The sequence below is a fragment of the Lepus europaeus genome, chromosome 13 (genome assembly GCF_033115175.1).
Source record: "Lepus europaeus isolate LE1 chromosome 13, mLepTim1.pri, whole genome shotgun sequence".
NCBI classification, from domain to species: domain Eukaryota; kingdom Metazoa; phylum Chordata; class Mammalia; order Lagomorpha; family Leporidae; genus Lepus; species Lepus europaeus.
The window spans coordinates 71,059,752-71,203,930 of NC_084839.1; the positions used below are offsets into that span (position 1 = coordinate 71,059,752).

Here is a 144,179-nt window from a genome sequence, read left to right on the forward strand (position 1 = left end):
TGTCCTTTTAAAGAGGGGAATTTGGGCACAGAGCTACGCACAGCAGGAGAACGCTCTGTGAAGGGGGAGGCTGAGGTTGGGGTGCTTCTAAACGCCAGAATGCCAGAGATGGCAGCATCCCAACAGAAGGCAGCGGAGAGCCTTTGCTTCTGCCTGGTGTGGAGGTTTAGGAGAGCAACTCGGGCTCCTCTTCACCACCAAGAGCCTGGACTCCCATGCAGAGGAATCTGTCCTTGTGGTAGTGATAAAGGCAGGAATATAGGATAAAATTCAATTAGGTTTGTGAGCTGGAAGACCATGCCTTCACCACGCCCCCTCTGAGATCTCATGCCCCTACGTGACCACACCTGTGCACCCACCTGCCAATCAGACTAATTAACCACTCCCCTTTGGAAGTGGATTAAAGGCCTGGAGCACGGTGGGCCCGCTCTCTCTTTTTTTTTTTTTCCTCCCTGCCCTTGATCCCCTTGCTGCCCTGTGCCTTTCGGGGCCCGTGGTCTTCGGGCCACCCACTCCATGCTTTCTGGCCTGCACACTCCTCCACGTGGCTGGCTTTTGGCCTACTCTCTGCTCAGTCTGAATCCAGATTTCCCATTCTCTTTTAGATAGAGCCCTCACTCCCCTATGCATTTCTCTCTCTGAATAAAAAGCTTAAAAACTTACCATGTTGCCTGGTTTATTGGAGCCAGTATTCAGGATTCTTCTCTGAATTCATGACAAGAGCCTACACCGCTTATTAATTTCAGGAAATATTAATAAGCAAATCGGTATCAGTGGAGGAGGTGTGCCCAGGTGTCAGTGGCCGGGCAGGAGACAGGCAGGTAGCAACTGCTCTGCAAATGAGCTCTGCGCAACACAGTGGAGTTTCTGGTCCTCCAGGGAGTCCCTGCCACACAGGGTCGTCCCTCTTCTGCAGTGTGTGCCGATGTCCAGGGGCACTCCCTAGGACACGTTCTTCCCCTGGTGCCTGCCTTGCTGTGAATGCGCCATTTTCGCTTATGCAGTGGCTGACGGACACTCGCACAGGAGACTCCCCTGGCTGAGCGGGCCCTAGTGCGTGATTCAACACCGTGAAGTCGTTCTAGGAAGCAAGCAGGGAGGAGTCGCTGCAGATCCTCTTGGTGCCATAGGGCCCCTGACTTCTTTCTCATTCTCCCTGGGCTGAGAGCGTCCCAAGCACCAAGCACTGCCCCAAGGCTCCCAAGCTCCCTTCCATTAGTGCTCCCTCCTGGCAGCTCTTTGCAGTCTGCCTGGCACAAAGAGGTTTAAACAGCCTCTGGCAGGTCTCCCTGGAATTCACAGCAGCCCCCCTCCCCCAGCCCCCTGCTGAAATCCACCCAAAGCTTCCAACAAAACCCTGCACGTCAAAGTAGATCTCCTTCCCTGATGTTCCCATGTTGCTTTCTTAAAAAGCACAAGCTCTTATTGAAACACCCATCCAGGGGAGGCATGTGAAGTGGGGACAAACCCCCAAACACCCAGACTTTTGAGTCATTTTGTTCCAGAAACTTCCACATCCGGGAACCGCAGGGGGAAGGCACACGCCACTGTTGGGGAGAGACCCTGGAGACTAGACAGCTGGAAATGGCAAGAAAAGTGTCCTGAGCCCTGGCCCAACTTGGCTCTTAAGAGAACCCCAACACTCATTAGCTGGCCCTAAAACCTGCTGCAGGAGAAAGAAAAACAAATGAGCTCATTAAATCCGGAAAGAGGGAATACCCTGGGGCTTAACCGTGGCAATTCCCAGCACCCACTTGGAAAAACAAGGGGGTGTTGGGCACGATTCAGTCATGGCCTGGAGGAGGGGCTGGCGCCCAAAGCAGGGGGTTGAATCTTCCCAAACCGGTGCTTGGTTGCAGAACCACGTTCACTCCTAGTGCAGCCCCACAGGCCGTGTGGTTTGCCAGTTCAAGCAGACCATGTCTCCAGTCACACTCCTGGGGAAATCGCTCCGGAAACACAGTGAGAACAGGACGGTTTTTGAGAGAAACAGGACTTCAATCCACACCATGGTAACTGCTTGTGGCAAAGACAGCCTCAGGCCTGGCTCTACTCCTGCCCCATCCTCACACCTCACTGAGGACCATCAGTGCTGGCTTCCACTAGCTGCCTGACTTGTTAGTGACGTGGCCATCACCCTGTCCCCGTCTCTGGCTCTCAGCCACAGCTTCAGGCTCTGACCACGACTCCTGCGTGAGTTTGGGGCTCCGCAGGCCACTTTCTGACCATCCCTAGCATCTCCTTTTGTTGAGGGCAAGAGTTCCTGTTTCTCTGTGGCAGCACCACCTAGAACAATGCCTGCTGCACTGACGTCTGGGCGAGAACAATGGGGGGGCAGAGGAGAGAGAGACCTCCTGGCTGTGCCTGTGTGTCTGCAGGGGCGCCCTTGGGAGGGGGGACTTCTCAGACCTTCCCCAGGTGGCGATGCCTGGTGTAGAGCCTGAGGTGACTCTGGGCACAGTGGGGGCCAAGGCACAGGACGTTAAAGAGGAAGACAGGATCAATAAGAAGCCCACCTGCTCCAAGGAAGAGAAGTTTATTCTGGGCCCTTTGCTGCCACCCTCCGATTACGGTTTATGGCAATGGCATTCATGACTGACTCACAGGCAAAGCTACCAGTTGTCTATCCTTGAAACCTCACAAGGAACTCTGCAAGATGGTAAGACTCATTCCCAACCACCTTCTCTTCACCACTCTCTTCCAAACTGGACACCGATCTGGAAGGGCAGCATGTAATTATAGGAAGAGAAGAAATTTTAGAGTCCTAAGATCTTCATCTCAACTCCACCGGTAACTGGCTGTGTGATGCTGGACGAGATACTTAACCTCTCTGAGCCACATTTTCCCCATCTATAAAATGAGTATAATAAAATCTGCCAGAAAGAGTGCTCATGTAGATTAGAAAGAACAGATATTAAAAAAAGCCTTCACGGATGTCCTAAACAGCACTCTGGCCTCAGAATCAGCCCTTAAGGCATTCGGATCTGGCTGAAGAGCCCATGAGAGTATTTAAGGCATGGAAAACCAAGACACTCTGTCAAAAAAAAAAAAAATGACCTAAATGAAAGATCTCTGCGAGTGAGATCCCAGTGGAAAGAACAGGTCATCAAAGAAGGAGGTACCTTTCTCTGAAGGGAGGAGAGAACATCCATTTTGACTATGACCTTGTCTAAATATGATCAGAGTCGGTGAACTCAAAAGGCTTCCATAGCTTTGGCAACTCATGACAAGAGCCTACGGTGATTACTGATGCCATAAACAAGAGTGTCAACTTGTTAAGTCAACAACAGGAGTCACTGTGCACTTACTCCTCATGTAGGATCTCTGTCTTTAATGTGCTGTATACTGTTATTTAATGCTATAACTAGTACTCAAACAGTATTTTTCACTTTGTGTTTCTATGTGGGTGCAAACTATTGAAATCTTTACTTAATATATACTAAACTGATCTTCTGTATATAAAGAGAATTGAAAATGAATCTTGATGTGAGTGGAAGGGGAGAGGGAGCGGGAAAGGGGAGGGTTGCGGGTTGGAGGGAAGTTATGGGGGGGGGGAAAGCCATTGTAATCCATAAGCTGTACTTTGGAAATTTATATTCATTAAATAATAGTTTATAAAAAAAAAAAAGCCTTCAAAATGCTTTCGTGCAACCCATGTTCAAGATCCCTATGCTGTGTCACCCCGGGTGCCTCTGGTCCCCCGCAGGAGAGGGGCTGTGTCCTGTGACAGCCAAGACTCTCACTTTCAGAGAGAGGTCTGCAAGGAAAAACCGAGTTCCCTACTCAGTACCTCCTTGGAGTCCACCTTCTGCTCTGGAAGCTTTAATTGTCACGCATGAACAAGCCCTTGGCATCCAGTCACTTCCTTACCAGTCAGAGGGGTCAGACGGCTACACCAGCTTCAGATGCGCCCTCGGGGGTCTGCGGGGAGGGTCAGGGCCCCAGACTGCTCCAGGTCTGAAAGCACGTTGGCCACATTCTTCACTCCTCTGAGGCAGCGTGACTGACAAGCGGGGTGCTTATAAAAGATCACACATTAGGTGTCTGGTCCCCTTCTCTGGCGAGGAAAGCGCCAACTACTTGGCCTGGTAGCCTGGGATAGAAACCCCAATTGACTTCCCCGTCGGACAGGGCTAAGAGGGTTGCCGTGGGGAAGGGGAGGCGGCAGGGCAGCCCGGAGTCCCCTGGGAGAGGCCCACAGGTACTTTTCTCAGAAGTCTGGGTGGAGGACCGGGAGGCGGTAATAAGACCCTTTGTGTGCTGAGGTGCAGACAAAGCGTGGCTGGCATTGCGATGGCGAGGGAGCCTGCGCCGGCCCGGGGCTCCTGGGACCAGCTGGCACCTGGAAGGCGGCTGTGAGAGGAAGCCGGCCGCGGAGCTCAGCGGAGCTGCAACCTCGTGAGCGCTGGTCGGGGTCACACTCCGGGCTGGGGATTCGGCGCCGGGAATGGGGTCACCCTCCCTCAGACGACCTCGCACGGACAAAAGCCGCTTTGTGGAAGGCGCAGGGAGCGTCCGAGGGCGCCACCGTGTGGCCGCGGGGAGGACCGCGCGCGTCCCAGTTCTCCCTCGCACTCCGGGAACCGTGTGCACAGGTGAGAGCAGGTGCGCGAGAGACACTGGTTTTCTGAGAATCGGGAATTTAGGAGGCGACCTGCCATGCAGCTGGGGAGGCGGGGGGACAAAACAAGAGAAAGAGAAGGTGCGCCCCAAGGGTGGAAAGACGCCACCTTTACACTTCCAAGCCTGCTGCTGTCAGTTGCAGTCAGGGGCGCCGCCTTGGAGTGATGCCTTCAGCACTGTCTGGCATGTGTCCCGGCTCCTGACCCCAAGAACACGTGCCGTGGTGCGAGCCACACGTGTCGGGGAACTGAGGCCATCTCAGTATTCGCCCAGGCTGTGGCACACCTGCTAGACGGGGCTTCCGGGCCTCCCCCGCCCTGGTCTGGCGGCGCGTGACGCAGTGGAACGTGTGCAGAATCCACAGGACTGGTCCTGCGATCCTCAGGCATTCACCGTCTCCTACCTGAGAGCCTGGAAGAGTTCGTGCCGGCATGTGGAGGCGAGCCCGGAAGAGCTGGGAGGTGGGAGGGCTGCCCCTGTCACGCGAGACCTGAGGCTGGGGGCAGGGGAAAGGCGCCTAACGCGCCCCGAGACAGAGTCTCAGACAGCCTCAGAGCCAGGTGAGTGGGCGAGGTGGGAAGGCCAGGCTGGGCACGTTTCTGTCCCGCCTGGAAACAGCTCCAGGCACTGACGGGCTCTCCACGCTGAGACCCAGGGCAGAGCGGGCCTGGGGGTTGGGCCACCCGAAGGGACAGCTCTCAAGGGCTGTGGCCACAGGGACTGCACAGGGCCTCTGAGGAGCCCAGGGATGTGCCACAAGTGCAAGGGGTGGGGGTGAGGGCGGCTTCAGGTCTCGGCCTTGCAAGGAGCTACAGCAGCCACACAGAGGAGGCTGCTGTTAGCCCCCGGCAATCCCTTCCCCAGCCGGATCGCCAACGTTAGCAACTTGTGGTCACATGAACTGAAACAGTGAGAAACTAGCCATTGGGCCTCATCAGAAAATAGGTTTGGGGGCTGTTTATGGCAGCAGTTAAGATGCCCACATCCCCTGTTGTAGTGCCTGGGTTCAAGTCCTGGGTGTGCCCCAGATTCCAGCCTCCTGCCAGTGTGCATCCTGGGAGGCAGCGGGGATGTTTCAAGCACTTGAGTCCCTGCCCCCCAGGTGGGAAGCCTGGCATGAGTTCCAGGCTCCTGGCTGCTGCCTGGCCCAGCCCGAGCTACGGGAAGTAGATTCGCAGACGGAAGCTCCCTCCTTGCCTCTTGTCTCTCAATCTGTCATCTCTACCTTGCAAACAAATAAAAATAAAAGAAAAAAATTTCAAAGAAAGCAGGTTTCTACCTGTCTTCTGCCCCAGCTAGGAGGGGGAGACAGACTGAATTCTAGTTTAGATTCTGAATTATCATTACACAAACCGGCCCTTCTAAGCCCTTGAGAATGACTGCATACAACTAACTGAATGCAAGACTGCTACTACCTGAGTGTGAGCAGAAAGGTCAAAAGTCCAGGGCAAATGAATTCTGAAAAGACCAAACTAAAGATGTGTTTTAATTATAATTCACTTGAGTTTGCTCAATGGACAGCTCACAGTCTGGGCAACAACATTTTCTGTGCCGTGGGTGGGTCTTGAGGCTGTGGAGGGGCAGGGCTGTATTCTGGTGTTTAATTGTCCTGGAGCATTTGCTGTATTGCTCCATAATAAACCATCACTGAGCATCTACTAGGTGAGTGGTGGTAAATAATTTTAAAACACAATCAAACAAAAGCTTTACTGGGGCTGCACCCACTGTCACCCTTGCCTGTCCTAGTCTGCCCCCACTTGGGTAGGTGCCCCTCCTTTTAGGAACACAAACATGCAGGCACCTTGAAATGGCTGTCTTTCCCCTCCTCTCTGCCAGGGGGACTCCTTTCCTCAAGCATGGCAAACTTACTCCTTCTTGAAATTCTTCCCTCCCTTGGCTCTTATGTTCCTGCTCTCTTGGTTTGTATTCACTTCCTCTAGCTACACTCCCTTTGCGTTCCTCCAAATCTCCCTGCCCTACTATAACCTCTTCCCAGAACTAGGCAGGAAGCAGGGGTGCCTGGTTGAGTGTAAGGAGCTACTTACATGAACCCTTGCCAAAATTTTGTTATGCAATTGGTTCTGGAGGCAAAATGGGAAAGAGGGTTCCGAGGCCTCACAAGGGAAGACTTTCAAAAATGGAGATTTGAGTTGAGCAAGAGAAGACCAAGAGAAAAGGGAAGGCTGGGCTGGTTATTGGTGATATGAATGAAGGCCACTCTCTTGACAAGTGCTGTAGATTTAGCCTCCACAAGATACATATGTAGGACTTCAGGAAAGAGACAAAATGACCAAGCCAAGTATTCTGTGGCAGAACTAAATTAATCCACAGAACAGAGGACAGTGAGTCTTTGAGATTCTAGATGTGGTAATGGGTTTTCAGGTTGGAAAGGCAAAGGATGATGAGTAAGTGGTCAACCACAATAGCCTGTGGGCTCCTCTCATATGTTTAGCTTGAGGTGGGTGCTTTGTGCATCTCCAAATAAGAGCTGCTCACCAATAGTGCCCACCAATTTCACTATGGCCAGGAAGGGTGAAGTGAAAAGTCTGACATGTTCAATCACAGTTTTATCCACGAGTTTCCCAGTGTCTATCAGGTTTTTAGCCAGAGATGAGTATCTGAAAAGCATCTAATCTCTAGCACTGTGGATAGGGCAGAGTTTGGGGGCCCAACTCCAATACGTAGGGAAGTAGCCAGTGGTGTTACTAGTATCTAGGAGGGAATGAAAGCAGGGATGAACTTTCTCTTCTACCATATCCACACTGAGAGTATTAACAGGGAAAGAAGTTGCTACCTTCGAGATCCAGAGGTGGAATTCTCCACTGTTTCCTCGTCCTCCATTGGTTTTACATAGGGACAGAAGCATCAGCCAGCCTGACCCAACATAACAATGGACACCTGAGACTTCCCCAGAAGTGGACTCTCAGCACTACTTTTTCCATTCCAGTTCCTCTATAGTGTACTGAATTCCATGGAGTCTGGCCACCTCCACACCTCCATGCCTTGTATCTCTGCCTTTCCCTTCATATCCTAAATCTCCAGAGTATGGGCATGGTAGCATGGACTCCCATTTGGCAGATGACATCACCAGAGGTACTGCTCCAGTAAGGTGGAAGGCTTGCATCAACTGCAGGGACCTTGAGAACGGGGAGGTGCTGCAGGGCTGCAGGAGGGAAATAATCCATTTGTTTGGGTGCCCAACCAAAATAAGAGTAGAAGAGAACAACAAGAAAAGATGAAAATCACATATGACAAGGGTGCTGTAGAACTTTGGAGATGAGTTCTTATTAAGAATACACAAAATTCAGAAGTCAAAAAGGAAAAGATGGATATATTGGACTGTGGTGGAATGAGGTGAAAAGGTCATATCAAGATGGCTGCTGAGGTGAAAAGGTCATGCCAAGATGGCCACTGACAACAGAAACTGCCTGGCAACAGGCCATGATTGGATGGTTTCAGAAACCACATGACAACAGAGGAAACCACATGACAACAGAGCCTGACTGACCGCAGGCCGTGATTGGATGGTTTCAGAAACTGCCTGGCAACAAGAGCCTGATTGGCAACAGGCTGTGATTGGATGGCTTTGGAAACTGCCTGGCAACAGGCTGTGATTGGATGGGGCATAGACTGCCCCTTGACCAGATTGGCTGGTCTTGACTATAGAAGCTGTTGTACTAACTGAAATAAACAAGTCTGCGGGCTGCTTGCCTCAAGCCTGCTTTCACCTGACTCCCAACATCTGTGTGGTGACTCCACGCCTCTTGCCCCCACCACACTCCTCCTCTCAGAAACAAATCCACTGCAACATTGTTGAGAAATCAGCTGCAACATTGGACTATTTTAAAATATGCATAACAAAAGTCACCACAAAGAAAATAAAAAAGAGGCCGGCGCCGCGGCTCACTAGGCTAATCCTCCGCCTTGTGGCGCCGGCACACCGGGTTCTAGTCCCGGTCGGGGCACCGATCCTGTCCCGGTTGCCCCTCTTCCAGGCCAGCTCTCTGCTGTGGCCCGGGAGTGCAGTGGAGGATGGCCCAAGTGCTTGGGCCCTGCACCCCATGGGAGACCAGGAGAAGCACCTGGCTCCTGCCATCGGATCAGCGCGGTGCGCCGGCCGCAGCGCGCTACCGCGGCGGCCATTGGAGGGTGAACCAACGGCAAAAGGAAGACCTTTCTCTCTGTCTCTCTCTCACTGTCCACTCTGCCTGTCAAAAATAAATAAAAATTAAAAAATAAATAAATAAATAAATAAATAAAAAAAGAAAATAAAAAAGAAGCAAAAGCAATAAAATGAACAAAAAACTTATAACACATGCAATAGTCAAGATATTGTATCTAGTATAGAGTGCCTACAAATTGACTTTAAAACAAACTAATGGGGTGTAGTGGTAAAGCCGCCTCCTGCAGTCCCGACGACCTTATGGGCGTTGGTTTGAGTCCCGGCTGCTCTACTCCCAATCCAATTCTCTGCTATGGCCTGGGAAAGCAGTAGAAGGTAGCCCAAGTCCTTGGGCCCCTGCACCTGCATAGGAGACCCAAAAGAAGCTCCTGGCACCTTGCTTTGGATTGGTACAACTCTGGCCATTGCAGCCATCTTGGGAGTGAACCAGCGGATGGAAGACCTTTCTCTCTCTCTCTCTCTCTCTCTCTCTCTCTCTCTGCCTCTGCTTCTCTGTAACTCTGCTTTTCATATAAACTAATAAAATCTTTTTAAAATTTTTAAAAATTTTTTTAAAATAAAAGAAATTAATGGAAAAATTGGCAAAGAATGTGAACAGGTGATTGATAAAATGGAAAATGCAAATAAATAATAAACCTATGAAGAGAAACTCAATTTTACTAGTAGGGAAATATAAGTTAATACAATGTTTTGCACCTGATATTGGCAAAACATTTTATAATTTTAATAAGAAACTTAAAGTTTAACATGTAGAACTGGCAAAGAGGAAGGAAACATAAATAATAACAGATTGCTCATGGTGATTGGCTAACACTTTGAAAGATATTCTTATAGGGGATGACATTGTGGCACAGTTGGTTAAGCCTCCGCTGATGATTCTGGCATGCCATATGAGTGCTGGTTTGAACTCCAGCTGCTCCACTTCCAATCCAGTTCCTTGTTAATGTGCCTGGGGAGGCAGCAGCAGATGGCCCAAGTGCTTGGGCTTCTGCTACCCACATGGCAGAACCAGATAGAATTCATGGCTGCTGGCTTTGGCCTGGCCCAGCCCTCGCCATTGGAATCATTTGGGTTGTGAACCAGCAGACAGAAGATATATCTTTCTTGGTTGAAAGAGTGCAGTCTCAGGGAGAGTTAGGGAGAAAACAGCAGAGGAAACTCTATGCAAATTGGAGGGACACAGTAGACCTATGTGGAGAGTGAGGACATGCACAACTCAGGACCTCAACAGGAAGATGTAACTATTATAAACATATATACACCAAATTACAGGGCATCTGGCTGTTTAAAAGAAATCTTATGTGGTCTAAAAGGAGACATAGACTCAAATAGTAATAGGGGGATTTCAATACACCATTTTCAACAATGGACAGATCAACCATACAGGAAATCAGCAAGGAAACAGCAGATATTTACAGAACTTGTCATCCTACAGTTGCAGAATACACATTCTTCTCAGCAGTATACAGAACTTTCTCTAGGACTGACCACATGCTAAGCCATAAAGCAAGTCTCAGCACATTCAAAAAAATCAAAAGCATCTTCTCAGAACACATGGAATAAAGCTGGAAATCAGCAACTCAGGAATCTCTAGAACATACACAAACACATGGAGACTGAACAACATGCTCCTGAACAGTGGGCCGTGGGAGAAATCAAAAAAATTCTGGAAACAAATGAAGACAACAACATATCAAAACTTATGGGATACAGCAAAAGCAGTGTTAAGAAGAAAGTTTATGACAATCAAGAAACTGAAAAGGCAACAAATAAATGAGCTATCAATGCATCTCAAGGATTGAGAAAAACAAGAGCAAATCAAACCCAAAACTAATAGGAGAAAATAAATAATTAAAATTAGAGAGGAAATCAACAAAATTGAATTAAAAAATTTTCAAAGGATCAGCAAAACAAAGAGCTGGTTTTTTGAAAAAATAAGCATAATTGACACACCATTGGCCCAACTAACCAAAAAAAGGAGAGAGAAGACTCAAATCAATAAAATAGAGCTGAAAAAGGATATGTAGCAACAGACACCACAGAAATAAAAAGAATCATCAGAAATTACTACAAAGAGCTGTATGCCAACCAACTGGGAAACCTGGAAGAAATGGATAGATTCTTGGACACATACAACCTACCAAAATCGAGCTATGAAGACACAGAAAACCTAAACAGACCCACTACCAAGACAGAAGTTGAATCAGTATTAAAGACACTCCCAACAAAGAAAAGCCTAGGACTGGATGGCATCACTGCTGAATTCTACCAGAAATTTTAAGAACCAACTCCAGGGCTGGTGCTGTGGCACAGTGGGTTAATGCCCTGGCCGGAAGTGCTGGCATCTCATATGGGCGCTGGTTTGAGACCAGGTTGCTCCACTTCTGATCCAGCTCCCTACTATGGCCTGGGAAAGCAGTAGAAGATGGCCCAAGTCCTTGGGCCCCTGCACCCACATGGGAGACCCAGAAGAAGCTCCTGGCTCCTGGCTGTGGATCAGTGCAGGTCTGGCTGTTGCAGCCAATTAGAGAGTAAGCCAGCAGATGGAAGACCTTTCTTTCTCTCTCTCTCTCTCTCTCTCTCTCTCTCTCTCTCTCTCTGCCTCTCCTCTCTCTCTGTAACTCTGACTTTCAAACAAATAAATAAATCTTTAAAAAAAAAAAAGAAGAAGAAGAACCAACTCCAATTCTTCTCAAGTTATTCAGAAGAATGGAAAAGGAGGGAATCCTCCCCAATTCTTTCTGTGGAGCCAGCATCACCTTAATTCCTAAACCCAGAAAAGACACAACAGAGTAAAAGAACTACAGACCAATTTCCCTGATGAACATAGATGCAAAATCTTCAAAAAATTCTAGCCAATTGAATCCAACAACACATCAGGAAGATCATTCACCCAGATGAAGTGGGATTTATCCCTGTTATGCAGGGATGGTTCAACATTTGCAAATCAATTAATGTGATCATCACATTAACAAGCTGCAGAACAAAAACCATAGGATTATCTCAATAAATGCAGAGAAAGCATTTGATAAACTACAACACCCTTTCATAACGAAAACTCTAGGCATATTGGATATAGAAAGAACATTCCTCAACACAATCAAGTCAATTTATGACAAACCCAAAGTGAACATCCTATTGAATGGGGAAAAGTTGGAAACATTCCCAATGAGATCCAGTACCAGACAAGGATGCTCACTCTCACCATCGCTATTCAGTATAGTTGAAGTTTTAGCCAAAAAGAGAAATTTTAGGCAAGAAAAAGAAATAAAAGAAATACAGATTGGAAAGACAAAGTCAAACTATCCCTATTTGTAGATAACATGATTCTATACATAGGGGATCCAAAAGACTTCACCAAAAGACTATTGGAAATCATAGAAGAGTTTGGCAAAGTAGCAGGATATAAAAATCAATGCACAAAAATCAACAGACTTTGTATACATAGACAATGCCAGGAATACCTTGGAATAAATTTAACTAAGGATATCAAAAATTTGTATGATGATAATTACAAAACATTAAAGAAAGAAATAGAAGAAGATACAAAAAATGGAAAAATCTTCCATGTTCATGGTTTGGAAGAAACAATATCATCAAAATGTCCATTCTTCCAAAAGCAATTAATAGATTCAATGTGCTACCAATCAAACTACCAAAGACATTCTTCTCAGATCTAGAAAAAATGATGATGAAATTCATATGGAAACACAAGAGAACTTGATTACCTAAAGCAAGTTTGTACAACAAAAACAAAGCTGGAGGCATCACAATACCAGATTCCAAGACATACTACAAGGCACTTATAATCAAAACAGCCTGGTACTAGTACAAAAAAATTAGATGGATAGAACAATGGAACAAAATAGAAATGCCAGAAATTAATCCAAGTATCTACAACCACCTTATATTTGAAAAAGAAGCTAAAACCAATCCCTGGAGTTAGGACAGTCTCTTCAACAAATGGTGTTGGGGAAACTGGATTTCCACATGCAAAAGTATGAAGCAAGACCTGTCCCTTACACCTTACACAAAAATCCATTCAAAATGGATTAAAGTCCTAAATCTACAACCTGATATTACCATCAAATTATTAGAGAACATGAGGAAATCCTGCAAGACATTGACACAGGAAAAGAGTTCTTGGAAAAGATTACAGAGGCACAGGCAATCAAAGCCAAATTAACAAATGGGATTACATCAAATTGAGAAGCTTCTGTACTGCAAAAGAAACACTCAGGAAAGTGAAGAGGCAACTGACAGAATGGGAGAAAATATTTACAAACTATGCAACTGATAAATGATTAATAACCAGAATATACAAAAAGATAAAGAAACTGCACAACAACAAAGCAAACAACTCAGTTAAGAAATGGGCAAAAGACTTAAACAGACATTTTTCAAAAGAGGAAATCTAAATGCCCAACAGACACATGAAAAAATGCTCAGGATCACTAGCTGTCAGGGAAATGCAAATCAAAACCACAATGAGGTCTCACCTCACCCCGGTTAGAATGGCTTTCCTACAGAAATCAACAAACAACAAATGCTGGTGAGGATGTGGGGGAAAATGTACCCTAATCCACTGTTAGTGGGAATGTAAACTGGTAAAATCACTATGGAAGACAGTTTGGAGATACCTCAGAAATCTGAATATAGACCTATCATATGACCCAGCCATCTCACCCTTGGGAATTTACCCAAGGGAAATGAAATCAGCAAATAAAAGAGTTATCTGTATCCCCATGTTTATTGCAGCTCAATTCACAATAGCTAAGACATGGAACCAACCTAAATGCCCATCAACTGATAACTGGATAAAGAAATAATGGGATATATACTGTATGGAATACTTCAGCAGTAAAAAAAAAAAAAGATTATCTGGTCATTTGCAACAAAATGTATGAAGCTGGAAAGCATCATACTTGGTGTCCCAAAGGGACAAATGCCATATGTTCTCCCTGATCTGTGATAACTAATAGAGCACCTAAAAAGAAATCTGTAGAAGTGAAATTGCTGCTTTAAAAAGCAGTGACTTGAACAGCACTTTTCTTGACTGTTAAGGAGCAATTTTTTTCCTCTTCTTCATATTATTTGTGGAACTTTTTATTTAACATAGCACTAATCAAATGTGTATAAAGTTAATTGAATATAGATCTCAAGAAAAAGTAAGAGTGGGAATAAGAGAGGGAGAATGAAGTTTGTAAATGTAAAGCTGTATAGTTCTGCATACATTCCTATAGACATCCTTCTTCTTCTTCTTCTTCTTCTTCTTCTTCTTCTTCTTCTTCTTCTTCTTCTTCTTCTTCTTCTTCTTCACAGGCAGAGTGGACAGTGAGAGAGAGAGAGACAGGGAGAAAAGTCTTCCTTTTACCGTTGGTTCACCCTCCAATGGCCGCTGCGGCCGGTGCACTGTGCTGATCCGAAGGCAGGAGCCAGGTGCTTCTCCTGGTCTCCCATGCCGGTGCAGGGCCCAAGGACTTGGGCCATCCTCCACTGCACTCCTGGGCCACAGCAGAGAGCTGGACTAGAAGAGGGGCAACCAGGACAGAATCCGGCACCCGGTAGACTTACTTCTAAAGGTACAGTTTAAAAGCTTGCCATAGGACCTGAAATCCCATTAAGCTGGGTTGTAAAAATGCCATCTTAAATCTTAAAGTGACCATATTAAGTGTTAAAGTGAACATATAGACAGGATTAAGTGTTAAATGGATCATATAAATAAGATCAAGTGTCTGATAATAATAATAGATAGAATTAAAAAGAAGAGAATGTTCCAACATGGGAAGCAGTCCACACAGCTGATTCATAGAATGACAGTCACTTTAAATAGCACTCTGACCTCAGAATCAGCCCTTAAGGCATTCTGGTCTGGCTGAAAAGCCCATGAGAACATTTCAGGCATGGAAAGCTGAGACACTGGGCAAAAAAATCTCCTACATGAAAAATCTGTGTGCGAGAAACCCCAGTGGAAAGAAGTGGCCATCAAAGACAGATGTACTTTTCTCTGAAGGGATGAGAGAACTTCTACTTTGCTTATGACCTTGTTAAATACAGGCATTGTGGATTCTAAAGGCTTCCATAGCCTTAGCAGCTCATGTCAAGAGCCTCAGGTGATCACTGATGCCATACATAAGAGTATTAATTGTTAAATTAACAACAGGAGTCACAGTGCACTTACTTCCCATATAGGACTTCTCAATGAGTTGCATTATGAGAATTAACTGTAAAATTTGTTCTCAAATAGTTGTGTGTGTGTGTGTACAAGTTATTGAAACCTTTACTTAGTACAGAGTTGGTCTTCTGCATATAAAGTTAATTTAAAAAGAATCTTAATGGAGAATGGGACTGGGAATGGGAGTGGGAGGAGGCAGTGGGGTGAGGAGGGTGAGAGGATGAGCATGGTGGGAAGAATTACTATGATCCTAAAGATGTACTTATGAAATGTATACTCATTAAATAAAAGGTTTCTTTGGGAAAAAAGATATATCTTTCTCTATATATAACTCTTCCTTTCAAATAAATAATAAGTAAATAACTCTTTATGAAAACAAAGATATTCTTGTGATTTCAAATAAAATCACAGATTCACAGATAAGTTGGCCAAGAAATCTTAGTTGATGATCTGTTCTGCAAGGCACAGAAGCAAAAAACATTTAGATGCAAAACAACCATTGATTTTAGTGGATAGGAAAAAGTAAAATTACCAAAACACAATTTTCTACTTACACTTGCCCATGAGTTACAACACTGAATAAGGTATACCATCTCAACTGCTTAACAAATGACCATGAACTTGAGTGTTCCTAGGAAGAAAGACCTAGCAGACATGTTGAAAGATCTTTGTTGACCAGTAAACCATGGAAGAGAGCTACAGACTTACTCTCTCCATAATTAGCAAACCCTTTCCTAGCATTCCCCTAACATAATCCCCTCAACAAAATTCTATGTGAATTTCTTCACTGACATGTACTCCTTGCCCCATGATGTAATAAATTTTGTGTTTTTTTCATGCTCAGGTGTTTTTTATTTTCTTCTTCAACAGAAAAAAAGTGAATTACAGAGTTATGGTCTGGACATACTGAATTCTAGTGCCCATAGGACTTGCCCTGTGGTGAGGCTGGCATGCAGTTGCAGGACTCTATCCGAAGCTTCACGGATGTGTTTTGGGGAGGAGAAGCCATCAGCAAGAAGGTGTTTGTTGAAGCCATGGGTGAGAAGAGGATCCCAGCTAAGGGTCTGAGAAGAGAAGAGGGCTTTGTGGGCTCCCTTGGGAGATTGTATCAAAGATTCAGAAGCAGAAAATATGAATGGCTGTGTGATCGTTTACTTGAGGGGTTTTGTGTTCATTCTTCATGCACAGCCAACATTCAATGTCCTGTGCCTCCTGTTGCTTATAGTTTTAAAGTGACTGCTTTTTCTCTGTCCTTATCTGTAACTTCTTCCCAGATGTCCTTTGGGAAACAAGGGAGCCACACGGTTATATTGTGATGGAGTAAGCTTAGATATTCTGGGTAATTCCAAATTACCATTACTGTGCAGTATTGTTAAGGAGACAAGTCCTGCTTTTGTTTCAAGGAGGGAGGAATCTGAGTCCTCAGATTCATGAAAAAGGAATATAACTTCATTTCTGTTTAGCTCAATTTCTACTTGGAACCCCACAATAACCACAATTGCTGCCTCTCCATGGGAAGAGTGGGAATTTAATCCTAATACATTCAGGTTCATTCCCACCCCAGCCCATAGAGGCCATGTTGGTCCTTTCAGGTAAGGCTGCATTTCTTGGTCTTCTGTGTGCCTCTGTTGAGAACTGATAGATTCTCCAACAGAGATATTGCTGTCAGCTCACTGGGCACCTTAAGATCTCTCTGGGGGCTGGGGCCAGCACTGTGGTGCAGCGGGTTAATGCTCTGGCCTGAAGCGCCAGCATCCCATATGGGCTCCGGTCACCGGTTCTAGTCCCGGCTGCTCCTCTTCTGATCCAGTTCTCTGCTATAGCCTGGGAAAGCAGTGGAAGATGGCCCAAGTCCTTGGGCCCCTCACACACGTGGGAGACCTGGAAGAAGATCCTGGATCCTGGCTTTGGATCAGCACAGCTCTGGCCATTGTAGCCATCTGGGGAGTGAACCATAGGATGGAAGATCTCTCTCTCTCTCTCTCTCTCTCTCTCTGTGTGTGTCTCCTTCTCTCTGTGTGTAACTCTGACGTTCAAGTAAATAAATATAAAAAAAAAATCTCTCTGGGGGCTGGTGCTATGGCATAGTGGGTAAAGCCGCCACCTGCAGTGCCAGCATCCCATATGGGCGCATAATCACTTCTGACTGGTAATTGGGGATACTATGCTAATTTGGACATCTGTGACTCAGACTTTAAAAAAAAATGCCTAATAGAGTTCACAATGTTTTTTTAAGTTCCTGGGATGTAAATATAACAAATACAAATTTTAATGGCAGTTGGGATGGCAGTGAAAGAACACTAGCCACAAAGTTCTTAGTCCTAACAGAGGCAAATGGCAGCTGCTGAAGACTGTACTTCCTAGTATCTCTTCCATAGTGTGGGGCACTTTTACAGATTTGCAGAAAATGGAATAAAAAAAATACACACTTTCCGTGAACTTTTGAAGAGCTCTCTCACATGTTGCTAGAGAAGTGTCTGAGCCTCTCAGGGCATTGGGAATCCAGAGGATTGGCCTTCTCTCCTGAGCATGAGGCTGGCAGGTGGTGCCATCTGCTGGCAATGACTGCTTACTGCGTGTGATTGTTCTTTGCTGCCTTTGGGATGAATTAAGATGGACAGGGAGAAAAACTGGGGCATTCCTTTCTGAAGCGATGGCTTGTATATTCTTCTTCATTCTTGTAATCAGCTCCCTTTTCAGTAAAGGGAAGGAGTTACATCTGGTATTTTCCCTTATTTCAACATTGTGTGTGAGCATTCAATGCTCAAAAAGATGAAGTGAAAGTTTAGTTCCTTCATGGCTGCCCACTCTTTACCAAAAGCTTCCTTTCTCAGGGAAGGCAGTTCTTTCTCTGCAGTTCTTTTCTCTTTTCTATGGAACAATACATGGTATGGTTTCTTGTACCTGTGTCTCCTCACTGAATATCCACATCAGTACATAGATGCCTAATTATTTTTAATTGTTGTGTAGTATCTTCAGATATTGACACACCATAACATTTAAATGTTGATTTGCTATAGTATATGAAAGTACTTCAAAAAGATCATGGAAAAGAATATTTTTTAAACTTTTATTTAACAAATATAAATTTTGAAAGTACAACTTTTGGATTATAGCAGCTTTTCCTTCCATAACTTCCCTCCCACCTGCAACCATCCCATCTCCCACTCCCTCTCCCATCCCATTCTTCATCAAGATTCATTTTCAGACCGGCACCATGGCTCACTTGGTTAATCCTCTGCCTGCAGCGCCGGCATCCCATATGGGTGCCGGGTTCTAGTCCCTGTTGCTCCTCTTCCAGTCCAGCTCTCTGCTGTGGCCCGGGAGGGCAGTGGAGGATGGCCCAAATGCTTGGGCCACTGCACCCACATGGGAGACCAGGAAGAAGCACCTGACTCCTGGCTTCAGATCGGTGTAGCGCCGGCCGTTGCAGCCATATGAGAGTGAACCAACGGAGGGAAGACTTTTCTCTCTGTCTCTCGCTATCACTGTCTATAATTCTATCTGTCAAATAAATAAATAAATAATAAAGATTCATTTTCAATTATCTTTATATACAGAAGATCAACTTGGTATATACTAAAATTTCAACAGTTTGTACCCACACAGATACACAAAGTATAAATACTGTTTGAGTAATAGTTTTACCATTAATTTGCATAGCACGACACATTAAGGACAGAGATCCTACATGGGGAATAAGTGCACAGTGACTCCTGTTGTTGATTTAACAATTGACACTCCTATTTATGATGTCAGTAATCACCCAAGGCTCTTGTCATGAGTTGCCAAGGCTATGGAAGCCTCTTGAGTTCACAAACTCTGACCTTATTTAGACAAGACCATAGTTAAAGTGGAAGTTCTCTCCTCCATTCAGAGAAAGGTACCTCCTTCTTTGATGGCCCATTCTTCATGGAAAAGAATATTAAAAGACAAGTTTATTTTGGCCAAGTAGATTTTGAAATTCATCCTTTTTTTTAATAATACACATTTCTTTCATGAGCCTTTTTAAGACCATGTAAGGATTTTTATATTAAAAAAGATATCTTGACTTGGAAATGCAAGTGTGGGGAAAACACTCATTTACATAACACTGGAGATTTGTGAAGGAACTCAGCCTCCCAGTGATAGTTTATAATGTGAGAGCAGAAAAACAAAAGCAACTGAGGACAACATTGAAGAAGGATAGGGCACAAAATAGAGAGATGGTGTCTGCTACATCCAAGCTCCCTGGAGAAGCCGCATACCCTAGAAGAGGATCCGAGCCCCATCAAAAGCACAGGCTCCTGTCTCCAGACTTGATTCAGTTCAGCACTAATGGTCCTTGTGATTCTGCATTGCCTCTATACATCCCCGTGTCTCTGACCAGATTTAATTCTTTCTAGCACCACTCGTAGTACCATTAGAGGATGCCACTGATATTTCATGCATGTAGGCTACACATGCCAACAAAGATCAATCATACTAAAACCAGTCTGTACAAATGCATGTGTATCTGTGGGGAACCGCAGGCTGGCCACCTGTGAGAACCTCCTCATCTGCATAGCTTACAGCAATTGGTCGACCACAAGGCCCACGAAAACAGCCAGGTGAAACAGATGAAACAGAATGGACTCTGCATAAACAACTAGGAGGAACCCGGTGAAACAGATGAAGTTGAGGCAGGATGGACTCTGCATAAACAACTAGGAAGAACCAGGTGAAACAGGTGAACTTTCGACCTGAGACTATACGCGTCCTTTCATCTGATTGGACGATACCAGTGTGAACTGCACGTGAAGAGAGCCGCTATTGGCTGTGGAGCGGATGCTCCACGGGACTTGGAGTATAAAGGGACGTTGGGAATAGGGCTTGGAGCTCCTCCTTCTCTTTTCTTCTCCTCCACCCCCACTCTTTCCTTCTGCCCCCACAAGTAAAAGTTCCTTGAGAACCGAGAAACAGTGACCGTGTCGTGATTGCGTTGGACCCTTGCTGGCGAGGGTCCAGCAGTATCCTTCTCCAGATGGTCATAAAGCCTCCTATCAGAAACCCAGAAGAAAGGTTGGAAAGCTTTTGCAAATCTATGGGAGACAGGATGAAGGATGAGCTACAGCAGTGGCAAAGGGTGGGTGTGGGGTGGGGGAATGGGCCCAAGGAAGGTCTGTGAAGTGGAATCAGCAGGGCTGGGTCTTGCTTGGATGATCCAGGGTAAGCAAGACACAGAAGTCAATGCATATGCCCAAGCCTATAACTTGGGCAGCTGAGTTGTTGAGTATCTCATCCATCAAGATGGAAAATAGAAACAGGTCTGTATAGATAAGAAATGATCATAGCACTTCATTTTTTGGACCCAGGGAATTTGAGCTCCCCATGGGGAGATACTGTACAAATACCCAACAAGCCAGGATTCCCTTGATATACAAGAAATCTGTATGGAAAAAACTTTCACACAAGAGGCTGAGCAAAATCAGCCAGGGTTAGATATCACCCGAAGCCTACCGTCCACACCATTTAGTAACATCTGGGGAAAGTGCTCCAGGAAAACACACAGATCACTGTGTTCCTACCCAGCCGTGGTTCTCCTCCATTTATGCTTGTCTGGAACCTTGAGGACCCACCATGCAGAGAGCCTGGGGGTGACCTTGACTCTCTCAGGCTCTCAACAGCAGCGCACACTGGAGGCCCTCCCTGATGTGGAGCTCAGCCAATCCTGCGCAAGCACGGTGCAAATTCAATTACCCTGGAGCCTTTGTAGCCTCTGGAAGTGAAAAGGGGGAATAATTAATTGGTAGGCAAATAAAACCAATTAATCATCCAGTTCAAGTTCTATTGCTTGTGCATGGGTGTCAGGCAGGGGTTATTTAAACCACCTCTCACATATCACCACCAAGGCAGTAAATTTCATGTGGGTTATTTTTGTGGCTGTTACAGAATGATCTCAGGAAACAGCTTCAAGCTCCTGCTTCCTACAGCTTGCTGCATCTAATTCCCCCTGCAACAAAAGCTGGGCTGCTGTGACTCCCATCGCTGTTCTTGTCTTTAGACCTCTCGGGGTGAGGGAGCAATGCTGAGTCCAAGAAGGAAGAGCTCTCAGAGGAAGGCCACTCTCAGACCATGGGTGGCTGTCGGGCCATGCCTTATGGCTCAGAAATGTGTTGCCGGCGCCGTGACTCACTCGGTTAACCCTCCGCCTGCAGCACCAGCATCCCATATGGGCGCCAGGTTCTAGTCCTGGCTGCTTCTCTTCCAGTCCAGCTCTCTGCTGTGGCCAGGAAGGCTGTGGAAGATGGCCCAAGTGCTTGGGCGCCTGCACCCGCGTGGGAGACCAGGAGGAAGCACCTGGCTCCTGGCTTCAGATCAGCCATTTGTGGGGTGAACCAATGGAAGGAAGACCTTTCTCTCTGTCTCTCTCTCTCTCTCACTGTCTAACTCTGTCCAAAAAAAAAAAAAAAAAAAAAAAAGAAAGAAAGACAGAAAGGAAGGAAGGAAGGAAGGAAGACATGTTGTCTGTGAGTTCCTAAGAAATGCTACCCCATACAGTTCAGAAGGACGAGACGTCTTTGTTCCATTTGTTGCTGCTCACCTGTTCTGCTGTTTCCGGGTTTCTGGGTTTCCCTCCTGCTGGCTTCCGGACACGCCTCAGCCACGAATCCTCCTTCAATAGCCCTCTGCGCTTAGTGAAGGCGGGACTGGGTCCTAAGGCTCACTTTCTCCTTCCTACAGCAGCCACTAAAGCCACTGTATAAAACAAACCTTTGAGGGGCAGTCACAAGGGCTTTGCAAAAGGAATAGCATTTAGGCTGAATGGGAAAAACTAGAGTACTTCTGGCACTTCGTATTTACGTTTCTCAGTGCTCAGTTGTTCAAAATGCAGTTCTTTCACCACCTGCGTGCAGGTCTGTGACATCTGTTAAAGCGGTAAATTCCTGTGCTTCGCCCCTCACCTCGTCACTCTGACCCCTGAGGGTGGGGCTTAGGAGTCTCCCAGGTCAAACATATAGCCAAGTTGGTTGCCAGATATACCAGATTTGAAAACCACTGCTACAGGCTCAGAATTTTGATAATCAATAAATTAACATCTGGTCTTATCAAACGTGGCTCAAAATATCTGAGCAGTGCAAGGTGTGGCTAACCCTCCTTGCCCCTCCCCGCCAGTCTCTCATTAATCAGCAATAACAGTTTTTAAAGTGTAGTCTCGGGCAGGTGCTCAAGAGGTAAAATAGACAAGAGTGGAGCTGCTCTGGTTGGAGTGGAAACACCTGCTGAGTGCTGCCTGAACAAATGTTTCTCTTTCCTGCCCTGCATAGCACAGATCTGGGGACCTGGTAGACCTAGTTTGAATCAAACATTTGTTTAGCTGAGTGAAATGACTTTGAATTACTAAATTTGTCTGCCTTCTTCAAGCTGGGAACGAGAATCCATAATTCATGAAGTCTTCTGTAGTGTGGTCTTGATCTGAAGGCACCCCCTTGGCTGTTGGCTGGGTGCTAGAGTGAGGCCAATCAGATGGGACCTTCAGCTTCTGGCCGCCCAGTGGAGGAAAGCTCAGGGAGTAGCACTAATCGATGACTGTTCAGTTTAGATCCCTGCCACTTCACAGATTTACTCACCATAAAATTCTGTCCCCATAGTCACCAGCATTTCACATCTTCTCCCACTAGCTGATCTATGGTAATTGATTGGCTAAAACTGACTAAAATCTAGTGGCTTGTGATTGACTATGAAGTGGTATTTTGCTAATTGGGAGTTAGGAAACGAAAATTTTCTTAAAGAAAAACTAATCAAGAGTTCAAGAAGCTTTCTCTTAAAAATAAACAGCAAACACTAGTCTCAAAATGTTTGCTTGATGTTTCCCAAAATGTCAGTAAAATAATGAAGAGTTCATCATCAGCCAAGGGCGAGTGTGTGCCCACATCTAACAGACACATGACTACCCTGTGAGGGCTGATTTCTAACATATGTTTCTGCACCTGCAGTCCGTGGGGTACCAGGACCTGGAGTCTTTATGCTGGGACCATGCAGTGGGGCTGTCGCCTTGGTGACTCTTCTTTTTCTCTCTGGGCAAGTGAGGAGCAGAGAACCTAGCCTGTCATTGATTTCTCACATTTAAGCTAAGCTTCTTTAGCCAGGTGTGCAATCTGGACATTGTCTTCCCTTTTAAAATATTTTCAAGGATCTGTTGATGTGTTCTTGTACATTTTCTGTTATTTCATTTTCTGCTATGATTTTAAAATCACAAGTACATTTTTACTAACAATTATAAAGTATATAAATATGTAACTTTCTTCCAAGCATTTTCCACAAATCAAGCTATTAATTACTTTTTTCCTGTAGGGTTAACTTTGACTACTAATATGGAGTTTTATTTAGTTATTTTATTTTTTATTATTTATTTAGTTATTCAGTTATTTATTTTATTTGGAAGACAGAGTTATAGAGAGAAGAAGAGAAAGAGAGAGAGGTCTTCCATCCACTGGTTCTTTTCGAAGATGGCCGCCACAGCCAGAGCTGCGCCGATCCGAAGCCAGGAGCCAGGAGCTTCTTCCTGGTCGCCCACGTGGGTGCAGGGGCCCAAGGACTTGTGCCATCTTCTACTGCTTTCCCAGGCCATAGAAGAGAGCTGGATTGGAAGAGGAGTAGCCGGGACTCTAACTGACACCCACATGGGATGCCGGTGCTTCAGGCCAGGGCTTTAAGCCACCGTGCCATATTGCTGGCCCCTATTTAGGTATTTTAAAAGATGCACACACAGTAGTAGGCATAGGCTGAATGGTTAGAATGCCTGTGTTCCTGCAAAGGTGAACTCTGGTAGGAAGTGGTAATGGCTCCAGTAACTGGGTTCCTGCCACTTTTATGGGGAACCTGGCTTGAGTTCCTGGCTCCTGGCTTCAGCCTGGCCCAGCCATAGCTGTTGCAGGCATTTGGGGAGTGAACCAGCAGATGAGAGTTCTATCTCTAAGTATTTGCCTCTCAAATGAACAAACAAAAACACACAAATCACACAGTAGAGTTGACTCCCATGAAGGTGAACATCTGGTTTGTTTCCATACAACGTGCTAGAGTTCATACAAAAAGCACTTGCATTGGACTTCCTCAGGTTTGGTTCTCTGAAGTCAGGAAGTCTGTACCCTCACTGCCTGGCAGAGTTCTCATCTTACTGAGTCCCCAGCAGCAACTCAACGTGTTTAATAGATTTAAGGAAGGAAGGTTAATAAAGAGTACATGATGGAGCGATGTAATGAGACCTGAAGGATGACAAGGAGTTCTCAGTTGATCCACCAGATTCTGAATCCATCCTGATACTAACCCATTTTTTGTGACTTGCTCAATTCAACAGGCATGCAGTCCACAACAGGCCATTTTTCAGGCTTGAGCTTGCAGCAAACAAACTATGAAGGACGAGGTTGTACCTAAGATAACGGGCAGTTTTGTGTAATGCTTGCTAAGAAAGCAGTGTATTCTGAAAGCTCAGTGGTCCTTAGCTGTGAAGGAAATTTAGGTGTGAGCACCTGAACATGTAATATCATCATCCATGTGGGCCTTGTCGGGAAAGGGAACTTCTGCAAACTGGACAAACTCCTACATCTCTGATCCAGGAGTCTTGTACCTTCTACCAGTGTCCATGAAATAATACACTAACTTATTTGCTTTTTAAATACAGTAGAATCACATTTCCTTTCCTTCAAGTGTTTTTATGATATCACACTAATCCATATTACTATGCAGTTAGAAATGATCCTTTCTGTTGATGTCATAGAAGTACAGAGTAGTAGAATAGTGATTGCTAGAGTTAGGAAGGATAGGGGTGAGAAGATAGAATGGCAGGTTGAACAGGCACCAAAATACAGTTAGAAGGAAGGAATGAGCACTAGGGTTCTATAGCACAGTAGGGTGACTGTAATTCTCAACAATATAGTTTACCAAAAAAACTAGGCGAGAGGCCTTCAAAGTTTCCAAACACAAAGAAATGAAAAATGTTAAGAATATGGAAATGCTTATTACCCTGACTTATTTATTAGACATTGTATACACATATGGAATTATCACCCTGTGCCTCGAAAATAGGCACAATTATTCTGTCAATTAAAAAGCCAAACGATCTCTTTTTAGGAAATTATTTTCCTTCCATGAGTCTCTTGGTGGCATTGATTAAAATGCATTGATATGCTTCTCAAAGCAAAAGACAAAAACTGGGAGCCTAAGTCATTACATTTAAGAATATTTCCCTTGAAATAGTTTGAATATTTCATTAATATTGAAAACGTTTCTGAAGCAAGAGCTCCTCGGCGCTCAGCAGCATTCAGTTCTCTGTAAAACATAATTATACTGCACAGTCTGGGGCGGTTGCTCCCACTCTTCCTTCCCGTAGCTGGCTCCACAGTGAGTGCCCATCCTCCTGCGTGTGCCTGGTAATGGGCTCCAGTCTCTGCCACTCTGTGCCTTGCTCAGCCCCCATCCTGTCCTTCGATGGCAGTTCAATCTGCTCATCTTTCCAGGTCCAGAGGCTTCAGCCTCACCTCCTTTAAGCTTTGGCCTCCACACTTTACTCCCCAGGGAGAAAAAAAACCCTCCTCTCTTCAGGGCTCTGAAGCCAAGAGCTGTGGACTTTGCTGCAGGGAGATGGAGGGGAGAGGAACTGCAGACCCACATCCTTAGAAACACACAAGAAGCTTGCCCAGGATGGGCGTGAGGAAAGCAAGTGCTAAGACCTAAGCTTCTATGTTAGTAAATTCCTGCAGCATCCGTACACAGTGTCTCCATTTCCTTAGCTCCCGTGTGCTTCCCAAAAAGTCAAGATAAATAAATATGTAAGCACCAGCAGTACCAAAACATACCAAACAATCCCCACTAATGTCACGTTCAAGTCTGCGGAGCTCTGTCCACAGGCCAGTGTTCAGTTGCATCTGGCTGGACATCTCAGGGCCTCTGGCACTGTCTACAAGCTGCCTAGCACCTTCTCGGTTTCGGTAGCTCACCGATACTTCCAGAACCCTTCCCCTCTTTCTCGCTCTGCCTGCTTCTTCTCTGTGTCCTTGACGGCTTGTCTCATGCGCACGTTCAGTGTTCCGTCCTGGGCCCCTTCCTGTCTCCCACTGTGGCCCTCTTGAGCAGTCTCATCCCCATGGCTCCAGTTGCTGCTGCTCTTGCCCAGGCCTGGCTCCTGAGTCCTGGACTTCTCCCTTCCAGCTCTCGCAACCTTCTTTGCTCGCATGTGGAGAAATGTATTCTAAGCTCAATGCTTCCAAAGCGCACTCAACCTGTTCCCCCTCCTCGTCCCATCCCCTCCCGCAGCTGAAATGACACCATCCCCTAGAGTCCCAGGAAGCAATCCAGAGGCTACCCTCACAGCCTGTCAATCACGTGGAGCTGTTGGTTCTTGGCCCTCAGTATCCACTTCACTGGCTTTTCTGATTCCCCTTGCAGGTGCCTGAGAGCACGGCACTGCTCTCTCGAATCCTCTCCCTAAACTCACTCTCTGCTCTCCAGAACAAGGAATGTCCAGAGGCACAAGCCTGATCTCGCCTCTCCTTTCAAAAAATGCTTCTGCCCATTCCCTAGTGCCCTCCTGGAGAAGCTCACATGCGTTAGGACTGCCGCTCCTCTCCGAGTGCTGGAGCCAGCTCACCTCCCCCCTTCACTGGCTCAGGTAAAATGCAAACAAACAAGACAAGCCTGGTTCCTGACTTCACAGTCAAAGTCTAGTGGAGGAGGCAAACAAACCACCGAAAAAGCTCTCTTATTTTCTCCAAATGCGTTGAAAATGAGAGAAGGGAAAAACTGAGCACTTCAGTGGGGAAGGTGGTCAGGGCGTTCGGTTTGCTGGCTCCTGAGGTGGGGAGCCAGGAGGAGGAACAACCTAAGGGAGGACCACGAAGACTTGTTCTTTGTGATACAGATCTCTGCGATGCATTTAAAATATTTGCCCATGGCCTTTAAGTAGACGTACATTGCTCAAAGTAGATATCTTCAGCGCTGCCGAAAACTTCTTGTCCAATATAAGGAAGACTCCAGAACTGGCAGAGGTGGCACCTGGTGTTCTGCATCTATAGTATCCCACAACTGGAGACTCTTGTATGTGCATCTGTGTGAGGGAGACGGAGAATGGGATGTACGTTATACCTGCAAGGCTCAGTTCAGTTCTTCTTTCTTCTAGGAAACTTTCCCAGTTGGCTCAGTCTGGGCATAGCTGCCCTCCCACGTCCAGCTCAGCCGTCATTGCTCTATATTGTAATGGCTTCCCTAGAGTAGATTATTTCCTAGTAAGTGCATTGTTTATCTTCTGGCTTTGTGGAATACCCAACATAGATAAGGTGTGACTTTTGACAAGTCGTTGCTTTCCTGTAAACCTTGGTTTATCTCATCCTTTCAGGTTAATACAACTCAGTACTTTGTGATAAGGCTTCACTGAGAATGTTGTGCAGTTTGGTAAGAATATAGTTACAGAGCAAAAAACTACACGGAATATCAGAATCTTATTATTAGGCTCCAAGGTTTCTTCTCTAGTTTTTCTTCTGGGGTGTTTGCATAGAGCAGCAAACGCTCAGTTAAAGAAAAGACACTCTGAGAGAACTGGAAAAGTCAGCCTTGCAATGTATGCTGTATCCACCAGAGGGCAGCCTAACCATGGACGCTGTGGAACTCTGTGTCTCAGAGCCCTGAGGTAACATTTTCCAGAGAGCTGAAAATTGTCTTTTTTCCCCCCTTGCAGCCATTTGGGCGAAAACCTCTATAAAATAGATTACATTATCTCCTAGCCATTATGAGTAGATTATTGTAACTGTTTCCTGTGAATTAGTCTCACCATTTTCTGTCATTGTTGCTATTAAGCTCAATACGAGACCACTGCAGCTTTTTATTTTGAAGAAAAAATGCATAAAGGAACTAAGAACTGGCACAGTTTATGCATTCATAGATTTACTATTATTTTCAGGAGAGAGATAGAGACAGAAATTGATCTCCCATCACCTGGTTCACTTCCCAGATGCACACGAAAACGAGGGCTGAGTCAGGCTGATGTCAAGAGCCTGGAAATCAATTCAGGTCTCCAACATGGGTTGCAGCGATCCGAGTACTAGATCCATCATTGCTACCCAACAGGGTGCACATTGGCAGGAAGGTGGAGGTGGAAGTGGAGCTGGGACTCAAACCCAGGTACTCCAGTGTGGCATCCAGGTATCCTAAGCAGCATCTTAAGCATTTAAGCACTTACTACTCCAAACACCCATGCTGGCATGTTTTAAAAACAAAATCTATTACTCTTCCTTTGTACAACTGAACTATGCTTATGTATTAGTTAGTTTTTCTTTACTACACCAAGACACCTGAGGCAACTAACCTTATAAAGATAAAAGAGTTGCTTAGCTCACAGTTTTGGAGTTCAGGTCCAAGATCAGGTGGGCAGACATGCTTGGCCTCTGCGTGGGTGGTGGACCACATGGGACAAGGGATCACATGGCGAGCCAGGAAGCAGAGGGAAATATCTGGTCCAATGGAGCATTTTTTTAAAAAATGTATTTAAGTTATACAAGTTTCATGCATTTCACAGATACAGATTTAGGAACATAGTGCCTTTTAGAATACCTTTCTCTTTCAAGAACTCACAAGGTCACATGAGAACTGGCATAAAGGGTGCCAAGGTGAGCAAGCAAGACCGGAATCTTGAGGTTGCCGTAATCTGACAGGGGAGTTTGCCTGGAACACTTTCTTCCCCTGGCTGAACACCACGCGGTGATGCTCAAGCTTTCCTTTCGGCGGATAGAAAACACAGAAGGAGGTCATTAAAGTTCCACTCCTGGTAATCAGCTCACCCACACCAGCACTGAGGTTTCTGGTTTAGGGGACAAAATGGGTGTTGAAGCCCTTCCTTGAGATAGCCAATATGGAGGAGGAAGTTTGAAAGGGGACAGGGTACATTCAGCACAGCACTGTTGAATTTGAGGTAGCTTTGGGACAACCACTCAATTGGATTAACTAACAAGTAGTCAGATAATCACATTACACTATGTGTTAACTCCTTCCAGGAGTTCACCATTGCTGACAGTGTAACTTCCAAGTTTCTCAACAAGACTTACAATTTCCCCTATCCAACTTCCCCTCTTCTCCCTACGCCACCAAAGATGCGAGGTCCAAACTCAGCTTATTTCTTCAAGGCGCAATGCTGCCTGTGGTCCCTGGGACTTTGAGGCGGCTCCTTTCTGTGCACCCAATGGAACTAGGTAGGTCCAGATAAGTACTAACTAGGTACTAGCATAACACAGTGAGCAAAAGCCTGTATCCATTTCCTCATGGAGCTGATGCTACAGTGGCAGAGTTAAATACTAATCCAGTAACTACACAAGTATGGAGACACTGCAAATGAGATCAGAGCTGCAAATGGAATACACCTAGTAGGAATGAGAGCCCAAGTACAGAAGATTTGCTTACAAAATGTTAATTTCAAAGGAGGGGAGCATACAGCTTTCTAGGCTGGGCAAACATCCTTGTGGAGGCGTGTAAATTAGTACCTTAAGGGGGAACTAGAGAAATATGCATTCCTTCTGAGGCGTCCTAACCAAGAAGTGGTAGAAAGACATAAGAGCAAACAATTAAACAAACAAAAAAAAACTAGTCCATTTTGTCCCATAGCAGCCGCCATCCGCCCTCAGGTAGCCAAGGCCTCGTCGCACTGGAGTCTGGGAGTTGTAGTCCTGACCAGAGGCAGCAGGCATGGCGGCCTGCCTTGCAGGGGGCTGTGGGTCCTCCATGGGCCTGACCCGAGGCTTCCGCGCTGCCAGGGCGTTGCTCGCTGCGCCGGCCTCCGTCGCCTGTCGTAAGTGGAACGGGACTTGCGAGGCGGGGAGCGGGGGCTGCTCAGGGCCAGGCTGGGGGGAGACGCGTCCCGAGGTCACGATCGACCCTGGCATGGATCCCCATGGAGCCGCGGATTGGGGTGAACTGCGGCGCTCCGCGGGCTCTCAGGGCTTCCCCGGAGTCCTGACTTCAGTCGCCTGTGTCCGCAGGGGTCCACACGGAGCCTGGCCGTCCGCAGAGCAGTGGGCCTTCCGAGCCCCGCGCGTTCCAGCCGCCGCCGAAACCGGTCATCGTGGACAAGCGCCGCTCCCTGGACCGGGAGAGGAGGTGAGGCCGGGCCGGGCGGCTCGCTGCCTGCACAGTGCACGCGGGCGGCAGAGTTAAATCCGAACCTCAGGCAGGGATTCCCGGGTTCTGAAACCCTTGTCCCGTCCCAGAGTTGTTGTTTTCCCTTTGAGGCTTATCCAGTAGCTGTTTACAGTCAGATCTGTTCTCTCGGAAGACGCTTAACCGTCGGTGGCAATCACTTGGCAAAACTCGCCGTTTTAGGCGGCAATGCCTGGCAGAAGGTGGTGCAGTGGTAAAAATCTCCGCTAGTCGGTGTCTGAAATTTCCCCTTCCAGTGTGATCCCTGAAATGAATGCTGGGAACCCGGGAGGGAACCTGGAAATTTGGACGACCTGATGAAAGTGCCTGTAGAGCTGTGTGACCTTTTCAAAGGCCAATTTTAGGAGGAAAAACTCGACGTCCTTGCAGCTTTCTCAACGGGCAGGAGGTTATTGGATTATCTCTGAGGGTTTTGTTTTTTTTTTTTTTTTTAAGAACATGTAAATATGCTCTGATTCTCAACTGAAACAAACTTGTATGTTAGGGAACCTAGGAATCAGAAAAGATTTTCTTATTATTTTTTAAGGTTTATTTATTTATTTGAAAGTCAGAGTTACACAGAGAGAGGGGAGGCAGAGAGAGAGAGAGAAAGAGGCCTTCCATCCGATGGTTCACTCCCCAATTGGCTGCAATGGCCGGAGCTGCACCTATCGGAAGCCAGGAGCCAGGAGCTTCTTCCGGGTCTCCCACGTGGGTGCAGGGACCCAAGGACTTGGGCCATCTTCTACAGCTTTCCCAGGCCATAGCAGAAACTGGGTCAGAAGTGGAGCAGCCGGGACTCGAAAGGGCGCCCATATGGGATGCCGCACTGCAGGCGGTGGCTTTACCTGCCACGCTACAGCGCCAGCCCCAAGATTTCCTTATTGTACGTTGTTTTTTAAATGGAAAACAAATATATCTTCAAAGGCAATACTTAAGTTCAGTTAAATAAAAATATAAGACTTGTGCTCTGGAAAGCACTTTGGCCAAATGTGGTACATAATGTAGTACATTTGAAGTTGTGCATTGCTTTTCACCCAGAAGGTACACAACTTGAAGGGTTAATACACATGTACAAGGAGACACGGGCAACACTGACCAGAAAAATATTGTTTGTGACAATAGTTTGGAGGTGGCCTAGATGCCCATCAGTAGGTGAACTGCCAAATATAATAATAGAATATTATATGGCAGTGAAAATGAATGAACTAGAGCTAACCTTTAAACATGGATGAATTTCAAATTTCTGTAAAAAGCAATCTTCAAAAGAATTGATATGGTAGGTTACCATTTTCATGAATCTAAAACCTTACTAAACAGTATGATATATTGTCAAAATATGTATGCGTTTGTGAAGTATCAAGATGTAAGGAGACATTCTCTGCTTTCACCAATCAAGCTTAACTACTAAGCTGTTCTTGATGTGACATCATCAGATATTCTCACTAAAAATGTTTAACCTCAGTCAAGGTGTGTGAAACAATAAATCCCGAATCCAGTGACAGTCTATAAGATAATAGGGCCTTGACTGTTTAAAAAAGTTGGAGCCAGCACTGTGGCATAGCGGGTAAAGCTGCTGCCTTCAGTATGGGCATCCCATATGGGTGCTGGTTTGAGTCCCAGATGCTCCACTTCTGATCTAGCTCTTTGCTATGGCCTGGGAAAGCAGCAGTACTTTATAATTTGTGTGTCTTTGTGGGTGCAAACTTAAAATCTTTACTTAATATAGAGTTGATCTTCTGTATGTAAAGATAATTAAAAATAAATCTTAATGAAGTATGGGATGGGAGAGGGAGTAGAAGGTGGGACAGGAGTGGGGGTGGGAGGACTGGTATGGGGAGAACTGCTGTATTCCTTTTTTTAAATTATTTATTTAAAGATTTATTTATTTCTTTGAAAGTCAGCATTACACAGAGGAGAGGCAGAGAGAGAGAGGTCTTCCATCTGATGGTTCACTCCCCAGATGGCTGCAACAGCTGGAGCTTTGCTGATCCAAAGAAAGGATCCAGGAGCGTCTTCCGGGTCTCCCACGTGTGTGCAGAGGCCCAAGGACTTGGGCCATCCTCTGCTACCTTCTGAAGTGCATTAACAAGGAGCTGGATCAGAAGTGGAGCAGCCAGGACCCGAATGAGCACCCACATGGGATGCCAGCATTGCCTGCAGTGGCTTTACTCGCCACACTACAATTGCAGCCCCAGTCACCAAATTTAGAGTAGTGATTAACTGTAGGAAGTAGGGAGTAATGTACAGGGACTTCACCTATGCTGATAATTTATTTCTTGATTTTAGGGGTGGTAGTGACAGGACTATGCATTATAATACATATATGTTTTTTCTGTAAGTTAAATACTTAATCAGTTTTAAATCAGTTAAAGAAGAACATAGATTGTTTTTATTTTATCTTTTTGAAATTTTTTAAAGATTCATTTATTTATTCAAAAGGCAGAGTTAACAGAGAGGCAGAGGCAGAGAGAGAGAGAGGTCTTCCATCTGCTGGTTCACTTCCCAGATGGCCACAATGGCCAAGGTTGCACCGATCTGAAGCCAGGAGCCAGGAGCTTCTTCCAGGTCTCCCACGTGGGTCCAGGGGCCCAAGGACTTAGGCCATCTTCCACTGCTTTCCCAGGCCATAGTAGATTTTAAAAAGGGACAATTCTATTTATTTATTTATTTATTTGGCAGAGTTAGAGAACAAGAGAAGGAGGGGGAGAGAGAGAGAGATCCTCCATCCACTGATTTACTCCCCAAATGGCTGCGGTAGCTGGGGCTGGGCCAGGCTAAAGCCAGGAGCTTCATCTGTGTCTCCCACTTAGGTGCAGGGGCCCAAGCACTTGGGCCATCTTCTGCTATTTTCCCAGGTGCATTAGCATGGAGCAGGATCAGAAGTGGAGCAGCCAGGTCTTGAACCGGCACCCTTGTAGATGCCAGTGTCCCAGCTTACTGTGGCCACACTGCTGGCCCTGTGAAAACTGTTTTTAAAGCAATTGGTTATTTATATGTTTATATATTCTCTAACATAATCTTTTTAAAAAATATTTATTTATTTGTTTAACTGTTTTTAAAGCAATTGGTTATTTATATGTTTATATATTCTCTAACATAATCTTTTTAAAAATATTTATTTATTTATTTATTTATTTATTTATTTATTTATTTGAAAGGCAGTTACAGAGAGGCAGAGGCAGAGAGAGACAGAACCATCTGCTGGTTCATTCCCCAAGTGGCCGCAATGGCCAGAAGTGGGCAGATCCGAAGCCAGGAGCTTCTTCCGGGTCTCCCATGTGGGTGCAGGAGCCAAGGACTTGGGCCATCTTCTACTGCTTTCCTAGGCCATAGCAGAGAGCTGGATGGGAAGTGGAGCAGCCAGGACTACAGCTGGCGGCTTTACTTTCTATGCCACAGCACCGACCCCACCAACATAATCTATTGTAACATGTATAGCTCAATGTGAGGCCTGTGGATATGATCATAGCCTTTGGAGGCTGACAAGATATGCTTACATTTGAATCTTGATTTGACACATTTATAGCTAATGTAATAGTGGGTCAATTACTGCTTACCTTTTCCAAGCTCCAGTTTCTTCAACTATACAAGGAAATGGTGACACCAACCCCAGTCGGTTACAAGGATTAATTTAAGCTCTTGTTTAATGAAGTGGTTAATAACATGCCAGTTAGTACTTAGGAACTGGTAACTATTTTCATGAGCCCTAACAACACTTTTAGAAATAAAGTTGAGTTTCCTTATTTTTAGTAAGAATAAAGCATCAATATCGTATTTTAATTTCTTTGGAAAGTTAACTTTTTGTTGGAGTTCCCTTTTAAGTTAGCTTTCAATTTTCTTTTTCTCCACAGGTTCTTGAGTCCTGAATTCATTCCTCCACGGGGAAGAACAAATCCTCTGAAGTTCCAAATGGAAAGAAAAGATATGTTAGAAAGGAGAAAAGTACTCCACATTCCGGAGTTCTATGTTGGTCAGTAAGAACTGGGTGCTTTATTATTAGTGCGGAGAGGGCTAGTTTTCTTTGCATAGAGAAGATTGTTTTTCACATATCTGGGTTTTGCCTGGGAGAGGCACTTAACTCCTAGTGTTATATTAAAATATTGAGGAAGTTTAGTTACCTAGAAATATTGCTTATGTCTTCATCTCACGTACAAGTTCACTTCTGAATTTGTAGGAAGCATACTTCGTGTTACCACTGCTGACCCGTACGCTAAAGGCAAAAGCAGCCAGTTCCTGGGGATCTGTATCCAGAGATCGGGACAGGGCCTGGGGGCTACTTTTATCCTGAGGAATACTATTGAAGGACAAGGTGAGCTTCACAGCATAATTTTGGTTGTCTGGGAAGTGTTATGTCGGCATTGCTTTTTGATTCTGCAACCTGGGATAAGACACCTGGAACCTGAACGTGGAAGAGGGCTCTGGGGAAGATAGGCAGCATGTACCTTAGAACTGCAGGTACTGCTCAGACACCGTGGGAAGTCTGCTTTCTCTGAAAGGCACCTTTTGTTATGGGACCAGGATGGGGTCAGCATTGTGGTGCAGTGGGGTAAGCCACTGCTTGTGGAGCTGCATCCCGCATCAGAGTGGTGGGTGGAGTCCTGACTGCTCTGCTTCTCACCCAGGTGCCTGGAAAGGCAGAGGATGACAAGTCAAGCATGGGGTGCTGCCACCCACATAGGAGCTCCAGATAGAGTTCCACGCTTTGACCTGGCTGTGGCAGCCATCTGGGGAGTGAACCAGTGCATTTAAGACTTCTCTCTTTGTGTCTCCTTGTCTGTGTCACTCAGAGAGAGAGGGAGACACTAGAGAGAAATCTTCCATCTGCTGGTTCACTCTCCAAATGGCCACAGCAGCTGGGGCTGGGTCAGGCTGAAGCAAGGAGCCTGGAACTCCATCCAGGTCTCCTGTGTGGGTTCAGGGGACCAGGAATTTGCGCCATCTTCATTTGCTTTCCTAGGCACCTTAGTAGGGAACTGTGAACGAAGCAGAGCATCCAGAAATCAAATCAGGATGTTGGCGTTGCCTTCTGTGCCACAGCGCCAGCCCCTAAATAAATAATCCTTAGAAAAGGAAAAGGAACAATAGCCATTAAAGTAGACTTCCCAAACCATGGCGTCATCAGCAGAAGGAACAAGCGACTCTAAAGCTGCGTTAGGATTAGGTAACCCATGAGGGCATTAAGACAAACAACTGATATCTGTCTGATTTACTTGTAAAAATGAATGCCTCCATGTTGGTTTATATGAAGCTACTTCAAAAAGTTCGTGGAAAACTAGAATTAAAAGGTAAGCTCATTTTTGCAGGAAAATATCTTGAAGTCTACACATAGTTTTCTCACAATATGTGTTTCCCTTGAACTTTTGAAGCTGCTTTGTATTATGACATAAGAGAGTTGCTACAATTATCACTGTTTTAATAAGACTCAGGGGCATATTAAAAAGGCAAAATCATATTTGCATACTGTGCCTAATAAGGCAGAGGAACAAGTGATAAAATTCTAGGAAGATTATGAATTAAAACAAGAGGAGTAGGGTAACATTTTCATGCTTAAGATTTTATGCTTCATAATTCCCAACAGTGAAGTGTTATGTTCAAAGAAATTGAAAATATGAGAGCGGTTGCTGTCTTGCTTGTTTTGTAGCAATCTTGTGCTGTGCATGTAGGAACTCAGCAGGACTTGATTGATCCCAGAAATTGATGCTTTCAATCAGTTCGTGTACTTGGAGAGTCTGTAAATAGAGAGAAATGAGCAGAGGTGTGAGTCGATCTATCTGGGTAGGATTTTCATCTTCAGAGTAGAGATATGAATATTTTCTGCCTCCCAGGGTTTAATCACCTTTGAGATACTGTGTATGAAGTACCACATCCAGACTACTCCAAAAGTATTAGCTGCCCCTTGCTGTTCTTACTGTTGGACCATTGTGATCTGCCTTGACCTCCCTCCATACTTCCTGTTTTAGTGGCTTCAGTTACTGCTGCTGTGAAGCTGATTTCCAAATTGGTATCTCCAGGTCTGGTCCTTTCCAAGTTCCAGATTTGTGTATACAACTCCCATTCAAAATCTCCATTTGGATGACTTCTAAAAGCATAGAACAAGTTGAAAGCAGAGTTCTTTATTTCTTTTCTCTCCTCGCACAGTCTTTTCTATGTCCATGAATGCTATCACTGTACACCCATTTAGTTACCAAGAACCTAGGTGCTGTTCTTTCTCACACATTGAATCACTGAATTTTCTTGGCTCAGTCTCCAAAAAATATGTCCCAATTTTGTCTCCTTTTCCTATCCATTGCTAGTACCACTCTCATCATCATCTTCTCCTGATAGTTGTGCAGTCTCTGGTTTACTTCCTGGTGTCTTAGCCCACCTGTGCTGCTGTAACAAAATACCCAGACTGAGAAATTATTTATAAAGAACACAGATTTATTTCTCACAGTTCTGGAGACTGGGAAGTCGAAGATCAAGTTTTCCCCAGGTTTGGTGTCTGGTGAGGGCCCTGCCCTGTTCCCTACTTCCAAGAAGGAAGGGCACAAAGAACCTAAGCTAGTCTATCTAGCCATTTTATAAGGTTCAGTGTCCCACCTCCTAACATCACCACATTGTGGAATAAGTTTCATTGTGAGTTTTGGATGGGACACATTGAAACCATAGCACCTGGCCCACTGAGTTAATGGGCTCTGGCCATTTGGCTCTTTTCTCTTGTTTTTCCAACACTGCGAATCTGTAAACAACCCAAGGCCCTTCCATTTGCTGTTCTTCTGCTTGGAACAATCTTGGTCCTTTATAGTATAAGTTTAAATGTCATCTTCTATTCAAAGTTGCCTCTCCCTAGTCACAGTGCTGTCACCTTGTATTTTCTTCACTATATGAAATCACCTTGTTGATTTGTTTACTTAGTGTTTGTCACCCACTAGAATGAAAGCTTTATGAGAGGAGAAAGAGCTTTCCTGTTCTGGTTTTACTGTAGGGACAACTCCTAGATCAATACCTAGCATAGAACAGGTGTATGGTAAAATAATGGATTGAGTCTTTTTTTTTTTTTTTTTTTTTTTTTAAGATTTATTTGATTATTTGAAAGACACAGTTACAGAGAGAGAGGTAGAGATAGAGAGGGTGGTCTTCCATCCGCTGGTTCACTACCCAAATAGCTGCAACGGCTGGAGCTGAGCTGAAGTCAGGAGGTAGGAGCTCCTTCTGGGTCTCCCACGTGGGTGCAAGGGCCCAAGGATTTGGGCCATCTTCCGCTGCTTTCCCAGGCACACCAGGAGGGAGCTGAATCAGAAGTGGAGCAGCCAAGACTCGAACCAGCGCTGCAGGCCAGGGCTTTAACTCGCTGCATCACAGCACCAGCCCCTGGATTGAGTCTTGGTATTAAACACTAGATGCTAATGTTGGTCATACATCTTTTGAGTTTACTCCAGAAAACTTCAGAGTGTGCTCTGAAGTGTTTGATAATACAGGTGATATATAGTAGACTGGCTCCTGTCACAGCACCTTGATGTGCTCAAAGCTGTTCCTGCCTTCCCATGGAGGGTCCTAGTATATTAAAACAAAACAAAACAAAAACCTAGGCTGTCTTTAAGCAGGGCTTCTTACCCAAACATAAAATTTTACTTACTCTATGTCATCATTACTCCTATTACTCAACATGGAAGATTATTTTTTTCAGGTAACTTGGAAATAAACAGGAATGTGACATAGTGAAGAGTTTACTCAGATATTCTCTAAGCTAATGTGTATTATCAGAATTGAAGAATATAAAATGGACTTTTTTTTTCCTTTGGCTTTAGCATTCTGATTCATATTTACTCACTTTTATTTCAGTGGATTTTGATTTATTTCCTTAATTTTTTAAAAATTGCAAATTTATGTAATACTTCCTATGTGCCAAACCTTGTGCTGGTTCCTATCTTTAAGTGGGAAGAGTGACACATGCAGGCATCTGGGCTTGGTTTGTTAATATGTTTTCTGTTCTTTTTAAAGGTGTTGAGATTTGCTTTGAACTTTATAATCCTCGAATCCAGGAGATCCAAGTGATCAAATTAGAGAAGCGACTGGATGATAGCTTGCTGTACTTACGAGATGCTCTTCCTGAATATAGCACTTTTGACATGAATATGAAGCCAATAACACCAGAGTCTAGCCGAGAAGTTCCTGTTAATAAGGTATAGGTTGCACATTTGGAACTTGAACTTCAAGTATGAAATAAGATTTATCCTATTTATCTTTCATTAATGAAAACTTTAAGGGGATTTTTGCTTATGTCTGTTATTCCAATTATTCTTTCTTTCTTTTTTTGTATCATCCTTAGCTGCAAGTAAAAATGAAGCCTAAACCCTGGTCGAAACGCTGGGAGCGTCCAAATTTTAATATTAAAGGAATCCAATTTGATCTTTCTTTAACCGAAGAACAAATGAAAGCAGCTCAGAAGTGGAGTCAACCATGGCTTGAGTTTGATATGATGAGGGAATATGATACTTCGAAAATCAAAGCTGCAATATGGGATGAAATTGAAGCATCAAAAAAGTCCTGATTCTGCGGATGGATTCGGTTACTTGCACAAAACATATTGACTCTCAGAGGATTTATTTTGAGACCAATTTAGCTTCATTTATAAGAGCATAGTTATTAAATAGACTGAACACTCATTATTTTATTAGTACTTTTTTGAAAAATAAAATTGTCATACCAGTTTATTACTCTAAAAGAGAAGTATTTATAGCACATGATCTACTCTCCATTCCCTTACTGAAGGCAAAGCTACCATAGAAGTCAAAGTATCTCCAGAAGGCCCTTCAGTGAGTGTGGAATCTGAGCAAGGGGAATGGGTGGGATGATGTCTTAAAATTATGAAATAACTCATAGAAGAGCAGAGTGTGGTTTAAAGAACAACAAGATGCACTCAGTGTGAAAACATTTGCTAAGATCTAAGAAGGCAACTCTTGGTCTGCAGTTGTATCCGTCCCTTCTTACAGATGGGGACACTGTCCTTTATCTCCCTTGCATGTATTTAATTTCTTCTTGTCTATATATATTCTTAAACAATGTATTTGGCTTTGAAAAACCTAATAGCAAATATAATAGGACAGTATTGCTGTTAAGCTTCAAAGCTAATGTTGACAGCCCTCAAGTCAGTCTGGCGTCAGCTTCCCTGAGAGTTTGCAAAAGCTATTTTTGAGGGAATTGATGGCTAAGTTTGTTAAGTGAGTTCTTTTTTCAGATTTATTTATTCATTTATTTGTTTATTTATTTGAAAGTCAGAGTTACACAGAGAGAGAAAGAAGCAGAGAGAGGGAGAGAGGTCTTCCATCCACTGGTTCACTTCCTAACTGGCCGCAGTGGGTGGAGCTGCTCTGATCCAAAGCCAGGAGCCAGGAGCTTCCTTGGGGTCTCCCACGCGGGTGCAGGGGCCCAAGGACTTGGGCCATCCTCTACTGCTTTCCCAGGCCACAGCAGAGAGCTGGATTGGAAGTGGAATAGGCACAACATGTACTGGCACCCATATGGTATGCTGGCAGTGCAGGTGGCAGCTTCACCTGCTACACCACAGCACTGGCCTCAATTGAGTTCTGTTAAACAGAGTGCTCACCACAGGGTTATAATGTAGACTGCGTGATGTCTTGATGTCCATCACGAATCTGGTCACAGGGAGTGAACTGTGTGTTCTGATTATCAGAGTGCAATGAATCAAACTCAAGGTCTTAGGATTAGATTGAAACAGAATACTTCCATGAAGTGATAGGAGTGCCCATGCCACTCTGCAGTTGGGCATGGATTGGAAAGCTGGGATGTAACCACTCATGGGTAAGGCTGACATGTAATTTGGGCCAGACTCACCTGGCATGCTGTTCCTCAGGTTAAAACATACAGTACTAGCCCAGATTGTGACAAAGGCAACCCCCTGCATGCCTGCCAACTGAATCATGCTTAGGGCTGTCCTCTGGTGTCAGCTATGCTTAATCTTCCCTTTGCTGAACTGTTTTCTGGATTCTGTGTTTTCCAGGGCATCTGGTAATCCTTGGATGTCTACATGGAGTTGAATGGAAGACTATAAAGCTTATAAAGTCTAGGGGATTTTAGGGAGGAGTTGTTTTTGGGTTGGTTAGATGGGCTATTTTGGAGAGTCCCTTAGTGAATACCCAAAGAAAAGGCTGTCTCCTTGGAAGGGGAGGGTCTGTGCCAGGGCAACATTCAGCTCGATCCTCCCTCATTGTCACTGGTGGTTGTTACCCAGCCAGTAACTACTCAACCAGTAACTGATGGGCAGCATTCACGAACTGGTTCACGTACCTCAAAATAAAATTTTAACTAGGACCTGTCGTCTGTATTTTTCTTTATATTGTTAGAAGATAGTCAATTGAAAAACCTGTTCTTTTTTTAACTTTGATAAATAGACAATAACTAAAACTAGACATATAATCAGCTGGTAAGTGCAAGTGCTCAGAAACAGCTGACTAGTCCTGCTTTTTACTATGTAAAATTTTGAATTTTCTCACCAGAAATAAAGCAACTGTTAGCACATTGAGTAGTATATAGTATAGAATTTTGCTATAATAAAATATATATCATTTTCCATTTCAACCATTTTGGCTCTGGTGTGTAATGCAGTGCATGCCAACACTAGATTGCTAGATCATGTCATATTCTACATTTCCTTGTGCTTTCTTTGTCATACTGATTGGTTGTGTTACTATCCATGTATTTGTGAAGTTTTCCTGTTTAACTTTGGTTATCTTTTTCTATTGTGGTCAAAGAAGATAGTATGGTTTCAGTCTTTTAAATTTGTTTTTAAGATTTACTTACTGTAATGCAAAGCGCACGCGCGCACGTGAGAGAGAGAGAGAGAGAGAGAGAGAGAGAGAACGCGTGCGCAAGCGAGAGCAGGAAATCTTCCATTGAGAGAGAGAGAGAGAGTGCGCGCGCGAGCGAGAGTGAGAGAGGGAAATCTTCCATTGCTGGTTGACTCCCCAAATGGCCCGACAGCCAGGTCTAGGTCAGGCCAAAGCCAGGAGCCAAAGCTTCATTCTGGTCTCCCACACGGGTGGCAGGGGTCCTGGCGTTTAGGCCATCTTCTATTGCTTTCCTGGGTTATTAGTAGGGAGCTGAATTGCAAACGGAGTAGCTGGAACACAAACAGCAATCCAGCGCAGGTTGCCAGCATTGCAAGCAGCAGGTTAGCCTGTTGCACACTACTGGTCCGGCTGCTCCTCTTCCAATCCTCTGCTATGTCCTGGGAAAGCAGTAGAAGATGGTCCAAGTGTTTGGGCTCCTTCACCCGTGTGGGAGACCAGGAAGAGGCTTCTGGCTCCTGGATTTGGATCAGTGCAGTTCTGGCCGTTGCGGCCATCTGGGGTGTGAACCAACGGAAGGAAGACTTCTCTGTCTCGCCCTCTCACTGTAACTCTACCTCTTAAATAAATACATAAAAATCTAAAAAAAAAAAAAAAAAAAAAAAAAAATTATAGCTATCTGGCAGATAAAAATCCTTTTAACTCCAAGCATAATGAAATTGAAGTGAAACCATCAGAGTAGTTTTAAAATTTGTCAATTTGCAGTTTTGAAAACAGTTCTAATATTTTCCTCTCTACAGAAAGAAAGTCTCTCTCCTTACTTTAAAAACATAAGGGAAAACATCAAATATATCTAACTAAATCCAAAAGTCAGAGGATAATTTCTAAATGCACACTTTAATAGTAAAAAAAAGTTACAAATTTCATGTTCATATAATTTCAAAAACAAAGCTTCATGTATATGTACACATACAGACACACGGTTTTGCAAACATGCAGAGAGAAGGAGGCAGGTACCTCAGGACCGTAGCTGAGTGGACTGCTAAATGCTTTTCAGCAATGGTTTGAATTCCTAGGCAATGTTCTGTTGCATAATTAGTGTAAGTAATATAAACTTTATTAAAAAATCCTTCAGACTAGCAAATCACTCAGATTCACTACAATAGATATAATACACCTAGTGGTTAAAATTACATGTACCTTCAATAGCAGGGGTGATATACATTCTTCAATTATAAACAAACATCTTTTTTCTCCAATTATCTTTTGGGAAACAATTGTCAAAATATATAGTTAGGGTTGCCCTTGAGTTACTGAACAAACAGAAAATTACTACCAAACTCCACCTTTGAAAAATTTTATTATTCTTTTTAATTACTTTGCCTCTTTCTTAGATAAATGTTTTTCATCAGAAAGTGAATCACATGTTCTGTGTATCTAAGATACAGGTTTCCTTTTTTTTTTTTTTTTTTTTTTAAATATTTATTTATTTACTTGAGAGGCAGAATTAGAGAGAGGGAGAGACAGACAGAGATGACTTCCATCCCTCTGGTTCACTCCCCAGATGGCCCCAATGGCCAGAGCTGGTCTGATTAGAAGCCAGGAGCTTTCTAAAAGACAACTTGACAATCATTAGTTACCAACTGCCTCCCAATGCCTTAATCATTTAATATTTAATAATTTATTCTAATTAAAAGTTTCATAATGGTCACATGGCTCACTAGGCTAATCCTCTGCCTGCGGCGCTGGCACCCCAGATTCTAGTCCCAGTTGGGGCGCCGTATTCTGTCCTGGTTGCTCCTCTTCCAGTCCAGCTCTCTGCTGTGGCCCGGGAGCACAGTGGAGGTTGGCCCAGGTCCTTGGGCCCTGCACCTGCATGGGAGACCAGGAGAAGCACCTGGCTCCTGGCTTTGGATCGGCGCAACGTGCCAGCCGCAGCGTGCTGGCCGTAGTGGCCACTTTGGGAGTGAACCAATGGAAAAAGGAAGACCTTTCTCTCTGTCTCTCTCTCACTGTCTAACTCTACCTGTCAAAAAAAAAATAATAATAAAAAGTTTCATATTAACTTAATTATTAAAAAGTAGTTAAAATAGGTGGTTTAAGTATTTAAAGATATTTGTGTTCAGGACAGACAACATGGTCATTTGGCCAAAACAGCTTCAAGCAAGGTTTCTACATTTCTTAAATTGGCAAAGAAGTCAAAAGAATTTTTAAAAAATGTTGAACTTTTATGCTCCTGTTCATTTAATTCATTCAAACACCACCGAATGAGTGCGGAAGGGCAGCCTTTCCTAGCATCAGCAGGCAGAGCCCAGGGAGCAGAGGCGTGGGGTACTTACTGCCCTCTTGCGGAGCACACCCTCCACTGCAGGGAATAAAGAGGCACTAGGTTTTGTTTTTTCCCCAAGCAAAGGAACTGAGTGTGACTGTATTAAAATATCATTTTAGAACTTTCTTATAAGATTTATTCAAATGTCTTCAATTAGTGATTTAATATTGTCTAGATGATACTCTTCTATGAGAGATTCTGCTTGACTCAAAGCTTTTATTTTCACCAGAATATGAATGATTTCTTTGACTTCATCTCTGAAAAACAAAAGAACATTTTCCTCCTTAAAGTGTAATGTCTTGGACACAGTGGTAAATTCTATACCTGTACTGCATATCAGTCATTAATCTAAAAAATTAAAGTTTTACTTGAAAATAACATGAAATACAGATGCTGTACTTTCCACATAAAGTTGAAATATAAATATTAGTGGATATATTTTGGCAAATGTCAATGTGAATGACTGTAAAAGGTAGAACAGCTCAGAGCAAATCTATCAGCAGAAATTTTGGTAGTGCTGTGTTGCTCTCAGCTTGTATAGGCCATTATCATGAGAGTTATTTACACCACAGATATCAAAAATGCTATAAAAATCCGAGTTAAAAAAATCTTTTGGACAGTAGTTTACCAGAATACTACTGTAGTTAAGCCCCAAACATCCTGTGCAGTCAATGAGATATTCAGAACAGAACTCAGCTACTGTTGGGTAACACCTGGCTGCAGACCTGTACTGAACAAGTGCTCAATCTTTAAAATGACCAAGAAAATTGAAAACACATTTTAAATTGCTTAAAGGAATTTTTGATTACAGCCTTAATTCTAAATTTCCCTGTGCTTCAATTTTTTGGAAGTGCTTATTTTAGGAGATTTACATTTAAAAATATGAATATATACGAAGGGTGACTATAAAATAGTGAGCCATTTCAAAACTAACCATGAAAATATCTATCAAGATATTTCATATTACAAAATCTTCAAAAGATTTTTAAAAGTACAGCATAAATACAAATATATCTAAAAATCGCTGAGAGCATGCAAAATCCATGAACTCCCAAGTATGGAAGTAACAATAAAATATGTATTACCTGAATTCGGTTGTAGACAACTTATGTGCAGATTGCAATAAAACTTGAGTGAAATTTTCTAGCTGAGGAATAGATGTCCTCATGGTAGAATTTTCAAACCACTTTTCTGGTAGAGAAGCTACTATCTGTTAAGAAAGACACATGGTTTGTAATAAATACTTATCTATGGATTTGTATTAATATAATCTTACAGTGATCCTGCAAGTTGAATATTATTCTATTAGTTCAAGGTTTAACAAAAATTTTGTAATTTTTTCCCTTTGTCAAAGGTCACATATATTTAAAAAATATTTATTTATTTAAAAGGCAGAGTCATGGGGGTAGGAGAGAGGAGATCAAGAACTGCTATCCACTGGTTCACTCACCAAATAGTATCATCAGGGAGTTGGGGTGAAGTGGAGCAAATGGAGCTTGAACGGGTACTCATAAGGGATGCTGGCCTCACAGGCAACAGCTTAATTTGCTGTGCTACAATGCTGGCCCCTCTTTGGTCATTTTAATCAGAATAGTCAAACTGTTGACTATTTTGTAAAGAGCTTTTTTACTTAATGTGAACATTAATCCTTGTTAGATGTTACAAGTTTTTTATTTCCTAGTTTCTCAATTCACTGTTTAATTTTTACTACTGACTATTCCAAGCACAAAATCAGAGAAACAACAGTATAGTAAGCCAGATGAGCAAAACCCCGATTTTATCAGTGATCAATTCATCTGGAAACCTTTCCTGTGTATGTTGTGGAGGCACTAGAGTTCTATAGTTTTGTTAAATCTATTACTTCTTAAAATTTCTTTTGCCTTTTTTTTTTTTTTTTAATTTGGAGAGAGAGAGAAAAGAGAGAGAGATAAGAGATATTATTTGTTGTTGCATGCAATGGTTGGGACTGGGCAGGACCAAAGTTGGGAGCTGGGAATTCAATCTAAGACTCCTATATGTAAGAACCCAATCACTTGAGCTGTCACTGCTGCTTTGCAGGACTGCATCAGCAGGAAACTGCAGTCAGGAGCCACAGCTGGGTATCAAACCCACAAACTCTGATATGGGACATGGTCATCTTTTTTTTTTCTTTGTTCTTGAAGATTATTTTATTTATTTGAAAGATAGAGTTACAGAGAGAAGTAGACACAGAGAGGTCTTCCATCCACTGGTTCACTCCCCAAATGGCCGCAACGGCTGGAGCTGAGCTGATCCAAAGCCAGGAGCCAGGAGTTTCTTCCTGGTCTCCCACAAAGGTGCAGGGGCCCAAGGACTTGGGACATCCTCCACTGCTTTCTCTGGCTCATTAGCAGGGAGCTGGATCGGAAGTGGAGTGGTGGGACTTGAAGTGATGCACATGTGGGATGCTGGCACTGCAGGCTGGGGCTTTAACTTGCTGTGCCACAGTGCCGGCTCCTACATGGGTATCTTAAATAGCAGACTAAATGCCTGCCCCCATCTTTAAGCTTTCCAAAGGGCTCTCATTCTCAGATACAGTCATTTATCATAGTATATTTTATAGTTTCACTTTTTACCATTAATGTTTTATTTCACCTAAAATTGTTACTGGTATATTCAAGCAGTGAGAAGTAAGGATCTACCATTCTTTTTGTAAACAGCCAGTTGTCCCATGATCATATATTAAGTAATTTTCTTTTTTATTAGTGGTACTGCAAACCAGTGTCCTAACTCCTAAATTGTTAAGCTAATGTTTTGCTCTTGTGTGAGCAAAATTTATTTTATTTTATTTTTTAAGATTTATTTTATTTATTTGTAAGAGTTACAGAGAGGCCGGCGCCGTGGCTTAACAGGCTAATCCTCCACCTTGCGGCGCCGGCACACGGGGTTCTAGTCCCGGATGGGACGCCGGATTCTATCCCGGTTGCCCCTCTTCCAGGCCAGCTCTCTGCCATGGCCCGGGAAGGCAGTGGAGGATGGCCCAAGTGCTTGGGCCCTGCACCTGGATGGGAGACAAGGAGAAGCACCTGGCTCCTGGCTTCGGATCAGCACAAAGCGCTGGCCGCTGCGGCCACTGGAGGGTGAACCAACGGCAAAAAGAAAGACCTTTCTCTCTGTCTCTCACTATCCACTCTGCCTGTCAAAAAAACAAAAAACAAAACAAACAAAACAAAACAAACAAAAAAGGAGTTACAGAGAGAGGTAGAGACAGAGAGAGGTCCTCCATCAGCTGATTCTCTCCCCAGATGGCCAAAATGGGAAGAGCTGCACCGATCCGAAGCCAGGAGCCAGGAGCTACCTCTGGGTCTCCCATACGGGTGGAGGGACCCAAGGACTTGGGCCATCTTCTACTGCTTTCCCAGGCCATAGCAGAGAGCTGGATTGGAAGAAGAGCAGCTGGGACTAGAACTAGCACCTACATGGGATGCCGGCGTTTCAGGCCAGGGTTTAACCCACTGCGCCACAGCACCAGGCCCCTTGCTCTTGTGTGAGCACAATTTAAATTACTTTGTGACAAAACAGACTTTACTAGGTGAATTTCAAAATGGTGAAATTACACTCAGTTCCTACACAACTTACCTGGTTGCATTTTGTAACAACTTCTGGCCCAGGAACAGCATTAAGAAGAGCTATAATGAGGTAGCGATTCAGCAGCTTCCCTAGTCCTAGCTCTTGCAGGATGTCATCCTGGAGGAGTCCATTCCAAAGAAGAATATTGCGGAAGAGCTAAAATATAGTATCATGTGAATATGCACCTTTTCTTGGAAGCAAAATTTTAAGTTTCTAACAAACATAAAAAGATGGTCAAACTCTTAAACTCTCAACAAAACAGCTCTGTAGGAGTTGTCAATTTTATAATAGAAAACATCTCTGAATACATGTTCCAACCTCCATGAATTCGCTTATCTTATTTTCATTTCCTAGGATAACATCCAAAATCTGTCTCAAATAACATATATTGCAGCCTTCCCAGATGAAAATCTTCTTTAATCGATTCTCTCTCAGAGCCTAGGCTATTGATTATAAATCCTGGGATTCTTCATTCTAGTAAAGAATGGCTGTCAAAGTCATTGCTATTATCACTACTGTGTGTCCTTGAGAAATCTACCAATATTGAGAGCTTCCTATCTAAAGTAAGATTAACAATTATCTTTGATTGTGGAAATAATTACTTACAATATATTATATTAAATAAAAGACCGGTTGTCTTTCTCTACTCCAAATCTAGTTTTCTGTGAATTTGATGGCATTTTCCACTTTATTCCCAGTACTACATGAGGATATTTCAAAAAGTGCATTTTTTTTTTTTGCATTTTGGTACAAAAAATGTGAACTCCATACATAGTTTTTTCAGACTATGCATTTCCCATGAACTTTCTGACATATTATATTTGCTATTGTTGAGTATTGGACTAGTTTTTCTAGTTTGTCAATTTTTTACTTTTCACATGATTATTGATGTTGATCTTTTTCCTCGAGTCTTCTCCCTTACTCACGTGACAAACATTAATTCGCCTCATTAAAGATATTCTTTTTGAAGTCATCTATGTCCTTCTGATGTCAAATCCATAAACATTTCTAGTCCTTGCCTTAATTGTATTTGGCGGCATTCAGTGGTTGTCTTCATTGCTGGAAACCTTTTGTTTAGCTTCCCTGAGGCCACTCACAAGACATTCTATGGTTTCTTTGAGGACCGCTTTCCCTGCTCCACTCTTGTCAGGTATTTTCCAAGTTTCTGTCCTTAGTCTTTTCCTTGTGTTTCACCCAGTCTCCTCAGACCTTGTCATTCATAACCGTGGCCCCAAACCCTGTCTATTGTAGCTGACTCCAGTTCAAGTTGTTCTCCTGAATTTCAGGAGACTCCCACACTGAACTGCCTCCCATACTCCTAAATTTCTGTCCCAGGGATATCTTCACCATGCCTAAAACAGATCTCACTTTCCTTTCCAAACTTTTCCTTCTTCCTCTATCTGCTATAAGGTTCCTCCCAAAATTTCCCAAGCTAACAGGCTGCCAAAGTCAGAAACTTGGCCATGACTTACTCCTCACATGTAATTAATTACCGAGTCCTTTCAATGCTCCATCTTAAATATCTTTTGAACCCATTTTCTCCTTACCATCCCTATTGCCAATAACTTGGCAATGACTTCAACTTGATCTTTTAGACCAGGGGTTAGCCAATTAGGAATTGAGAGTGAAATCCAGCCTGCTTCCTGTTTTTGTAGGGTTCATGAGCGAAAAATAGCTTTTACATTTTAAAGTGACATATTTTATAACATGACATACATTGTCCACAAGTTCTGTAACACAGCAACACAAATATTTTTATTTGTTTACATACTATCTATGAATATTTTTGAACTACTGTAGCAGGTTTTTGTAGTTTTGATAGAATATATAGCCCACAAAACCTAAAATACTGTTTGGTCTTTACAGGAGTCTGCTGTTCTCCTTTCTATCATAAACTAGACTTTTAACAAGATTACATAAAAACCTGTGTTTTTAACATTTTTTGCTTACCTTTAGACCTGACCAGAACTGTCTTTCTTGAAACTTTGAATGTGGTGAAGTCTTGTTTTCAATAGCGCTAATTAGACACAAAATACAACGGGAGAAAATACAAAGGATTGTTATTTTTTCAGAACCACTGATTAAAAAACAGGTCTTTTTTAAACAATCCAAACTAAATTTGAATGGAATAGAAATGCAGATGTTTTGATGATATCTATACAAATGAATGAACATTCTGACCCAAGAGTCCCATTTCAGAAAATGCTGCTCACAGACATATTTGCACATGTGCAGAATGATGTGTCTGTAACAATGTCTACATTGTTGCTGGTTACCATTTACCATTCACATACTCATCAGTAACAGCAGTTATATGATGACACACTACCCAGCTTATGAAGGAAAGAGGAAACTACTTTATAAGATGACATGAAAAGATTTCAAAGAGGTACTAAGAGAAAGAAGGTCTGAAACTAGTTGTAACTGTCCACAAATTTTATTCATTTTTAAAATTACAGAGGCAGCTTGAGAGAGTGAGTACATGTGAGTGTGCAAGAGCTCCCATCCACTGGTTTACTCTGACTCCCCAAACGTCTGCAATGGCCTAGATTGGGCCTAGCTGTAGCAGCTACTGGAAATTCAATCTAGGTCTTCCTAGACTGGATGACAGGGACCCAATTACTTGAGCCATCACCTGCTGTACCCAGGATCTGCAATGGAAGGAAGCTGGAGTCAAAAGCCAGAGCTGGGACAGAACTCAAGACACTGCCATCTGGGAAGAAGATATCTTAACTGATAGGACAAACACCTGCCCTACAACATACACTCTTTGCTATAGAAAGGAGAGGGAAATAAGATGATAGCACATATATTTATTTAGATTTGCATGAAGAAATTCTAGAAAGATAAACAAGAATTCCTACCAGTGATCATTAGTGGATTTTTATTTATTTAAAAAGGGGGAAATATCAGACTGCATGGACAGAGGTCAGGGTGGGAACAAAGACAACTTTTCTTTTAAATATAAATAAACAAATCAATAAACCACACCCATACTCTTGAACCCTGTGAATGTACCACTCAGCTGAAACGTTACAAACCAAGCTTTCCCAGGGAAGAATTTTTACACACAGACATCTCTTTATGAGTCAAAATATAACAGAAACCTCTGAAGTTCTTTTTCTCCCCTCAATAAAGCTCTTCCACACTTTGATTGCTGACTGGGTAGCTGCATCTCATGAATTACTGCCAGAACTGAAGCCTTCTTGGCAAATGTATGACCATGCAATGCATCAAATACTACAAGGGTATTTCAAAAAGTTTGTGGAGGGGGAGGGTGTTTGGGATAGTGGTTGAGATACTGGTTAAAATCCTATGTCCCATACAGGAATGTCTGGGTTCAATACCCAGCTCTGCTCTTGATTCCAGCTTCCTGCTAATGTGCACCCTGAGAAGCAGCAGGTAATGGCTCAAGTAGCTGGGTCCCTGCCACTCATTGTAGGAGACATGGACTGAGTTCCTGGCTACCAGCCTCGACCTGACCCAGCTCAGATTATATAATAGATAAAAAAAAAACAAAATGAAAAGACAATAAATTTAAATAGAAAAAACAAATTGAAGTATGTGGAAACATGGAAATAAAACATAAATTTGTTTTGGTACAAAATTGTTCATTTTTAAATCCATGTATAGTTTTTTTCTAAATAGGCATTTTCTGTGAACTCACTGAAGACCCTTCCTATTTGGTTCATAATCTAAAGTAAACACAGAATTCAAAGTTGCAGTTTTTGGTTCCTTAGTGGTGTTCCAGGCCTTATGCTGTGATTTCTCAGTGCTAGGCATTATAATGCTCTAAGCACACTCTTCATGTTCCTGAAGTCCAGTGAGGTAGGCACTAATTTTAGAACAACTGAAGCAGAGAAAAGCAGAAATAAGGTCAACTACAAGAACACTTTAAAAAGTTCATGAAAAATGGAACTAAAAGGCAGGCATTTGGCATGGTAATTAAGACACTGGTTAAGACTTCCACATCCCTATGGGGGCCGGCGCTGTGGCATAATGGGTAAAACTACTGCCTGTGGCGCCGGCATCCCATATGGGTGCCGGTTCAAGTTCTAGCTGCTCCACTTCTGATCCAGCTCTCTGCTATGGCCTGGGAAAGCAATAGAAGATGGCCCAGGTCCTCGGGCCTCTGCACTGGCATGGGAGACTGGGAAGAAGCTCCTGGCTTTGGATTGGCACATCTCTGGCTGTTGTGGCCATCTGGGGAGTGAACAAGCAGATGGAAGACCTCTCTCTCTCTCTCTCTCTGCCTCTCTCTAAATTTGCCTTCCAAATAAACAAATCTTAAAAAAAAAAAAAAAAAAAAAGGCTGCCATATCCCACATAGGAGTAACTGGGTTTAAGTCTTGGCTCTAGCTCCCAATTCTAGCTTCCTGCTAATCCACACCCTGGGAGGCAGCAGACGATGGCTCATGCAGGAAAACCCGGAAAGAGCTCCTGGTTTCAGCCTCAGCTCTAATAGGCATTTGGCAAGTGAACCAGAAGATGGGAATTCTGTCTCTCAAGTAAATAAATGTTTTAATGAAAAAAAAAAAATCGCTTACTTTGGTGAAAAAAATCCATGCATATGAGTGATATCCAAAATGTTCATGGAAAATATGTATTATAAAAAACTAGACATGAATTTCAAAATACTTTGCACAAAGATGGACTTATCCTATTTTTCTACTTGAACTACCCATTTTTAAATATAATTTTTTAAAGATTATTTATTTGAAAGGCAGAGTTATAGAGAGGCAGAGGCAGAGAAAGAGAGAGGTCTTCCATCTGCTGGTTCATTCCCCAGATGGCTGCCAACGGCCGCAAGCTGTGCCAATACAAAGCCAGGATCCAGGAGCTTCTTTAGGGTCTTCCATGCCGGAGCAGGGGCTCAAGGACTTGTGCCATCTTCCACTGCTTTTCCAGGCCATAGCAGAGAGCTGGATCAGAAGTGAAGTATCTGGGACTTGAACCAGCACGCATATGGGATGCTGGCACCGCAGGCAGCTGCTTTACCTGCTACACCACAGTGCTGGCCCCTTTTTACCTTTTTTTTTTTTTTTAAGATTTATTTATTTGTTTGCAAGTCATAGTTAGAGAGGGAGAGACAGAGACAGAGAGAGGTACCTTTCACTCATTGGTTCACTGCCTAAGATGGACACATAAAGTGTGACTGGGCCAGGCCTAAGTCAGAAGCCAAGAGCTTCTTCTAGCTCTCCCACGTGGGTAGCAGGGCCCAGACACTTGGATCATCTCCCACTGCTTTTCCCAGGCCATTAACAGGAAGCTGGATTGGAAGTAGAACAGCTAGTACACAAACTAGTGCCCATATGGGATGCCAACATTGTAGGCAGTGGCTTTACCTGCTTTGCCCTAATGCTGGCCCAGAAACTGTGTTGTTTATCACTCTATGCCCATCTCTTTTTCCCAGGACGCATTAAAATCAACAATAACAAAAGTTATGTACAAGTGCTAAGCATCATGTAAGGCAGATGAGGAGTCTTCAAAAATTTATGGAAAAAAGAATTAAAAGGTAATGTGAATTTTCCACTACCTTTTTGAATTCCTCTTGTATAGTACGTGACTGAGCAGTACTTGTTGTAATCTCTTTGCATCATAATAAATGTGTATATGCATATTTTGAAAAACACTTACACTAACATCTTTTGCATTACATTCTTAAACAAGCCCATATTACTTGATTACTTGTTTTAAACAATCTACACTTAATACCTCCTTACCTCTTTGGATACAGAGGGATAAAAACATCATCTTCTATTGCCTTCTTTATTCTTAAAACAATGGATTCAAGTAAATCCTATTTAAAAATTTTAAGAACATCAGTATTAGTTATAAATGAAGTGTATTTATCAAAAACAGGTAATTTTAGCCACAAAACATCTCAAGAAATAAAAGTCCTATATTTTTTTCTGACTACAATGGAAAAAAAACATAGTAATCAGCCAGAGGAACTGTGGAAATTATACAAATACATGGAAATTAAACCACAGGCTCCTGAATGGTCAATTAATCTCTTTTACCATTCTTACTCAACACATTACTGGGAATCCTATCTAGAGCAATTAAGCAAGAAGAAAGAAATGAAGGCCACCATCTAAAAAAAAAAAAAAAACTATTTATTCATTTGAATGGTAGAGTTATATATGAGAGGGACAGATACTCACAACCCAAATAGTTGTAATGGCTGGGGCATGGCCAGACTGAGGCCAGGAGTTCAGAACTCCATCTGGGTCTCCCACGTGGGTGTCAGCCACCCAACCACTTGGGCCATCTTATGCTGTCTTCCTAGGCACATTAGTAGGGAGCTAGATTAGAAGTGGAGCAGCCAGGATTCGAATTGATGCTCAAATGTGATGCAAGTACTGCAGGAAGCAGTTAAACCCACTGAGTCACAACATGAGCCTCGACGGCATCCACTTTTGAAAGAAGGAAGGCGAACTGTCCCTGTTTGCACATGATATGATAATACATAAAGAAAAACTAAAATCTCCACCAAACAGCACACAAAAAAACAAAACAACACAAAAAAATAAATTCAGTTTAAAAATGCAGAATATAAGATTGGCTTCCAAGAATCAGTGGCTTTTTTTTAAAGATTTATTTATTTATTTGAAAGTCAGAGTTACACAGAAAGAGAAGGGGAGGCAAAATGTTGAAATCTTTACCTAATATATACTAAACTGATCTTCTGTATACAAAGAGAATTGAAAATGAATCTTTACATGAATGGAAGGGGAAAGGGAGAAAAAAAAAAGAGAGAAACAGAGGAAGAAAGGAAGAGAGGAAGAGAGGAAGAGAGGAAGAGAGAAAGAGGAATAGAGAAAGAGAAAGAGAGGTCTTCCATCCACTGGCTCATTCCCCAGATTGCCACAACAGCTGGAGCTGCGCCAATCCAAAGCCAGAAGCCAGGAGCTTCCTCTGGGTCTCCCACACAGGTGCAGGGGCCCAAGGGCTTAGCCATCTTCTACTGCTTTCCCAGGTCATAGCAGAGAGCTGGATCGGAAGAGGAGCAGCTGGGACTCGAACCGGTGCCCATATGGGATGCCGGCACTGCAGGTGGCAGCTTTACCCACTATGCTACAGCACCGGCCCCCATCAGTAGCATTTCATTACACTCAGTAACAAATCAGATGGAAACGAAATCAAGAAAGCAATTCCATTTTACAACAGCTACACACACTGCAAAAATCCCTAGGAATAAATTAAAACAAGGAGGTGAAAGAATTATGCAACAAAAACTGTAATACACTGATGAAAGAAATTGAAGAGGACACTAAAAAGTGTAAAGTCATTCCATGGTCATGGATTTGAAGAATTAATATTTTTAAATGTCCATGCTACACAAAATAATCTATTGATTCAATGCAATCCCTGTCAAAATACCAGTGACACTCTTAACAGAAAGAGAAAAGACAATCCTAAAATTTCTATGAAATCACAAAAGACCTCAAATAGCCAAAGCAGTACCTGATTTCAAAACATACTACAAAGCAATAGCTAAAAGAGCATGGCACTGGCATAAAAACAGACACAGTGAGCAACAGAACATAATAAATAAATAAATCCACATGATCCTCAACCAACACGTTTTAAACAAAGGCAACAAGAACATACTATGAAGAACGGACAGTCTCTAATTAGTAATCCTGGGTAAACTGGATAGCCATATTCAGAAAACTAGACCCCTATCTCTCACCATACACAAAAAACAACTCAAAATGTTTAGAACAAAGTCTTAAGTGTAAAATCTAAAACTATGAAACTAGTTGAAGAATACATATGGAAAATTCTTGAGACCATTTATCTAGACAAATATTTCTTTGGGATGTGATCCCAAAAGCAAGGCAAACAACACAAGAATTGCTAAATGGGATTATATCAAACTAAAAAGCTTCTGCAATGCAAGGGAAACAGTTACCAATGTAAAATGACAACCTATAGAACAGGAGAAAATATCTGCAAGCTATTCATTTGACAGAATTTATATCCAGAATATATAAAGAACTCAACCCGACAGCCAAAAAAAAAAAAAATCCAACTAAAACATGGGCAAATAGGTGCTGGCACTGTGGCGAAGTGGATTAAGCTGTTGTCTGCGAAGCTGGCATCCCATATGAACACTGGTTCAAGTCCTGACTAATACAGTTTTGATCCAGCTCCTGGCTAATGTACCTGGGAGGGTAGGGGAAGATGGCCCAAGTGCTTGGGCCCCTGGCATCAATATGTGAGACCCAGATGGAGTTTCAGGCTCCTGACTTTGGCCTGGACTAGCCCCTGTCACTGTGGCCAGCTGTGGAATGAACCAACAGATGGAAGATCTTTAACTCTACCATTCAAATAAATGCATTTTTAAAAATAAGCAATACCTGAATAAATATATTTCAAAAGAAGATATATAAATGGTTAGCAAGTATATGAAAGAATGTTCAATTATGCTAAACATCAGAAAAAGAGAAATCCAAATCATTATGAAATATTCCCTCACCCCAGTTAGAATGGCTATTAACAAAAAGATAAAAAAAAATAAGTCCTGGCAAGAATGCAGAGAATAGGGGAACTCTCATACATTGCTGATGGGAATGTAAAATTAGTACAGTCCTTGTGGAAAACAGTATCAAGTTTCCTCAAACTAGAAATAGAACCATGATCTGTTCCAGCAATTCCACCATGGGTATATATCCAAAGGAAAGGAAATCAATAGGTTGTGAAGATACCTGTACTCATATGTTTACTGCAGTACTATTCACAATGGTCATGATACAGAATCAACCTAGGTGTTCCACTGATAGATGAATGGACAAAAACATGTGCTTCCATATACACAATGGAATATTGCTTAGCCAAAGCAAGAATACAGTCCTGTCAGTTGCAGCAACATGGATGAGCCTGGAGGACATTGTATAAGCGAAACAAGTCAGACACAAAAAGACAATCATTGTATATTACTACTTATGTATGAAAGCTTAAAAAGCTGACTTCATAGAAGTAGAGTAGTGTAGAATACTGTAGAGTAGAAAGGAGTAAAATAGTGATTACTGGAATCACTGGAAAGGGGAGAAGGGTGTAGGGAATGGATGAAGGATGGTTAATGGGCACAGCTGGATGGGAGGAATAACTTCTAATGTTCTATAGCACAGTAGGGTGACTAATTGCAAACTGTTGTGTACCTCAAAATAGCTAATAGGGAGAATTCAGAATGGTCCCCACACAAGCGTTTGAATGCTGGCTATGCTAATTACCCTAACCTAATCATTACACATTGTATAAATGCACTGAAATAACACACTGTACCCCATAAATATGTATGAATAAAAACAATTATGAATAAAAATATATATTAGATTCTTTTAAGCATTGCTTTAGTTGCATCTTAAAAAATATAATTTTAATAGTGCATATTTATACATACTCACAAAATCGGCCGTTTAGGTAACCATCCAATGAGTAGAAGCGAACCTTTCATCTGTGTTGTTGCATATGACTGTAACAGGATCATTTTCCCTGCCCTACGGTATTCTGTTGTGTGAACACTATTGATGGGACGCTTAGTTTCCAGTTTAGTGTCCATTATGAATAATGCTGCAACAGTTTTAGTATGCATGGGCATATATTTCTAATGGGTATATACACAGGAGTGGAATTGCTTTAACAAACCTTCTCAGGAAACCCATTCTTATTCAAAATAGCACTTACCTAGTAGAATGAACGGCCATTAGTTTTTTTTTTTTTTTTTTTGCCATTAGTTTACGCGTTCCTCAAGTGACACTGTCAACTCATACTAGGTTTACTGTTAAAATGTTTAACCTATATTGCTTCAAAGGTATCTCTTCCACTTTTATTTATGCAGCTGATTTTTTTAACGTAAGGGTATAACCTGCTTTTATTCCTTGTATATTTTGTCTTCTGAGACTCAATCCATTTTCTCTAATCTGTTGAAATCCTTTTGGATGCTAAAGAATTCCTAGCTTTTTCAGACAAATTTTGTCAGCATGCATTTTACATCCTTATCTCATTTGGTTAAAAACACCAAACAGGGCAAAGCTGAGACTGTAACACTAACAGACTCATAGTATTCAAGGCCCTGCTGGTTGGAATTTTTTAGGTAAATGCTGTTAGTTTCTATGCATCTAACTGTGCCACACCAAGGTTATCTTTCCCATTTGATCCATAACAATCATAACACATTAAATATAATTTCAACTGTACTGTATATGTGCAGTTGATAACATTTATCAGTAAATGAGAGATAATATAAAATAAATTGCTTTGATGAATAACTATTATTTGGAACATTATTTAGTCCAGTAATTCTGAATCTGGAATGATTTTCCTACCCCCAGAAGATAGTTTACAATAAGTGGAGACATTTTTGGTTGTCAAGACTGGCATCTGCTGAATAGAGGATAAGGATACTGCTAAGCATACAATGCACAGACAGTCCCCACAACAAAGAATTACCTGGTCCAAACACTGAGACGGAAAAACCCAAATGTAATCTAGACTCCTACTAACACAAAGAAGACGTTTATCTGTGATGCTCATGAGGCAATGTGGTCAGAGAGAAAAGCCTGGGCTTCAGAGGCAACTAACTAAGGTTCAAATCCTAGCTTTATTGTGTTACTGTGAGCAAGTGTTTGAGATTCATTTTCTTCAACTGTCCTACTGAATTTTTAATCTTTAAAGCAATTATTTAATTTGACAGATTACAAGTAACTAGTTAATACTATGAGTGTCACTTAATTTAGAAATCATTGTTAAATCAAGCCCAGAACATAACTAGATTTTTTTTTAAAAAGAACAAAGCAGTGAGTTTTACTTTCTTTAATAAGTAATAAAACTACTAATGAATTAATTCCTGTTTACCTCTGCAGGGCCAAGGCATATTCACAAACCTGAGAAACGGTTGCTGGGTCACAAGAACACAAATCAAACCACTGACACAGAGAAATAAACTAATAGGAAAGGAAGCAATAATATGGCTCTTATCTATACTTCAACTAATCATGATTACCACTGTTGTTAGAGTGCTTAGCAGTAGTAGGGTATATTCAATCCTCACGTCTACAAATCGGAGCAAACATGTTTTCTCCCAGTTTCCTGATTCTCCATCTTCTATAAACAACAACATCATAAAATTACACAGATTTACAAATAAATCAAAGAATTTATAACTCCAGAAAATATTACCTGTTTGCTTGTATTAACTTCATTTTCACAAGTGGAAAGTTCTTCAAAAATCACTCTGCAATGTGTTATTAAACTCGTTGTCTGTGAGGTTGACAAGGGATCCCAAATAAATTGGACAAAGTCTGAAACAAATATTTCAGTGACTCACAACTTATTTTTAAGATTGTTTTGTTTCTTACATAAGAATAACTGAAGCCTTTTGCATTTCCTTTCTTAGTTTAAACCCCATGCCAGTCATTGCCATTATGTATTTGCATACATTCTCTACTTCTTGTCTTTACTGAACTAACTCATAATCCTTTTTAAATCCTTTACTGAACTTATCTGGCTAACTCATAATCCTTGTCACCAAATCTGCCTGTAGGCACACAGCAAATATGTGGCTGGAAAAAAAAGTGCATTAATAAAACTCAAGGGAGACCTTATCCATCAGAAATCATATTCTCTTTCCCTGGTCCACTCTCCTTGTCTAGATGGTCATTCAGTACATTCTCCTTCCTCCTGACTCTTCCTCTTGGCTGATGGACTTTACTTTCTTACTTTTTATTCTCCCTTGCTCCCTCCCAAATTACTTCCCAACTTGATGGAAACAACTAACTTGTATACTATTCCTGTGGATGAAACCCATGCTCCCAGTCAAGGCCAACACTTGATCTGTACATGAGATCCCAACCCTTTTGACTTACTGGAAGATCCTACTCGCAGAATTCTGTCCTTTCCTTTCATATTGTCATTACTTCTACTGAATCTCTTATCACTCTACAATTATTTCTCTTGTATTAAAATTAAATTTCCAGGGGTTGGTGCTGTGGCATAGCAGATAAAGCCACCACCTGCAGTGCCAGCATCCCATATGGGTACCAGTTTGAGTCTTGGCTGCTCCACTTCCAATCCAGCTCTCTGCAATGGCCTGGGAACGCAGTGGAAGATGGCTCAGATCCTTGGGTACCTGCATCTGCATTGGGAGACCAGGAAGAAGCTCCTGGGTCCTTGCTTCAGATAGGCGCAGCTCCGATCATTGTGGCCAACTGGCGAGTGAACCAGTGGATGGAAGACCTCTCTCTCTCTCTCTCTGCCTCTCTTTCTCTGTGTAATTCTGACTTTTAAATAAATAAATAAATCTTAAAAAAAAAAAAAAAAAAAAAACCACTGGCCTGCAGCACCAGGCATCCCAATGGTTACTGGTTCAAGTCCCAGCTGTTCCACTTAAAAAAAAAATTAAACTCCTTTTAACCATACTTCTCCTTCCAGCACTGCTCCATTTTTCTCCTTACTTTTATAATAAAATTCCTCAAACTGCTGTCTAAACTTTCATTTCAAACTTCCCTCTTTCCATTCTTCTTATTTCCCCTTTAATTAGGCTTACCTCTTAACACTCCCAACTACTTTATTCACAGATAACAATCATTTAGCAAACTCCAGTGGATGACTCCAATCATCAACTGCCTTACTTCGAACAACTTCAAGAGTTGATCATTCTCTTTTCCTAGAAACACTTTTTTCACTTGGCTCTGGCATGCCAGACTCATGGTTTCCTGCCCACCTCTCTGGTATTCTTTTGCTGGGCACCTGTTACCTCTTTGACTGCCAAATGCTGGAGCACTTCAGGATCTCTGGTCACTTACCTTTTCTTTCCTATTTACATCCACTGTTTTAGTGTTTAAAGCCAGTTTTATGGCTTTAAGTATCAAAAATATGCTAATAAATTCCAAATTTATATATCCTGCCTTGACCCTTGACCTCCCTCCTTTTTTAAAATTAAAGATTTTATTTATTTATTTGAAAGGGCAGAGTTACAGAGAGAGGGAGAGTCAGAGAAAGAGAATCTTTCATCTGCTGGTTCACTCCCCAAATGGCCACAATGGCTGGAGCTAGACCAGACTGAAGCCAGGAGTCAGGAGCTTATTCTGGGTCTCCCATGCAGGTGCAGGAGCCCAAGAACTTGGACCATCTTCTACTGCTTTCCCAGGCCATAAGAAGAGAGCTGAATCAGAAGAAGAGCCGCCATGTCATGAACTGGCACCCATGAACTTAGCGTGCTACACCACAGAGCTTGCTCTGACCTCCCTTTTAAGATTCATTTATCCAATAATCTATATGACACTGTGATTCAGATGACAAAGTCTCAAACTCAGCCATGTCCCAAACAGAGCTACTGATAGACCTGTCCACTGTAAACTTAATTCTCTCAGTCTTTTCCATTACAGGAAATGACAACTCTGGCCTTTCAGCTGCTCAGGCCCCAAACAAATCACTTGTGATTCCTTCTCCTACCTCACAATCAATCTATTAGAAAATACTGTTATGGCTACTTTTGAAGTATATATAGAATTCAATCACTATAAATGTTTATTTTTACTTATTTGAAATGCAGCGAGACTGAGAAGGGGATAGTGACAGATCTTCATCTGCTGGTTCATTTCCCAAATGTCTGTAACAGCAAGGGCTGGGTCAGGGTGAAGCCAAGAGCCGGGAACTCCATCTGGGTCTCCAGCATGGGTGGTAGAGACCCAGGTATTTAAGCCATCATCTACTGCCTCCCAGGGTATGCATTATTATTATTTTATTTTTGACAGAGTGGACAGTGAGAGAGAGAGAGACAGAGAGAAAGGTCTTCCTTTTGCTGTTGGTTCACTCTCCAACGGCTGCCGCGGCCGGCGCACCGCGCTGATCAGAAGGCAGGAGGCAGGTGCTTCTCCTGGTCTCCCATGTGGGTGCAGGGCCCAAGCACTTGGGCCATCCTCCACTGCAATCCCTGGCCATGGCAGAGAGCTGGCCTGGAAGAGGGGCAACCGGGACAGAATCCGGCACACCGACTGGGACTAGAATCCTGTGTGCCGGCGCCGCAAGGCGGAAGATTAGCCTGTTGAGCCACGGTGCCAGCCGCATTATTATTTTTTAAAAAAGATTTTATTTATTTGAGAGGTAGAGTTACAGTGAGAAGGAAAGACAGAAAGGTAAGTCCTTCCACCCACTGATTCACTCCCTAAATGTCCCTAATGGCTGGAGCTACACCAATATGAAGCCAGGAGCCAGGAGCTTCTTCCGGGTCTCCCACGAGGGTGCAGGGGCCATCTTCTGTTGCTTTCCCAGGCCACACCAGAGAGCTGGATCAGAAGAGGAGCAGCCAGGACTAGAACTGTGCCCATGTGGGATGCCAGCGCCACAGGCAGAGGATTAACCACAGCACCAGCCTCAGTGTATGCATTATTCAGAACTTGGATTGGAAGCTGAGGCAGACTGAAACCCAGTTACTTCGATATGGGATGTGTGCCACACTTACGGCACAACACCCATCCCAGAATTCAAACACTAAAGAACCTAGTCAGTATTAATTCCTCATAAAAATACTAATTTGTGGGACTGTTTAATCATAAGTATTTGGATTTTTCAGAAAGGTACTTCAATGAGGCACTTATATTAATAGAGTTCATTAAAAACAACAACTGATACACTCCACAACACGCTGTTTCATTACAAAAATCTAAAGTTTAATCAAGCTGGCTGTGAAGCAATGTAGAAAGCTGACTGCTTAATCTTTTTAAACAGAAATTTGCATTTACTGTTACCAACATTCATTATTAGTAATAAAGTCTAACAGCTTCTTATCAAAGCATAGTTTCAAGTAAAGTGAGTTGTCAGACATTGAAGGCACCAGCACTAATGCTAAGTGGCCATAGTTACTAGTTGCACATACAAAGGGAATGCAGTTTTTTTTTTTTTTTTTTTAATTTAAAGAAAACAAGAAACATTAATGGGAGAAGTTACGGGAAAGAAAGAGGTTCATAAAGTACAGATGTAAGTATACCACTAACAGATGAGTAATGTGTCCCAGAAGCAGCAGGAATGTCACAAATGCTAAATGCTCAGAGTATTAGTGGTTTGGTTACCAACCAACAGCACACATACGAAATTTTTTAACCAGCTTAAAATTAACATTTGTTGGTCTTCATTTGAAAGGCAAAAAGAGAAAGAGAGACAGCTAGAGGTCTTTCATCCATTGGTTTGTTCCTTAAATGGTTCAGTGGGGACTGAGCCAGGGGAAAGCCAAGAGCCCAGAACTCAATCTGCATCTTCCACATGTATGGCAAGGCCTTGAGTACCTGAGCTATCACCTGCTGCAGCAGCAGGAAGCCAGAATTCTAGGTAGAGCTGAGACTCAAACCTAGGAACCTTGATTTGGGACACAGATGTCCCAAGCAGCATCTTAACCACTAGACAAAGGTCCACCCTAACATCTGTTGATCTTTACTGCATAACATTTCCTTGTGTTCAAAGATTCCTAAAAAAATATTTGTAGCTGTAACAGAAATTAATAATCTTACATTCTGTCAAAGAACAATTTAATCTGAGCAAGATTACAGAACAGTACCTTTCAGTCGTAGAATAACTGTTTTGTTGATGATAGCAGACAAAATTTTTTTATCAGAACTGTCATCCTTACTTGAATTTTCCACATGGCTATCCACAAATTTTTGTATAGATGTGAACCATGGCATCTGTTTTAAACTTATGGAATCCAACTTAAATACAAAATTATAAAAGTTAGAAATAAATTCTTAAACATTAGTGTATTTTAAAAGTTACATTTTTCTTTTTTTTAATTTTTTAAATTTTTTTTGACAGGCAGAGTGGACAGTGAGAGAGAGAGAGAGACAGAGAGAAAGGTCTTCCTTTGCCGTTGGTTCACCCTCCAATGGCCGCTGCAGCCGGCGCGCTGCGGCCGGCGCACCATGCTGATCAGAAGGCAGGAGCCAGGTGCTTCTCCTAGTCTCCTATGGGGTGCAGGGCCCAAGCACTTGGGCCATCCTCCACTGCACTCCCTGGCCACAGCAGAGAGCTGGCCTGGAAGAGGGGCAACCAGGACAGAATCCGGCGCCCCGACCAGGACTAGAACCCAGTGTGCCGGCACCGCAAGGCGGAGGATTAGCCTAGTGAGCTGCGGCACTGGCCAAAGTTACATTTTTCAATAAATACCAGAACTTTTCTTAGGATCAAAGGAGAATAATTCTCTATTTTAAAATTATGTATGTATCATTACAGCACCAGGCAAAGCAGGATGACCTAAGACATGGTATCTAGCAATATAAGAAGCTGCAGCATTTCATGCATTTACTTATACATAAATACTCAAATGCCTACTACGTGCCAGGAATGGCAAATACTCTGGTAGGAACAAAATATACCTCGGCTGGGTACATGAAGTAAACACAGAATTTGTTTATAAAAATTCATTTACCTCAAGCAAAATTTACTTTTGGCTCCTTCAGTTCTTAAAAGCATACATATAATTCACATGTGATTTAGCTTACTAGATAAACAGCAGATGGCCAATTATTATTTGTTGAATGGAAGAGTGGAATTATCTCTGCTAGGCCTAACACAGTATCCAACTCAGCTTGAACGGTTGACAAACTACCTATTCTTCTTAGGGTTAAGCTTAGTTCCTGTACTATGACTCTGAACCTAACCTACAGCAACAGGCATGCATGACTGACGGAAAAAGATAAGGGCAGGTTCCATCCTTCACTTTGTTAAATCTTTATCTTTATTTCTCTTTTTCTCAGAACTTCATTTTCTTGTTTGTTGAGTAGGCATATCTACCATCATTTTTCACATGTTAAGCATACCTTAAGAGGATTCCAGTCGATTAACTGAGCCCTTATTAGGGGATTTAAAAGCTTTGGTATGTATAAACTAATAAATGCTTCATAATAGGAATCAGGAAACTTCTCTCGCCATTGCTGAAATTTCAATAAAATACTCTGGATGTTACCAAAATCTTCATGTACATCTTCAAAAACTCTCTTATGATCCTTTAAAATGTCACCTGTAAACAAAATAAGACTCCATATGAATTTTAAGTTTGTGAATTTTAAATATGCTTCCTCATTTGACTATGCAGCCAACTGAACTGAAAACTTTTCTTTGACATTAACATACATACCTATTTTTATTAAAAGTTGATTTGGTAACAAAAGTAAAAACATACTAATAAAACCTACCATTAACTGGGTCCCTGCTATTACACTAAAATACTATACATGCAGTACCTTATTTTAACACCCTAACTGGTGCTGGCGCTTTGGCGTAGCAGGTAGAGCTGTTGCCTGCAGTGCCGGCATCCCATATGGGTGCTGGTTCAAGTCCCAGCTGCTCCATTTCCAACCCAGCTCTCTGCTATGGCCTGGCAAAGCAGTAGAGGATGGCCCAACTCCTTGGGCCACTGCACCTCCATGGAAGACTGGGAAGAAGCTCCTGGCTCCTGGCTTCAGATCGGCACAGCTCTGGCCGTTGTGGCCTACTGGAGAGTGAACCAGCCAAATGCAGGATCTCTCTCTCTGCTTCTCCTTCTCTGTGTAACTCTGACTTTCAAATAAGTAAATAAATCTTTTAAAAAAAACCACCCTAACCATCTTCCAACAAGTTAGGCATAACTAATTTACTTAGACAAAAACAAACATCAGATTCACGGAGATAAAAGAATATGCTTATGAGAAAACAGAATAGAGCCTTCTCTGAACCTAAAGCCCAGAAGCTTTCAACTACACACATCACTTCTGTTCATAAAACTAAAAATGATTTACTAAATGCAGTTGTTTTGAATGAATAGATAGAATGAAAAAAAGTATGAGGTAAAAAAACGAAACCGAAACGTTCATTTCTAACAGGAAAAAAGGCTGAAGGGAAAAACTATGAGTGTACTTCAAGTTTTCAGAAAAAGGGAATTCAGGGGCCGGCAATATGGCATAACGGGTAAGGCCACCCACCGCCTGCAGTGCCTGCATTCCACGTGGGTACCAGTTCTATTCCCGGCTGCTCCTCTTCCAATCCAGCTCTCTCTTGTATTGGCCTGGGAAAGCAATACAAGATGGCCAAAGTCCTTGGGCTCCTGCACCCGTGTGGGAGACCTGGAAGAAGTTCCTGGCTCCTGGCTTCAGAATAGTGCAGCTCTAGCCATTGTGGCCATCTGGGGAGTGAACCAGTGGATGGAAGACCTCTCTCTCTCTCTGCCTCTCCTTCTCTGTGTAACTCTTTGAAATAAATAAATAAATAAATCTTTAAAAAAAGGGGGGGATTAAAAACAAGTTTATTTTGGTACAAAAAATTTTGGAAATCCATGTGTAGTATTTTCATAACATACATCTCATGAAAAAACTTTTTGCAACAAAAATCATTTTTGCAACTGTTAATAAACTCTCATACTTTAAACTCCACTTTTCTATGACTTTTTTGAAACATCATCATATAAAGATGCAAGGTAAAGTCTCTAGGAAGAAAAAAAAACTTTATTTTACCTGATCTTTCCTTTTTTTTATGTAGAATACATAACTTAGGGCAAATACAGTGAAGCATTTCCTACCATTTCAATACTTTAAACCAACTCATATTACAAACTTGGCAATTGACCTTGGCTGTTTTGGAAGTCAGTCATCTCTGCAGAGGTCAGTTCATCATCACTGGATGTCCCTTCCTGATGGTCACACTTTCCAGAAAGTACCCTGGTTTGTCTTCGTTTTTCCCTACGGTTTTCAATAAACCAAAAATAAACGAAAAGCAAATAGTTCTTACTGAAAACAAATAGTTTAAAACAAAAGGCTAGAATGTTATCATTCATTTAAAATGGCCAGAAACACTATCACACTGGCACACAATTTCATGTTAACATTTGAGATTGTTTATCCTTAAAAGTTTGAGTTGGTAGTCCTTCCTCTTTTTCCTTATGCATTTTCTCAATTAGGACATTCCCACAGGCTACCCAGATTCTGAACTGGGGTGACAATATAAATAGGACCACCTTCCGGTTATAAGCTTTCATAAGTTTTTCATAAGCTTTTATAAGTTTCTAAGTTTTCACTTTGATGAATGTTTAAAAACTTTTTTTCTTTTCTTTTTTTTTTTGGTAAACAAAGCAGTTTTATTGAAAGCAGGGAGCCTTCTGATGCAGCACTCAGGAAGAAGGGCCCAAGGGAGGAGTTGCCCTTACCCAACCCTTTCAACTGGTCCAAATATACCAGTGGTTCTTTACAACAGCTGATGACTGCTAACTAAATTCTAGTTTCACAGTATTCTCACAAATCACTAGGTCAGGCTACAGTTAATGATTTCACAAAATTAGTTATAAAATTATTTAAGCAGTAAAAGGTACTTGCTCAATGATGTGTCTTCATTTTATATAGCTACCTTCGAGATTCAATCTCTTCCAAAATCCTCTGAAGTTTTTCATCAATAGCCAAGTTTTCATCTGCTGATGTTTCAGCTTTGCCTGTTAATGAATAAAATTGATTTTGCACTGCAAATTCTCAAAAGATAAAAGTGAAATTCTTTGAAAATAAAGATACCATCAATGTATGTATGTGTGTATGAGTATGAACACATGTACTATGTCTAAATCACATATTTCTTTATGAAGTAAAATTTCTATGTTAACTCCTTATCACAATATTGAGTTATCAAGTTTGGTAGCCTAAAAACTGTACCTTGGCTGGTAAATGTAATTAGTACTTGAGAATAGTAACAAAACTCTCCAAGTTCCTTTCATTCACATTCTTCACCAGTTATCTCTATAGCTTAATTCCAGAAATATGTGCACCAACATCTTATTATTACCTATTTTATTATGTATCATTGTTATTTATGACAAACTAAATGTCATGTGTTTGAAAGTCACTTTTTGTCTGCTTTTCTCAGCTACTTGGCTATGGTCTCCACACTCTCACTATCCTTTGACAGCACTTTAATCAAAGAAAGACGTCTCTGAAAATACACTGTGAGAACTAAGAGGAAGCACCCAGACCTTATAGGGTAAGATCCAGGTTAATCCAGGTAAGATTACAGGTTAATCCATACTGAAACTCACCAGTACCAGTCTGTGAAGCACCCTGAAAACTATAAACTTAGATATCTAACAGAGTAAATAGGTCTGTGCAAATTTATCTCAAAATATTCATTAAATGGCAATATAAATATTTTGCTTTAAATACTAAATGATTCAAAGTTAAAATATTCAATGTTAAGTATTTTGGATTTTTGGAAGGGGCTGCAGGAAGGGTTAGTGGAAAATTCACTTAAAGCATTTATTCAGGAATAAAATTATTTTTATTCCTCAGATAATAATTTACCTTAATGAATATTAAGTCATATTGAACATGAAAAACACTAACATGATAACTGCTGTAAATGCGCTGATTCATGTTTTAATTCATCTTGCCTGCGTTTCATAATGGTCAAGGCTTGTTTTAACAGAAGTGAATGCATGGATGATTCTATTTCTTGTATGTTGATAATCTGAAATACATATATAAGTAACATTTTGCAAGTTGTCACTAATGAGTCATAAGAAGTATAAAGAAGTAATACTGAGAAAATATGTAAGTAAATGAAAATACTCAACTCTCACAAAAATGTATTTTTTTAATTTATTTGACAGATAGAGTTATAGACAGAGGTCTTCCTTCTGTTGGTTCACCCCCCAAAATGGCTGCCACGGCATGGCGCTGCGCCGATCCGAAGCAAGGAGCCAGCCAGGTTCTTCTTCCTGGTCTCCCATGTGGGTGCAGGGGCCCAAGCACTTGGGCTATCCTCCACTGCACTCCCAGGCCACAGCATAGAGCTGGACTGGAAGAGGAGCAACTGGGACTAGAACCTGGCGCCCATAAAAATATTTTTAATACTATACATATTACATCTGAATTACAAAACACTTTGTGCTGTATACTGACAAACACTTTGAATATTAAAAAACAAAACCAACTACCAAATTGCAACAGCTATCATATTATAGTCATGGATAAGTATGATAGGTAAGAGAAAATATTCTTTGAGACAAAAGAGTAGGAGGAAATGGAGGGGGCAACTCTTTTTCCCCAGGATGAGCACATGCACAGCAAGGGCACTTAAACAAGCTGCTGAAATCTGAAAAATGGAGAATGACAGACCTAACCAGAGACAGGTTAAGGAAGCTGTGAAGCGGATTAGTTGATTAAAACTTACGTTTCTTGGGAAATAATTCCTTCTACTCCAGTGATGTCCCAAAGCTGCTGCTACAAATACAGCAATGTGTAGGCTGATTTTTTTTTTACACAGGCAGAGTTAGTGAGAGAGAGAGAGAGAGAGAGAGAGAGAGAGAGAGAGAGACTGCCTTTCCAGTCCACAGTAGAGGGCTGGACTGGAAGAGGAGCAACCGGGACAGAATCTGGCGTCGCAACCGGGACAGAATCCGGCGTCTCAACCAGGACTAGAACCTGGTGTGCAGGCGCCACAGGTGGAGGATTAGCCTAGTGAGCCTCGGTGCCCGCCAGGCTGATAAGATTTTAACAGTCTAATTCTTCAAGGATGAATGAAGAAAATTACACCATAACAAACAAAGAACATAAATATTAAGTGATACTAGAAAGTAGCCAGCTTAAAACAATTATGGTGGGGTCAGTGCTGTGGTGTAGCAGGTAATGCTATTTCCTGCAGTGCTGGCATTATATGAGCAGCGGTTCGAGTCCTGGCTGCTCCACTTCTGATCCAGCTCTCTGCTATGGCCTGGGAAAGCAGTAGAAGATGGCCCAAGTCCTTGGGCCCCTACATCCGCATGGGAGACCTGGAAGAAGTTCCTGGTTCTTCGCTTCAGATAGGCACAGCTCCAGCCATTGTGCCAACTGGGGAGTGAACCAACAGATGAAGACCTCTCTCTCTGCCTCTCCTTCTCTGTGCAACTCTGACTTTCAAATAAATAAATAAATCTAAAAAAAGCCAAAAAAACAAATAAACAATAATAGGGGACAAAGCATACAATTGTTTGGTAACATTTTAATTACAAATGGAAAAACATTGATTTTAATTATAAATTTAAAATAATATGGAAATAATTCTTAATAGGGAATTATTTTAAAAAGGCTAATCTATTTTTTAAAAAAGACAATTGAAGATCTCAAGGTGAGGACTATACATAAAACAGAAACAGAAACTATGAAGTGAAAGATTCATAAATCTGGTAACAAAACTTTCAAAACATCTCAATATCAAAAAACCATCACAAAATCAAAAGACAAAACAAGTCAGAAACTTTACATCAAGTAGGATAAAACATTAAAATTTTAAGTTACAAAGAATTATTTATCCTTAATTAAGAAAACAACAACAACAACAAAAAACAAAGGATGGATCAATTGCCACTATAAACTAAAGAGATAACTGGGCAAAGGAGACAAAACACAAGAATTAAAACTATAGATGGCTAATGAGCTAAGGGGTTCTCTATGATCAAAACACGATGTTTAGATAAAAACAAAATCTTCAAAATTAACAAACTGGCACAATCTTTTGGGAAGACAATTTGTCACTATTCTTAATAAGTTTTAAAAATATTTACACTGAGGGCTGGTGCTGTGGTGTAGTGGGTAATCCCATGTGGGCACCGGTTTGAATCCCAGCTGCTCCACTTCCAATCTAGTTCTCTGAGATGGCCTGGGAAAGCAGCAGAAGATGGTCCAACTGCTTGGGCCCCTGCACCCACGTGGGAGACCTGGAAGACGCTCCTGGCTCCTGGTTTCCGATCATTTGGGAAGAGAACCAACAAGGGGAAGACCTGTCTCTCCTCTGCCTCTGCCTCTCTGTAATTTTGCCTTTGAAATATTTAAATAAATTGTTAAAAAAAAATATTTACACTCAGGGCTGGCATTGTAGCATAGCAAGTTAAGCCATCACCATGACGCTGGCGGCCCATATGGGCACTGGTTCAAGACCGCAATTCTACTTCTAATCCAGATCCCTGCTATTGGTCTGGGAAAAACTGTGGAAAATGGCCTAAGTGATTGGGCTCCTACACTCATATAGGAGACCCAGAAGAAGCTCCTGGCTCCTGGCTCCTACCTGGCCCAGCCCTGGCCATTGCAACCATCTGGAGAGTGAACCAGCAGATAAAAGATCTTGCTCTCTCTCTCTCTCTCTCTCTCTCTCTGCGTAACTCTTTCAAATAAATAAACAAAAATCTTTTAAAAAATTATTTACATTGAATATTTTCTTTGACCTCCATTTTTTAGGAATTTGTCTTAAACAGATGAAATTTTGAAAAAAATTTACAAACAAGATTGTATTCAGTGTTAGTTATCAGAGCAAAATAATCCAAAAAAAATCCTAAATAGCCAACATTGAGGGAATGCTTAATAAAATGTTAAAAAATATACAAAAAATACTAGAGAAAAGTAATTAATTGCAAAATTTAGACTTTTCTTTCTGTAACTGAGTGCTAAGGGTGTTTCTTCCAAATAAATGATAAAAATATTTATATTTACCTTTTCATTAAGACAGTCAATTAAATTTTCCACAAAAATTTTCATGCCTTTATAGAATTTATACTTTTGATTTTGATTTGATGAATTCTCTAGGTTCTGGATTGTATTCTTAGAGCTCTTGACATCTTGCAGGTATTTTTCATATTCCCTTAGGTGTGAGCGATGAGTATCTTGTAGTAATGTCAACCTAAATAAGTTATTTTAAATATAAAGTTATATTTATATGTTATATAAATTATTTTATTTTATAAACTTTTCTTTAAAAAGTAGCAGCCTAACACAAATGTTTTCAAAGACTACCAAGGAAAGTGACTGGCAAGTAAGTCAATTTATTAGACTTGCTGGAGATCACAACTAAGAAGGTCTCAAAGGGGAATGGTGAGAAAAGAAACAGGTTTTCAGAGGCCAGAGCTATTCTTTTAGAGTTAAAGCTAACAGGTTAGGTTTTTAGCCCAGGAGTGACCAGAATTTATAAACCAAGTGAATTGCAAGAACACTTAACAGCATTATATTTGAAATACGAGAGGCCATGTAGCACCGCTGTCAGATCAATTTGTGGTTCTCTTTGGAATATAGGTATCTGAATGAGCTGGTATTAAAACCATCTGAGCATGTAACAGTTTGGTACAATATATCTGTTTTGTTTTTCATAATGGTTTTGGTTTTACTTGTCATTAGAATTTGATATCCCTTGGAGTACATTCCATTTCCTCTGTTGCTGCTCTGCTGCATTTCCCCATTTCCCCATATGCTGTTATATTAAAGACAGCCCATTTTCTTTCAGATCTCATGACTATCACATTTATCAATCAATGTTATATGAAAAAAACTGTCAAATATGATGTAATAAAATTCAATTATCCATCATATGAAGGGTCTTCAAAAAGTTCATGGGAAACATGTATTACAAAAAAGTTATGCATGAATTTCAAAATGGTTTTGCAGCAAAATAAGTTTTCTTCTCTTTTTAAAAAGATGTATTTACTTGAGAGGCAGTTAGACAGAAAGAAGTAAATAAATCTTCCATTCATTGGTTCACTTCCCAAATGGTTGCAACAGGTGGGTCTCAGCCAAGTTGAAGCCAGGAGCTAGGACTCCCTCCAAGTCTTGATGCAGGGTCCCAGATACCTGTGCCATCTTCTGCTGCTTCCCCAGGCTCATTAGCAGGGAGCTGGAAAGGAAGTGGATTATCCAGGAATCAAACTGGCACCTATATGGGAGGCCAGCACTGCAGGTAGTGGTTTAACCTACTGCCACAATGCTGGCCCCATAAATTTATCCTTTAATTCCATTTTCCATTAACTTTCTGAAGTATCCTTGTACATCTACACTTTTAGAGATACACATATAGACCACTTCTGAAGGAAACAAGAAACTGGTTGTAATGGTTTCCTAGAGTAAGGTGACTTCATTTCCTCTGTTATCCTTTTGTGCTTTTTTTTTTTTAAAACCATGACAATGTATTCACTTTTTAAATTAAAGAATCTAGGGGGCTGGCACCATGGTGCAGTAGGTTAATCCTCCACCTGCGGTGCCAGCATCCCATATGGGCACCAGTTCTAGTCCCTGCTGCTTCTCTTCCAATCCAGCTCTCTGCTGTGGCCTGGGAAAGCAGTAGAAGATGGCTCAAGTCCTTGAGCCCCTGCACCCACATAGGAGACTGGAAGAAGCTCGTGACTCCTGGCTTTGGATTCACACAGCTCCGGCTGTTGCGGCCATTTGGGGAGTGAACCAGCAGATGGAAGATCTTTCTCTCTGTCTCTCCCTCTCACTGTAACTCTACCTCTCAAATAAATAAATTCTTTAAAAAAAATTAAAGAATCTAGTTTATACAAAATAAGTTACAGTGCAGTTCAAAGTAACAAGTATCTATAATATATATTTATTTCACTAAAATTGCTATAAAATGTCTTTTTTACATAAAGTATTCATGCACATGTACAAATAAGAATAAATATACTTTAGGTTGCAATGTGATTAAGGAATAAAGTTACTTTGAAGATGATTTACAGAAACAGTATCTGGGAATCTATTCTCAGGTACTAGGAAAAATACATCTTGAAAAGCAATAAAGGGGCTGGCACTTTGGTGTAGTGGTAAAGCCACTGGCAGCAGCGCCGGCATCCCATATGGGCACCAGTTTGAGACCCAGCTACTTTACTTCTGATCCAACTCTCTGCTTTGGCCTGGGAAAGCAGTAGAAGATGGTCCAAGTCTTTGTGCCCCTGCACTGCACTGGAGACTTGGAGAAGCTCCTGGCTTCAGATCAGTGCAGTTCCAGACCTTGCGGCCAATTGGGGAGTGAACCATCGGATAGAAGACCTCTCTCCCTCTATGCCTCTCCTTTCTCTCTGTGTAACTCTTTCAAATAAATAAATAAATATTAAAAAAATAAAAAAGCAATGAAAATATTGCTTAAAAAGATTTTAAATGGATCACGCTAAGTTAATGACAGGCCCTGGGGTAGAGGGGGCAAAAGTAGAGGCGTGCAGTCTAGTCAGAAGGGGTCATGGCTGTCCTGGTAAAAGGTCACTGGCAGACTAAGGTAGTAGTGGTGAAGAGGGTGTGATACGGTGGTATCGGGGTGAGAGCTGACAGTGACTTTCTAATGGTTTGGGTATGGGTGTGATAGAAAGACAGAAGGGAGAAGAGTCAGGGACAGCTGCAAGGATTTTGGCCTGGGTGTTGATGTGGGAGGTAGTGGGTGAAGCAGGCTTGGAGTCGGGGAGAACTAGGGTATGGGCAGTAGTTTGGATGTTGAAGGTCCCCAAAGTCATGTTAACAGTACCAAGAGGGGGAAAACTTAACTCAGTTATGGTATTTGGAAGTGAGACTTTGAGAGATTATTGGATTGTATTGGGTTGTTAGCATGGGAGCCCTATGATCAAATAAACCCCAGTAGCTTTATAAGATCATAAGGCTTAGGCATGAACACACACATGCTCCTTCTTGCCATGTTGGGACTCTGACACCAAGAACATTATCACCATAGGCTGAACTAAGGGGGCTGCCTGATCTTATAATGTGAAACTCCAGAACCGAGAGCTGAAATAAACCTTTCTCCTTTATAAAAAAAAAAAAAAAAAAAAAAAAAAAAAAAAAAGATTTGTTTTGGTAATATTTTTGTAACAAACTGTTAAAAGGACTAATTAAAATGTAACCTTCATACTTGTTTTTTCACATCAATTTATGGTATACTCTTTGTCCTGAATAGGACAATACAAAATACAAAGAGTTAAAATAACCTGTAATAGGGTTTGCCTTAGTTTTAGAAATAATACCACCTAAAGTAAGACTTATCTCCTTTAGAGATAAGAACTGATAGAATAAAAGATAAGTGTGCTTTAGAAAGGCAATCAGCATCAAAAGTCATAAAAACTGGAATTTTGCTAGGGACAACTTTCCCTGGAAATGTATTTTAAGCAAAAAACTAACATATTAAAAGACCTCCAGGAACAAAATGTTTCTTAACTGTAGCATTTTCTATTAATAGAGAAAATTTAAAAATCAAAATGTCTAACAGAGAAATAAGTAAATTAGCATCAATTTTATGAATAACTGTTTTAAAGAAACCTAAAGGCTATCTAACAAGGTAGCAGAATGCTTATAAATCATATAAGTAAAAAGAAAACTGGGATTTGTGTTTACTGATTTTCACCATATAATACAAAGACAAAAAATGCCATCAGTTGTGTTAGTATGGCAACACTGGGGACACTTTTTTCTTGCAAACACATTTATTAATTTAAAATAATATAGTGCTCTCACTGTTAAAACTCTAAGATAAATGGAAATTTCAAAATGAATATTACTCACCTCGTATTTAGCTGCTTCCGTATAATTTCTAAATTTACTGGTGGAAATGAAATAGAAGTGTCAAACTTCATAGTTCGAGATGCCCCGCTGTGGGAAAGGTCTATTTCTCTTCTCTAAAAATAATTTGAAAATTTATTTCTTAGAAACCATTTAATTTACCTTACAAGTATCGGTAGCACAAAGGAGACAGGGTAATCCAAGATCTCTTCCAGTTCAAAAATCCCATGCCTCTGTAATTTTTCAGTCACAATAAATCTTTTTAAAATGAAAACATTTTTAAAATTTGGAATTTTAGATTCATATGTAAGAGGTAAATTTAAACCTGGTTTTTCAAAAGAGTTTAGTCCTCAAGGTTTTTTTTTTTTTTTTTTTTTTTTTTTTTAACAGGCAGAGTGGACAGTGAGAGAGAGAGACGGAGAGAAAGGTTTTCCTTTGCCGTTGCTTCACTCCCCAATGGCCGCTGTGGCCAGCGCGCTGCGGCAGGCACACTATGCTGATCTGAAGCCAGGAGCCAGGTGCTTCTCCTGGTCTCCCATGCGGGTGCAGGACCTGGGCCATCCTACACTGCACTCCTGGGCCACAGCAGAGAGCTGGACTGGAAGAGGAGCAACCGGGACAGACTCCGGTGCCCCAACTGGGATTAGAACCCGGGGTGCAGGCTCTGCAGGCGAAGGATTAGCCTATTGAGCCTAGTCCTCAAGGTTTTTAAAGTTATCTATTTACAATCTAATGTACTCTCAGAAAGTTGTGCAGTTTTTGAAGCAGCAACATTCCTTGGTGAGTGTTATTTTTTGTGGTACAAACAGCTGTCTGGTTAAATTCACACTTACTTCTATGACAGAAGTAGCAATCAGCGCTGGAGCTGTGGCCCAGAAGGTTAAGCCTCTGCCTGCAGTGCTAGCATCCTACTTGGGTACCAGCTCAAGTCTTGGCTGCTCCACTTCTGATCAAGCTCCCTGCTGATGCACCTGGGAAAGCAGCGGAAGATGGCCCAAGTACCTGGGCCCTCACTCCTACAAGGGAGACCTGGAAGAAATTCCTGGCTCTTGGCTTCAGGCTGGCCTAGCCCCAGCTGCTGTGGCCATTTGGGGAATGAGTCAGTGGATGGAAGATCTCTCTTGATCTCTCTCTCTCACCCCACTCCAGGCTTCTCTATTTTTGCCTTTCAAACAAATAAATCTTAAAAAAAAAACGAAGGGACTCTAAGAGACTATGGGAACTCATTGAAGAGTTTGGCAAAGTAGCAGGGTATAAAATCAATGCACAAAAATCAACAGCCTTTCTATACACAGGCAATGCCATAGCTGAGGAAGAACTTCTAAGATCAATCCCATTCACAATAGCTACAAAAACAATCAAATACCTTGGAATAAACTTAACCAAGGACGTTAAAGTGCCAGGGGATTCCAATGCAATCCCATCAAGGTGGCATGTACCAATGCCATCGCACTACTCCAAGTGATCAATTTCAGCTCACAATTGATAGCTCTGATAGGTCTAAGAGTCAAAGAGATCACACAAACAAGACAAGTATCTGCTAATACTAACTGATAGAATCAAAAAGGGAGAGAAAGATCCAACATGGGAAGTGGGATACACAGCAGACTCATAGAATGGCAGATGTCCTAAACAACACTCTGGCCTCAGAATCAGCCCTCAAGGCATTCGGATCTGGCGGAAGAGCCCATGAGAGTATAGCAGGCATGGAAAGCCAAGATATCATGGAAAAAAAAAAAGACCTAAATGAATGATCTCTGTGAGTGAGATCCCAGTGGAAAGAATGGGGCCATCAAAGAAGGAGGTACCCTTCTCTGAAGGGAGGAGAGAACTTCCACTTTGACTATAACCCTATCGGAATAAGATCAAAGTCAGCGAACTCTAAAGGCTTCCATAGCCCTGGCAACTCATGACTAGAGCCTAGGGAGATTACTGACGCCATGAACAGGAGTGTCAAATTGTTAAATCAGCAACAGGAGTCACTGTGTACTTACATCCCATGTGGGATCTGTCCCTAATGTGTCGTCTAAAGCCAAGTGATGCTATAACTAGTACTGAAACAGTATTTTTATACTTTGCGTTTCTGTGTGGGCACAAACTGATGAGGTCTTTACTAATTACATACTGAAGTGATCTTCTGTATATAAAGAGAATTGGAAATGAAAAAAAACAACCTGGTGTTAAAATGGAAATGGCATACAAATTAATTAATTTGAAAAAAAATTATGTAGGATCTCTGTCTTTAATGTGCTGTACATTGCTATTTAATGCTATAATTAGTAATCCAATGGTAGTTTTTTTCACTTTATGTTGCTATATGGGCAAAATGTTGAAATCTTTACCTAATATATACTAAACTGATCTTCTGTATACAAAGAGAATTGAAAATGAATCTTTACATGAATGGAAGGGGAAAGGGAGCGGGAAAGGGGAGGGTTGCGGGCGGGAGGGAAGTTATGGGAGGGGGGAAGCAATAAAAAAAAAAAAATCTCTACGATGAAAATTACAAAACCTTAAAGAAAGAAATAGAAGAGGATACCAAAAAATGGAAAAATCTTCCATGCTCATGGATTGGAAGAATCAATATCATCAAAATGTCCATTCTCCCAAAAGCAATTTATACATTCAATGCAATACCAATCAAGATACTGAAGACCTTCTTCTCAGATCTGGAAAAAATGATGCTGAAATTCATATGGAGACACAGAAGACCTCGAATAGCTAAAGGAATCTTGTACAACAAAAACAAAGCCAGAGGTATCACAATACCAGATCTCAGGACATACTACAGGACAGTTGCTATCAAAACAGCATGGTACTGGTACAGAAACAGATGGATAGACCAATGAGACAGAATAGAAACACCAGAAATCATCCAAACATCTACAGCCAACTTATATTTGATCAAAGATCCAAAACCAATCCCTGGAGCAAGGACAGTCTATTCAATAAATGGTGCTGGGAAAACTGGATTTCCACATGCAGAAGCATGAAGCAAGACCCCTACCTTTCACCTTACACAAAAATTCACTCAACATGGATTAAAGACTTAAATCTATGACTCGACACCATCAAATTATTAGAGAACATTGGAGAAACCCTGCAAGATATAGGCACAGGTAAAGACTTCTTGGAAAAGACCCCAGGAGCACAGGCAGTCAAAGCCAAAATTAACATTTGGGATTGCATCAAATTGAGAAGTTTCTGTACTTCAAAAGAAACAGTCAGGAAAGTGAACAGCCAACCGACAGAATGGGAAAAAATATTTGCAAACTATGCAACAGATAAAGGGTTGATAACCAGAATCTACAGAGAGATCAAGAAACTCCAAAACAACAAATTCAACAACCCACTTAAGAGATGGGCCAAGGACCTCAATAGACATTTTTCCAAAGAGGAAATCCAAATGGCCAACAGACACATGAAAAAATGTTCAAGATCACTAGCAATCAGGGAAATGCAAATCAAGACCACAATGAGGTTTCACCTCACCCCGGTGAGAATGACTCACATTCAGAAATCTACCAACAATAGATGCTGGAGAGGATGTGGGGAAAAAGGGACACTAACCCACTGTTGGTGTGAATGCAAACTGGTAAAGCCACTATGGAAGTCAGTCTGGGGATTCCTCAGAAACCTGAATATAACCCTACCATACAACCCAGACATCCCACTCCTTGGAATTTACCCAAAGGAAATTAAACTGGCAAACAAAAAAGCTGTCTGCACATTAATGTTTATTGCAGCTCAATTCACAATAGCTAAGACCTGGAACCAACCCAAATGCCCATCAACAGTAGACTGGATAAAGAAATTATGGGACTCTATAGAATACTATACAGCAGTTAAAAACAATGAAACCCGGTCATTTGCAACAAGATGGAGCAATCTGGAAAACATCATGCTGAGTGAATTAAGCCAGTCCCAAAGGGACAAATATCATATGTTTTCCCTGATCGGTGACAACCAACTGAGCACCAAAGGGGAAACCTGTTGAAGTGAAATGGACACTATGAGAAACAGTGACTTGATCGGCTCTTGTCCTGACTGTTAATGTACAATGTAATACTTTATCCATTTTAGTATTATTATTTTTTTTTGTAGTACTGGTGGTTGAACTCTGTAATTAACACACAATTATTCTTAGGTGTTTAAATTTTAACTGAAAAGTGATCCCTGTTAAATTTAAGAGTGGGAAAAAGAGAGGGAGGAGATGTACATTTGGGGACATGCTCAATCGGACTTGCCCCAAATGGTGGAGTTAGAAACGTGCCAGGGGATTCCAATGCAATCCCATCAAGGTGGCATGTACCAATGCCATCTCACTAGTCCAAGTGATCATCTTCAGTTCACAATTGATCACACTGATGGGTCTAAGAGTCAAGGGGATCACAAAAACAAAACTAGTGTCTGCTAATACTAACTGATGGGCTCAAAAGGGGAGAGAACGGTCCAACATGGGAAGCGGGAGACACAGCAGACCCATGGAATGGCGGATGTCCTAAATATCACTCTGGCCTCAGAATCAGCCCTTGAGGCATTCAGATCTGGCTCAAGAGCCCATGAGAGTATTGTGGGCATGGAAAGCCAAGACACTCTGTCAAAAAAAAAAAAAGAAGAAGAAGAAGAAGAAGAAGACGACCTAAATGAAAGATCTCTGTGAGTGAGATCCCAGTGGAAAGAATGGGGCCATCAAAGAAGGAGGTACCTTTCTCTGAAGGGAGGAGAGAACTTCCACTTTGACTATGACCCTGTCTGAATAAGATCGAAGTCGGCGAACCCTAAAGGCTTCCATAGCCTTGGCAACTCATGACTAGAGCCTAGGGAGATTACTGACGCCATAAACAAGAGTGTCAAATTGTTAAGTCAACAACAGGAGTCACTGTACTTACATCTCATGTGGGATCTGTCCTTAATGTGTTGTCCAATGTGAAGTAATGCTGTAACTAGTACTGAAACAGTATTTTTACACTTTGTGTTTCTGTGTGGGTGCAAAATGATGAAATCCTTACTCAGTACATACTGAATCGATCTTCTGTATATAAAGATAATTGAAAATGGAAAAAAAACAACTTGGTTTTAAATTGGAAATTGCATAGAAAATTAATCAATTTTTAAAAAATATCATGTGGGATCTCTGTCCTTAATGTGCTGTACATTGCGATTTAATGCTATGACTAGTACTCCAACAGTATTTTTCACTTTGTGTTGCTGTGTGGGTGCAAACTGCTGAAGTCTTTACTTAATATATGCTAAACTGATCTTCTGTATATGAAGAGAATTGAAAATGAATCTTGATGTGAATGGAAGGGGAGAGGGAGCGGGAAAGGGGAGGGTTGTGGGTGGGAGGGAAGTTTGGGGGGGGGGGGGGAAGCTACTGCAATCCATAAGCTGTACTTTGGAAATTTCTATTCATTAAATAAAAGTTAAAAAAAAAAAAGAAGGGAAAAAGAAGAAGCCATTAACTCCAACTCCATTCTATTCAATGAAAAGTAAATGGAAATTTAAGTATGCTGGAGGTTTCTAGGTAAAGTTCTTACTTTTCTTTAAGGCACTGTTATTTGGGATTTCTGGTACTCGCAGAATAATGCATTTCTCACTGATAACATGGTGCATTTCTCATCTTGTAACATGGTGTATTTCACATTAGTGTCCTCTGGCTAATCACAGCTCATCATCACCCTGCTTGGAATGTTCTTAAAAGACAGCTGTATTGTGTATATTATGTCCATTTTCCAGAAGATTAACACCTTCCATTTCTGGGGACCCTATCATTTTTAACTTTATAAAAACAGACAACTTATACTGTGTGGAGTGAGTGATTCAAGTTCAAGAAAGTGGGCTGGTGCCACGGCTCACTAAGCTGTTCCTCCGCCTGCGGCACCCGCACCTCGGGTTCTAGTCCTGGTCGGGGCGCCGGTTTCTGTCCCGGTTGCTCCTCTTCCAGTCCAGCTCTCTGCTGTGGCCCGGGATTGCAGTGGAGGATGGCCCAGGTCCTTGGGCCCTGCACCCGCATGGGAGACCAGGAGGAAACACCTGGCTCCTGGCTTCAGATCAGCACAGCGTGCTGGCCACAAGGCGCTGGCCATAGCGGCCACTTCGGGGGTAAACCAACGGAAAAAGGAAGACCTTTCTTTCTCTCTCTCTCTCTCACTGTCTAACTCTGCCTGTCAAAAAAATAAATAAATAAATAAATAGAAATAAAGTTCAAGAAAGTGTGAGCTTTAAAACAAACAAGAATTATACTTGAGGATAAAAGCCTGAGATTTTGGACTGGCTCTGTGGCGTAGCAGGTGAAGCTACCTCCTGCAGTGAGCATCCCGTATGGGCGCCGGTTCAAGTCCTGGCTGCTCTACTTCCAATCCGGTTCTATGCTATAACCTGGGAAAGAAGTGAGGATGGTCCAAGTCCCTGGGCCCCTGCACCTGCGTGGGAGACCCAAAAGTAGCTCCTGGCTCCTGTGGTTCCCAATTGGTGTTAGAAGGTATTCCAGCAAATTCAAAGGAGTGTGGTGAGATGTGACTGGATGGTGATCTCCAAATAATACACCAAAATCTTAACCCTGAATGTGTGAATATGACCTTATTTGGAAAAAGGGTCTTTGTGGTTATAACTAAGTGACGAATATTGAAATCATCTTGGATTATCTGGGCGGGCCCTAAATTCAATCATAAACATCCTTATTAAAAATACACAGAGCAGAGACACAGAGAAGGTGGTCACGTGAGGACAAAAGTAGTGATAAGACTTATGAAGTCACAAGTCAAGGACCAAGTAAAGCAATCAGAAGTTGGAAAAAGCAAGGGAATATTCTTTTCCAGGGTCTTCAGAGGAAACATAGCCCAGCCAACACACTGATTTCAGATTTCGGCCTCCACATTGTGGGAGAGAATTGCTTTCAGTCCAGAGTTCGTGTTAATTTGTTATAGCAGCTATAGAAACATAATTCACCTGGTATACTTTTTATTACCTGTATGGTTTTAATTGCTTTCCTCATTTGTTGCTGTTCCCAAATATCTTGATTTTCACCTTCATGGATTTCTTCACTGGTGTTTTCAATTCTGCTTGCTAGAGAAAAAAAAAATAACATATAAACATTCAATATTTTTCATTCTAATTTGCACAGCTAATACTTCTGAGGGGTTTACTATATGCAGGCTTAGTAGCATTTTCCTTATTACTTATTCTTCACAATAATTCTGGGAAGAAGGTATTATTATTGCCTTCATTTCACAAATAAGGAAACTAAGATACTGGGAGATTAAACAACTTGACAAGGACTCTGGTGAGGCTGCAGTAATCAGACTCTGAAACCTGCATCCTTATCACCCCACTACCCCACTCAAAATATCATAGCTACACACATGGGAAAAACTAGCCAAGAATGAAATGTTTGGTTTTCTTCATCAAAGATCTCTTAATTCTTACCCAATAATTCAAACACTGAAAATAATTTCTGGGTTATGAGAAACCAGTCAAATTTTGAAAAAATATTATTTGAAGTAATAAGAACCTTAGTAAAACATGTATGCAACAAATGAGAAATGTGAAAATAATCCTTTGAGACTTAAGTATTATTGATAGAGGACATTTTATTTATGGCAGGATAGATTTTAATGCATGACACCTACAGAATCTCTGTAGATGCTTCTATGTTAAGAAAAAAATTTTTTTTTTTTTTTTTTGGACAGGCAGAGTTAGACAGTGAGAGAGAGAGACAGAGAGAATGGTCTTCCTTTTGCTGTTGGTTCACCCTCCAATGGCCGCCGCGGCCTGCGCACTGCGGCCGGCACACCGCGCTGTTCTGAAGACAGGAGCCAGGTGCTTCTCCTGGTCTCCCATGCAGGTGCAGGGCCCAAGGACCTGGGCCATCCTCCACTGCACTCCTGAGCCATAGCAGAGAGCTGGCCTGGAAGAAGGGCAGCCAGGACAGAATCCGGCACCCCGACCGGGACTAGAACCTGGTGTGCCGGCGCCGCTAGGCGGAGGATTAGCCTGTTGAGCCACGGCGCCGGCAAGAAAAAAAATTTTCTAAAGGTGTCACAATGATAGTTTCCAACATTTAAAAATAATACACACCACTATTTTTTTAATCTGTCAGAAAACATTAAGTGAGGGTTAGGCATTAGCAAACATCATTACACATGCTCTTTAACAACATTCTGATATATATTTAGACACTACAATGTCATAGGCCAAATTTCTATTAAATAAAAACCAACATGGGATATTATAATATTACATTCTGATGAAGCGTGATCTTATCTTCATAGATTAGTGTGTAAGATAAATACATACTTGTCTCTTCAGCCATTCTCTGTCTAAGTGTTTGAGGCTTTGGGGTAAATGGTATTTTTGTTTCAGCATCATCAGGTTCACTCTCAGAATCCTCATCACTGGCCCCCTTCAGACCAGAGATGGTGGAGCTTTGTTTTACATCCAAAGAAATATAATCATCTTGGGCCCTGGCCAATTCACGTTTTCTGCGGGCTGCCTGAATGAAAGCTGCATCAGGGATCTTAACTGAAAGAAACAAAGAGGAGGACACTGAAAACCAAATACCAGCAGCAATGAGTGTTCCTCTCGTTTGGCAAGAAAGACATCATTTTCACTAAGGTTTTCATGATTTTGATACATGCAGCTGCAATAAAGGACTCAAAATCGACAATAAAGGAAGAAAATTAATTTAATAGATTTTAAATATAAATTACAATTTACAGAAATAAAGCAAACATAGAAGTATCAGAAAACATACTGACACCATTTCACTTTGTCTCTTAATTCTCTTACTTACTAGGCGTTACTATTTCTTGAGAGCTAGCTATTTTTCACTTCTAGAAGCACTGAGATTGTAAGGGTAGGGATGTGGAGAGGGCTGAGTGTAGAGGCCCTCAGTGAGAACTGTATGACTTAGGAGGACAGACAAGTGTGAATCAGCAAAGTAGGAACATACCACACTATGATAAACTGCTCCTCAGGGGCACCCATGTACATAGGGACTGAGAAATAGATGACAATCAAGTCAATGCCAGGATCTGGAAAAAGTCTTTTTTAAAATGTATTTTATTTGACAGGCAGAGCTGGGGGGGCAGTGGTGATGAGGAAAGAGAAAGGGAGAGAAAGAGAGAGAAATATCTTCCACCTGCTGGTTCACTCCCCAAATGGCTGCAATGGCCAGAGCTGGGCGAGACCAAAGCCAGGAGCCAGGAGCTTCTTCTGGGTCCCCACATGGGTGTAGGGGCCCAAGCACTTGGGCTATCTTCTGCTGCTTTTCCTAGGCCATTAGCAGAAAGTGGATAGGAAATGGGGCAGCCGGGACATGAACTGGCACCCTATGAGATGCCAGCACTGCAGGTGGCAGCTACTTGTTACTCCTCACTGTCCCTGGAAAAAGTATCTTCTTAAGAAAAACACCACAGTAAACAAAAGGGTAAGAGAAATTTTCACCAGTTCAAATACTTTAAAATCTTGAGATGTCAAAGCATTGAAGCTCAAGTAACATTTTCTAAATTTTCCTATAAATTGGTCCAAATTCCTTGAAAAATGAAAACACATCATATGCTTAGAGAGATATACAAATGCTGTAATGTTTGAAACAACACAAAGATTCCATAAACTGCAGATCAATAAACTTGACAACAATCCAAGGAAAAATAAACATTGCTTGAGTTAATCACAGAATAATAATTGGTGATCATTAGGAACCAGGACCTATGAATCAAGAACAAGGACATCAAATCAAGTAATTTAACTTTTTTTTCCCCCCAGGCATGTTTAGGGCAGGTGGTGGTGAGCAATTTAAATGGAAACAATGATACTCTATTTGTACAGTGCAGAAAGGGCATTAATAGTCGTTTTCTTTTTTCTTTTTTCTTTTTTTGATAGGCAGAGTTAGACAGTGAGAGAGAGACAGAAAGGTCTTCCTTTCATTGGTTCACCCCGCAAATGGCTGCTATGGCTGGCGCGCTGGGCCGATCCGAAGCCAGGAGCCAGGTGCTTCTTCCTGGTCTCCCATGCGGGTGCAGGACCCAAGCACCTGGACCATCCTCCACTGCATTCCCGGGCCACAGCAGAGAGCTGGACTGGAAGAGGAGCAACCAGGACAGAATCCAGCGCCTCAACCGGGACTAGAACCTGGGGTGCAGGCACCGCAGGCCTCCGCCAAGTGAGCCTCGGCGCTGGCCAAGTGATTTAACTTTTTATAAACTAGTAATTATTTAACTGATATCAGGGAAATGATAAAGGTTAGGTATCTCTTCATCCTGAAGCATTTAACATTTGGATTCTTTCCTTGAGATTATATTAAAATAGGTGTGGTAAATCATATAGTTCATTGAATTTTTACATGGTTGAAAATAACTAAAAATTATTGATTATGAAGTAGGGACCTGCAACCAGAGAGCTCTGTACTTAGTTTTGTTGGTTTAATGGGTCTTAGTTTGATGTGCATGAAGATGACATGTCTTAAAAGCTGGGAGATTCAGTTAATACAGTCTAAAGCAAAATTAATATTCAAAACTGTTACATCAAGTTACGTCAGCAATTTTTTTTTTATTTTTTAGCATTTTAAAAGATCTATTTATGTGAAAGGCAGAGATACAAAGAAAGGAGAGAGAGACAGAATTTTTTTTTTTTTTTTTGACAGGCAGAGTGGATAGTGAGAGAGAGAGACAGAGAGAAAGGTCTTCCTTTTTGCCGTTGGTTCACCCTCCAATGGCCGCTGCGGCTGGCGCATCACGCTGATCTGAAGCCAGGAGCCAGGTGCTTCTCCTGGTCTCCTATGCGGGTGCAGGGCCCAAGGACTTGGGCCATCCTCCACTGCCTTCCCGGGCCATAGCAGAGAGCTGGCCTGGAAGAGGGGCAACCGGGATAGAATCCGGTGCCCCAACCGGGACTAGAACCCGGTATGCTGGCGCCGCAAGGCGGAGGATTAGCCGAGAGACAGAATTTCTATTTGTTAGTTCATTCCCAAATGGCCCAACTGTCAGGGCTGGGAAAGGCTGAAGCTAGGAGCTTCTTTCAGATTGCCCACATGGGTGCAGAGGCCCAAAGATTTGGGCCAGCCATCTCCGCTGCTTTCCCAGGTGCATTAGCAGGGAGTTGGATCCTAAGTGTAGCAGCTGAGAATTGAACCAGCACCCTTACAGGATGCTGGCACTACAGGCTGAAGCTTAACCTTCTATTCCACAGCACCAACCCCTAAATTAGCAATTTTTTTTTTTTTTTCTGACAGGCAGAGTGGATAGTGAGAGAGAGAGAGAGACAGAGAGAAAGGTCTTCCTTTTTGCAGTTGGTTCACCCTCCAATGGCCGCTGCAGCCGGCGCATCGCGCTGATCTGAAGGCAGGAGCCAGGTGTTTCTCCTGGTCTCCCATGCGGGTACAGGGCCCAAGGACTTAGGCCATCCTCCATTGCCTTCCCGGGCCATAGCAGAGAGCTGGCCTGGAGGAGGGGCAACCGGGATAGAATTCGGCCCCCCAACCGGGACTAGAACCCGGTGTGCCGGCGCCGCAAGGCGGAGGATTAGCCTGTTAAGCCACGGCGCCGGCCAAAATTAGCAATTTTAAACTCTGGCTTACAATAGGGTCACCTGGAAAACTTAAAAAATTACTGATACCCAGGTCCGTATCCCAGAGATTCATATTTAGCTGATTTGAAGTAGAGCCAAGCAGTAGTAATTTGCTAGCTACTTAGAGGATTTTAATGTGCAATCAGGGTTAAGATAATACATTTAGGCTCAAATACTCAAGTACACCAATAGGGAAACAAACAGTTGAACTGAAAGTGATGCATGAGACCAGCACTGTGGTGAAGCAGTGAAGCAGCCACCTGCGATGCCAACATCCTATATGGATGCTGGTTCGAGTCCCGGCTATTCCACTTCTGATCAAGCTCCTGGCTAATGTGCGTGGGAAAGCAGGAGGATGGCCCACATGTTTGGGCCCCTGCACCCACATGGGAGACTTGGAAGAAGCTAACAGCTCCTGGCTTTGGCATGGCCCAGCCCTGGCCGTTGCGGCCATCTGGGGAGTGAACCAGCAGATGGAAGAGATCTCTCTGCCTCTGCCTCTCTGTAACTCTTTCAAATAAATAAATAAGTATTTATAAAAGAAAGTGATATACCTACAAATGAATTGTTGGGGTTTAAATAATAAATCATAACCAGTGGGTTCACTTATGAGATCCTAGTGCTAAATTAAGCTAATCCTCCTATGCTACAATAACAAAGTAAAAGTTCAATGGAGAGAATATTTTCTCTGCCCTGTTTTTCCACATCAATTGGCAGCTCAATAATTTCCACGGAGGAGATGCTGGACAGACTGGAGATGAATTAATTAAGTTAGCACATTGTGTTATAATAGAACATTTTTACAGATTTGTAACTCATAAATATTTTCACACACATCATACTCTGTGATACACAATCATCTAAAGCACAGAGTCAACCATCATCTTCCTCTGGTAACAAGTGGCCTCTGCCACAGGGAACATTTCAAGGCAGACATTGCCGGTTCATTCTCATAGTTCTGAACACAAAATAAATGCACTCCTATAAACCAGTCCTTAACATTATCACAATCCTCCATCTTTTCTTCTCCAGTCAGGACATCCCTTGTACTTCAAGGGTTCCTCACATGGCAAGTTTTCAACTTTTAGGCACTGTTTCCCAATGAAGTATTGAAAGAGGGACACTTCCTCACTGACCTGAACTATCCTGCAGTCTTCAGGACGTTTATCATTCCTGTCTCCAGGGCACTATATGCCAGCAACATCTCAATCACTGATCATTAGAAAACCCCCCAAACACATCCACACACTGCCTTCTCTCCTTAGGAGGGCAGTGCTGCCAACACTTAACACCTGCTAGCTTATACTGTTTAATCCACCATCTTCTATAGCACTACTGTTCAACACTGTGGCCACTAGCCAAATATGACCACTTAAATTCAACTAAGTTAAAAATTCAACTCATCAGCTGTATTAGCCACATTTTGGGAACTCAATAGCTGGCTATGGGTATGTACTAGACAGTAAAGATGCAGAATTTTTCAATCAACATAGAAAATTCTATTGGACAGTGCTTCATCTGGAATCTAAACAAACAAAAAAAAGCTTCAACTGTTTACCAAACTTCAACTTGTAATACTGGTTTTATCACTTTGTACTTCTGTATTCATGAACTTGGATAGAAAAAAAAAAAACCTATGGGGGTTGGTTTTGTGGTTTGGAGGGTTAAGCTGCCACCAGCAGTGCCAGTAACCCACAGGGGCACTGGTTCAAGTCCTGGCTGCTCCACATCTGATCCAGCTCCCTGTTAATGCTCCTGGGAAAGCAGTGGAGGTCGGCCCAAGAGCTTGGTCCCCTGCACCCACATGGGAGACTCCAAGAAAACTCCTGGCTCCTAGCTTTGGCCTGGCCCAGCCCTGGCTGTTGTGGACATTTGGGGAATGAACCAGAGGATGGAAGATCACTTTCTCTGCCTCTCCCTCATTCTCTCTGTAACTTTGCCTTTCAAACAAACAAAATAAATTTTTTTTTTCTTAAAAAGAATAAAACCTAAAAGGCTACAGACTTACTGGCTACTATTATTTAATGGATTATAAAGAACTTATTACTGAAAGTCCCTTAAAATATATTTTAACAATTATAATTTCAACATAACTTATTTCCTTTATGAAGCTACATATGTGTTTTCTCAGAAGAGGTCTTAGGCTTCACTAAACTGAAAAGGACTACTCAGCACAGAACAAGCTGCAAACTCTTGAGGTAATCCAAAAGGTCTTGGTCACAATTCTCTCTGCCACTTCAGCGTACAATCAACCATAGATGAGTTACCAAAAGACTGACACTGTGTTTTGATAAAGCTTTATTAACAAAAACTTCATTAACAAATCTGTGAGCCCACAGGTGGTAATTTGCCAACTTCTAAACTACACTATTTCAAAACATAAAAATGGTCTAATCATCTTTTTGTATAAAATCCCTATACATGTCACTCCAATTTGTTCCTCTTGCTTTGTTTCTTTTTCTTAAATTCTCAATTAAATATTTTTAGAAAGAGCTATTTTACCATTTTTTAAAAATTTTTATTCACTTATTTGAGAGGCAAAGGCAAGATATACACAAAGAGAGTGCCAACCTGCTGGCTCACTAACAGCCAGGGGTAGGTGTCAGGGCTGAAGCTGGGAGCTGGAAACTCAACCTAGGTCTCCCTTGTGGGTGGCAGGCACCCAATTATTTACACTATCACTGCTGCTTCCCATAGTCTGTATTAACAGGAAGCTGGAGCCAAAAGCCAGAGTCCACAATTGAACTCAGGTACTTTGATGTCCTGACTACTAGGCTAAATTCCCACACCCAGTTATTTTTAGTTCCCTATACCCCTGTTCTGCCCAATTTTACAGTCTGATCTTGGACTTGTTATGTGATGGAAACAAGCATTTTTGGCACTGTGACAATCATACTTCACTAGAATTTGTTGTGTTATCAACAAAAAGAATCTCTGGTATAAAAATATTGATACTTGAAATAAAATTTTTAACAAAAATTACAAAAACCACCAACCTGCTGGAGAAAATCGTTTTTCCAGAGAAGCAGAGCTGTCAGAAGATGGACTCTGATCATTCTTGCTTTCTGAGGAGTGATGGGTTCCATCCTCTTCCCCTGTGTAAAGATCAATTATTATAGATTCTAACAGGACAGTTTTCCAATATAACAGGACTCAAAGTATTGCAAACTTCTTACCAAAATTACAAAAGCCACCAACCTGCTGACCAAACAGGCTTTTCAGCTGGACAACTAGAGCTGTCAGAGGATGGACTCTGATTATCTTTCCTTTCTGAGGAGTGATGGCTCCCATCTTCTTCATTCGATGAAAGATCAACCGCTCTGGATCCTAACAGGACATTTTTTCAATGTAGCAAGAAAAAAAAATACTGGATTCAGTAATTAGAATTCTGAATACTACCTGGCATTTGCACAACAGGATATTTTAATCCTACTCTATATAGTTTAAGCAGACATATAAATCTTTCTCCAACTCTTGGATTTTCTGGTTTAATAAAAAAGACGTCCCCTATTTGTGTTATGTATCTAACAAAATGTTTTCAAAGTCTGCAATGAAAAGAGGCAAGGGAACATTAGTGTAAAAATAAAGGGCTAGAAACTGAAGTAGTATCTAGAAAAGAAAAACAGTGGTAGTGAATAACCTGAAAAACAAAAAAATATTTAATGTGCTAGGCACAATGAAATCTGTGTTATAAGACTTACTTCATTTAGTCACTGTGACTGTAAAAAGTAAGTATTAGTGATGAGGAAACTAAGGGTTGAAAGGATAAACACAAAGTAAATACATAAGCAGGGCTTTCAATCTAATTCTAGCTAACTCCAGATTTTCTCTTTATTATACCGTATTAATGGTTGGTAGCAAGAAATATTGTAGTAAACACTTTGGTCAAAATTAAAGCATGGGTCTATCTTTTCAGTGTGTGATTTGGGGAAGGTTGCTTAATACGTTAAACTCTAATTAAGCAACATTAAGAAATAAAGAGGTGTTGTGAGAATTGAATGAAAGGGATTATTCACAATAATTTTGCAATCTTCATGAAAAGTCTTAAAACATAAGGCTACAGAGTACATTTACTTTAAAATTTTACCTTATTACCTACATACAGTTCATAAAGGTCTAAAGTAAATCAAGACTTATAAGACTAAAGGAGGGGCTTGCACTATTGTATAGTGGGTAGACACCTGCAGTGCCAGCATCCCATATGAGCCCTGGTTCAAGTCCTGGCTGCTACATTTCTGATCCAGCTCTCTGCTGTAGCCTGGAAAAGCAGTAGAGGATGGTCCAAGTCCTTGGGCCCCTGCACCTGAGTGGGAGACCCAAAAGTAGCTCCTGGCTTCGGAATGACCTGGCTCCAGCCATTGCGGTCAACTGAGTAGTGAACCAGCGGATAGAAGACCTCTCTCTCTCTCTCTCTACCTCTCCTTCTCTCTCTCTGTAACTCTTTCAAATAACTAAATCATTTTTTTTTTTAAAGAAATATAGCCGTAGCTCACATTTTTGCTAGGTAAAGCAGTTTCTGACAACCCTACCTGTTCCTAAAATGGATTAACATTAACACAGTGGTTCTCAAAACACAGTCCATCAAGTGGAGATTCCCAAGACCCTTTCAGAGGGTCTGTGAAATCAAGATTACTTTAGTTATAATACTAACGTGATATCACTGTGTTCGTATCTATACAACAGAGCAAAGGTAGTACTCGGTGAAACTGCTATTTACTTAGCCTCAATCAAGGCTGTGACAAAAATTTAACATAGCAACCACAGCATTCTTCATCCCTACACACTGGCAGGGGAAAAAAGACAGTTTCACTTACAGTCTGTGGTGAAGCAATGAAAACTAGCCAATCTTATTGAGTCTTGACCCTTGAGCATATACACCTTTTTAATATACTGCATAACAAAATAGAAGTATGCATAAGGTACTTTTGCTGTAGACTAAAATACAGTGACTGCCTTTAGGAAAAGCACTTGTGTGCCTGAGCTGCAAGCTGAACCAGTCACTGTTTTCAGGGAGAAACTCATGTTACTTGAAAGATCTGACCGGCAAACAACAGTCAGGCACGGCTATCCGACAAACATTTTTCTCAAATTGAGTTGATGAGTGCCTTTCACTTCAGAATTAGACACTTCAAATGAAAATTGTAATTTTGGGAAACTTAGATCCTTCACTGGGAATCTGACAGTATCCCAATCCTTAACAATTGATGAGATCAGTGTTAATGGTGATTTTTTTATCTGTATAATAAAATACACATTCGCAAGGTCTCATCAAATGCGTATTTCCCAAATAATCAACAAATGATGCCTCCAATCATGTGTGGGTAAAAGATCCATTGCAAATGCAATATAGACCAATGGATGTTAATGTAAGAGAATAAAAAAATCTAGTTATATGTTTTAATATTCCATGTTACAACTGATGCTTCAGAGATTACATTGCCAAACTTTATTGTAACACTAAAGCAGAGCACCTCAATGATCTAGAAAGGCTATTAAGTACTCCTGTTAGTTTGACTCTTTTTCTCAAATAGTTCAAGCAAACAATACAGCTCATGCGAATGAATACAGATAACACCATGAGAATTCAACTACCTTCTCTTTAGTCAGGCACTGAAGAAAATACTACTCTTACATTTTTTGCGAAATATTTATTTTTGCATAAGTTCTAGTATGGTAATAAAAGATTGACCTCACAGAAATGAAAGGCCTTTGGGATCTTAACCTTCTTAAAAAGTTGTATAAAGAGGGTCCAAAGACTAAAGAGTTTGAGAATCACTGTTCTAGAAGGCCACAGAAAGGCAACCCCTGGCCTACATTCTCCCTATCACCAGATAACTGATAAATTTTAGGGTAAGAAAAAAAATCATCAAAACTTTAGAACTACAGATGATCAAAGAAAGACCGACAAATCACTACATCATGAACTTGGAAAACACTGTATTAGATGAAGTAAGCCTGGCACAGAAAGACAAATAAAAAAAAGATCTCACATGAAGATCCTAGAAAAGTAGAAATCACAAAAACAGAGCAGAGGGAGGGGGCGGAACGGCTGTGTAATGGGACAGTTGGTCAAAACACACAAATCTTCAGTTAGACAAGCAGAGTAAGTTCAAGAGAGTGACATACTGTGGTACTTTAAAACTTTCAGTGTTCTTACCAACAAAAAATGCGAGGTAGTGTTTATGTCAACTAGCTTAATTTAGTCATTGTATGCATATTTCAAAGTATCAAGCTGTGTTCCATAAGTATACTCAATTTTTGTCAATTAATAAATTAAAAATCACTCAGATCATTTTAATGGTAACCAACAGTAGGAAGAATATTTTGAAACCTCAGACTAACCAAAAACTATATTCCACAGTAAGCTACAACTCCAATTGAGGGCAGCACATTGTATGTAAACAATTATATGCCACTCGAAACCTATAGTTAAAAACCCAAAGATAGCTGAAAACGCAGATATTTATAAATGATCACACTGTATTCCATAGTTATTGGTACAGTCTCAAATCTCTACTGACCTACTTGGTGTTGCAATTATTTCAGTTTTTGCTTATTTGATGAAAAAAAAAAAAACAAAAACAGAACATTCCAAAGGCTACCATTTAGATGCTTGTAACGAACAACTGTGATCAAATGACTTCTAAAAAAGTAACTTTGGCAAGTTCCAAAAGGTACAAGGGACTTCTGATTACTCAGCAGCATCAGGAGTTACTTCACTCCTGAATGACGATTTAGGTTCTTCGTAAACATCAACTACTACTCTACAGCCCTGTAACTGGCCAGTCGTCTGACGGCCACCCCAAGGTGCCCACTACTCTACAGCCCTGGAACTGGCCAGTCGTCTGATGGCCACCCCAAGGTGCCCACTACTCTACAGCCCTGGAACTGGCCAGTCGTCTGATGGTCACCCCAAGGTGCCCCCTACTCTACAGCCCTGGAACTGGCCAGTCGTCTGACGGCCACCCCAAGGTGCCCACTACTCTACAGCCCTGTAACTGGCCAGTCGTCTGATGGCCACCCCAAGGTGCCCAGTGTGTAGGCGCAGGCAGCGGGCGACGGTTCGCGCACCACGCCCACGACTCTGCGCGGCTGGCGGCCAGCCCTCGGCGAAGGGAACTTCTAAGACGCAGCGCCCCGGCCCGCCGCCCGCGTCACCTGGGGCGCCCGAGCCGCCGTCCGCGCGGGGAGCTGCTCCCGCGGCGCGCCGGGAAGTCGCCCAGACTCGGCCCCGGCCCCGGCCGCGAGGGCGCCGGGCCCCGGAAGGCCCTTCCGCCTCCTCCGCACGACCTCTCTCAGAAGGCTGGCTTTCCCCGGCAGGGCTTGAGGCCGCCTGCTCCTTCAGGGTCCCGGGCTCAACACCCGACTCCTCAGCGCCGTCGCTGTCGCTGTCGTCAACTCGGCGCGGCCGGAAAGTCCTTTTCGGCTTGTGAGCCATGGCCGAGCCGCACGCGGCCTGTGTCCCCCACGGGAGGACGCCACCTGGCTCTCCCGCGCCTCCCACGCTCCCGCCGACCCAGCAAGCTGCGCGTGCGCGTCCGCTCCGGGCGCCGTCGCCGCCGGCCTCGCGCGCGCATGCGTGCTTCGCTTCCCGGGTTCTTGGGCGCGAGTCTGTGGAGATTAAACGTTGTCGTCGTCCGGCTAGGCTTGAGGGCCGTCTCGGAGAGCTGCTTGTAGCTGAATCCCACAGAGAACAGCACTTACTCGCTCCCGCATCTATGAAACAGGCGCGGTGCTCCCTGTTGCGGACCGGGACTGGACACTTGCGTGCCCGTGAGCGCGTTTGTGTCGGTGGGGTGTTGTCTCTTGAGAGATGAACTGTAACATTCACGCGTTAATGATAAGCACACGGGTAAGCAGAAATCAAACGATGGGTCTCAGGCGGCAGGGCCTTGAGAGAACCTGGTGAAATGCACTGGCCCATAAAGAACTATCCAGAAAAGGATGTTGTTTCGAAAGGCGCCAAAAGCACCGCTAGGGCAGCTTGCAAGGTATTCATTAATCTCTCCACGGGGAGGAAGCCTCCACTGTGAACTTGGAGTGGGTGGTCCACGTGAGATGCGTCTGGCTCCATCTGGAAACAGCTTATTTAATTTCCTGCTGTTAGGGTTGGTCACCTGCTCAAAGACATTACCATCCTTGCCTTAGAGTTCAAAAAGACTTTCCAGAGATTTAGCGGGAGCAATTAAATTTCCAGACTGTCAGCTTCTATATGGATTCTTTTTTTTTTTTTTTAAGCTGTATTTATTTATGTATTTCACTCTGAAAATGCCCACAACACTCAGGGCTGGGCCAGGTTGAAGCCAGGAGGCTGGAACTCCATCCAGTTCTGCATGGATGGGAGGAATCCAGGTACTTGAGCCATCGCCTGCTGCCTCCTAGGATGAACATTAGCAGAAGCTGGAATCAGGAGTGGGTCCAGGTCTCAAACTCAGGCACTCCAAAATGGAACTTGGGCATCCCAGCCAGTTACTTAGATGCTTCATCAAAGAGTGGCCCCTGTATGTATTCTCCTAAGTTAATCTTGATGAGAGCCCCTGTGTTTGTGCTGCACTGTGCCAACATAGTCTTTTTATAAAGGAGACGCGTAATTCTCAGTACACATACCCACACGTAAAAATCTCTGCAGCGTTTTGTTACCAAGTGAATAATGTCTTCATAACTTTTTGCAAATCAGTTTCCAGTGTCTTTCAACAAAATTGGAAGGACCAAATCCAACTTTCAGCTAACCATTCAAAGTGATTTTTGATGATGGAGCAATGGAATTTTTGCATATAATTCATAAGAAGTTATAAGAATTGTCTGACATTGAAAAAGCACACTCATATAACAGTGCAGCTAACAATGAGCAGTAAATCATTCTAGCAATAACTAATTGTCTATGGGTACATGGACTAATGTGGAGGGAGAGCTGCTGCCTTTGTCATTAAGAGATGAATTTCCAACAGGCATTCACTTGTTAAAGACATTGTGATGTATTTATGCTGTGTTGGTCAAGTGTGTACTGTTGTTGAAACCACCAGCCAAAGGCCGCCAAGAGGAGACATCAAATCAAACAGATTTATTTAGCTTGCTCCAGCAGAGGACAGCACACATCAAACAAGCCATGGTACATCTTGGTAAGAGAGGGTTTATTCTCTGGTTTGGACTAGCACTAGGAGATTGTAAGGAGAGCCAAGGAAAGCAGGACCAGTCCTGGATTGCATAATGTTAAGAAGCTGAGACAGCTCAGCAATTGGGTACTTCGACAAGCTGTTGACAAAGTGGAAGGGCCACGGGAAGGAAGTGGGGCCGGGATGTCATCAAAAAGAAAGCAGCGGTCACTTTGGGGTGGTTTGCTGCTGCAGTGATCTGGGCTTCTGGCAGAGTTGAATTTCATTTTGTCGTTGTTAATGATTGTAAGGATAACTCAGTCCAGGGCACAAGATCATCTAGAGCTTTGCAATCACAGGAAATTACATAGACATGGGGGTGCTTTAAAAGTCTGTGCAAAGAAGAAGGAATTAAAAGATAAGATTATTTTGGTACAGAACTTTTTTGTGGTATATGCATACTTCTTTCATAATGCCTGTTTCCAGGAACTTTTGAATACCTTGAATCCTGCATGGATTTGAAATTTTTTGGCACAAAATTAAAGTTATATTTTAATTCCATTTTTCCATAATTTTTTAAAGATTTTATTCATGTGTTTGAGAGGCAGAGTTGCAGAGAGAGAGAGAGGCAGCGACAGAGAGAGAGTTCTTCCATCTGCTGGTTCACTCTCCACATGGCTTCAACGGCCAGAGCTGAGCCAATCTGAAGCCAGGAGCCAGGAGCTTCTTCAGGGCCTCCCACATGGATGCAGGGGCCCACGCACTTGGGCCATCTTCCACGGCCTTCCCAGGCCATAAGCAGAGAGCTGGATCAGAAGAGGAACAGCCAGGACATGAACCAGCACCAATAAGGGATGCTGGCACTGCAGGTGTAGGCTTATCCTACTATGCTACAGTGCCAGCCCCCATAAACTTTTTTGACATACCTTCATATAGGTATATACATATATGACATATATAGTTATATGTATGTGTGTTATAGGACAATATAGATAGATAAATAAGACTTTCAAGTATAAACTATATTTCATTAGGGAAAATGTAAGGAATAGAAATTTGAATTCAAGGAGAAAAGAAATGATAAAAGGGCTTGTACATTTATTAGATTACTGATGGTGACAATTAAGAGGTTTAGTATTTCAATATATGAGATACATTTAAATGAGTGTTACATCTTTTTTGTACAAAGTCCCAGTGTTTATGGCCTACCAGAAACTGCATCCTTGAAATTGTCAAAACTTACAGTGATAACTTAGTGCTAGCTACCTAAAAATTGCTAGGATTTTTAAAATTCCTCAAAGGATTTGCAAGCAAAAAAAAAAAAAAAAAGAATTAAACCACCATAATAGATGGCCATTATCAAATCCAGCTTCTTTCTACTGTCTGTGGAAGACCCTGTTAAAAAAAAAAAAAAAAAAAGAAAGAAAAGGAAAAGGAAATCATTTTTTGTCTGCTTTATCATAGGGGTTGCATATTTAAAATTGGTTGGGGGCCAGCACTGTAGCATAGCAGGTAAAGCTGCTGCCTACAGTGCTGGCATCCCATCACTGAGTCCCGGCTGCTCCACTTCTGATCCAGCTCACTGCTATGGCCTAGGAAAGCAGTGGAGGATGGCCCAGGTCTTTGGGCCCCTGCACCAATGTGGGAGACCAGAAAGAAGCTCCTGGCTCCTGGCTCTGGATTGGGGCAGCTCCAGCTGTTGTGGCCAACTGGGGAGTGAACCAGTGGATGGAGGACCTTTCTCTCTCTCTCTGCCTCTCCTTCTCTCTGTGTGTAATTCTGACTTTCAAATAAATAAATAAATAAATATTATAAAAAATTGGTTGGAGGAGAGAGTCATGGATACAACTGACATTGCCGTACCTTCTGGGAGGGATAATACTCTACCGATAAGCCACTTTTTTTTTTTTTTTTACAGGCAGAGTGGACAGAGAGAGAGAGAGAGAAAGGTCTTCCTTTACTGTTGGTTCACCCTCCAATGGCCGCTGCGGCCGGCGCACTGCGGCTGGCGCGCTGCGGCTGGCGCACCACGCTGATCCGAAGCCAGGAGCCAGGTGCTTCTCCTGGTCTCCCATATGGGTGCAGGGCTCAAGTTCCTGGGCCATCCTCCACTGCACTCCCGGGCCATAGCAGAGAGCTGGCCTGGAAGAGGGGCAATTGGGACAGAATCCGGCACCCCGACCGGGACTAGAACCCAGGGTGCTGGTGCCGCAGGTGGAGGATTTGCCTATTGAGCCACGGCGCTGGCCAATAAGCCACTTTTCTAAAAATTTCTCCTCCAGCAGGAGTCTGTATCCATGTATACCTCTTGGGACAAGGTTAACAGCGTCAGAGTGGACAACAGAATTGTGGAGACCAGTTACAGCGTTTTTCTAGGATATTTGATCTGAGAATGAGCTGCAGTTCATTCCTTACATGTGGCAGGAGTCACAGCTTGGGACCTGAGAGACATCTTTCTTGGGAAGTGTAGAGTCAGCTCCTATTGACTTGAGAGCTGGTTGGAAAATTAGTATAGAAACTGTGGGATCCAGTTGTTAAGCATGATAATTATTAAAAATTAAATTATAAGCTTATAATTAAGTATGCTATAAGTAAAGGTAATAAATACTCAAAATTCACCATTTCCTAATATTACCTTATAAACTGTTGAGGTTATTTATGCATAATGTATTTATAGAATAGACATTCTGTATTGTGGGACTACTGTGCATCTATTTCCAAGTCTGTGGTTGGTGATGTCCCATTGGCCATTTGAAGCCCGCCATCATAAGAGTATTTATGTGACAAACATAGGAAGACCTTATACATGAAGGCTTTTCTCCCAGAAGTCAAGCATTAAGCATTTACCATCCTACCATTGGTTGTATTTCACCAAAGAGATGGAGAAGGGACAGTTTCCTTGACTGATTTCATGGCTTTTCTCAATGAAATCGTGCTCCTCAAAATAAACTTAGGAAGTGCTATAATAAGGTATTATTCATCATTCATAATTTATCAATGAGTTGTAAGGAGAGCTTTCCCTTTTTAGATCCAGGTAAAATTAGGGAACTGCTGAAAGTTTTTTTTTTTTAATTTAAATAATGGCACATAGTATGAAACGAATATTTCTGGAGAATGGGGGTATTTGTGATCTCTGACAGCTTCTCACCATGGATCAATCATTCTTTGTAGCTAGAACAACTCTGAAGATGGAAGATGAAGGAGTGGAGTGCCAAAGAGTGTTTGATTTTGTCCATTGACTTTTAGTATACCATCTTTCCAGGCAGAATGTCCAAGTCCTGCTGTGAATATTACTGTATTCTCCCTTAGAAGAGGAAAATGACTTTCTAAATCATGCTACAAAGCTGTTAATGCAAAACTGAAAAGTAAACTATGATTTAAAAATGGTGAGGAGAATGAGGAAGATGATCATGATTGTAGTTTGAGGGAGATTCAGTGTTGTATTATGTGGTATTAAAGAAACATCCATATGTGGGACAATTCAACCAGCATTTACTGTGCATCTCCTAGACCAGGTACCATGCTAGATTCTAGCACCTAGGAATCATGTGAACATGCAGATGTTGGTTGAGCATTTCTGTGCTGGGATTTGACTTTCACTTATAACAAGCTCCCAGGTGAAGCCAAGGATGCTTGCTGAGAACAACCATTTAAACATCAAGGCCCTAGAGCAGATACTAACAAAGATTAATGACCCTTAAGTATTTTGAAAAATGTTCCATGTGACTTAATCATCAGTGGACATCTTACCAGATTGTAATAATATATAAATTTCATTTTACAACTCAAAATTTGGAAACTAAATAGTCCTAATAAGATTATTCTTGTTAGAACCTATTCATAGTACTTGAGGTTATCTATGTCTAGAAGCTATGCGCCATGTAAATGTCTGTCCACTCCATCTTCAGAAGAGCTCCCCACTTGTCTCCGAAATTATATTTGGTGTTGGGAAGGTGGTAAACAGGAAAGAACTCATTCCCAGTGTTGTTCAGAAAAAAGCAATTTACTTCAGGATAATCCATGCATAATGTTAGTATTCCAGAAGCTATCATCTTGTTTTGAAGTCATCAGTTCGCAAGCCATGGCCACCAGGAATGTGAAAACACTTGGCACTGAACTCATGTAGGGTTCTAACTTGGTGTTATAGGTTGGTGGTACTGAGAGAGTGGAGGCTTGGTCCAATTATGATGTTTAGGAAGTGGGCCTAGTGAGAGGTCTTGATGTCATTTGGGACATGCCCTGGAGAAGGTAATTTTCCCAAGAGGGCTGGTTTTATAAGCTTCAGTCAGGCCCAGCTCTCACTCTCTCCTTTTCCTGACTCTTTCTCTCTTTTTAGATTTATTTATTTGAAAGGCAGAGTTACAGAGAGAGAGAGAGAGATCAATTGATCTTATACCCATTGGTTCACTCCCCAGAGGGCCACAACAGCTGGGGCTGGGCCAGGCTGAAGCTAGGAGTCTGGAACTCCTCTTCTCCAAGTGGGTTAGCAATGGTTTCTGATGCTTTTCCAGGTGCATTAGCAGAGAACTGGACTGGAAGTGGAGTAGCCAGACTCCAATCAGCCCTCATATGGCATGCTATGTTCGCTGGTGGTGGCCTAACCCACTGCGTCTCAATGCCAGCCCCTGCTTCCTGAATTTTGAAGTACTTGTTCTTTGTATGCTCCCTCATTGAAATCCTCCAGCCTCCAAAGATGGCAAAACCAGTGGGACCATCAGCCTCCAAAACCGTGAGTCAAAATAAATCTTCCACCATAAATAGTTTCTCTCAGGTATTTATTACAGTAAGGAAACCGATTATAAGAAGGCATAGTTCAGTGTTTTCAGCTGGGTTCACAATCATTTGCTAACATGGGCTAGTTCTCCATTTTAAAATACTCTACCTCTCCACTGTCTGTCTCTATGTCTCTTTGTTGCTCTTTCAAATAAATAAATATTAAGAAAGAAAAAAGTACACTTTCTTCCCAGACAAGGGTTTTCTGTTACTCATCTTGATTTCCTGATGTAGTTCAAGTGCCCAATGGCACTGAATGAACCTGAATGTGGTAAACTGAATGTGCGGATAAGATGATTCTGAAACACCTGCATTCAGTCATGGTAATGAAACCTGAAAACCTTACTCTAACTTGTTGGATGTTAAGTCTGGTGATACCCTACTGAGATAGAAAGAACAACTATGCCATTTAAAAGATAAACCAAATATTTGTTTAAGGGAGAGAAGTTAGAAAAATGAGTTTCTTCTGATGTTATTTGACTAGAAGAGGGTGAAATAAAGAGCAGTTGTTAAAGAAAAGGGAGAAATCCTGAGTTTTCTCCTCTGTCCCTAGGGAAAGCATAGTGAAAGCTCTGGGTTAGAATTGCCAAAAAAACAAACAAAACAACAACAACAAAAAACCAGGGTGCTCTGTAAGAACTGAATTTCAGATACACAGGGATAGTTTTTTAGTGTAAGTATGTCTTCTGCAGTATTTGGAGCATCCTTGCATGTGGCATTTTGGAGCCCTAGCTCAGGATAAAGAGATGTGAAAAATTGCAATGGGAAGAGAAAGGCTGGATAGTAGGGGTTGATGCGGTGGTTCTGGAACATCAGGAGCAGTGGTGGTCAGTGAGAATTTCCCACTTATGGGGAAAGGGAAGGGATGAGGGGCTTCTCCCAAGCCTTCAGTAAAACTTTGCTGCATGCATAATCTTAACAGTACTGTTGGAAGGACTTGGCAGGTGAAGTCAGGGCGATGGATGAGGAAAGCTGTTGACTGTAGTTTCTGAGCTGTAAATGTCAGAGAGTCATGGTAGATGACTGGGGAGGTGTGGGCTGCTGAGCACATTGGCTTAGAAGGGGTTATAAAATAGCTCCCTCCCCCAAAGTGCCCTAGAAGGTGCAATTTTAAGGGGGTAAGATGGAGACAGTAAAAGGGCAGCCAGAGAACAAGAGCTGTATTTCGCCAAAAAGCCTCTCCAGATACCCATACTGATCAAGACATCATGTTATTTCTCACTTATGTTATTTCTCGTGAATAGTTGCATTATTTTTTCCACCAAAAGGATAAAGATTATGCCATATCTGATTGCCATATGTGACACTTAGTGACAATACAAGATTATTAATTAATTGGCTATTGTGAGAATTTGCATTACTCCCCTTTTATATAATTTCTAGTTGCAGTGGTTAACGATGGAAGAAAAATGGCATATAAAAAATTCCCCACTTTCTGGAAATCAATGTTAGGCTTATCCCAACACTTTCCTCTTCAAGTGGAATGAGTGCATGTTCAGCACGTCTTGCTAGCTAATGGTAGGTTCTGAGCTCCCTCTAGTGAGAAACCTGATTCTAACAGAAGATTTGTGTCAAATCTTGAAAATTGCCTCCTTTCTTATTATAGAGCTATTTCCCCCATCTGTCTTATAAGCAGTGAGTATATTTTCATTTTGAAGTCTAGCTACACCAAAGGTTATTGAAGAACCAAGTTTTAATCTCCTTTGGTAATTAAATAAATATGAAAACATTTGTAAATATATAGACCTGATTGTGTCTTCAGCATCCTTTGTTTCATTAAAGATTTTTTTTAGTATTTGAAAGGTAGAGTAACAGAGAGAGAGAGAGAGAGAGAGAGAGAGAGAGTATTTGTAGAGTTTCAGAGTGTGGGCTGAGTGATTTGTTTTATTGCGGTGAGAACACTTAACATGAAACTTAGCTGTTGAGAAATTTTCAAGTGTGCAAGGCAATACTGCAGGACAGCATTGCACGGCAGATCTCTGGAACTTGTTCATCTCTCATATTTGAGACTTCTTGCCCACTCCCTTCCCTCTCCTTGAGATCCCTGGCAACCAAAATTCTGGTCCTGAGTTTGACTGTTTTCAATACTGCATGTAACTGGAATTATGCAGCATTTGTCCTTCAGGACTGGCTTGTTTCATCTAGCACAACGTCCTCAAGATTAACCCATGTTGTCACTTATCGCAGGATTTCCTTCTTTTTAAAGGCTGAAGAGTATTTCATTGAATGTGTGTGTGCGATGCATTTTTTAATCTGTTGATCTGTTGATGGACAAAATGGTATAGACCCTATGGAAAACTATTGATAATCCTCAAAAAAAAAAAAAAATAGAACTGTTGTATGTCTCACTTTGTTGTAGCAGTCTCATTTTGGGATACTTATCCAAGAGAGTTGAAATCAGGATTTCAAAGAGATATTAGTACTCCACTGTTCATTGTCATGCTATTCATAATTGTCCAGATGGGCTGAATGTTTGTAAAGTAGATGTTGTAAGAGGGAACTGCTTGGTTTGGGTGGAGCTTATGACATACCAGTTTAGCATTGGTGGCCACAGGGATGGATCTTAAAGTATGTCTGGATGAGCAAATTGTTAATATTAGTAAGTAAGCTGTTTTTACTTGGCTAACAGTCTGCTTTTTGCTTTCACTTTTGTTGTTGCTGTTTTATTTTGATTGGCACATAATTATACATATTTATGGGGTACAGTGTGATGTTTTAATACATGTATACATTGTATAATTTTCAAATTAGAATAATTGGCAAATATATCACCTTGCACATTTCTCATTGTCGTGAGAACATTACAAATCCTCTCTTTTATTTTTTAATTTATTTGACAGATAGAGTTAGACAGTGAGAGAGAGAGAGAGAGAGAAAGGTCTTCCTTCCGCTTGTTCACTCCCCAAATGGCTGCAACGGCCAGAGCTGTGCCGATCCGAAGCCAGGAGCCAGGTGCTTCCTCCTGGTCTCCCATGTGGGTGCAGGGGCCCAAGCACCTGGGCCATTCTCCACTGCCTTCCTTGGCCACAGCAGAGAGCTGGACTGGAAAAGGAGCAGCTGGGACTAGAACTGGCGCCCATATGGGATGCTGGCACGGCAGGCGGAGGATTAACCAAGTGAGCCACGGCACTGGCCCCCTCTCTTTAATTTGAAAAATACACTATTGTTAACTGTATCTACCCTTCGGTAGAATAGAACAGCTGAACTTCTTCATATAATTAACATTGTCCTCATCAACTAACCTCTCTTCATTCTCCCCAGCCTCTGGTAACCGTTGCTCTACTTTCAACTTTATGAAATCAACTTTTTAGATTCTATAAAGGAGTGAGATACTTTTGGGGCCTGACATGGTTCACAGTCTTATCTTCCAAAGAAGCTGGTGCACCACGCTGATCCGAAGCCAGGAGCCAGGTGCTTCTCCTGGTCTCCCATGGGGTGCAGGGCCCAAGGACTTGGGCCATCCTCCACTGCCTTCCCAGGCCATAGCAAAGAGCTGGCCTGGAAGAGGGGCAGCCGGGACAGAATCCGGCGCCCTGACCGGGACTAGAACCCGGTGTGCCGGCGCCGCAGGCAGAGGATTGGCCTATTGAGCCGCGGCGCCGGCCAGAAATATGTACTTTTATTCAGTTCCAGTATGGTTTAGCATGCATGCACACACAGTATGCTTCCTACCGAAACTATACAGACAAGAGAATAAATATGTTTGATCCCAGTATTGTTTAACACAGGGATTTGACTTCCTTTCTCATAAGAGTTAGCTTATTTAAAAAAAAAATTTTTTTTTTATTGGAGGGAGGATGCAAGTGTCAACATATGTAAGCATTTCTATCCTCTAGTTCTCTCCTCAAATGTCCATAATGACCTGGGTTGGGTCTGGCTGAAGATGGGAACTGGGCTCTCAATCCAGGTCTCCCATGTGTGTGGCAGGAATCCAACAAGTTAAGCCATCAGTGTTAAAATTTCATTTTGTTCTATGTAACTGTAGTATATTTTTAATGCTGTGTAATATTTTATTGAATGAATACACTATAGCTTATTTATGTATAGTAATGTTGAAATTTGGTTGTTTTTACTTTTTTGATATATTATAAATAATGTAATTACTAACATTCTTCTGTCTCTTTTGGGGTTAGGTGCACATAATTCTTTTGGGTATAAGCCTAAGAATAAAATGCATTTCTTCAACTTCATGAAAAATGCCAGCTTCCAAAATAGTAGTTGCCTGAATTTACATTTCCATCATTAGAGCATTAAAGTTTCAATGGCTCCTCATCCTTGCCAACACGTGGTGTTGTCAGTTGTCTTAGTTTTAGTCATCTGGGTATGTTCATATGCTCTGAATTAGAGCTTACTTATGAGGACAATTCCTCATTCATATAATGATTGTATATATTTATATGAATACACTCACATACATACATACACATACATACGTGTATTTTTAGGTTTTCTAGAGTTCCTCTTTTGTGAATTACCTGTTCATATATCTTGTCCATTTTCTATTAGTTTTTCCTGAATGGTGTCTAATTTTTCTTTGTGTATTCCGTTTATGAGTCCTTTGATTCACAGATATAATATACATAAGTTATACCACTTTTTGGGTTGCCTTTTTCCTCTCAATTGATTTTCTTGGTGAAGATAAATTCTTAATTTTTTTCTATTAAGGTAATACAATTTATTTAACCTTTCCTTTATCATTTGTGCTTTATGTGTCCTGTTTGAGAAATGTTTTTCTACCCTGAGGTAAAGAAAATATTCCCTGTTGTTGTATTAAAGAAATTTATCTGTAGTATTCCTTTGAGGGATTTTGTTGGTATGGAGTCAAATTTTACTCTTTTCCTATGGATGTCGAATTGATACAATTGAATTAAAAATTATATTGTGAAAAATTTTCAGTTATACCAGGTAGACAGAATAATTCAATAAGTTCTTAGCATTTAACTTTCAATATTTTAAAGATTTATTTATTTATTTGAAAGTCAGAGTTACAGAGAGAGAGGAGAAGGAGAGGGAGAGGGAAAGAGAGAGAGAAAGAGAGAGAGAAAGAGAGAGAGAGAGAGAGAGTCTTCCATCCGCTGGTTCACTTCCCAACTGGCTGCAACAGCTGGAGCTGTGCTGATTTGAAGCCAGGAGCCAGGAGCTTCCTCCAGGTCTCCTACGTGGGTGCAGGAGCCCAAGCACTTGGGCCATCTTCTACTGCTTTCCCAGGCCATAGCAGAGAACTGGACTGGAAGCAGAGCAGCCAGGACTAGGACTGGTGTCCATAAGGGATGCTGGCACTTTAACCCACTGCACCACAGCGCCGGCCCCTAACTTTTAACTTTTCACTAATGGAACATTTGTTTTATGTCTGCCTCCATCTACCTCTCTTCTCACACATTAGTTTGAAACAAATCATACACATGTTTCATCCATAAATATTTTTTCAGGCATCTCTAAAACATATGGACTATTTAAAAATTGTAACCAGAACATGGTGATCACATTTAATAATTAATATTGATCCTTAATATCATAAAATATCTAATTAGTGATTTTCTCAGAAATATTTTGTATAATTTGCTTAAATCAGAATCTAAATAAGGCCCTAAAATTTATATTAGCTAATACACATTTTAAGCCTCTTTTAATGTGTAATAATCTCTCCCTCTCTCATTCGTTCTCTTGCTTTCCCACTTACATCAAAGCAAAAATGAAAACGAAACAAAACAAGATCTTTTCCAGAGTCTGTTTTTTACTGATTACTTTCCCATGGTGTCATTTTAAACATGCTTTGTGTATTTTTCATATTTTCTCTATGTAGAAGTTTGCTTATTGACAATCAACTTTTTTTTTTTTTTTTTTTTTTTTTTTTTTGACAGGCAGAGTGGACAGTGAGAGAGAGAGACAGAGAGAAAGGTCCTCCTTATGCCGTTGGTTCACCCTCCAATGGCCGCCGCGGTAGCGCGCTGCAGCCGGCGCACCGCGCTGTTCCGATGGCAGGAGCCAGGTGCTTCTCCTGGTCTCCCATGGGGTGCAGGGCCCAAGCACTTGGGCCATCCTCCACTGCACTCCCTGGCCACAGCAGAGAGCTGGCCTGGAAGAGGGGCAACCGGGACAGGATCGGTGCCCCAACCGGGACTAGTACCCGGTGTGCCGGCGCCGCAAGGCGGAGGATTAGCCTGTTGAGCCACGGCGCCGGGACAATCAACTTTTTAAAAAAGGGTTTTAATTAATTATTATTTTAAAGGAAGAGATAAAGAGAGAGGGAGGGAAGGAGAATGAGAGAGGGAGAGAATGAGAGAGCTTTCATTTGCTGATTCAATTTCCAAATGCCCACAACAGCTGGGGCTGGACCAGTATAAATCCAGGACCCAGGACCTCCATCTCGTCTCCTACAGGAACCCAAGTAGCTGTCACCTGCTGCCTACCATAGTGCACATTAGCCAGATGATGGATCACAAGCAGAGATGGGACTCAAACTTAGGCACTGTCACATGAAATGCAGGTGTCCCAAGCAGCAGATTCACTGTTGGGACACAGTACCTTCCTCCAAGTTTAACTTTTATGGTATGAATACCTCATAGGAAGGGTTATTTTCTCCCATCAAGAGACAAATAATATCTGTCTGTTTCCTTGTGTTTATTGTATGTATGTGTATATATATATATATATATATATATGGTGGTATGTGCTGTTAATGCTTAAAATCTAGATTTAATAATTCATTGGGGCTTATAAATGGTAATAACTTATTTTTATCACATATTTTAAATTTATTAGACAAGATACTTCTTTATTTAATGAATGCATTTTTACATAGATACAATTTTTGGAATATAGTGGTTCTTTCCCCCCTACCCCCCACCCTGTTCTGATCCCACCTCCCATTCCCTCTCCCATCTCCTTCTTCATTATGGATCATTTTTAGTATGACTTTATATACAGAGGACCAACTCTATGCTAATCATAGATTTCAACAATTTGCACCCATGCCCACACACAACATATGGAGTACAGTTTGGGGAGAGAATTTGCAGTCAGTTCTCATATTACAATTCAATAATGACAGAGGTCCTTCCTGGGGAGCAAGTGCACAGTGACTACTGTTGTTCCTGTAACAATTAACACTCTTTTTTAATGACATCAGTGATCATCTGAGGCTCTTGTCATGGGCTGCCAAAAAGCTTTTTGTGATCATAGACTCCGTCGGTATTTGGACACGGCCATAAGCAAAGTGGATGTTCTCTTCTCCCATCCTTTGATGACCTTTCTTTCCTCTGAGGTTTCACAAACATCCTCTGTATAGGATTTTTTTTTTTTTTTGTCACAGAATCTTGTCTTTCCATGCCTGAAATGCTGCAAGATACTTTTCAAAAGAGCAACTTGCTGTCTAATACTGGATTACTCAGTGCTATCATTCATGTAGGAAAAGGAATATTTATGTTTATTACTTTGCCTTTTACTATTAAAATAATAAGTTGTTTCATAATATCTAATATCCTCAATACTGAATCATTGGTATTTCTCAAAAGTTTTATATGTACTTAAGGCTTAAACATGTTGGGATTGCTTTTGGATTATTGCAGTTATTTTTTTTTTTAAGATTTATTTTTTATTTTACTTGAAAGAGTTACAGAGAGACAGAGGGAGGGAGAGAGAGAGAGAGAGACAGAGAGAGAGAGAGACAGAGAGAGAGGCAGAGAGACAGAGAGACAGAGAGAGAGGGAATGTCTTCCATGTGCTGGTTCACTCCCCAAATGGCCACAACAGCTGGAGCTGTGCTGATTTGAAGCCAGGAGCCAGGAGCTTTTTCCAGGTCTCCTACATGGGTTTAGGGGCACAAGTACTTGGGCCATCTTCTACTACTTTCCCAGGCCATAATAGAGAGCTGGATTGGAAGTGGAGCAGCTGGGACTAGAACTGGCGCCCATATGGAATGCCAGCACTTCAGGCGGTGGCCTTATCCCCTGTGCCACAGCACTGGCCTCTGTAGTTATTCTTGCAATTACTAATAAAGTTATGTCAACCGTGGTCAATGGGAACAATTAACATATACCAATTCATGCTACATAAACAAAACAAAACTTTGAAAGAACAGAGAGTTTTGTGAGTAGGAATCTATGCAGGTCTTGGCAAGACTGAAACGAAACTGGACTCTCTACTTTTTGTCTTTGCATGTCTGCTTCATTCATCTCTTTGTCAACTCACTCTTCCTAGTTTCCACAGTGGGCAGAAGACTTCCTGAGTTTCTCTCTTCTCCATTCCAGATTTACCCTCTACTCAGAATCTCCACTATCCTTATCTACAAATTTGAGAGGTGAAAATAATTCAGAGAATTCAAAAGTATAGCTATGAAAACTCTAAGAAACCACGAATACCCAAGGCCCAAATTGTTGCCATTAGCCTTGATGCCAGTAAGATCAGTCCCAGTAAGAACCACAGGTTATCTTCCTCTGAATTAAACTCAGGTTGCCTCATACATTTGGTAATTGCTTGCAATCCTGCATTCTACTCTATTCCAAACTGATATGGCTGAACACTACAGGAGACTTATTTGATGCCTCCAGCTTTGTCACCAACAAGCTTTATTCCTAAAACATCCCCCTAAGTAGACTAAAGAATCTGAAATCTAGAGAGTTAGTCTTTTAAAGGAGGCATTAGAGAAAAACTACACTTGATCTTCGATTGAATAGACCCTATCTGGTAGTGTTGACAGCTGACATTCTAGTGAAACTCTAAGGTGTTGATCCACTTTTAGAAGACACACAACACTTTCTTCTGACTACAACATAGTCATTCTATTCGATTCTTGGAGAATTGTCCAGAAGCCTTTCAGTACAAAAATGAGTAGTCTACACCCAGGATTACAGAAGACATTGCTGATGACAGAAAAAAGCAGCTTCCACTCAAGGCAATGGACATGATAATTGTGTGATTCTTCATTATCCATTTACTTTTCCTCTCCCATTAATCTTACTTATTATGTAAATTCATTATTTGAGAGGCAGAAAGAGAGAGTGAGGGGTGGAGAGCCAGCCATCTTTCATCCTTTGATTCATTCCCCTAATGCCCGTAACAACAGGGCCAGGCCAGGCAGAAACCAGGAGCTGAAAACTCAATCTGGTTCTCCCACATGGGTGACAGGGACCTAGGTATTTCAGCCATTGCCTGCTGCATCCTAGGGTACATATTTACAGGAAACTGTAATGGGGAGTGGATCCCAGACTGAAACTCAGGCACTCTGCTAAAGGATGTAGGTATCCTATAGCAGACCTATGTAGGGTCTAGACTACTATACCCAAGGCTTACAGAACAACTTACCTATTATTGTATTTGATCTCCTTTTATGTAAATAAATGGCTTCTCAGTATGATCCCCCTTATCTTTGTTGTATTTCTTTTGCCTCCATATGCTCTTTGGCTACTTAATAATACTTTCCCATGCATTTTTCTTAGATCAGAGCTATGGCTAGAAATTTTTCTGTGTGCTGACAAAATTGAATTAACTCTTCTTTCAAATATTTCAAAAGGTAGATTATCACTTATAGGACTTTCTATAACATAAAAAAACACCATTAAATCTTTTATTTAGTTTTATAAAAATTAAATCTTTACTTCCTATTGGCAAAATGCTTTTGCTGAAGTCACTACAATGGTGTCATCAAAATCTAGCCTTTTAAGAATGGTAACTGATAATAGGGCCTTTCTTCTCACTAAAGTTTGTTCTTCTCAAAGACACCCCGATTTGATTTGTAGGAGCAGTTGAATTCAGTCTAAGGAATATTCCCAACTTGTAGTACAAATATTGTCCCAACAAATATTGCTGTTGTACTAAATTATGCTTACACTCTCAGTATAACCCGAACCTATCAGAGTACTTTTTAGGTGAACACCAGGCATGTGCCTGACTGCTACCACGCTAACTTAACCTGTGTATTCCGAATGACGGTTAGAGATTTCAGATGGTTAAAAAGTACCAGCTTGGGGCTGGTGCTGTGGCATAGTGGGCTAAGCCTCCGTTTGCAGCACCAGCATCCTATATGAGAACCAGTCTGAGTCCTGGCTGGTCCACTTCCAATCAGCTCTCTGCTACAGCCTGGGGAAGCAGTGGAAGATGGTCCAAGTGCTTGGGCCTATTCTCTGTATGTGAGACTCAAGAAGATCCTGGCTCCTGGATCAGCCTAGTTCTGCTATTGTGATTAATTTGAAAGTGAACCTCCAGATGGAAGATCTCTCTTTCTCTCTCTCTCTGCATCTCTGTAACTCTGCTTTTCAAAAAAAATAAATAAATATTTAAAAAGATTATGTGGGAAAATATATAAATGTATCAATAACCAATTGCTTTAAAAACATTCTTTATGGAGCCATCAGTGTGGCCGTAATAGGTTAAGCCTGCACCTAGGGACCTGGCTTGGAGCCCTTTGGGGGATAGTGTACCTGCCAAACTAGAAGGGGGAAAAAAATGGAGAGACACGTTTCTCTTTCCCCCATTACTTTACAATGGCATCCTATAATAAGCCCTTAGAGTGGGTACTACTTTGGACATATATAACAGCTCTGCCAGCTGTGTCGATGCCCAGCAACCAGCCAAGTAGAGGATTCTGACTCTGGTGGGGAGAACTAACAGGAGGCTGGGAGCTCATGACTGTGGGAGGCTTCTGTGCCGATACTGTGAAAAAAACTGAGGCTGTGTAGGAAACAGCAGAGTTCATTGACACTATGGACCAAATGGACCTAACATATCTACAGAACTTTTCATCCTGCAGTTGCAGAATACACATTCTTCTCAGCAGTGCATGGAACTTTCTCTAGGATTGACCACATACTAGGCCATAAAGCAAATCTCAGCAAATACAAAAAAATCAAAATCATACCATGTATCTTCTTGGAGCACAATGGAAAACAGCAACTCAGGAATCTCTAAGCATATGCAAATACATGGGGACTGAACAACATGCTCCTGAAGGTACAGTGGGTCATAGAAGAAATCAAAAAATTTCTGGAAACAAATGGAGATGACAACACAACATATCAAAACTTATGGACCGGCGCCTTGGCTTGGTATGCTAATCCTCTGCCTGCAGTGCCGGCACCCCAGGTTCTATTCCCAGCTGGGGCACCGGATTCTGTCCTGGTTGCTCCTCTTCCAATCCAGTTCTCTGCTGTGGCCCGAGAGTGCAGTGGAGGATGGCCCACTCCTTGGGCCCTGTACCCACATGGGAGACCAGGAGGAAGCACCTGGTTCCTGGCTTCAGATCAGTGCAGCGTGCCGGCCGCAATGCATTGGCCGTAACAGCCACTTAGGGGGTGAACCAACAGAAAAAGGAAGACTTTTCTCTCTCTCTCTCACTGTTTAACTCTGCCTGTCCAAAAACAAACAAACAAACAAACAAACAAACAAAAAAAAGAAAAACAAAAAACTTATGGGACACAGCAAAAGCAGTGTTAAGAGGAAAGTTTATAGGAATTGGTGCCTACTTCAAGTAATTGGAAAGGCACCAAATAAATGAGCTACCAATGCATCTCAATGATCTAGAAAAAAAAAAAAACCCAGCAAATCAAACCCAAAGCTAGTAGAAGAAAAGAAATAATTAAAATTAGAGGAGACTGGCGCTGTGGCGTAGTGGTTAAAGCTGCTCCTTGCAGTGCCAGAATCCCATATGGGTGCTGGTTCTAGTCCCGGCTGCTCCACTTCCGATCCAGCTCTCTGCTATGACTTGGGAAAGCAGTAGAAGATGGCCCAAGTACTTGGGCCCCTGTACCCGAGTGGAAGACCTGGAAGAAGCTCCAGGCTCCTGGCTTCAGATCAGTTCAGCTCTGGCTGTTGCAGCCAATTGGGGAGTGAACCAGCAGATGGAAGCTCTCTCTCTCTTTGCCTCTCCTTCTCTCGGTGTATCTCTGACTTTCAAATAAATAAATCTTTAAAAAAATTAGAGGAAAAATATACAGAATGAATCCAAAAAACAAAAGATCAGCAAAATGAAGAGCTGTTTTTTGGAAAAAATAAACAAAATTGATATACCATTGGCCCAACTAACCAAAAAAAGAGTACCAAAATCTATAAAATTAGAGATGAAAAAGGAAACATAACAACAGACACCATAGAAATAAGAAAAATCATCTGAAATTACTATGAAGAGCCATATGCCAACAAACTGGGAAATCTAGAAGAAATGGATAGATTCCTGGACACATACAACCTACCTAAATTGAGCCATAAAGACATAGAAAACCTAAAAAGACCCATAACCAAGAAGGAAATTGAATCAGTAATAAAGGCTGGCCCCACAAAGAAAAGCCCAGGACCAGATGGCTTCACCACTGAATTCTACCAGACATTTAAAAAGCAACTAACTCCAATTCTTCTCAAGCTATTCAAAACAATTGAAAGGGAGGGAATCCTCCCAATTTTTTTCTATGAAGCCAACATTGCCTTAATTCCTAAATCTGAAAAAGATGCAACAGAAAATGAGAATTATAGACCAATTTCCCTGATGAACATAGATGGAAAAATCCTCAACAAAATTCGAGCCAATTGAATCCAACAACACATCAGAAAGATCATCCACCCAGACCAAGTGGGATAAATCCCTGGTATGCAGGGATGGTTCAGCATTTGCAAATCAATCAATGTGATATATCACTTTAACAAACTACAGAACAAAAACCATATGATTATTTCAATAGATGCAGATAAAGCATTTAATAAAATACAACACCATTTTTGATGAAAACTCTTAAGCAAAGTGGGTATAGCAGGAACATTCCTCAATGCAATTTATGACAAACCCATGGCCAGCATCCTATTGAATGGGGAAAAGTTGGAAGCATTCCCACTGAGTTCCTGTACCAGACAAATATGCTCATTCTCACCACTGCTATTCAATATAGTCCTGGAAGTTTTAGCCAGAGCCATTAGGCAAGAAAAAGAAATTAAAGATATATATTGGGATATAAATTGGAAAGGAGGAAATCAAACTATCCCTATTTGCAGATGACATGATTCTATATATAGGGGATCCAAAAGACTCCACTAAGAGACTATTGGAATTCATAGATGAGTTTGGCAAAGTACCAGGATATAAAGTTAATACACACGAAATCAACAGCCTTTGTATACACATACAATGCCAAGGCTGATATTGAGCATCTAAGATCAATCCCATTCACAATAGCTACAAACAAATCAATAACCTTGGAATAAATTTAACAAAGGGTATCAAAGATGTCTATGATGAAAATTACAAAACATTAAAGAAATAAATAGAAGAAGATAGAAAAAGATGGAAAAATCTTCCATGTTTGTGGATTGGAAGAATCAGTACTATCAAAATTTTCATTCTTTCAAAAGCAACTTACAGATTCAATGCAATACCAATCAAAATACCAGAAATTCTCCTCAGATCTAGAAAAATTGATGCTGAAATTCATATGGGGGCACAGGAGATCTTGAATAGCTAAACCAATCTTATACAACAAAAACAAAGCTGAAGGCATCACAATATTAGATTTCAAGACATACTGCAATGAAGTTATAGTCAAAACAGCCTGGTACTGGTACAAAAATAGATGGATAGACCAATGAAACAGAATGGAAACACCAGAAATCAATCCAAACATCTACACCAACTTATATTTGACCAAGAAGATAAAACCAATACCTGGAGCAAGGACAGTTTTTTCAACAAATGGTGCTGGAAAAACTGGATTTCCACATGCAGAAGTATGAAGCAAGACTCCTGCCTTCACCTTACATAAAAATCCACTCAAAATGGATTAAAGATCTAAATCTATGACCCGACACCATCAAATTATTAGAGAACATTGGGGAAACTCTGCAAGACAGGCAAAGAGTTTTTGGAAAAGTCCCCAGAGGCACAGGCAGTCAAAGTCAAAATTAACAAATGGGATTATATCAAATTGAGAAATTTCTGTATGGCAAAAGAGACACTCAGGAAAGTGAGTCCCTCCATTTCTCTGTTTCTAACTCTGCCTTTTAAACAAACAAACAAATCCATTTTTAAAAGATAAAATAAAATTGGGTCAGCATTGTGGTGTGGCAGGTTAAGCCGCAGCTTGTAGAGCCGGCATTCCATATGAGCACCAGTTTGAGTCCTGGCTGCTCCATTTCCAATCCAGCTCTATGCTATGACCTGGAAAAGCAGTAGAAGATGGCCCAAGTCCTTGGAGCCCTGCACCCATGTGGGAGACCTGGAAGAAGATCTTGTCTCCTGGATTACCACAGCTCTGGTTGTTGCTGTTATTTGGGCAGTGAACCAGCAGATGGAAGTCTCTCTCTCTCTCTCTCTCTCTGCCTTTGCCTTTGCCTTTGCCTCTGTCTTTCTGTAACTCTGCCTTTCAAATAAATAAATAAATCTTTAAAAAAAAGTACCAGATGATAATATTTCGCTTAAAAGAATGTCTGGAAATTTCCAAAAGGTGGTATGCATAGGCTATTTGGAAAATTTACCTATAGGGAAAGCTAATGCTCTCTATGCATATTATATGGAGTATAATTCCCACCATTTTAAAAAACACTATTGGAAAAGGATAGTAAGGATTTTCCTTTGAACTTAGCAAAAATTAAAAATTATGCAACTTCTTTTCTGAAAATGATAAATCAGCTTTAAATAAATTCATTAGCTAAAATTATCATTAATAATCACATAGCATTGACCAGTTAAGGAAAACTTTCATGCTACAACAACCTCTTCTTGTTGTATTTATATATTAGAGGACAGGAAGAATAGTTCATGATATAAAACTTACCTGGTTCTCTAAAACAGATGCTAGTGAATTCTGGGACATGTTTGCATTGCCTAGTTTTATATTCTAGGTCCCTGACTTTGAAACTGATTGTAAAGGTGAATGAATAATCATGTTGTTTAGGCTATTGCATTTTTTTTTTGTATGTGGCTAATATACATTAATTGCAATCCTAAATGTTACTGCACAGCCATTGCCATGTCAGATTATTCAGCAACTCATACCATGACAGAACGAAGAGGGATCAACACCAATCCAGTTGTAGACTGTACTCTGGACACTCTTTTGATTTTGATCAGCAAAATTTCAGCAATGGCAAAACAAACAAACCAACCCTGCCCTTGGATAAGATGGGAATTGAGGAAAAGTGAAGTAATCCCTACTCCCCAGAATGTGATCTGACGCCATCAACAAGCCATTGTGGGTTTTTTTTTTTTTTAATTTATTTGACAGGTAGACTTATAGACAGAGAGAGAGAGAGAGAGAGAGAGAGAGAGGTCTTCCTTCCATTGGTTCACTCCCCAAATGTCCGCTACGGCTGGCGCTGTGCCGATCCAAAGCCAGGAGCCAGGTGCTTCTTCTTGGTCTCCCATGTGGGTGCAGAGCCTAAGCACTTGGGCCATCCTCCACTGCCCTCCTAGGCCACAGCAGAGAGCTGGACTGGAAGAGGAGCAACCAGGACTAGAACTCAGCACCTGTATGGGGTGTTGGCGCCACAGGCGAAGGATTAACCAAGTGAGCCACGGTGCCGGCCCACCATTGTGTTTTTGTTTTTGTTTTTTTTGACAGGCAGAGTGGATAGTGAGAGAGAGAGAGAGAGAGAGAGAAAGGTCTTCCTTTTTGCCGTTGGTTCACCCTCCAATGGCCGCTGCGGCCAGCGCTTCGTGCTGATCCGAAGCCAGGAGCCAGGTGCTTCTCCTGGTCTTCCATGCGGGTGCAGGGCCCAAGGACTTGGGCCATCCTCCACTGCCTTCCCAGGCCATAGCAGAGAGCTGGCCTGGAAGAGGGGCAACCGGGATAGAATCCGGCGCCCCAACCGAGACTAGAACCCAGTGTGCCAGAACCGCAAGGCGGAGGATAGCCTGTTAAGCCACGGCGCCAGCCCCATTGTGTTTTTAAATGCTGACTAGGCTTACTCAGGTAAGCGCTGTCATTCCTTTGTTGAACATAACAGTTTCATAGGCCATAACATTAGACAAGGTCATACTGTGGCCACAGTGGAATAAGACAAAAATAAGACCACTCTATAATCCTGTCCAAATCACAAAAATGATTGAATGTCCCTTTACACTGGTTAATGTAAGTGGCTGCTGCTTTGTCAATTATAGTGTTAGCTTCACTCTAGTCTCTCCCAAGATGAGATTTATTGAGATAGTCAGTGATAGAATTGTTTCTGTTTCCTGGCAGCACCAAATCCAAAGCAAAGCCCTGCATCCTTAATTCCCCCCATCAATCATCTAAGATAAGCTCAAATCCTACAATGTTTTCTAACACCCTCCTACTGAGACATCCCACAGTTTCCATTGGTGTGCATTCTCCCTCATTGCAATGTGCAATAAACACAATTTGCTCAGCTACAAGTGTGTCCCTCATAGTCTTTGGCTGGAGGGTATTGACAGATTGAGCAATATAAAATTACCATTTTTGTAAGTCAAAAATGATTGCACATTGGCCATTCCATATGGCTCAACTTAATATAGCAGACATGGTGGTGGTTTTGAAGGTCCATCTCTGAGAGTCAGTGGCAATTTTAAGAGGAAAAACTCCCCTGCTACTTCTACTGGATGCTTCGCTAGTTATCATGAGTTAATAGGAAAATGTGGAAGAAGTAGACTAGTTTTAAAATTAATTTTATCTGGAGGGCATGACATAAGCAGATATTGGATAGACTTTTGAAAGTTTATTTGCCAAGACTGAGATGAAAGTAGAAAAGCAGCCTTGAAAATAGTGCAGAGAAAGGAATCCTAGAAGAATGAAAGAGTAGGGATTTAGTCCTTGGGGAACAATAGCCCAAGGAATAATAATTAGAAACAGTAACACTCTTAGTAGGCTTAACATGGGTCAGGGACTGTTTCAAAGCTGCAAGGTGAACTTTGGAAGAATGCTAAGTGAAAGAAGCCAATCACAAAAGAACACAGAGTGTATGATTCCGGTTATATGAAATGTCCAGAATAGGCACATTTAGAGAGACAGAAAGTAGAGGAGTGGCTGTCAGGTCATGTGAGGAGACAGGAGAGGAGAGAGTGAATGCTAATGGGTACAGGGTTTCTTTTACAGGTAATAAAAATGTCCTAAATTTGTATTAAATGGTGGTTGATGGTTATACGATTCTATGAATATGATAAAAATCATTGAACTGTATACTTGAAATGTGTATATGTTATAGTATTTGAATTATATCAATAATATTTCTAAAGCTTTACAACATGTATTCAATTTATTAAGAAACAGATTAGTTAATACTTGCAAATACTCCATGAGGTCAATGCTATTCCCATTTTATAGATGAGGATGCTAAAGTACAGTGAAGCAGTGAGACATAAATAATTATTTAAGAGGAATAAGAGAAAAAGATGTATGGTTATAAAATTTCTGGCCTTCAAGAAATTGAAAGAATTCCAACACGATGGCTTCTGTTTTAGTTTTTTATCCTAAAGTAGGAGGTGAGGTTACATGCAGAGAATGTGAGTAAGAGTGATAGAGAATAATCTAAGTATGAGAAAATGGCTACATTTCAAAAGAGCTAAGCTGGCGAACCTCAGTACATAAATTACTAAGAAGTCATGCGGAGAGTGAGACTGTATACCATAGGTTTAAATGGTTCCACCACTCACGAGTGTGAGTGATGTTTCAGTGCCATGAGTAGAAGAAAATGGCTTAGATTTGATAAATTCTGGTTGGGGAATTTTAGGCAGAGTAGTAAAGATGCAACATAGCCTGATAAGATGGATGAGATTCTAGAATGGATGTGGAAGAAAGGGGGATCCCCAAAGTGCTCCCAGACAGAGTAAACGGAACAGGCAAAAAGAGTGCTAGTACAACTAATGAAAAGCAAACGTAGCAGAAACAAGCAAGTAAGAGTGCTTAAAGAATGAGAGAAAATAGCAGGAGCAAAGCCCAGATTGTAAGGTTTAGATAACATCATACTAACAGAGCTAGCAGGACACTCCCAAGTGCCTCTGGCCATGTACTGCTGGAGACCATTGCAGTACTCAAGCTCTGAGGAGGTACAGGCCGTTCTTTCTCTTCCTCTCAATTTTCTTCTCCTTCCAGATATGCCCTCTTAGTTCCCTTGCACCTGCTGTATGTTCAGGGATTGAGTAAAGTGCCTATTGTTCTTGCCATTCTCAGGGAAAAAAAATCGCTGATGAACTTGTAACACCCTAGAACTGTCTTCTTGGGGATGTGTCAGGGCCCAGAGAAATAAGAATTAGCATGCCTTTAATCTATTCTTTATAAACATTCACTCTTATTTTGGGAAGCAGAAAAAAAAATTTCTTTTTTTTTAAGATTTTATTTATTTCTTTGAGAGCTAGAGTTAGAAATAGTGAAAGGAGAGACAAAGAGAAAGGTCTTCTTTCTTTTGGTTCACTCCCCAAATGGCCACAGTAGCTGGAGCTGCACCGATCCAAAGCCAGGAGCCAGGTGCTTCTTCCTGGTCTCCTATGTAGGTGCAGGGGCCCAAGGGCTTGGGTCATCTTTTACTGCTTTCCCAGGCTACGGCAGAGAGCTGAATTGGAAGAGGAGCAGTGAGGACTAGAACCAGCGCCCATATGGGATGCCGATGTCACAGGTGGAGGATTAACCTACTGCGCCATGGTGCCGGCCCCAGTGTATTTCTTTTTTAAAAATAAATTTATTTGGGCCGGTGCCACGGCTCAATAGGCTAATCCTCTGCCTGAGGCGCCAGCACTCCGGCTTCTAGTCTCGGTTGGGGCGCTGGAATCTGTCCCAGTTGCTCCTCTTCCAGTCCAGCTCTCTGATGTGGCTCAGGAAGGCAGTGGAGGATGGCCCAGGTCCTTGGGCCCTGCACCCGCATGGGAGACCAGGAGGAAGCACCTGGCTCCTGGCTTTGGATCAGTGCGGTACGCCAGCCGCAGTGTGCTGGCCGCAGCGGCCATAGGGGGGTGAACCAACGGAAAAGGAAGACCTTTCTCTCTGTCTCTCTCACTGTGCACTCTGCCTGTAAAAAATAAATAAATAGAATTCACATTAAATTATTACCTTATATGTAAAATAAATAAATAAATAAATTTATTTATTTGGAAGGCAAAGTTTTATACACACATACGCACACATTGAGAGAGGGGGAGGGAGGGAGGAAGAAGGGGGCAGAAAGAGAGAGAGAATCTCCTATCATTTGGTTCACTTTCTCAATGGCCTCAATAGCTGGGGCTGGGCCAGACTGAAGATAGGAGCCTGGAACTCCTTCTGGGTCTCCCCTGTGGTTCTCAGGGGCTCAAGCACTTTGCCATCTTCTGTTGCTTTCCCAGGCACATTAGCAGGGAGCTGGATCAGAAGTGGAGTAGCCAGGACTTGAACCAGCAGCATATGGGATTAGGGGATGCTGGTGTCCCAGGTGGTGGCTTAACCCATTGCACCACAATGGCAACTACTACTTGTTTCCTTATATTAACAAATAAATTGTCCAGTTTTGTTGAAATCCAACTTCTTACTTTTTAAAATTTTTATTCATTTGAGATGAAGAGAGAGAGAGAGAGAGAGAGAGAGAGAGAGAGAGAGAGAGAACAGAGAAGAGAATGAGTGACCTCACCTATTTTTCTTGTTCATTTCCCAAAAGTCTGCATTGCCTGGCGCTAGGCCAGGGCTGAAGCTGGGAGTCAGGAACACAATTCAAGTCTCCCACATGGTTGATGGGGACCAAATTACTAGAGAAATCTCCTACTGCTTCCTAGGGTATGTGTTAGCAGGGAGCTGGAGGCAGCTATCAAACCCAGTCACTCCAATATGCAATGTGGGCATTAACCAGTATCTTAACTGCTAGGTCAAATGTCTGCTACTTGAGTTTAAGTTTTATATGATAAAATCAGTTATCTGTTCCTTCAACAGAATACTTCATTGTAGTATTTGGCTTCAGAATTTCAGCTATCTTGATCTGTGAAGGATTGTCAGTTTGCTGTTGTTGATAAAGTATAACTTAACTCTTGTATATTTATTTCATTTTTTTAAAAGGAGTTTTCATAGTTATGAAGAAAATCCTACCATATGGAAATAGTATGTTTTATTATTTTTATTTTCATTTTATTTGAAAGACACAGAGAGAAGGAAGAAGGGAGAGAGAGAGAGAGAGAGAGAGAGAGAGAGAGCAAGCTTCCATCTTGTGGTTTATTCTTCAAATGCCTGCAACAATCAGGAATTGGCCAAGCTGAATCCAGGATCCTAGAACTCTATCTAAGTTTCCTATGTGGGTGGCAGGGACCCAAATACTTGAGCCATCACCTGCTGCCTCCCAGTGTATATATAGCAGGAAGCTGGATTGGAAGCAGAAGAGCCAGGATTCAAAGAAGGTACTCCAGTAAGGGATGTGGGTGTCCCAAAAGGTGACTTAACTGCTGCATCTAATGCCTGTCCCACCCCTTATTTACTTCTGAAAAATAATCAGCTACAGGGCACCTGTGGGAGTTTGTTTAAAGAATATTTTGGGGGTGCTGATATTGTGGTGTAGTGGGTAAAGCTGGTTCTTGCAATGCTGGCATCCCATATGGGTGACAGTTCCTGTCCCAGATGTTCTACTTCTGATCCAACTCCCTGCGAATGGCCTGTGAAAGCAACATAAGGTGGCCCAACTCTTTGGGCCTCTACCACCCACATGGGAGACTTGAATAAAGAATTGGCTCTTGGTTTCAGCCTGGCTTTACCCCTACCATTGCACCCATCTGGGAAGTGAACCAGTGGATGGAAGATCTGTCTATCTCCATTTTTCTCTGTAACTAACTTTCAAATAAATAAATAAATCTTTAAAAATATTTTTTTCCACATGATGGCACTGTCTCCTTTGGCTTTGGCCTTAACAGTTCTGTAAGGACATATTTTCCAGTTTGCCTACTGCTATTGTAGCCCCATTTCTAGATCTGTTTAACCCTACTGCACCTGAAAATGTTAGGCTACAGTGTTAAATGGGACCTGAGCTTGGTGCAGTTCCTTGCCTGGGACAAAAGGAGAAGCCAGTAGCACCTGTCCTGCAGCTCTTGACTATTGCTTAAAAATAACCTGGACCTCTAACCGGAGCCAAGCAATGTTGTTTGGTGGCCTGGCTTGGCCTGGTGTAGTTCTTCTATGATAGAACCCATGAACCCTGGTAGGTATGGGAAGCTTCAGCTCTCCCTGGGTGAAGGCTAGGCAGAGTTTCCAAGGCCCTAAAGATGGATTTATTTATGCACATACTCACTGTGATGCTCATATGGTACTTTGTCCACAGCTTCCATGGCTACTATCCTGGAACCCCTGCTCCAACCATTCTTCTAATTACTGCCAAGCCAGGTATTACAGCATACCCTAATGGGCAAGTTAGTTCCTTCTTTGTTGCTGGATCTATTTATGCACATTAAGTCCACTGCAGGACAGAACACTCTCAAACTTTGTACCACATTCTGGGTTTTGGTCTTAGGAGGGGATGCTTCAGGGAATTCTGGGGTGGGGTGTAGGTTTTTTGCTTCCATGTTTACCTAATGATAGATACAAGGCACATGGGCCAGGTCTCCAGGAAGCTGGCTGCATTTGAGGTCAGTTATTTCATGAGCAGTCAGCTATCTAGGCTGACTGGAGCCTGCCTTGAGAGGACCTGGAATGACACAAGAAAGCATGCAGACCACCAAAGCTTGGAACAATAGCTGGGAAAGACTAGGAATCCACAGTGCTCTCAGTGTGTATTGTTTGGATGTCTTATCCTTTACCCATACACCCAAACTCCTGGCCAGGAGTGCTATAACCCAAGAAACCCTTTAACCTGAGAACGTTGCACCTCAGCAGAATCAGAGTTACAGTTAGAAACAGCAGAGAACCAGGGACCCAGAGCTGCCAGATTCTGCTGGATTTGTGTATCTCAGAGGTGAGAGACTCTCCCTTCTGAGATACCTCGCCTTGCACTTTTTGCCAGGATATAACATGGTCAGCCAAATCATATAAAATGATCCAATTGAGGTTTTGATGGCTTGATGATTACAGATCAAGATTGTAAAGTAATATTTCTGGGGGCTGATGTTATGGCGTGTTGGGTAAAGTTGATGCTTGCAACGCTGGCATCCCATGTGAGTGCCGGCTCAAGTCCCAGTTGCTCCCACTCCTGATGCAGCTTCCTTCTAATGCACCTGGGAAAGCAGCAAAAGATGGCCCTGGTGCTACAAGCCCCTGCAACCCCATTAAGAGACCAAGGAAGCTCCTGGCTTCTGGCTTCAGCCTGGCCCAGCCATGGCTGTTGTGGCCATTTCGGGGAGTGAAGCAGTGACTGTAAGATATCTCCCCCACAACTCTGCCTTTCAAATTAAAAAAAAAAAAAGCAACAAAAAACGAAACAAACCTATTTCGGATATTTGAAGTAGGACCAAGAAAAGAACCCTGCATTTACAGGAGCTGTAGGTATAGAACTGTTCTTACAGAACATCCCTTTTCACATTCCCATTCCGGCTTTGAGAGTGAGAAACATTTTCTCAAAAATGGCAAACATTATTGATGCTGCCCCCATTCCAGCTAGCATCCTGCTGTGTGTTATCTGCCTTCCCAGACTGCCATTCCCCTTGAGATTGGATGCACCTCCTCATTTGTGACCTGATTTTGAGAACATGGTACCAAACTCAACTCCCATAGACAAATAGGTAAATAAAACAAGTTATTGGAGTTTAGCCCATCTATGTCACACAAAATGTAAGGACTAAGTCTTTCTTTGCCAGGAAATGCTAACTGTAAGTTGATCCTAAGTTAGCAAGACAAAGAGGTGGAGAAGATGGCTTTTGGGCAAAGGGAACAGCAAGAACCCTTTGGTGGAAGAGGCATGTGTATTCCATGAGTTAGGTAATGCTCATTGTGCCTGGAGTGGACAGAGATGGGAATAAGGAGGTGCAAAGATACTAGGCAGATAAGCCAGGAAGAGAGCATACATGGATAAGGGACTTTATTCTACATGCAGCAAGACTCAAATATAACTTCAACTTTTATTGTTCCTGCTGGCAATACTTTCTGGAATTTGTTTCTGTGTTGGTAAGAAAAAAATGCCATTTAAAAAAAAAATTGACTTGAAAAAATTTTGTCTTATTGGGCAATGGCATAATCTCAGGCAAACTTTTTATGTTTATGTATTGCATTATATATGTATATACATGTGTGTATACACAGAGAGATGAAATAGTTTATCTGAAAAAAATGAGTAACCCACCTCACCCTCCTCTAGAAGAAGCAACTTTACAACCTTTCAGGTGACTCTTTTAGTATAAATCTGTCTCTGTAGTGTGCTTATATCGTGGCTTTGCCATTTGTTAATAGAATTACCTATTCCAACTAAGGAGTAACAATAGCAAACACGTGTAGAACACTTACTTAGAGCCAGGCACTTTAAGTGCTTTACATATATTACTTACCAAATCCTCCAGGAAACCCTATGAAAGGATCTGGGGAACTGCTCCTCAAACATTGCCAGCCAGTCTTTCTATTGACAGTATAATTTTCATTATTTTACTTCATTCCAGAGATCCCTAGTGCCACCAAAGCCTAAGCCTTTTGAGTCTGCAGTGTAAATCACTTTGCTTTCTTGCCTTACTCACTACCAGCCAAGTCAATTATCAAGAATCCACTGCTTTCCAGTTTTCAAAATGTCATATCAAATGTCTCTCCAGCCATTGTTTCTGTAGAGTTCAGCCTTAAATATTAGCTTCCATTTTAGTGGGATTTAAAAATTGATCATAAATAAATTCATATGTTCTGTTTGTTATTTTTTTTAACCAGTAGGTCTGATATAGATTTCCACCCACTCATTTTCTAACATCTTTTTGTTGTCTTCGATTAGATGTTTGTTTTGGAAATCGAATTCTACTTACTTAAAGTTATTATTTTGAATTTAGTATAGATGCATTTTTCTTTCCTTTTTTAAATTCATTATTTTAGCAAAAATTACTTCTGGAGTTTACTTGTAATGGCTCACGAGAGCCAGTTGTGCCTATCATTTTCCAACTCCATGTTCAGGGACACATGGTGAACATTGATCTTGGTAGGAATATATACACCATGAAAATTGAAGAATTCTGTAAATCAGGGTTTTGCTTTGTTTTTGTCTTTAGGACTGGGCATCATACATTTATCAAAATACCGTGGCTTCTTAAGCACTGATAATATGCCAGATCCTGTTTTAGGTGTGACACTACATCAGGAAAGAAAACAGATAAACATTTTTCACCTAGTGGAACTTACAGTCTAGTGGACAGAGACAGTCAATAAACAAACTAACAAGCAAAAAGAATATTCTTGGTGGACATAACTGTTACGGCAAAAATGTGAAGTGAAAGAGGGGATGAGGGGTGTGGGATGGTGAGCAGATTGGCAAAGGGAGCCTCGCTGGCAGGTGATGCCTGAACAAAGCTCTGTGGTGAGGGAGAAAGCTGGACAGACACCTGACAAAAGAGTGCTCTGAATAGAGGAGACAAGTGCAAAGCCCTAAGGGGCAGGGTGTCCCGTATTGAATGTTTTCAAGGAGCTTCAATGAAACTCTCATCCCTAGAGTGAGATGAAGACCAAGTACGTGTGGGAAAGAATTGTTTGAGAAAAATTCAGAATGTAACAAAAGTCAGCTTGTGTAAGGTCTTGCTATTCAGTGTGAGGACTTTGGTTTTTTATTCCGAATGATGTGGGAAGCTACCGGAAGGCTTTGGAACAAGAAGTAAGGAGATATGATACAGTTGTTGGAAATAGATTCTAGGCCTTCGTGACTTTCTTAACCTGTAAACAAGGCAGAAATGCTGTTCTACTCAAAAGACTTTCAACTTTCAAAATTAAGTAATAAGAATCTTGTGGGGTGAGCATTGTGGCCCAATGGGTTAACTTGCCATTTGGAATGCCCACATCCCATATTTGGTGCTGATTCTGTCATGGCTACTCTGTTTCTGATCTAGCTCCCTGCTAATGTGCCTGGGAAAGTACTTGAACCCCTGCCACCATGTGGGAGACCTAGATGGAGTTCCAGGCTCCTGGCTTCAGCCTGGTCCACTTCTGGCTGTTGGGAGCATTTGGGAGTGAACCAGTGGACGGGAGAGTTCTCTCTCTATTGCTCTCACTCTCATACTCACTCTTCCTTCCAAGAAGATGAAAATAATTAAAAGAAAAAAAAAACACTTGTGTTTCTGCCTGCCTCTCTTTAATATTCCCTTTGGACACCAGTTACCACATGAGGAGTTCTATCCAGAGACTACCATGCTATGTTGCAGACAGACTCCTTCATGGAGATGGAGTTGCCTAACTGGCCCTGACTATGCCAGTCATCCTAACCCAGGCACCAAGTCTGTAAAAGAATAAGCATTCATCGACCTTCAGACTCAATCACCAACTGACTGGGACCATTTGAGGGACCCAAATAACAACTGCCCAGTCGAGCCTGTCAATCCCCAAGATAGTGAGACAAAATGTTAATTGTTATCTATCTATCTATCTATCTATCTATCTATTATTTGAAAGAATTACAGAGAGGGTCACACACACACACACAAAGAGAAAGAGAAAGAGAGAGAGAGAGAGAGAGATCTTCCATCTACTGTTTCATTTCCCAGATGGCCTCAGAGGCCAGGCTGGGCCAGGCCAAAGCTGAGAGCTTCATCCAGGTCTCCTACCTGGGTGGCAGGGGCCCAAGAGCTTGGGCCATCTTCTACAATTTTTTCCAGACTTTAAGTAGGGAGCCGAATTGGAAGTGGAACAGCTGGGACAGAAACCAGAGCCCATATGGGATGCCATCATTACTGGGGGCAGCTTTACCTGCTATGCTACAATACCAGCCCCATTAATTATTGTTTTATTTATTTTTATTTTTATTTTTTTTGACAGACAGAGTGGACAGTGAGAGAGAGAGATAGAGAGAAAGGTCTGCGGCCAGTGCACCGTGCTGATCTGAAGGCAGGAGCCAGGTGCTTCTCCTGGTCTCCCATGCGGGTGCAAGGCCCAAGCAGGGCCGTCCTCCACTGTACTCCTGTGCCACAGCAGAGAGCTGGCCTGGAAGAGGAGCAACCGGGACAGAATATGGTGCCTGGATCAGGACTAGAACCCGGGGTGCAGGTGACGCAGGATTAACCTATTGAGCCGTGGCGCCGGCCAATTATTGTTTTAAAGCCACTTTATTTTTTAAAAACTTTTATTTAGTAAATATAAATTTCCAAAGTACAGTTTATGGATTACAATGGCTCTCCCAACCATGACTTGCCTCCTCCCCGCAACCCTCCCATCTCCCGCTCCCTCTCCCATTCCATTCACATCAAGATTCATTTTCAATTATCTTTATATACAGGAGATCAATTTAGTATATATTAAGTAAATATTTCATAAGTTTGCACCCACACAGAACATAAAGTGTAAAATACTGTTTGAGTACTAGTTATAGCATTAATTCACATTGGACAACACATTAAGGACAGAGATCCTACATGGGGAGTAAGTGCACAGTGACTCCTGTTGTTGACTTAACAAATTGACACTCTTGTTTTTTTGGCATCAGTAATCTCCCTAGGCTCTTGTCATGAGTTGCCAAGGCTATGGAAGCCTTTTGAGTTCGCCGACTTTGATCTTATTCTGACAGGGTCATAGTCAAAGTGGAAGTTCTCTCCTCCCTTCAGAGAAAGGTACCTCCTTCTTTGATGGCCTGTTCTTTCTACTGGGATTTCATTCGCAGATATCTTTCATCTAGGTCTTTTTTTTTTTTTTTTTGGCCAGTGTCTTGGCTTTCCATGCCTAAATACTCTCATGGGCTTTTCAGCCAGATCCGAATGCCTTAAGGGCTGATTCTGAGGCCAGAGTGCTGTTTAGGACATCTGCCATTCTATGAGTCTGCTGTGTATCCTGCTTCCCATGTTAGATTGTTCTCTCCCTTTTTTATTCTATCAGTTAGTATTAATGGACAGTAGTCTTGTTTGTGTGATCCCTTTGACTCTTAGTCCTATCAGTATGATCAATTGTGAACTGAAGATGATCACTTGGACTAGTGAGATGGCATTGGTACATGCCACCTTGGCGGGATTGAATTGGAATCACCTGGTATGTTTCTAACTCTCCTGTTTGGGAGAGCATATCCCAAATTTACATCTCCTCCCTCTCTTATTCCCACTCTTATATTTAGCAGGGACCACTTTTCAGTTAAATTTAAACACCTAAGAATAATTGTGTGTTAATTACAGAGTTCAACCAATAGTATTAAGAAGAACAAAAAAAAATACTAAAAGGGATAAAGTATTAAATTGTACATCAACAGTCAGGACAAGGGCTGATCAAGTCACTATTTCTCATAGTGTCCATTTCACTTCAACAGGTTTCCTTTTTGGTGCTCTGTTAATTGTCACTGATCAGGCAAAACATATGATATTTGTCCTTTTGGGACTGGCTTAATTTACTCAGCATGATGTTTTCCAGATTCCTCCATTTTGTTGCAAATGACTGGATTTCATTGTTTTTGACTGCTGTATAGTATTCTATAGAGTACATGTCCCATAATTTCTTTATCCAGTCTACTGCTGATGGGCATTTGGGTTGGTTCCAGGTCTTAGCTATTGTGAATTGAGCTGCAATAAACATTAATGTGCAGACAGCTTTTTTTGTTTGCCAATTTAATTTCCTTTGGGTAAATTCCAAGGAGTGGGATGGCTGGGTTGTATGGTAGGTTTTTTTTTTTTATTGTTGTTGTTGTTGTTTGAAAGGCAGAGTGGACAGTGTGAGAGAGAGAGACAGAGAGAAAGGTCTTCCTTTGCTGTTGGTTCACCCTCCAATGGCCACCATGGCCGGCGCGCTGTGGTCGGTGCACCGTGCTGATCTGAAGGCAGGAGCCAGGTGCTTATCCTGGTCTCCCATGGGGTGCAGGGCCCAAGCACTTGGGCCATCCTCCACTGCACTCCCAGGCCATAGCAGAGAGCTGGCCTGGAAGAGGGGCAACCGCGATAGAATCCGGCGCCCCAACCAGGACTAGAACCTGGTGTGCCGGCGCTGCAAGGCTGAGCCTATTATTAGCCTATTGAACCACGGTGGCGGCCGTATGGTAGGGTTATATTCAGGTTTCTGAGGAATCTCCAGACTGACTTCCATAGTGGCTTTACCAGTTTGCATTCACACCAACAGTGGGTTAATGTCCCTTTTTCCCCACATCCTCACCAGCATCTGTTGTTAGTTGATTTCCCTATGTAAGCCATTCTCACTGGGGCGAGGTGAAACCTCATTGTGGTTTTGATTTGCATTTCCCTGATTGCTTGTGATCCTGAACATTTTTTCATGTGTCTGTTGGCCATTTGGATTTCCTCTTTTGAAAAATGTCTATTGAGGTCCTTGGCCCATCTCTTAAGTGGGTTGTTGAATTTGTTGTTTTGGAGTTTCTTGATCTCTCTGTAGATTCTGGTTATTAACCCTTTATCTGTCACATAGTTTGCAATTTTTTTTTCCCATTCTGTGGGTTGCCTCTTCACTTTCCTGTTTCTTTTGCAGTACATAAACTTCTGAATTTGATGCAATCCCAAATGTTAATTTTGGCTTTGACTGCCTGTGCTTCTGGGGTCTTTTCCAAGAAGTCTTTACCTGTGCCTATATCTTGCAGGGTTTCTCCAATGTTCTCTAATAATTTAATGGGGTTGGTTGTAGATTTAGGTCTTTAATCCATGTAGAGTGGATTTTTGTGTAAGGTAAAAGGTAGGGTCTTGCTTCATGCTTCTGCACGTGGAAATCCAATTTTCCCTGCACCATTTATTGAATACACTGTCCTTACTTCAAGGATTTGTTTTGGATCCTTGATCAAATGTAAGTTGGCTGTAGATGTTTGGATGATTTCTGGTGTTTCTATTCTGTTCCATTGGTCTATCCATCTGTTCCTCTACCAGTACCATGCTGTTTTGATAGCAACTGCCCTGTAGTATGTCCTGAAATCTGGTATTGTGATGCCTCCAGCTTTGTTTTTGTTGTACAAGATTGCTTTGGCTATTCGAGGTCTCCTTTGTCTCCATATGAATTTCAGCATCATTTTTTCCAGATCTAGGAAGAATGTCTTTGGTATTTTGATTGGTATCGCATTGAATCTATAATTTGTTTTAGGGAGAATGGACATTTTGATGATATTGATTCTTCTAGTGCATGAGCATGGAAGATTTTTCCATTTTTTGGTATCCTCTTCTGTTTCTTTTTTTTTTCATTTATTAAACTTTTATTTAATGAATATAAATTTCCAAAGTACAGCTTATGGGTTACAATGGCTTCCTCCCTCCCATAACTTCCTTCCCACCCGCAACCCTCCCCTTTCCCGCTCCCTCTCCCCTTCCATTCACATAAAGATTCATTTTCAATTCTCTTTATATACAGAAGATCAGTTTAGTATATATTAGGTAAAGATTTCAACAGTTTGCCCCATATAGCAACACAAAGTGAAAAAAACTACCATTGGAGTACTAATTATAGCATTAAATAACAATGTACAGCACATTAAAGACAGAGATCCTACATAATTTTTTTTAAAAATTAATTAATTTTCTATGCCATTTCTAATTTAACACCAGGTTGTTTTTTTTCATTTCGAATTCTCTTTATATACAGAAGATCAATTCAGTATATAATTAGTAAAGACCTCATCAGTTTGTACCCACACAGAAACACAAAGTATAAAAATACTGTTTCAGTACTAGTTATAGCATCACTTCACATTGGACAACACATTAAGGACAGATCCCACATGAGACGAAAGTACACAGTGACTCCTGTTGCTGACTTAACAAATTGACACTCCTGTTCATGGCGTCAGTAATCTCCCTAGGCTCTAGTCATGAGTTGTCAGGGCTATGGAAGCCTTTAGAGTTTGCTGACTTTGATCTTATTCCGATAGGGTCATAGTCAAAGTGGAAGTTCTCTCCTCCCTTCGGAGAAAGGTACCTCCTTCTTTGATGGCCTGTTCTTTCCACTGGGATCTCACTCGCAGAGATCTTTCATTTAGGTCTTTTTTTTTTTTTTCCCATGATATCTTGGCTTTCCATGCCTACTATACTCTCATGGGCTCTTCAGCCAGATCCAAATGCCTTGAGGGCTGATTCTGAGGCCAGAGTGTTGTTTAGGACATCTGCCATTCTATGAGTCTGCTGTGTATCCCGCTTCCCATGTTGGATCCTTCTCTCCCTTTTTGATTCTATCAGTTAGTATTAGCAGACATTTGTCTTGATTGTGTGATCCCTTTGACTCTTAGACCTATCAGAACCATCAATTGTGAGCTGAAATTGATCACTTGGACTAGTGAGATGGCATTGGTACATGCCACCTTGATGGGATTGTGTTGGAATCCTCTTCTGTTTCTTTAAGATTTTGTAATTCTCATCATAGAGATCTTTAATGTCCTTGGTTAAGTTTATTCCAAGGTATTTGATTGTTGTTGTGGCTATTGTGAATGGGATTGATCTTAGAAGTTCTTTCTCAGCTGTGGCATTGCCTGTGTATACAAAGGCTGTTGATTTTTGTGCATTGATTTTATATCCTGCTACTTTGCCAAACTCTTCAATGAGTTCCAATAGTCTCTTAGTAGTGTTCTTTGGATTCCCTAAATAAAGAATCATATCATCTGCAAATAGGAATAGTTTGAGTTCTTCCTTCCCAATTTGTATCCCTTTAATTTCTTTTTCTTGCCTAATAGCCCTGGCTAGAACTTCCAGAACTATATTGAATAGCAGTGGTGAGAGTGGGCATCCCTGTCTGGGACCAGATCTCAGTGGAAATGCTTCCAACTTTTCCCCATTCAATAGGATGCAGCCATTTTATTTTGTTTGCTATACAGTCTCAAATAATTAACAGAATTCATTCACATATAGAGGTCATGAAAGCTATGAGTCTAGATGAACTCATGAGGGAGTGAGAGGTAATAAAGAAGGCATTTAAAGATTGAAGTCTGGGATGAACAAAACAAAAAAACAAAAGACAAGACTGACAAGAATTTTCACTTAGTGATTTGATTATTTTCATGCCATTATCTTCTAAAATCTTTCTGCAAAAGAGAAATGTGCTGTTAATCTCAAAGGTGCTCTTAAAATAATGTCTTTTCTGTGGTAGGTCTTAATATTTCCTCTTCTTTCTTTGATACTCTATCATTTCACTTGGATATAGCTTAGCATGAATTTATTGTTCTTTTTTCTGTAGTTAGGGTCCACATTTGCTCTGAGAATATCTGCTTTGTTCAGTTCTGGAAAAAATCTCAGCCACTCAGTTGTCAAAATTTTGCTCCTCTGCTTTCCTCTAGCATAGGAGATTCCTTCTGTATATTGTAATTTCCAAAGTTTTTCCTCCGTGTTCCTTATTGCTCTACCATATACATAGGTACAGGTGTAGATATGTGAATATGTATGTGTGCATATTTTCTGTCTCCACTACTGTGGAGATGACTCCTCAGACTGTCTTCTGATTCATCAATTCTTTGTGTCATCTCTAGAGTTTATCTCATTCATTGATTTTATAAAAAATTTTAATGATCAGGGTTTTATTTTTCAATATTTATAATTAGGTGTTTTTCATATTAATCTATCCTTTTAAAAATTTCAGTTTGATTTTATTACATAATTCCATTTTTTGTATGACTGCATTTCCTTCATTTATATCATTTACGGATCTACAATTTTTGCAGTCTTGTTTCTGATTTATAAAATTAATTTCACTTGAGTGATTTTTTGCTCATATTTTCAGGTTCTTTTTAAAACATCTTTGTAGGATTAGACACCTTCACATCATTTGAAATTTTGTTTCATCTGAGAATTTTGAGCTCATAGATCCTGCACTTTGCAGTCCTAGGTAGAATTTATGTAATAGTTTTCTTAAGCCTGCTTTCATGGATTGAAGATCTTCACAAAATCTTGTTTCAGGCAGTGAGTTTCTCTCTGATCACCTTCCCAACCTTGGAGACCGTTTTATTTCTCATCACTTTACAGGTATTAGACTCCTAATTGTTCCTGTTTGCTTTTTGACCCAGAGCTCAGCTCCCATTTTGCATTGCTTTTCCAGAACTGCACTGTGACTGTGTTTATCTCTTATTGTTTGAGCAGTTTTTAAAAAAGAATTTTATTGTTTGTTTTCATATTTTTCCCAAAACTGCTGTGTATTTGAAACAGAATAAGTGTTTCAAAATAGAAAACATTGCTCTATTTCCCCAGAGCTGTTGCTTTATATCATTTTGTTGCCATTTTAGTGAAGAGTTTGCTACTTGAATCCTACTAATTACTCTATTCTTTGCTTGGGTTCTTGCAGATGAAGTAGAGCCCTGGAGGGAGCCAGTGAATACAAAGTGTCCTAAGTACAGGCTGCCAAATACAGCTGATGAGAGAACGTGGGGGCTTCTCCTTCTTCCCATCTTGGACCCTGGGACATGATAACTCTGGCTTCCTATTGGTCATCCCCACCCCATCCTCTTACAGTGTGAGAGCCTTTAAACAGTGCTCACTCCGCGTTGGAGTGTTGGTGTTGGCAGGAGATGGCTGACCCAGTGATCTTACCTCAGGAGTTAAGTGAACTGAGTGGGTATAGAGGCGGGATGTGCTTTACAGGAACCATAGGAGATCAGAAGAAGCTCCTCTCCCCAGTTCTCCAACCATGCCATTCCCTCTGCCTTCTAATGGGAGGTTCAGGTTTTAGTGTGCAGCCAGGCTTCTCCATGCCCTGTAAAGACATAAGAAGCTAAGAATATAAGTATTCCCTTAAAGTATCTGATCAAGTAATTTTGTTTCTGGAAATTAGCCCTAAGGAGACACCAGATATGGTCATGACTTACACATGAATAGGTTTGCTTTGATTTTGCCTTTAATCATGAAAAATTGGGAGAAAAAGCCCTAATTTCCAAAAATTAAAATCTGTGTTATAGAATATCATATAATGTAACTTTTCAAATTTTTAACCCTGAATTCAGAGTAGTTATTGGCATGGTACCTGTCCACAATATATTCTTTTTTTTTTTTTTTTTAAGATTTATTTATTGGGGCTGGCGCTGTGGCTCAGTGGGTTAATCCTCTGCCTGCAATGCCGGCATCCCATATGGGCACCAGTTCTAGTCCCAGTTGTTCCTCTTCCAATCAGGCTCTCTGCTGTGGCCTGGGAAAGCAGTAGAAGACGGCTCAAGTCCTTGGGCCCCTGCATCCATGTGAGAGACCCAGAAGAAGCTCCTGTCTCCTGGCTTTGGATTGGTGCAGCTCTGGCTGTTATGGCATTTGGGGAGTAAAACAGCAGATAGAAGACCTTTCTCTCTGTCTCTCCCTCTCACCGTTTGTAACTCTGCCTCTCAGATAAATAAATAAAATCTTTAAAAAAAGATTTATTTATTTATTTGAAATGTAGAGTTACAGAGAGAGAAAGAAAGAGAGACAGACAGATCTTCCATCTGCTTGTTCACTCTACAAATGGCTGCAATGGCTGCAGCTGGGCCTGGCTGAAGCTAGAAGCCAGGACCTTCTTCCAGGTCTCCCATGTTGGTATAGGGGCCTAAGTACTTGGGCCATCTTCTGCTGCTTTCCCAGGCACATTAGCAGGGAGCCAGATTGGAAGTGGAGCAGTTGGGACTTGAATTGGCACCCCTATGGGATGCCAGCTCTGCAAGGGGAGGCTTTACCTGCTGTGCCATGGTGCTGCCCCACAATATGTTTTTTTTTTTTTTTTGACAAGCAGAGTTAGACAGTGAGAGAGAGAGAGACAGAGAGAGAGAGAGAGAGAGAGAGAGAGAGTTATAGACAGTGAAAGAGAGACAGACAGAAAGGTCTTCCTTCCGTAGGTTCACCCCCCTAATGGCCGCTACAACCGGTGCTGCACCGATCCAAAGCCAGGAGCCGGGTGCCTCCTCCCAGTCTCCCATGTGGGTACAGGGGCCCAAGCACTTGGGCCATCCTCCACTGCACTCCCAGGCCACAGCAGAGAGCTGGACTCGAAGAGGAGCAACCGGGACAGAATATGGCGCCCCAACCAGGAATAGAACCCGGGGTGCTGGTGCCGCAGGCAGAGGATTAGCCTAGTGAGCCACGACGCCAGCCTACACAATATGTTCTTAAATGAAAAAAAAAAAAGGTAAAATATTCTAATATATGCTATAATTTTAATGTTTAAAAACAGAATAAGAAACACAGGAAAAATTCTTAGGAAAAGAAGAGGAAGGAAGGAAATGATAGGTTACCCTTATGTATTTTCAAAGTTTTCTTTTCTAACTGTATATTACTATTATAATCAGAACAACTATGTTGTTAACTTAATAGACACCTGTCTCCTAATATCCATGATCAGTACAGATTTTTATATACAGAGTGACATCATCTAAAATTGAAGATTAAGCTAATATTCAAGTAGTTGCTATTGTAAAGAAATCTCTATGTAACTGCATAGACCTCTTTGTTCTAAGTAGTTAGTGTAGAGGTCAGGAAAATACTATGAGTTGTGTGCAAGTATAATTTTAAAACCTTGGAGGCATTTAAAAAATCTTTAAAAGAAAATAAGATCACATACAATCTTTTTATAGCAGGGTGACAAATGTCTCATTAGGTAAAGTGCATGTTGGCATAAAAATGAATGTAATTTATATTTGAATTTTTGGCTAATCAAATGACATATGTTTTATTGTCTTACAGTTATATTAATGAGCAATATTTAATTAAAAGCTAATTGAATATTCTAGGCAGCAATTATCTTGTGATAGAGATGCCAGATCTGACAAGAGGAGGCAGGTGAGCAGAAAGCAGAACTTGCGTAATTGCTCCTCTGGGAGATGGGAAAGAAACGACCACACCAAGCATTGCCACCGTGAGAGATTTGTGAAAGAGTCTGTCCTAAATGTGACAATTTCTTTGTTTGAACTTAGTTTACACTCTCTACACGGGACAAACTGTGTACAACTAAGGCAAATGTTGCCAGTGTTCATTAGTTCCGTGGACATCTTTTGAATGCAAACCAGGACAAGGACAGTGAGACTCTCTTGCTTTCAGTAATTTCAACACTGACTGTTGTGTGATGCAGCTCTGGTAATGTCCTTTAGCACATGGGTGAAAGACAAGAAAACAAATACAAAATCAAAAAAATTGTTTTAAAATCAAAAAAATTAGGCAGAATTCATGAATTTAAATCAAATATTTCAATTTTTTTAGGCATCAGATTTTATATTTAAAATATGTTATAGTATGCAATTAAATATATAACACAACCACCAGATTGCTATATGTGAATAAATTATATCACTGCTATTATAAAATGCATTAATATGTAAAGTAATTAATACATGTTACTATAGTAATATGTTATAGTATAAATAAAATTGCCTTGTTTTACTGAGGCATAATTTGCATACAGTAAAATTCACTCCTTTGGAAGTATACAATTTAATGAGCTTTGGCATCTGAATACCACTATACAATCCCCAGCACGATCAAGATTTAGAACATTTCCATCATTCCAAAAGTTCCCTTGTGCCTCTTTGCAGTGAATTTCCTCTCCAGGCCCCTAGCATCAGACAGCCATTAATCTATTTTCTGTTAGTATACTTTTGCTATCTCTAGGATTGGATATAAATAGAATCATACAGTACATAGTTTTTTTGTGTGTTTGTTTTCTATTTTTGAGATTCATTCATGGTTATTCATATTTTATACACATTGTAATATAATTGTTATTAATGAGTCTCCTTAGTTTTCCAACTATGAAGAATTCAGTGTTTAGCCATCTTAACAAGTGAAAATTACTGTTACAGACTGAATGTACGTGGTCCCCAAAGTTCGGATATTGAAGCCTTAACTCTTAGTATAATATATGAAGATTGGGCCTTTTGGAGAGCTAATTATGTTTAGATGAGATCATGAAGTTGGGGCCTTTGTGTTGGGACAAGTGGCCTCATATGAAAAGGAAGAGACAGTCAGAGTGTGCTCTGTCTCTGCCACATGAAGATGACAAGGTAAGAGGGCAATCAGCAGCAATCCAGGAAGAGACCGCACTGGAGACCCAAACAGGCCAGCACCTTGATCTTGGACTTTCCAGTCTCTAGAACTATAAGAGATAAATCCCTGCTGTTAAAGCTACCTGGTCTATGGGTTTTGTTATGACAGCCTGACCTGACTTTGACAATTCTATTTCAGACTTACACTTTTGGTAGTTTTGTGGTGGATAATTGGGAGAATGAATAGTGGGAGACAGAATTTTCGGGGCAGGAAGAAAAAGGAAGACCTTGCCAGAGAGGCTGAGGTGGCCTACGGCAGTGGTTCTCTAAGATTGATTGATCCCTGGACCATCAGCCATTGCCTGGGAACATGCTTGAGATGCAAACTCTTGGGTGCCATCCCAGACCTCCTGAGTCAGACAGCTTTGGGATGCACCTCTCCAGGTGCCTGTGACACACAATAAGTAATAAAATACTGAGAAGGGGGAAGAGGAAGAGGAAGAAGATAGGTGAATCAGGTGAGCCAGGGCTGGAAGAGGAGAGGCCAGTGATGAAGCAATTGTGCCATATGAAGGAAATACAGATTTACATGAACATTTCTGTAGACTGAGTTCTTGGATCTTTTTCTGTTTTTCATGACATACAGGATATTGAGTCATTTTGAAACTGGTAATGGTGCTGGTATGTGTGTGAGTGTATGTGTGTGTGGGTATGTTTGGTGGTTCTTTTCTGTGTCTAAGAGTATGTGGTCAGGGCTTATGAGCTCTCTGTATGTATATCATTTATTCTCCACTCAGCAAGTATAATTGTCCAAATAGGGAAATGGAGGTATTGTGAAGCAAAGTCTGTACAGAAATCAGAATTTAGGCTACAACTTGTCTTTTAAACTTTGTTCTAGCATTTTCCCACAGTATTCATACAATTTTTCTAAACTCAGGAGACACTGTGAGGAGGAGCAGAAAACTTTTGCATGGTTTTAGCATTAGGGAGAAGGGTAATGGGTCGAGCATGAACCATGGCTTCACAGCCCTAGGCGGATGCTTGGTGGAGAGGCATGGAATGGAGGGTGAGCAAGATACCAAGGGTGAACATCAGCTGCTCAGTAGGAGTGGCTTGAGTGTTGAGTAGATGAGGAGAGCAGTTTGCACAAAAGCAAGCTGGCATAGCACTGACTTTATTTTAATCTTCAGTGTAAAGAACTTCAACAAATAGGTGGGTGTTTGGACTAGAAGACCCTAGTTAAGTTACTCATGTCGCATATTGCAGTGCCTGGCTTCAGTTCCCAGCTCTAGCTCCCAATTCCAGCTTCCTGCCAGCACAGACCCTGTAAGACAGCAGGTGAGGGCTCCAGTAGTTGTGTCCCTGCCACCCATGCTGGAGTCCTGGATTGAGTTCCTGACATTCCAGATGCCCAGCACTGGTTGTTAGGAACTTTTGGTGGGAGTAGGGACCAGTGGATTGAAGGTTTTTTTTTTCCTTCCCGCCTCTTGAAAAAATAAATATTTTTTTTTTTTAAAAAAACTTCAAACAAAGGAACAGAAACAAAACCACAAAGGAATGAAAGCTCAGCCAGTAAGTGCTATAGACATCTCAAGGATCACTGGGGAAACCTTTGCTGAACAAACAGGTTAGTTTATTCATGTTGTTGCCAGATGAGGGAGAGAATTGCTAAGAACAGAGGTTCAATGGGATCTTGAAACCCCCCTGGGTTTTTGTTAGCGAAGGGTTAGAATCAAGTTTAGAGCTTGGGTGATGTAGGGATGGGCCTTAGAGATTCAGGGCCAGGTGAAGTCAGCATGCTGCAGTCACTATTAATTGAGGCAGGGGTGCTGAGCAAAGTCTTCAAGCGGTTGTCGGCACTGAATCTTTTAGATCCTACTTTTTCCTTCCAGAGCCATTTGCGGCAATGGGGACTGGCTCTTGCTTATAGTGTTGGTAAATTTCCATTTTTAGTTTTCTAAGTTCAGTTCTCATTTCTTGGTCTTTAGTTCTCACAAGAAACCATAACAACAGACTATTTTAAACTTTGGGATTTTTGTCACATTTGCATATCATGTATAGAATGATAAGTGCATTTTGTACTGTGCTTTAACAAATTTTAATCTAGGATTAACAATGACCTCCATTCTTCTCCAATTTTATATCAGAATGTGACTACATTCTCAAATTTCTCAAACAACTCCTTGGCTACCTTATTCACAGAGGCTCTGAGTTTAAAGATTTTAATTATATAATCTTGTCTGTCTTTGCATTTTTAAATTAAAAATAATTCCCCCAACTGTCTCCTAAGACAGTTGTCAATCCTTTATTGTTCACTTTACCTGTTCCTGAACCTTTAAGAGATCTATGAACAATAAGAGATTGATACATTTTCCTAGTTGATTTAGTGCAAACTGTACCAGTTATCTGTGACTTGAGAAGTGACGGTTAATGAAAACATTGCCTCTTTCACAGTACCAATGGCCTGTCCAGAGAAATTAGCAGCTAAAACAGCATTCAGTATTTAATCTGGGGATAAAGCCAAGAATTAGGTAGAAAAGCTTGCAAAACACATTAGATTTGCAGTCTGAAAGCCCACACAACCAGCTGGGCAAAGCAATATTAATGGTGTATTGAAATGTGATTTCTGACATTTCTTTCAGTCTTGGGGATGAGCAATGAAAACATGATCCTCTTTGAGCTCCAGAGGAGCTTATAGTAAATTCCAAAATGTGAAAGGAGATGTGGTCTTTTTATTACCACTATATCATTATCTTGCATTAACAGCTGTAATTAGTCTGAGCCAGACTATCGTCTGCTATTGAAATATCTGAAACTAATTAGACATGAGATATGTTACCAGAACAAGATTGGGAGACTGAGAATTTACACAAATGAGCCCTTCTGAAATGATGAACACAAGTTGTAATAATATTTCTGGAATAAATCAGAAACAGGACAAAAGAGAGAATTGAAATAAATCAGGAGGATAGAAACTAGAGAGAGGATAGAATCTTAGCACTTTAAAAAGTTTAATCGCCATACTGTAAAATTCAATTGTGAGAAGAGCCACTACAATTCTTGTACAATAACCAAAGGCCCTTGCAGTAAGACTACTTATAATTTAATCTAGACAATAGGCGAGGTATCTTTTCCATGTTTGACTTTCATTATTACTACAATAATATTAGGGAAAGCCACAGAAACTATACTTCAGAAATTCTGTTGCATTTGGTCTATAAAATATGGTATAGAAAACACTTAAGAAATGCTCATGTTTGTTGTGATATTCGGTTTTCAAATGTAGTTCTGTGTCATAAATCTGTCCTTCCTTGTGCTCCTTCTTCTCAATGACATTGAATTCTTGAGTCACAACTGCCCCTCCTTCATCCTGTCAACTTTCCATCCTTCCAATCTCTGTCCTTCCCTGCATCCCCTTCTCCAATCTTTCCTTTCTCTCTCTCTTTCTTCCCCCCCCCCCAAAAAAAAAACACAACGATTTACTTATTTAGTTGAAAGGCAGAGTTACTTAGAGAGAGGGAGAGACAAAGAGAGATCTTTTATCCACTGATTTACTTTCCAAATGGCTGCAATAGCCAGGGTTGGACCAAGCTGTAGCCAGGAGCCAGGTGCCAGAAGCTTCATCTGGTTCTTCCATTTGGGTGTAAGTGTCCAAGGACTTTCCACTGCTTTCCCAGGCACATCATCAGGGAGCTGAATTAGAAGTGGAGCAGCCTGGGCTAGAAATGGCACCTATATGGGATGCTGGTGTTGCAGGAGGTTTCTTAACCTGCAGCACCCCAATGTTAGTCCCTCTTTCCTTTCTCTTAACAAGCCAATTAATAACCTACAAATAGAAAACCAGATGTTTATTCAAACAAAAATGTCTAATTTATAAACATTTAACAGAAATTATAAATAAATATTGGTAAAAGTACTTAAAATTTTTATTGATGAAAATGACTTCATCACAAAGTTTAGAGTCTACTGCTTTAAAAACCTTTTATTCCGGCTGGCTCTGTGGCTCAATAGGCTAATCCTCAGCCTGTGGCACTGGCACACCAGGTTCTAGTTCCGGTCGGGGCGCCGGATTCTATCCAGGTTGCCCCTCATAGCGGCCATTTGTGGGGTGAACCAAGACCTTTCTCTCTGTCTCTCTCTCTCACTGTCCACTCTGCCTGTCAAAAAAAACCCAAAAAACAAAAAACAACTTTTTGTTCTTTTAAACAATCATTTAAATGCTACTAAAAACAGCTTGCTTAGTTTTTATTCCAGCTGGTCACATATACTCCATTCTAGCTTTATACTTTTGACAAATTGGTTAACTTCTATGAGCCTAATTTTCCTCGAGTATTCTAATTTTTTTTTTGACAGGCAGAGTGGACAGTGAGAGAGAGAGATAGAGAGAAAGGTCTTCCTTTTGCCGTTGGTTCACCCTCCAATGGCTGCCGTGGCCGGCGCACCGCGCTGATCCGATGGCAGGAGCCAGGTGCTTCTCCTGGTCTCCCATGGGGTGCAGGGCCCAAGCACTTGGGCCATCCTCCACTGCATTCTGGGCCACAGCAGAGAGCCGGCCTGGAAGAGGGGCAATTGGGACAGAATCCGGCACCCCGACCGGGACTAGAACCCGGTGTGCCAGTGCTGCAGGTGGAGGATTAGCCTATTGAGCTGTGGCGCCAGCCTTCCTCCAGTATTCCAAAGTATTAGATACTAAATACAGCATGTGTGTATAGCCCTGGTACTATGCCAGCAGCAAACTAAGACTTGACTGATTGCCACTTTCATTCTCCCCCTTCCCTTAATTATACAAAGTAGTAGTGTAATAGCATTAATTTTCTATTGCTACATAATAAATTATCACAATTTAATGGTTTCAGATGATATGTTATGGTTTCCATGACAGATCAGTAGTCCATGTGAGGCTCATCTTGGTTCTCTGTTTTGGGTCTCACAGACTGCAATCAAGGTGTCAGTTGGGGTGTGCTACTTTATGGAGTTGTGATTGTTTTCCAAACTCTTAGAGTTGTTGGTGGAATTCAGTTCTTTGCAGTTGACAGACTGAGATTCTTTCTCTTCTTTCTGGCTCTTAGCTGGGGGCTGCTCTTACTACCTAGAGGCCATTCATTGGCTTCTTGCCATGTGGCTGACTCACAACTCGGCAACTCAGATTTTGAAGACCAGTCTTCTGAAGAGATTCTCTCCTCTGCAAAGCCAGTCATATATAATGTACCAGACATGGGTGTGGCTATCCCATCATATTCATAGATCCCTCTCACTTCCACAGGGAGAAAATTCTATAGGACCGGAGCACACAGGGCAGGGATATTGGGGGCCATTTTATTTTATTTAACATTGTTTTATTTATTTGAAAGGCAGAGTTACAGATAGAGAGGGAGAGTTAGAGAGAAATAGATGTCTTCCATCTGTTGATTTGCCCCCCAAATGGCTGCAGTGGACAGTGCTGGGCCATGCTGAAGCCAGGAGCTTGGAATATCTGGGTATCCTATGGAGAGAGTGAACTACCATAGTTCTTGAAGTCTGGGTAGGACACGTCCAAATGTTTACAGTAATGATTAGGAAAATCAAACAGATCTGGTTCTTGGGAGATGAGAGAGCTTGCCTACTACTTCACCTTGGATGGGAAACTTCTCTGTAATTCCACACTTTCAGGTATAAACATACTTTATCATAGTGAAGCTTGGCAGTTGTCCCTAGTGTCCATTTTCTTCATTTTCCATAGTAGTGGAACCCTTCGTTTTTAGCTGTGCACACAATCTCTTGAAATAATAACTGTGTTTCTTAAGATTCCTTGCAGTTAAATTTGTCACATATCCTAGTAGCTAAGTTCCTTTCTCCTTCCTTTCCTCCCTTCCTCCCCCTCCCTCCTCCCTCTCCCCTCCCTTCCTCTTTTCCTCCCTCCTTCCCTCTTTTTTTTCCTTCCTTCCTTCCTTCCTTCCTTCCTTCCTTCCTTCCTTCCTTCCTTCCTTCTTTCCTTCCTCATATAAAATGATTAGAGTAAAACACAAAATTTTTTTTTAAACTTTTATTTAATGAATATAAATTTCCAAAGTACAGCTTATGGATTACAATGGCTTCCCCCCCACCCCCAAACTTCCCTCCCACCTGCAACCCTCCCCTTTCCCGCTCCCTCTCCCCTGCCATTCACATCAAGATTCATTTTCAATTCTCTTTATATACAGAAGATCAGTTTAGTACATATTAAGTAAAGATTTCAACAGTTTGCCCCCACATAGCAACACAAAGTGAAAAATACTGTTGGAGTACTAGTTATAGCATTAAATCACAATGTACAGCACATTAAGGACAGAGATCCTACATGATATTTTTTAAAAATTGATTAATTTTCTATGCAATTTCCAATTTAAAACCAAGTTTTTTTTTTAATTTTCAATTATCTTTATATATGGAAGATCGATTCAGTATATACTAAGTAAGGATATCATCAGTTTGCATCCACACAGAAACACAAAGTGTAAAAATACTGTTTCAGTACTAGTTATAGCATTAATTCACATTGGACAACACATTAAGGACAGATCCCACATGAGACGAAAGTACACAGTGACTCCTATTGCTGACTTAACAATTTGACACTCTTGTTTATGGCGTCAGTAATCTCCCTAGGCTCTAGTCATGAGTTGCCAAGGCTATGGAAGCCTTTAGGGTTCGCCAACTTTGATCTTATTCTGACAGGGTCATAGTCAAAGTGGAAGTTCTCTCCTCCCTTCAGAGAAAGGTACCTCCTTCTTTGATGGCCCTGTTCTTTCCACTGGGATCTCACTCACAGAGATCTTTCATTTAGGTCTTCTTTTTTTTTTTCCCAGAGTGTCTTGGCTTTCCATGCCCACAATACTCTCATGGGCTCTTGAGCCAGATCCGAATGCGTTAAGGGCTGATTCTGAGGCCAGAGTGCTATTTAGGACATCTGCTATTCTATGGGTCTGCTGTGTATCCCGCTTCCCATGTTGGACTGTTCTCTCCCTTTTTGATTCTATCAGTTAGTATTAGCAGACACTAGTTTTGTTTGTGTGATTCCTTTGACTCTTAGACCTATCAGTGTGATCAATTGTGAACTGGGCCGGAGGCATCACAATACCAGATTTCAGGACATACTACAGGGCAGTTGTTATCAAAACAGTATGGTACTGGTAGAGAAACAGATGGATAGACCAATGGAACAGAATAGAAACACCAGAAATCATCCAAACATCTACAGCCAACTTATATTTGATCAAAGATCCAAAACCAATCCCTGGAGTAAGGACAGTCTGTTCAATAAATGGTGCTGGGAAAATTGGATTTCCACGTGCAGAAGCATGAAGCAAGACCCCTACCTTTCACCTTACACAAAAATTCACTCAACATGGATTAAAGATGTAAATCTATGACTCGACACCATCAAATTATTAGAGAACATTGGAGAAACCCTGCAAGATATAGGTACTGGCAAAGACTTCTTGGAAAAGACCCCAGAAGCACAGGCAGTCAAAGCCAAAATGTACATTTGGGATTGCAACAAATTGAGAAGTTTCTGTACTTCAAAAGAAACAGTCAGGAAAATGAAGAGGCAACCGACAGAGTGGGAAAAAATATTTGCAAACTATGTTAACAGATAAAGGGTTGATAACCAGAATCTACAAAGAAATCAAGAAACCCCATAACATCAAAACAAACAACCCACTTAAGAGATGGGCCAAGGACCTCAATAGACATTTTTCCAAAGAGGAAATCCAAATGGCCAACAGACACATGAAAAAATGTTCAAGATCACTAGCAACCAGGGAAATGCAAATCAAAACCACAATGAAGTCTCACCTCACCCCAGTTAGAATGGCTCACATTCAGAAATCTACCAACAATAGATGCTGGAGAGGATGTGGGGAAAAAGGGACACTAACCCACTGTTGGTGGGAATGCAAACTGGTAAAGCCACTATGGAAGTCAGTCTGGAGATTCCTCAGAAACCTGACTATAACCCTACCATACAACCCAGCCATCCTACTCCTTGGAATTTACCCAAAGGAAATTAAACTGGCAAACAAAATATTTTTAACAGTAAACATTTCTAGATTGGTGATACTCAACTACAGGTGACGTCTATTTTCATTTTTTATGTTTCTGTATTTTCAAACATGTTTATAATGTGTATGTATTTGGGAAGGGATGGAGTTAGCAAGCAGACATGTATTTATTCTCTGACTTTCTGGAGGGAAGCCTGGGGAAGAAATAAAATGACCTGGTCAAATCCTTTGTGAATGTGCTACACAACCAATTCATGGTATTTAATAGTAGGAGGTTGTTTATCTATGACATATTTTTAGAAAGAGGTACCTGGTCTAATCTAGAATTGCTTGTAGTAAGTAAACCTGTGAACAATAGGTCTCTTTTTTTTTAAGTTTTTTTTTTATATATATATATTTTGATAAGCAGAGTTAGACAGTGAGAGAGAGAGAGACAGAGAGAAAGGTCTTGCTTTCGTTGTTTCACCCCCAAAATGGCCGCTACGGCCGGTGTGCTGCGCCCATCCGAAGCCAGGAGCTGGGTACCTCCTCTTGGTCTCCCATGCGTGTGCAGTGGCCCAAGCACTTGGGCCATCCTCCACAGCCTTCCTGGCCACAGCAGAGAGCAGGACAGGAAGAGGAGCAACCGGGACTAGAACCCGGCGCCCATATGGGATGCTGGTGCCGCAGGCAGAGGATTAACCAAGTGAAACCTGATAGGTTTCTGCAGTATTGTTACTGGAAATTGCCATGTAAGCTATAAAATCATCAGAATACAAAGTAGAGATGTTTACAAAC

At 41.6% G+C, this 144,179-nt stretch overlaps 2 protein-coding genes across 6 annotated transcripts; one reads left to right on the forward strand and one right to left on the reverse strand.

Annotated features, from left to right (window-relative positions):
- The first annotated feature begins 29,646 nt into the window (after nucleotides 1–29,646).
- MRPL19 (mitochondrial ribosomal protein L19) lies at nucleotides 29,647–40,658 on the forward strand. Its single transcript, XM_062209741.1, has 6 exons — nucleotides 29,647–29,769; nucleotides 29,960–30,077; nucleotides 33,971–34,089; nucleotides 34,294–34,428; nucleotides 38,100–38,281; nucleotides 38,428–40,658. Exons 1-6 carry the CDS (start codon nucleotides 29,667–29,669, stop codon nucleotides 38,647–38,649), a joined length of 879 nt encoding a protein of 292 aa, XP_062065725.1. The 5' UTR covers nucleotides 29,647–29,666; the 3' UTR covers nucleotides 38,650–40,658.
- A 1,046-nt stretch (nucleotides 40,659–41,704) lies between these two features.
- GCFC2 (GC-rich sequence DNA-binding factor 2) lies at nucleotides 41,705–93,174 on the reverse strand. 5 transcript variants are annotated; one of them, XM_062209742.1, is made up of 18 exons: nucleotides 92,837–93,174; nucleotides 88,877–89,005; nucleotides 88,675–88,773; nucleotides 82,409–82,633; nucleotides 81,081–81,178; nucleotides 74,114–74,226; nucleotides 70,298–70,484; nucleotides 67,178–67,301; nucleotides 66,198–66,279; nucleotides 65,424–65,536; nucleotides 63,644–63,843; nucleotides 62,386–62,536; nucleotides 58,014–58,135; nucleotides 52,547–52,623; nucleotides 48,774–48,840; nucleotides 46,833–46,979; nucleotides 44,321–44,445; nucleotides 41,705–43,492 (listed from the first exon to the last, which is right to left on the reverse strand). In XM_062209742.1, exons 1-18 carry the CDS (start codon nucleotides 93,114–93,116, stop codon nucleotides 43,375–43,377), a joined length of 2,457 nt encoding a protein of 818 aa, XP_062065726.1. In that variant the 5' UTR covers nucleotides 93,117–93,174; the 3' UTR covers nucleotides 41,705–43,374. The 5 variants fall into 5 exon arrangements, with proteins under 5 accessions (XP_062065726.1, XP_062065728.1, XP_062065727.1 ...); XM_062209744.1 differs by lacking the exons at nucleotides 41,705–43,492; nucleotides 44,321–44,445; nucleotides 46,833–46,979; ... (3 more) ...; nucleotides 62,386–62,536; nucleotides 67,178–67,301 and having other exon boundaries at nucleotides 63,756–63,843; XM_062209743.1 differs by lacking the exons at nucleotides 41,705–43,492; nucleotides 44,321–44,445; nucleotides 46,833–46,979; ... (3 more) ...; nucleotides 62,386–62,536; nucleotides 63,644–63,843 and having other exon boundaries at nucleotides 65,449–65,536; nucleotides 66,167–66,279.
- Nucleotides 93,175–144,179: the final 51,005 nt, after the last annotated feature.

Coding starts and splice junctions, on each gene's coding strand:
- MRPL19 (XM_062209741.1), top strand. CDS start 29,667: ATGGCGGCCTGCCTTGCAGGGGGCTGTGGGTCCTCCATGGGCCTGACC. Junction 30,078..33,970: donor TCCCTGGACCGGGAGAGGAG/GTGAGGCCGGGC, acceptor TTTTCTCCACAG/GTTCTTGAGTCCTGAATTCA. Junction 34,090..34,293: donor CATTCCGGAGTTCTATGTTG/GTCAGTAAGAAC, acceptor CTGAATTTGTAG/GAAGCATACTTCGTGTTACC.
- GCFC2 (XM_062209742.1), bottom strand. CDS start 93,116: ATGGCTCACAAGCCGAAAAGGACTTTCCGGCCGCGCCGAGTTGACGAC. Junction 82,634..88,674: donor AAAACGATTTTCTCCAGCAG/GTTGGTGGTTTT, acceptor TGTTTCTTTCAG/TTAAGATCCCTGATGCAGCT. Junction 46,980..48,773: donor AGTTCTGGTCAGGTCTAAAG/GTAAGCAAAAAA, acceptor ACTATATTTTAG/CTCTTCCGCAATATTCTTCT.